Below are 144,179 nucleotides of genomic sequence, written 5' to 3' on the forward strand. Positions count from 1 at the left end.
TCTCTTTCTTTCTTAATTTATAATTTTCTCATGCTCACTTTCTCTTTTGTTTCTATCTTCTTGCTGCCACTCCATTGCTGTTTCCACTTCACAAACACCATTATATTCTTCCTCTACCTTGCTCCTCTGGCATCACCCTCTCTCTTCTCTCTCCCCTCCCTCCTCCTCCTCTTCTCCCTCCATGTTGACAGCACTTTGCCATTCTCCTCAAATACATCATTCATGTTGCCATCCCAGACATCCCCAGCTGGGTGGGGGAAGAGATGGCCAAACTGGAGTTCCAGCGGAGGGAAGCCTTTAAGGTAACACCGTCCCCCCGATGCATCTTTCAGCAGGCCTGGCTCATCTGCCCATCTCAGAGCTGTACTGCAGGGCTATTAGGAGAACCGCTGTCATATATAGCAGATATTATAGCACAGATCATTCCCACGCTTCACATTTTACACTGCAGAAAATACTGTTTGTGTGGTAGCTTAGTGCAACTTAGTTTTTGGGGTTAATCAGGAACTGTTTCACGTACCATTTCTATGCTACACGAGGGCCTTAGAGCTTTTCCACACATACATTTATTTATATGAGGTATTTAAAGCAAGCTTGACTATAAGGGTAATTTGAAAGGGAATGCCTATGGTATTTGTAATATGTCTTTTTATACTTTACACTACTATTTTTTATACTACGATTTTTGTCATGACAAAATCTGTATCTTTATTGGCATCAGCATTATGAGTATTTGTCCTAAGCGATTTCTATTATGAAACTTCACCAACACACATGAAGACACATGTACTGCTTTACATGTTTTTGTGGGTGTTTGTGTGGTTGCATTTGTGTGTGTGTGTGTGTGTGTGTGTGTGTGTGCGTGTGTGTGTGCTCCCCACAGAGGCACGAGCGGCAGGCACAGCAGCACTTCCAGCAGCAGCAGCGGCGGAAGCGCGAGGAGGAGGAGCGGCAGCGGCAGGCCGAGCACCAGGCGCGGCGTGAGCGCGAGCGGGAAGAGGGCCGCTCCGACCCGTCCGGCGGCGACCACCACCACGACAAGAGCCACGGTGGCAAGGGCCGGTCCGGCGGAGGGGGCAGCTCGGGCGGGGACAAGCCCAAGCGGCCCAGCTCGCTGCTGGCCAACAACAACGTGATGAAGCTCAAGCAGATCATCCCACTGCAGAGCAAGTTCTCGTCGGGCACGGCACGCTCGCCCCAGTCGCCCACGGGCAACGAGCCCAAACTGCCCGGCTTTCTCAGCTTCAAGTTCCTCAAGTCGCCCGAGAATAAGAAGGAGGCAGCGGCGGCAGCTGCGGCTGCAGCAGCAGCGGCCGCCGCCGCGGCCTCCTCCTCCACGGGGTCCTCCTTCAACACCAGCGGCAGCTCTGGCACCGTAGTGTCCTCCTCGGGCCAGGAGCGCTCGCAGTCCCCCAGCAAGTCCTTCAACCCCAGCAAACTCTTTAACTTCGGTAAGTCCGAGGGGGGAGCCTGCGTGAACGGCGCTCCGTTGCCCAGGCCCGGGGAGTTGTCGTCGTCGTCGTCGCAGGGCTCCGAGAAGCAGGCCAGCAAGGCGGACCTGAACGGGGTTCCGGACGAGATCCCGTCACCCGCCGGCGAGAACGGGGAGAACGGACACTCCACGGACCATGAGTCGTCCAGACCCTAAGATCGGATCCTCTTTTTAGGAAAACAAAAAAAGGGAAAAATAAATAGACTATCAGCGAGAAGATGAGGAAGGAGGAGGGTGTGGGAGGGGGAGCTAACTGAAGGTCTTCTGTCTGTCAGTGCTTTTTGTAAAGCTCTTCATGTAAACTTAGCCCTGCAAGCTGTTAAAGGAGGTTAAGGGCGAAAGAAAGACGCACAGGGAAAATGTCTGGGTGAGAGGCAGGTTTTTAAACGTGTGACACCCCCTCCCAAACATACTCAGACCACACACACAGACACACACACACACACACACTGCTCTGCCAACCCTTTTCTGCAATACATGTAGGAATGCATGAGCTGTGTTTCTTATACATTTGGGAGCCTTTTCCCAAAGAGCAGTTGGATTTTAGTAACGGGGGTTTTCTCAATTTTAGTTTAGTCACATCTCAGAAACACACCACAGTGGAAATACTTTTTTTGTAGTTCAAATATATTCAGTAATCCCAGAGTCAGATATCAGAAGAACAAATCTCAAACTATGAGTGACTTGAGGCAAGTCCATTTTGTTTACTTATTTATCCCTTGGGTTTAACCGAGCAATATAAATAAAAAAGGCAGAGAGACATCCATGCACTCAGATCTCCTTCAGACGGTGTCCTGAAAGGCTACAGTTGTTGTTGAGAGCGGATATCACCATAACCTTTGCAATATCCTAGTGTGGAGTTTTGTGATACAGTGGTCAGTCTATAAGGTGTTTTGACAGTGTCTCTGAATCTTGAACAAGAAGAGACTCACTGGGGGAAGTTGAAGCTTCCTGTCAAAGGTAACAGGGAGTTGAAGTTTGAATTTGGAAACCACATATTCTGAAGGCAAGGGTCAGGTTAGACAAAGATGTAGGGGCAAAAGCTTTAGAGACAAAGATGGAAAGTGGAAAGGACCACAAGTCATAGTGAGGATTAGATCCGATATGTAGCGTGGAGAGGAGGGCATTCCCATTTTTAATCCTTTATTTTTTATCTGCATAAAAAAAACCCTGGACTGGAGAAGATTCATTCCCATTTGCAGCTCATGGACAGACACTGGAGACGACATTTGCACTATTATTCTGCTGCCCTGCAAAGGTGAAAGAGCTACTAGCAGAAAGAGAGTACACCAGCCTGCCTCATAGCATATGCAAAAGCTGGATTTTTTTACTGCTACGTAGACCCAACATTACGGTCAACTTAACCATTCATTCCTTTTGGTGCTGGTTTTTAGCCATGATCATGATTTGTTATCATATATGTATGTTCTTAATTTCTTCACCAGTACTTCTGATTTGCCAAAGTTGTATCAGTTTGAGAATGGAGGAAGGGTTTTAGATATAGCCTGCACAGAGAGCCATACTTGTTTGTCAAAGTACATTTTAAATACATGTTGCGTTGGTTTATGTCTTTGTAAATAAAGAAAATTCAGTTCCAGCCATTTGCCAGAGAGTGGCGCCCAAACCCAGATTCACCTGTCCTTGGTTAACCCTCGGCTCGGCTGTCTGGAGGAAAAATGCTTTAGTGGGGATTTCAGCACTGAGCTCAGGCAGCACTCCCAATAATAGCAATGAATCATTAGTCAATTCTACCATTTTTGTTCATGTGAGCTCTGCTGAGTAATTAGAATGTGCCCCTCAGAGAGAGAGAGAGAGAGAGAGAGAGAGAGAGAGAGAGAGAGAGAGGTTAAACATTATCTATGCACCTCCATATATGCCATTCATCAATGAATTTTGCAATAATATGGTGAACTGGAGACTGATGACATTATTTTCTTTAATGATTGTATTTCTTTATTTTCTTTGCACTCTGCAGATTCATATCTCACTTTGAGGCATGAGGTTGTGGTTTTCTGTCATTCTGCTCTGATTGGTTGACCCTCATGTCCGTCCTTTGACTTCCACCTGCAACCCCCTACTTTGGAGAGAGAAGTGTACAGGATAGGACAGCAAAACACAAACTGCATTTTTGTTTTTTAAATAATATAATTGTTCTCTCCATACTATGTGACCAGGTTTGTTTAAAAGCTCAAACTTATCTCCGGCCCGCCAAACAAGGTTGAAGATATTCACCCCCATGTTATGTAGCCATATATTTTGATTAATTTCATGAATATCATTCTCCCCACTGATATATAAGAGTGTACTTGTAACAGGCCTCTTAAAATAGAAAATGTCCCAACCATGAAGTATAGAGTGGTTAGTGTTTCTCCTGTGAAATACAGTGTGTAGTAGTAAATTGATTAGCAAGGCAGTGTTGTGTAATGCAATAAGGGAAGTCGCTTGAATTTCATTTGGAATTCGAGGTGGGCAGCCACAATGGATCACATAATAGCTTCTTTTGTTCGTGTTTCTTATTTACATATTTAAAATGACTACAAACTGTCATGGATGAGATGAGTTCACTTGTCAGCTTGTAACTGCAGAATGAATTGCATTGTGTAGGACACGGACAAACGAACAGGTGATTAAATACCTGTGTATCTTTTTTCATTACATCTGGGACAGACTGATTCCATTGGGACAGTTTAGTAAACAAAAAGGCCTTCACAGTTGAATAATATCACAAAACACATTCAGAAATGATATTTAGAATCAGTGCAAGAACCAACAGATCTTTTAGAAAGGATTCCCTTGAACCAATGAAGCCGTATTTATACTTAGTAAGAACCTTATTCAGACAGTTACGTTTGGTTCTTGTGTTTTTTCTTTCGATTAACCAGATGTGATCTGGTGGAACATGTTTGCCTCTAGAGCCGTACGGATACACTGTGTGAATCAACCATGATCACTCAACGCTTAGGTTCCTTTTCTTTCTCTTCTCATGCTGTAAATTAAAATTGGTCTATAGTGGCACAGTGTGAACTGTTCCCCTAGAGGTTTGCCTGGGAAAAGGAAGGGTGAGTGGGAGAGCAAGACTGACACATCTGAGAAATTCCTCCCAGCCAGTGCTCTGACTGAACGCCTCAGCCTCTTGACGTGCTCTTCCAACAACACCACTGTAAAGCTTCTTATGTTTTCATTTCATTTCTTTTTCAAAGAAAAAGATGTTAGGAAATGGGACAATTTATTTCTTTTAATTTATTTTGTCATATTTTTGTAAGATCTGAAAATGAATAATAAAACAATTTTAAATTTGATCTTTACCTACATGTGGTGTATTTTATTGTGACAAGGGACATAAGTTCTTCAGGGTTCGTAGTTGATGAAGCACATATTTATTCTGTGAACAGAACATCTCATCCCTGTGACCAGGTGTCAGGCTCACACTAAAAGTTAGTGAAAAACTGTCAAAAAGTTTGAAATACCCCTAATGGAGGGAGAACTAAACACAACAATGTTTTTCCTCATCTCTAAGGTCTCCCATATGAAATGGATTCTTGGATTGAAATATTTTACTGCAAAGATTGTTAAATTGCTAGATATTGTTATACACCCCAAAGCTAAAAAATAACTAAAATATAGCCTGACCATATGGGAGTTAAGACATATAAACTGATGTAGATTAATAACTCAAGCTCTGAGAGCTTTAAAACTTGACATGCTTGTAGTCAGGATGTTGCTGTACCTTTGTAGAAACACGGCTGGTTGGAAAGAATCCAAATCCAGTACCAAATATGTCAATATAGCATGCATAATCAGGGTACAATGTCCCTCAATGTATGAGGTATCCCAAATGAAAGAAAGTGAAACATTAACATAATGAAGTCTCCAATCCAAATGTGGTTCTCAATGTTGAGAAGAATACTGACAAATTCAATGTTACTGCAAAGTAAGTTACATGAAGTAAGTACTGTTCTATATTCATGATCATATACAGTGCCGTGCAAAAGTTTTAAGCAGGTGAGAAAAAATGCGGTAAAGAATGCTTTCAAAAATATGAATTATAATTGTTTATTTTTATCAATTTACAAAATGCAAAGTGAGTAAACAAAAGAAAAATCTAAATCAAATCAATATTTGGTGTAGTCTTTGCCTTCAAACCACTGTCAGTTCTTATAGGTACACTTGCTCAAAGTCAGGGATTTTGTAGGATTATAGTCAGGAGTATGATCAACCAATTATACCCAACAGGTGCTAATGATCGTCAATTTCACATGTCATTAACGGAAACAGAAACAGCTGTGTTAGAGGCTTGAAACTGGGTGAGGAACAGCCAAACTCTGCTACCAAGGTGAGGTTGTAGAAGGTTGTATCATGTCACAGGTCATACACCATGACAAGAGACATACTGCATCAGCAAGGTCTCTCACAAATATTTCAAAGCAGACTGGGATTTCAAGATATGCTGTTCAAGCTCTTTTGAAGAAGCACAAAGAAATGGGCAACGTTGAGCATCGTAGACGCAGTGGTCGGCCAAGGACACTTAGTGCAGCAGATGAAAAACACATCAAGCTTATTTCCCTTTGAAATCGGAAGATGTCCAGCAGTGCCATCAGCTCAGAACTGGCAGAAACCTGTGGGACCCAGGTACACCCATCTACTTCCGGAGAAGTCTGGCCAGAAGTGGCCTTCATGTAAGAGTTGCAGCCAAAAAGCCACACCTCCGAGACCAAGCGACTCAACTATTCACGAAAAACATAGGAACTGGGTGCAGAAAAATGGCAGTAGGTGCTCTGGACTGATGAATCAAAAATGTAAATATTTGGCTCTAGCAGAAGGCAGTTTACTTGCCGAAGGGCTGGAGAGCGGTACAATAATGAGTGTCTGCAGGCAACAGTGAAGCATGGTGGAGGTTCCTTGCCAATTTGGGGCTGCATTTCTGCAAATGGAGTTTGAGATTTGGTCAGGATTAATGGTGTTCTCAATGCTGATAATACAGGCAGAGACTTATCCATCATGCAATACCATCAGGGAGGCATATGATTGGCACCAAATTTATTCTGCAGCAGGACAACGACCCTAAACATACAGCCAATGTCATTAAGAACTATCTTCAACGTACAGAAGAACAAGAAGTCCTAGAATTGATGGTATGGCCCCTACAGAGCCCTGGGGCCGTATTCACAAAGAATTTTAAGGCTAAAAGTAGATCCTAACTGGCGAATTCACAAAGAATTTTAAGGCTAAAAGTAGATCCTAACTGGCCAATTTAGGAGAAACTCTTAACAATAATGGGTTTGTCTGAGTCACTCGTAATTTTGGGACTCCTATTTTTTTTTTACTAAGAGTAACTCACAAAGCATTTTAGCCCTAAAAGTAGCACCTAAGTTTGGGACAGCTTAGAAGAAGTCGTGAGGAGCCTGACGAGCCAGACCCACATTAAAATGTAGGTGAATGCTTGTCGGACCCCTCGCATGTCGCACGTCATCTGGAACAGATGTTGGAGCAGCTGGGGAGGGAATGGGGGCAACATCCCCCTAGACCTTCATTTGGAACACTTAAACAATTTTCTTAAGTCCTTCCTAAAAAGTTTGGGTCCAAACCTTTCTGAACAATCAGCACGCGGAGTCAGCCAGTCCATCGGCGTTTTGAAAGAAATGATGGACAAGGTGGATAGCAAATTGGGTGTGAACAGGCCAACTGGCACCCATCGTGCCGAGCAGCAGATCCACGATATTTTGACTTATAGTTGTTTTCAGGGAGGGTCAACTCTTCACTAAAATACCTGGCAGGGAATTTCAGGCATACCCTAAATTTGATAAGAATCTACTCCACAAAATTAAATACAAAGACATGTGGCAGTGGATGAGGCTCAAACTGACAGAGTCAGAACTGACATCAAAACTAAGAACTGTCTTTGTTGGAGAAATTATTGATTTCTTACAGATGGAAATGTGAAAAAAAAAAACACTTTGACAAGAATTGCAAATATATCAAACTCTGACTTTATTTATATGCAGTCATGTGACATAAGTTTGGGGAGCATTCAGGCAGCAATGTCAAAAATAGGTCGGTGGTAATATGTACAAATATACAAATGTTTACATATTGCTTTTAGGCATCAGTCTAAACTCCTCAGAAGTGAAAACCCAGATTCTAAGCTGCTACATAGTGATGGGGTCAGGCACCACAATGTCCTCCACAGGCAGATCAACTTCAGTGTATTCAAAATCTCCAAAGATATCAAAAAATACCCCGAGAATTTTCTGTCCGTGCCTTTTACTAAACACGGGTAAGTTGTCCATTATGAAAGTAAGATCAAATATTTCTGCACTGCTCTCAAGAACACAGTTGATCAGCTTGTTACTAAAACCAGTGCAATCTGTGCTGTTAGTGTTCAGATGAATGTTCTGGACTAAGCTGAGCTTGTACCTGTACAAAAGATCTCTAATCAACTCTTTTTGATCCTCTGTAACTTCCCTGCTTTTTACTGTGGCATGAACGTCGTGTTGAGACTGTTCATATTCAGGTATTGCCACTTCACAATCAGCAGAGCTGCACAAACAAACTGAGTGGCAGTATGAGCAGCACAAATGTCCTGGTTGAACACTTTCAGTGTGGTGCTCAAAGTGTGAGCATATACACCTTCCTGAGGCAGCTAGTGGTGCCCTCTTTTAACAATGTTTTCACACCCTCATCCATTTGTGTTTGCTACTTTAATGTGTAAACAATGACATGATGGAGACCCATATCTCCCAGCCCTGCCAACCTCCTGTACAATGGCCTCCACATCCTCAGGTAAGCCATACATTACGACATGGGATATGTTTGGAAAATTCAGTCCCATTCCAAGAGCTGTGGTGGCTACAACCACTCTGCAAGCACCACCGCCTAATGAAGCGAGTACTCTACTCTTATAATGGGCAAGTGTTTAGCTATGAAATACTGATAAGCATATTTCCTACCCTGTGTTCTGGTATCTGGATCCCTATCAACCCAGCAGTCCTCACCAAGTTCCTCTTTTAGGTGACCGAAGACCTTTCCGCAAGTTGTCAGGTAATTTCAGTTAATTTCAGCACAGCACCTTGTGTTTATCAGACAGGTAAACAAGCTGGAGGCTTTCTTGAGGAGAGGGGTGATACTGATAACCAATAAGTCTTCAGTGGCTATTGCACCAGCCACATATAAGCCTTAACATATAGTAACATATAAGCGTTAGTGCTCTTTTCTATACTAGGCTGAAGACAGGATTATGGGCATGGGTCTCACAACTTCCATACTCACCCTGTTTTACGATGGATCGCAGTTCTCCCAGCCTGGCAAAACTTTCTCTGAAGGCCTTCTGTCCTCTAGCAGCCTTTCCCCTGGTAGACATACTGTATCAGCATACATTTAAATGTAAAAACAATAAAATGTAAACTATTAATACTATACTATGATTAATAAAATATAAACTATTTTTTAGGTCTGATCAAACTATCCATTAGTTAATTGTTCTGTGATGTCACTGCTGTAATCATCAGACCCTATAAAACAACAGTAACAGTAATGTAACATCAGAGCAGTTTGTTGTAATGTAGGCTCCCCAACATCATTCAGTTCAGATTACTTGTTGAATATTTACTTTATCGCTAAAACGTACTTACCATTTGTACGTGAGATGAACCTCATCCACCACAATTCCCAAAACTTTGTCTTGGAAAACCTTGGTGGCCAACATATCTCGCCATTCCTTGTGAAGAAGCCATGATTCAGGACCCCCGATACCAACTGGCACCCGCCGCTTCGAATGTCCTCCTGGTCGCCTTTGCCAAGTTCAATGGCCTTCAGTCCAAGTTGTGTAGCCTCCTTTAACTGGTCTTCCATATGCGCTATCAGTGGTGAGAGAGAGTCCCATGCGTTTTCCCACCAGCGGAGCTAGCTGGTAGATCAAACTTTTGCCGTATCCGGCCGGCAAAACTTCAAATACATCCTTCTTTTGTAAGAACGACCTCAGTGCAGTTTCTTGTTCTTTTCTCAAAGAAAAGCTTAACTTCAAGTCTTTCAGAGTGGCGGCCAAAGCCGATTCGAAAGAAAGTGGTTCGCCAGCAGCAGCAGCCATCCACTTTGTTTTCATGTAGCTGGATGGGGAATTCACGCTTAACCGTCGCAGGTCAGTCGACATTATGTTAAGCCCGCCCGCTGACTCTATACACGATTTGATTGGCCTGATAGAAGTTTAATTTTTCCAGCTCACAAGCCAGAGAGTTGCTAGACTAGCCCTGGCAGCAAATTAAATTTGCTGCCGCTAGGGTGCACCAGCAGAAGCTGGTGTTTGACAAGTGGCTGCGGGCTTGTGAGTAGGGTGACCACTGCCATGACACTGAAAATGAGGACACTTGTGCCCAAAAGTTAGGACAAAGGTCCAAAAGTGAGGACACATACGGAATCGGAGTAACATATGGGGAATAACATTAGAAAATAAACCATTTCTATAGAAGGCACCTATTTATTATAACATAATTTATTAGAGTAACATTTGTTGTTGTTTTTTTCCAAATTAGTCAGCTTTCTAATAACATAGTAACATTAGTTTTTTTTGTGTTTGTTTTTTCCACATTAGTCAACAAACCCACCTTTTAACCCAATAACTTTTTAGTAACTTAATAACTTAGTGAGCTCTGCAGCTGTGGTTGTTGCTGGGGCAAAAATTATGCCACAGAAGATTTCCTGGCAGATCTGGCTTTCTCTTTGTGCCTGCCTGTGAGAGCGTGCCTCTCTATGGCACTCTTACCCCTGGAGCTGACATCAATATCTGTTTCACAGTTTACAAAATGCATGGTATGCATCTGTCCTGCTTTTGGTAGCAAAGTGGTGTTCAGAATACCACGCAGAGTTGAAAGACGTCTTTTGTTGCGCCATATGCAACTTGGCTCAGCAACGGTGTTCATTCATTCAGTCACGAGGGAGGTTGTCGCATTGATTGCTTCGCAAAGGAAGTCAGTGGAGTTTTGTGATGTCCCGTGCTATGGTGGTGGTGGAGGGTCAGAAATGATGACACGTAACAGAGATGAGTATCTTACAGAGGCCTTGAAATGAGGCGTAGCCTATGTGCGCATAAAATGCGGACAGATGGCAACTCATGACAAAAATCCAGACAAATGTTCAAAAAGGAGGACACGCTCTCTCTGTCCGGACAGAGAGCTCAAAAACCGGACTGTCCGGACGAAATCCGGACGGATGGCCACCCTACTTGTGAGGGTCACACTTTTCAAGACCTGAGGCAATTGCTTCCCCTAGATTTAAATTTAGCGTGCCTCGTAATATTGAAGTGCATCTGAATGAACATCAAGTGACTGAGCCGAGACTGCTCAGGTTGCTGCTGAAATGGTTGACAATTATGTGGTGGTTCACCAAGATTGGAAAGGCAGGTCCTCAGTAATTTCCAGGGAGGAAACAGGGATTTGAAAATAAGGAGGTGGATCAGCTGAGTCAGATCAGAGCTGGTGCTATCAGTAAACCATTCCCTAGTACCAAGCCTTTTTTTCCATCTAGCTAGTCAAGTGAGATCATTTGCCACTACTGCAAGAAACCTGATCACATTTAGTCTCGTTGCCGGCTGCTGGCAAAGAGAGGCCGATGCTCAACAGACTATAGCTTGTGTGATGGCTGAGAACACAAACATTCCTGACGAATTGCCATCACCGGTGAAAACAGCGATAGGATTAACGCCTGATGTGTATATGCTCTGTTTCTCAAGGTGCGGTTGCGCCCTCTGAGAACCTGAGGTACCAGTAACTGTATTAAGGGTCACAGGATGAACCCTCGGTTGTAACACTGACTATACAATACTCAATGCTAGACAGTGTGTATACAGTCTCTGCTCTGTTTTTATGGAAGTTACAATAATCCGTGATTCTATTAAATGCCATTACCTCGTAGCCTTCCAACAGGTTGAAGCGGAGCTTTGCCACCAGCATTATCGAGTGGTTTTAGTTTTACTTGCGCAGACGCGCTCAGAATAATAATAATAAATAATAGCTTACATTTATATAGCGCCTTTCAGGATACCCAGGGTGGGGGATCCGGCCGCCTTGTTTTCTCGATCGATTCGCTCGACGTGCACACATACAAATCTTTTTGCTCCTATTATATCACCTAGCCAGGAGCAAAAGTATCGTCACTCGTAGAAGCAGATTCGAGCACTTGTATTAATTGACTTGTAGTCGTGCAAGAAAATCAAAGCGATCTGTAGAATTGTATTAATGAGAAATTATTTCTCAGATGCACAACTTCGGATGCATTAGTTCACATTTGGGTTTACAAATGCACGAATGTTGTGCATGTTCTCAGATTATGAAACACGGATGTGCAAATGTGTTTCGCACCAACTGCGCTGCAACGATTGGAGCAAAAGTGTCGAGTGCGTGACTCTTGAAAGTTGTGACTCAAAGGATAGGATTTGTGTACCTGTAAAAAGGATTTGTGAACCCGTAGCCCCTATTTTGTGTTAACAAGATATAAAAAAATATGTACAACTTCAACTTTACTGTTACACATTTATGACTTTAGTGTGCACATGCAAAATCTGCAGTTAAATGTGCTCGCCACTTTTGCCCCCAATATACCTTCATAGTGGAAGCTGAGTACATGTTGACAGATAATCTGACCAAGGGGCAGCATGAAAATGGTGAAATGAAGGGGACCAAGCACAGATCCCTTGGGCACGCTATGTTTAACTGGTGCCGGGGCAGAGTTGGTGTCCTTCATGGTGATGAATTGTTTCCTGCCTGAGAGATATGACCAGAACCAGGAGAGTGCTCATGCATGGATTGAATGAACGCTCACAACTACCACTGCGGCAGATTAGTATTGCCAGAGTATTGTATCAAAAGATTGCGATGGTGTTCTGCCTCATTTTCTCACAATTATTTTTTGAGAATGTGCCATTTTTGTACACACCCAGCATTCAATGGCCTATGGCATACTGCATACTGAAATGCAAAAAAAGTCTATGACACAGAGCTTAAACTGCACAAAATACTTTATTTGAACTCCTTCATAAAAGATAGCTGCTTTGACATCACACTCCTAAAGTACATATCTACGTCCAGTTGTAGTGGTAGGAACATCAACCTTAGAAATGATGTGTTGCACAGGTACCCAGCACAAATCTTCTCTCCCGGACCAGAAGAAACTTTTTGCTGGCCTTCAGATGCCTCCCTGATGCTTCCAACCCACAAATGACCATCATAAACACAGGTTATATTTGCCAGGTGTCAGGTCACTGCTGGAAGCCCTTTGAAATCTCTTCTTCCACCTCATAATTAAGCAAAAATCCAGCCATTCCAGACACTCTGCTGACCTCAAGTTTGGTTGCACTGACTGGCTTGAAACAGTGATGATCTCTAGTATCTGGCACTGCCTTTGCAAATCTGCTTTCCAGCTTGTCAGCCATGGACTTGACACTTTCTTCACTAATCCAGATACATTTCACGCCGGAGATGTTCTTTTCTGCCCATGCAGCTGAAGAGGTCTGCAGCCAGAGGAGTCAGAGGAGTGATGCAACAAATTGATAAAGCTTTGATGATTTTTATATTGAGAAGCAGCTCCATCACTGAAATAGTGAATCTTGCTCAAAGTGGGCAATAATTTCTTCACTTCAGGTATGATACTGCACAGAAAGGTGTAAACAGCAGCTTGAACATCTGAGCTGCTCAGCTTCCTTGTAGTACACCAAAAAAGGGTGCAGTGTAAGTGGTAACCCTGGGCGGCGTCTTGTACGACAAAAGAGTAATTCTCAGCAAAGTCAAGAGGTATGACACATTCATCAGACTTAATATGTTCCTTCAGTTGCTGCAAGTGGTGACTCTGATGCTTTGCTATAAAATGGTGGACAGACAATTGGTTCACTTTTTCCATTAGTAATTCCAGGTATTCCTCCGTATTCTTTGCAAACACCGCACTCTCCCGATTGTTCTCTTGTTTCTTTACTTGTGGGTGCGTGATCCAGGGAACTCACAGAAAATAACAATGGTCGCACTCCAAAAATCTTTTCTTTCTTGCTTTTAATCCATTTCGCAACAGGGGTTAACGAACAAACGTTTCGGCCTGATGGCCTTCGTCAGTGTGTTTCATCCCTATGGCTACTTCCTAGTTTTAAATAGGCAAGTTTACTCAATTAGTGACACCTGTCCTCATTAGCTCCGTATGAAGTCAACAGGCACTCCGACACATCAGGCCTCACCGGCCGTTCATCAGTCGGAGCGCTTGGTGTCTCCAAAGTGCAACACAATCATATACATTCAGACAACGCAACACCACATATCGTGTATATAATCAGACAATGATAAACACATAACAGACAGTAAAATGTAAGTTACACTCAGAATGACACAATCACAGAAATGACGACAGGTCAAAGTCTTCATTCATTCCCTCTGGTGACATAGAACGTAGGCGATACATCCAGAAAGACTCCCTCTGAAGAAGCTTTTTGTCAATATCTCCTCCTCTGCGAGGTTTCTGTACATGTTCTATACCAGTGCATTTGAGATCTTCTAAAGTGTGATTCTTTTCTATGAAGTGCTACCGGTGAAGTTATATCATTCCTACGAATGGCTGATTTATGCTCACTCAGTCTTGTTCTTAATTGTCGCAATGTTTTCCCAACATATAATAACTGGCAAGGGCATTGCAAAAGATAAATTACGTTTTTCGTAGAACAATTATCAATTAATCTATTTTGTACAATTCCCCCGTGTGAAGGCAACTGAACGTATTGGTTTTTAACATGTGTGGACAAGCAGCGCAATTTCTGCAAGGGAAGCACCCCTTGATGAAGGAGGGCTTCCCTGTGCGAATCACGTCCGACCTTACCAATAGATTATTTTAAGTTACTCAACCTTTTATGAGTGAAGAGAGGTGGTGCAGCAAATGTGTTATTCAAAGAGGTGTCTGTTGATAGAATATGCCAATGTGTATTCACAATTGATTTGATGGGTCTTGATAATTTGTTGTATGTGAGTGCGTAGTTCACTGAAAAAGGACGTGTCTGTTTTTTTCCCGTCTTCGATAGTAGGCTAATTCTAATCTTTGCGAGGATCTTACTTTATCATAAGCTGGGGTCAACCATTCTTCAGGGTTGGAATTGGTTAAACCCCATCCTTACACTGACAGACTTTGGAAAGATTTGCAAAGATTTGGAAAAGATTTTTGAAAGACTACAGTCTCAGACCCTCTCACATCTAAAGACAAGTAGTAGAGTTTTAAGTTACAGACTATGATTTTGCAATGATAGGGATCTTACAGGGTCACTATTTACAAGACTGCAACCAGATTCCTTTACATTATTACCCATCGTGCAATAGATAAACAGGAATTGAAATGATAGTCGTATTTTCGTGTTTCTGCAGCATTGTTTCATTCGTGACATCCCTAACCGATATAGAGTTGTTCTGTCACGTGGAAGAGCCGACTAAATATGTATAAGAAATGACAAATATTATAAGAATAACAAATAATCATATAGGCTACAGCTGTCGCCTACTTTGTCCCTTCCTGTTTGTTGTTGGAGAGAGGTCTCTATTGGTTTTTATAGTTCACGTCACTATTTGCCTGAGCCACGACTAGAAAGACTTGCGATAATATCAAACATGTTTGATATTGTCGTAACGGCAAAACTAGAAAAGGACCGACTCCGACTGACTTAAAACCGCTAAGATTGGCACCTTACACTTAAAGATCTAGTTGACGGGAGCGCGCCGCGATTCCAGTACAACTCCCATGATTTCATATCCGACTTTTGAAATTTAGTCGCCAACCGTGAAAACAGACCTAAATCGTACAATGTAAGGCCACCATAAGCAAAATTGTCGACTGTTTTTCAAATTCCTCACCTGTCTCGCAGATACATCGGACCCGGTATAATTGGCTAAGCGGCAACCCTCGTTTCAGCGGCACTGGATGGTGGCTGTCTGCACTCAACAACGTGTTTTTGTCGGTCTCTTTACGAAATACTGTGGTGGATATTCGATTGTGTTGTTTCAATATTAAAACATCTAAAAAATGTATTGACTCCAAATCCCTCTCCCTTTAACTCTTGAGTTAAAAAAATTATGAACTCCAATAGCTCGGTCTCATTCCCTTTCCAAATCAAAAAACAGTCATCAATGTATCTTACCCATTAACAGGTTAGCATAGCTTGGTGCCCATGGCTGTACCCATGCAATTGTAGATAATAATTGTTCTCAAATAGAAAGTAATTGTGGGCGAGAATAAACTCTGTTAAATCAGTGATGAAGTTCGTATGTCTAGTGGGGTTTCGAGTAAGTAGTGATTTAAAGCTTCTAGACCAGCTTTATGAGGGATAGAAGTGTATAGAGAAGACACATCCAATGTCACAAACCAATCATGTTCATCCACATTTTGTATTATTTGCAATCTGTTCAAAAGGTCAGTTGTGTCCTTCGAATAAGATGGTAACTTCCTAACAAGAGGTTGTAAGTGGTAATCAACAAATTCTGACACTTTCTCGGTGAGAGAATTAATTCCTGACACGATAGGACGATATGGAGGGTCCGTCACCGATTTGTGTATTTTAGGTAATGTATACAATAATGGTGTGACTGGGTTTTTGTTAGTCAGAAACTTTGTTCTGATTCTTGTTCTGTTAACCATTTCATGGCTAGCCCTTATGCGATCAATTCTATCTTTGTATGAGCATACAGGGTTCAGAGTCAGTTTCTTGTAGCAAGTGACATCACTTAACATGTTCTTTATTTTTTGTACATATGTTGCGGTGTCTTGGATGACTATCGCGCCGCCTTTGTCCGCTTTTTGGATGATGATTGTTGCGTCTTTTCTCAGGTCCATCAAAGCTTCCTTTTGAGAGATAGTCAGATTGTTCTTTTGTTCCCTTTCAAATGTCTTCTTTTCTTTGAGCAAACAGTCAATGTCTTGTTCAACCAGATGGCAGAATGTGTTCACTGATGAGTTTTGTACCTGGGGTGTGAATTGTACTCTTGGGTTTAAATCTTGGTGCTTGTGTTATTGGATTTTGTGAAGCAGAGCCAAAAAAGCCTTTCAGCTTAATGTTCCTTAGAAATTTGAACAGTTCAATCTTCACTGAAAATGGGTTGATCTTACCTGTCAAACTCTGTAGGTGACAAAGTAGAAAAAGCTGGTGGGCCGATTGGCCTACACACTTCTGCCATCTAGTTTCCACTAGATTTTTTGATTGCGGTGCCGTTTAAGTAGTAAACGATTATTAATGCTAACCGGGAGCTAGTTCCGATGTACGCGGTCGGAGGAGGGCGTTAGATCTTGCTCACAACCCAGTCACAACCTATCGTGATGGTCATTTTCACGTGTGATTCATGCGTGGTTTCAGTGGTCTATAAATGTAAATCGTTTGCAAGGTTCAGCCTCTTTTCAACATGACTTAAAGGAATTATCCGGAGTAAAATGCACTTTAGATCTATTTACGGATGATTGGGAGTACATACGTTGAGTTGACATCAAAATCATGTTATTCGGATGTGTTTTGAGAAAGTTTGATTTTACCGTTTTTAGTCAAAACTCGTTAGCCTGTTAGTGACCAGGGGCCTCATGTACAAAGACTTGCGTGGATTTCATACCACAACATTGCGTACGCGCAAACCTGAAAAGTAGCGTACGCACAAAAAAATCCTGATGTATGAAACTGTGCGTACGCAGCATTCCACGCAGCCTTTCTTTGTACATCCCAATTAACGTTAAATTAAGCGTACATGCATGAGCATTACACTCCACCCTCTCTCCTCCCTCAATCACACTCATTTTAATATGCTAACTAGAAGGACATTCGAGAGCGCAGACCTCTGCGAAGACAAAATGGCCTATCCTGCAATATTAATAACAATGAAAACTCATCTGTGGATCCATTCATACTCAAACCTGTTGCAATTTGCAAAGTTTAATAATTGAAATCATCAAATGAATAAAAAAGTTTATTTCCAGCGAATGTGAGGTAGAAGTGCTTATCTGACGAAATGGCAAGAATCTTATGTCTTTATCATCTGTAATTAATTAATAACAAAACAAAAACAGTAGTGGCAGAGCGTGGCAGTGGCTAGGCTGAGACCGTGGCAGAATTATTGGTCAGTCTGCAAGTAGGTGACAGGGTTCGCATAACTGGGTTGAATGCATTTGGACCATGACAACATGCATTTATTAAAAAATCATTAAATAAATCGTGTCCAAGTACCACGCATCGTGCACCCGAATGGAATAAACTCAGTTGATCCAGGCCACCTCGCCACAACATTACGATTTCTGGATCATATCCCTATATTTGCACACAAGTGTGACAATAATGCGAATGCTTACTCAAGGAAAGTCAAAGTAGCCATGCAGTCAATCAGGGAAATATCTTATATTCGCACTTATTAGTCAGCCTATCTATTCACATGCATGATCCTGTCCCATATGTATTTCTTTTAAAATAAAAACTATCTGAGATATGAAGGGAAAACACTCGGCAAATGTTAAGGTATGGGCAAATGCGTGAAGCCGACCCCATTTATCACAGGTTTTGTGGAAAGCTCTTCAGAATCTGAAATGTTTGATAAGCCAGTCATCAACAATCGCGTAACCAAATATCGGGGCTGTGTAGGCTGTTTCACATTCCCTTTTAATTCTTATCCTCTAATAAGTCTACAGTTGTCATCATAGATAGGTTGTTGCATAACTTAGTAGAATTTGCGCATGTTGCATGTCCAAATTTAGAAACATAACGCTTCGAAAATAGGCCTATCATTTTTAATAACCCACGTTTCACAATATACTGTGCAAATAAAGGCCTAGACTCGCGATCAACTAATGTTGTTGCGCTGCATTGCCTCTAAGTGTCGCCAACTGACGATACACATTGGAAATGTGCGTACGCCAGACATGAAGTTTGCGTGGAGGACCGCACATTCTCACGTTCAAGTCAGTCTTCGTACATCCGGACGTGATCGTGAGAAATGGCGTACGCAGCATTTTTGTGCGTACGCAAGCTTTGTACATGAGGCCCCAGGGCATGTCATTTCGCCGCTACAAAACGCTATTTTTATACCTCTTCTACAGTTCCAAACAACATTACACTTACGTGGTAGTGAGTAGAGGGTCCCTAAAGCCAAACCGAAGTATCCCGAGGTCTTTATGTGGTCGTATAGAGAGTCCAGAATGAATTTCATCAAGCCAGTACCTTTCCGGAAATGTTACTGCTGCAGCTGGCATCTTTAGGGGAAAGTCCTTAGGTGTGGAGTAACACGCTCTGGAAATTCACAATTTCGTCGCCGTTTTTAAAAAACAAAAAAAACAAAAACATAGTCCAGTATTTCTTTCGAAATTGAAATGAAGTTGTATGCAACAGCAAACCCTAGCTTACTAACAGGTTGGAATTTTGAAATGTCACGTGACGTGATGTCGTGCAACGACGTGATGCAATCGACTCCTACAGACTCTCCCCTAAAGATGCTAGCTGCAGCAGCAACATTTCCCGAAGTATCCCGAGGTCTTTATGTGGTCGGATAGAGAGTCCAGAATGAATTTCATCAAGCCAGTACCTTTCCGGAAATGTTGCCATCTTTGCTGCCATTTTCAGGGGAAAGTCCATAGGAGTCGATTGCTGAGTGTGGAGTAACACGATCTGGAAATTCACAATTTCGTCGCCGTTTTTTTTTTTTTTTTTTTAAAACATAGTCCAGTATTTCTTTCGAAATTGAAATGAAGTTGTATGGACTGGACTATGTTTTTTTTTTTAAAAACGGCAACGAAATTGTGAATTTCCAGAGCGTGTTAATCCACACTCAGCTATGAGGGGCCCTTTAGGACATTATTCAGAATTACCTCTCACACACTATATTGAAACCTCTCACACACTATACTGAAACCTCTCACACACTATACTGAAACCTCTCACACTATACTGAAACCTCTCACACACTATACTGAAACCTCTCACACGCTATACTGAAACCTCTCACACGCACGAGTGAAACGCTCTCATATACACAACTGAAACGCTTTCTTACACACATGTGAAACCTCTCATACACACATGTGAAACCTCTCACACACTATACTGAAACCTCTCGCACACTATACTGAAACCTCTCACACACTATACTAAAACCTCTCGCACACTATACTGAAACCTCTCACACGCACGAGTGAAACGCTCTCATATACACAACTGAAATGCTTTCATACACACATGTGAAACCTCTCACACACTATACTGAAACCTCTCACACACTAATATGAAAATGTTCATATTTTCATGATTTCATATGTGTGTGTGAGAGGATTTCATATGTGTGTGTGTGAGCATTTCATATGTGTGTGTGAGAGCGTTTCATATGTGTGTGTGAGAGCGTTTCATATGTGTGTGTGAGAGCAATCTCATATGTGTGTGTGTGAGCATTTCATATGTGTATGTGAGAGCGTTTCATATGTGTGTGTGAGAGCGTTTCATATGTGTGTGTGAGAGCAATCTCACTTGAACAGGAAGGTGTTGTCGTCAAACAGGAAGAGCGTCATTGCACGCATCCAATAGGAAGTTGAGCACATTTCGTGGGAAAGGGTCTACTGTGTCGCTATCATTGAATGGCTGACCATGTCAAATCAAACTTCAAGCAACAACCTTACTGAAGCAGCTGCCTTATTAAGCACTATATTGTCTTCAGCAGACACTATAAGAAGTGTAACAAGACCTCTAACAACTCAACAAGCAGTTTCTACTCCAACGGTGGACGCAACCCTTTCCTCCCTGTTCCCTTCCCGCCCCCGGATCATGGAAGCACTAGCCGGAGCTCCGCGATTATCCGCACCCCGCTATGAAACACGGTGCTTTTCCGCATGGAGAAACGGAGGGACATGGACATGGACATATTTATATTAACCTTGTTCTCCTTTGTTCCCGAGGCTCCCGATAGCCAATCCGGGGTTGCATTCAAAGCAAATAACTTAATTTAACAGATATTGCAACTGCATGGTTAACTATATCATGAGGTTAATAAAGCTGGTTCCGAATTAGTCATTGAGTTAATAGCTTTATTTTGTTATATAGAAGTATCTAAATAACCTGTTAAAATGTACCAGAATTCAGGAAATTGCATATAGTCCAAAAAAATGTTTCTGGCGGAGCCCCATACCCATGTCCCACCCACTTTCAGAATGCCTCCGAAGTCTATGAACTGCTTGTTGAGTTGTTAGAGGTCTTGTTACACTTCTTATAGTGTCTGCTGAAGACAATATAGTGCTTAATAAGGCAGCTGCTTCAGTAAGGTTGTTGCTTGAAGTTTGATTTGACATGGTCAGCCATTCAATTATAGCGACACAGTAGACCCTTTCCCACGAAATGTGCTCAACTTCCTATTGGATGCGCGCAATGACGCTCTTCCTGTTTGACGACAACACCTTCCTGTTCAAGTGAGATTGCTCTCACACACACATATGAAACGCTCTCACACACACATATGAAACGCTCTCACACACACATATGAAATGCTCACACACACACATATGAGATTGCTCTCACACACACATATGAAACGCTCTCACACACACATATGAAATGATCACACACACACATATGAAATCCTCTCACACACACATATGAAATCATGAAAATATGAAAATGTCATATTAATATGTGAGAGGTTTCAGTATAGTGTGTGAGAGGTTTCACATGTGTGTATGAAAGCATTTCAGTTGTGTATATGAGAGCGTTTCACTCGTGCGTGTGAGAGGTTTCAGTATAGTGTGCGAGAGGTTTCAGTATAGCGTGTGAGAGGTTTCAGTATAGTGTATGAGAGGTTTCACATGTGTGTATGAGAGGTTTCACATGTGTGTATGAGAGGTTTCACATGTGTGTATGAAAGCGTTTCAGTTGTGTATATGAGAGCGTTTCACTCGTGCGTGTGAGAGGTTTCAGTATAGCGTGTGAGAGGTTTTAGTATAGTGTGTGAGAGGTTTCAGTATAGTGTGTGAGAGGTTTCAGTATAGTGTATGAGAGGTTTCACATGTGTGTATGAGAGGTTTCACATGTGTGTATGAAAGCGTTTCAGTTGTGTATATGAGAGCGTTTCACTCGTGCGTGTGAGAGGTTTCAGTATAGTGTGTGAGGGGTTTCAGTATAGTGTGTGAGAGGTAATTCTGAATAATGTCCTAAAGGGCCCCTCATACTCAGCAATCGACTTTCTCAAAACACATCCGAATGACATGATTTGGATGTCAACTCAACGTATGTACTCCCAAGTCTATTTACAGAAATGTAGGGGGATAAATGAGCGGCCCCTCGTCTAATGGCATGACCCTACAAACGATCAAGTTCGAGGAAAACTAGGAATTTTGACAGCTGATGGATTTGCGTGGTTGCTTGCTGTTTTACATATGGATGGCAGGCAGAGAGAAAGGTTAGCGGAGCTAAAGCATTGACGTTATTGAAACTAGCTCAAGCTAGTCTTGTGTTGATATGTAGCCTAGGCCTAGCCTAATGACTAATTAGTGGGCCACTCAGGCTGATAAATGGTTTGTGGAACTCGTTGGAACTGTCTATATGTTAGCCTATAGGCCTACTTTAATCGTTCTCGTACAAACCTATTCAAAGTGCCTGTTTTTTTATTTTTTATTATTTAATTACCTGTGTTATTAGGTTGACATTGTCTGTAGGCTAAGCCTTTTTCAAATTTATACAGGCAACTATTGGAGTGTTATGATACCCAGATATGTCCTTGCATAATGCTTGAAATTTCCATCCACCCACAAAGCTGTTTTTATACTGCACTGTTGCATATCTAGTTCCTGACACATTTATTGAAAGTGCCTGGTTTGTGGTTGATTGGCTTGTTGTATTGCATTAGCACTATATATTTTGTTTGTGATGTTGATGTGTGTGCATGTTTGGGGGTGCCGTCAGAATTTTCCCGGTGGATTTTAGTGCCCCACTCCGCCCCTGGATTGAGTTATTAGGCCTATTAGCAAATCAGTCTGTCAGTAATGTCTACAGGGAGGACATCCAGCACCATCCTGCTTGCATGTGCTTGACTGTTTAAAAACAACACTCACTGATGCACTTATTCTTATTGTACTCTATCTGTTTTTAAATTGTCCTAGAGTTGTTGAGAGAATTGCTTTAATAAGCATGCAAAGTCAAATAAACACATGACAGACACAGGCGGCAGTGAATTAAGGAAGAGGTGGGATTCTGATCTCATCTGAATGGTCTGCCGTTTACCATGTTGTTAGTGGCTTTGGCTAATGTAAAAATGTGTCAGCCAAATGTAATGTAATGTAATGTTATGTTTCACCCAAAGAAGTTCCACAATGTCTTGAGCCAAATGATTTAGGACCATATTTAATCTGTCCCTCTCCCTTGAAGACAGTCCCTTGTTATCCATTTTAGACCCCATTTACCAAGGCCGTAGTGATGATGTCAACATTGGGGGGGACCAAATCTGTGGTGGGATCTGAGGGATCCCCAAACAGAATTTTAATACATTTCCTACCATGCAAAAATATTATTAAAAATTACAAACAAGTCGTTAGGTCAGTCAATTAGGTTATTCCAAACTTTTGACGGACATAGGCATGGCATGGATGGATTATGAACCCCTGGACACAGATGCCCCCCCCCCCCCCCCCCCGGTGAGTTTTGTGAAAAGAGAAGGGTGGAGAAGAAAAAAAAGACTCCATTTGTGTTCAAAATGTATACTGTATAGAAATGACAAACTAGAGTATCTTATGATAACCTCTATATACAGAATGTGGTTCTATGACTTATTACTTACATCTGAAGATTTTTTTAAACTAAGGCTTAGACTCATAGGTTTGGAGCCTAATAAGATTTTGTCTTTTAATTTAGATTTTATTATGCTGGCGGCTAATCACACAATTTTAACATACTTTGAAAGGGACAGGATTCAGGAATAGGCTACTAAGACAGGCCCCTCTTCTGTCTGACCCACCTCATGTTACCCCTGTATGCCTTATGCTTCTGACAGAAATGACGTTTTGTGCCAACATGTAGAAACACTAGGCCTACTACAGCCTTTAATTGGTGAATGGAGGTGCAAATTCCTTTCTTTGGTTATTGTTATTGGTTATAATTTAAAATAAAACGTTTCACTTTCGCTATCATTGCGAGAATAGGCTACAATATGGAAAATGTTCCCTTTCAGTCTGATCGGCTCCAAACATGTATGGGATTTCCTTCCAAGAAGTTTTGTGAAAATTGTACCAGTAGCTTTTGCGATATTGTTGACAGCCCTAACTCACCGCAGTAGGGTGCAGTAAATGGAAGCTTTTGATAGCGCACGCCATTAACGAAAAACGGAAAATCACCAGGACAAACCACTCAGGGGTGTAGGCTACTCTGGAACCATAGGTCACTAATTTGTGCGTTATTTACGTTTGATTACATTTCAGATACAGTACGTGTTGGTTTCCTGTAGGCCTAGTATAGCGCTTTATTCTTTCTTTATTTTTCTATGTCCGAATATTGGGGGGGACATTTCGGTCATATTTGAATATTGGAGGGGGACCCGTCCCCCTCAATGTCTATGGTGACTATGGCCCTGCCATTTACACGAGCATGTGTATTTTTATAAACGAAGACATTTCCCTACGTTTGAGCCTTTCATTTAGACGCAAACGGAGAATTCGCCCCGTAAAACGGTTATCCAAAAAAACTCCGGCCAAAGTGTTTTTTTTGGAAAACTCCGTTTATGCGTTTTGGTTCTAAACTGTGGTAAACGGAGTTTTGGGCAGCCAACGTCACAGTATGCGACAGAAGTACACCAAATGTGCAGTAAAATGTGCGACCAATGTTTACATTTACATGTTCTCACATGCTACTTTTCAGGGTTCTGATTGGTTAATGTGAGCTTGAGGCTATCGTTAGACTGCCACTGTGGTTTGGCGTGCTCATGACAGCATGTATGTACACGGGTTCGTGTAAACACATAAAAAAAAAAATGGTCTCGTGTACATGCAGTTTTATTTGCAAACGTAGATGGCCAGATATTCGTTTAGGAAAATACCCTGCTTCGTGTAAACGTAGTGTTAATGTCGATCAGTTTTTAGATCTTAGATCTTAGTCTGATAGAGGGCTGTAACGATATGATATGATACCGAAATCGCGACACTCATACCGTAAAACTCCAAATAATAGCCCGGGCTTTTATTTTCCCAAATCGCCAAACTGCACCGGCTAGTATTAGAGACAGGCGTCTATATGAGACAGGCCTTTAATTCCCTTTACACAAAACTTTTCCTCTGCAAAGATGGAAAATATTATCGAATTAATTATTTCAAACACACTGAATGTCTACCTATATGACTAGGCTATCTGATGACAATTACGGATCATCATTCATTTAGTGTTGAGATGTTGTTCATTGAGTGAGATACAGTAAGATCCAAATAGCATAGCCAGAACAGATGAAACACATTTTAATTAAGCGTAATCTACAAAGAGATCATATCACACTGAAAGCTCATATTTTGTCACTAGCAAATAGCCTATATCGGTCCTTTGTCAAATAAAGTTGCATTATCAGCCCTGACCAAAACAGTTCAGGAATTATTTATGCAAAAGTGGAACGTGCTTAATGTTTCATTCTCCCTTCTTTTTCGGCACGAATGAAACGGCATGAGAGAGCATGAACCATATTGTTTCTCCCGTTTTGTGCCAAATTTGACAACAGTCTACATTCAAAGCATAGCCTACTTCCAGGCACGCGGGAACATATTTTTGACCAGGGGTGCTGAATAACAAAATAATCATGGATGTCCGACGATTTCTCCCCCAGCATATGATTCGAATTTAGACAGCTAAATACGCCATTTCACCGCTGTGTATGAGTAGGTCTAAGAGCGAGAAGTTTTATAATGCCCTGGGCAGCCACATTCCACTGCAACTATGCGCAGCACTTGCCACTCCGACTCATCAATAAAAACTGTGCGCGCACACACCAGTCCCATAGAAGCGCACTTGACTTTACATCAACCTATTTCAGTAGGTTATATAGCCAGAGAATGTCCGTAGACGGGCTCTGATATAGCCTAGTCTAAGGTAAATTCCTTTTCTGATTTCTTTCTCTTTATCGCCATGGCATTTAGAATAAAGAATAACGTTCGCGAACCGTTCTGGTTTTGTTGCCAGCATAAAAACAAGCTTACCATCGGCCTATCCGCAAATTTTAAACACAAGGGATGAATTGACGAAGTCGGACATATAGGCATAGTTCATATTGGAAAAAAAAGTTATACAATTTGGAACTAGCTTTTCCCCACCGCAGTCTTTTAATGCCATCTAATCATAACGTGCGCAGTCTGCGCCATACTTAAGCCCAAATAACACCTAAGATTCGCAACGAGATGAGCAGCAACTTGATGCAACATTCTAAAACCTTGCAACTGTGACGGCTTGTAACGACGTGCAACATCTAATTCACACTGCTGTAATCTCCTTTCTGTAACGGTTTCGTGTCATTGTGAATCTTTAAACAGACGATCTGACGGGTTTTAGAAGATTAAATACAACCCGAAACTAAAAAACAGACCAGGCCTCTACTGGAGACCGGCCTTTAACCCAAACCTGTAGCCACGCCAGGCGTTTAAATGAGACAGGCGTCTCTTAGGGACTCGGCAATTATTTGAAGTTTTACGGTATCCACGAATCTGTGTCGCAGTGTGAAAAGGCAGAACCGCGACACACCCTTGTTTCATGCAGTGCTTAAGCGGGCATAAGCAACACAAATCTCCCGCTTTAGTCTACCGGTAGCCTACGTTGTCCAAAAACAAATAAATAAATCATAATTTCATGTCCATAGGTGTCCCTGTGCACAAGCCTTTCGTGAGACAGGTGCAGGTGAGGCAGGTAAGTAGGCCTATAATCCAAAAAATGAAAAATTAAAATCATTGCACACTGATCACTATTAACGTTGTTTTTTATTTAGGAGCGAACAACACGTTTCGCCAAGCGCTTCAGTAGAGCGAACCTGATGAAGCGATTTGTGAAACGCGTTGCTCCTAAATAAAAAAAAGACGTTAATAGTGATCAGTGTGCGGTTATTTAGATTTTTCATTTTTTAAATCATAATTTCATACCTCTCGTTGCTCTTATTGTAGACTATGTGTTCAACTTTACCAAATAGTATATAAGTAAACCCCCTCTCCTTGCCCCACTCAATGGACACGCGCAACTCAGCCAACACAATCCAAATAAAACATTCACAATCGTGAAAGCAAGGACGCATAGAAGACAACTAGCTAAATTACTATTAAATCCGCTTAGGATCATTAGCATGCTGCACATATTTGTTTAAAACTCTTGCATTCAAGTTGACTGATCATCCCATACCAATGTTTCCCAAAAGGGCCTGTCCCAAGGAGAACAATATTACCTTGAAACTTAAACACACATGGAGAAACTGAACAGTCCAATCAGTAGACTACGATAAGCTAGCCAACTATGCTTCTTTGTTTACAATATTTCCAGGCTTCAACCATACAGCTGAATTAATACGGAGCCCGGGAGGTGACATGAAAAAACAAAAACGAAGGTAAAAAAAAAAAACTGAGAAAAGGTATGTACTTGGGACAAACACTGACTAGGTTTGTTTGTTTTGCGAGATCTCGAGTTTCTTTTGCGAGATCTTGACTTTCTTTTGCGAGATATTGAGTTTGTTTTGTGAGATCTCGAGTTTCTTTTGCGAGATCTTGACTTTCTTTTGCGAAAAATCCATCAATGCATAGGGCCTATGAGAACCACTAGAAATGTTCCGGAGAGCTTTAGCCACTGGAATTAGGTTGCAGTTCCTTATTTTGGCATCTGCGTTGGTCTGAGGTTGCGTTCCACACTGACTGACAAGCCAACCTAGTCAGGGTGCGATTTGTGAAAAAAGCCGAGGCGGGGGGCGGGGGCGTCATCGCTCCTACACATCACTCCATCCTAAACCTCGATTTCAATAGTCAATTTGATTTTAGAGGCTTTAAAAATAGGAAGTTTTGCTTCCCTTTCTTTAACTTGTTTAGCTGTATTCTCCAGTACAGTGAACAAGCCGCTGCATTCTGCAGTGAGTCAAGACCAGAAGTTAACGTTACCACACACGCACAGTGATAGTCTTTTGATTTTAGACAGGGCCGGTCCTACGTTATTCTGTGCCGGGGAGCAACACGCCCACGACCGCAACAGCCATTATGGCCTAGGTATACGCATGCAGCACAGGCGAGCACAGGCTACCAGGAGAAACATCAACCGATTCAGATCAATTAGTTAAAATAATATCGATGAACCATACAATTGCAAGCGACCATGCCACAGCGGGCTACTGTATTAATGTAATCATTGTCCTACCGTATCCTCGAACTCGTCTGTTGCCCGAACGTTAAGCCAAGAGATAGGCCTACCTTCTTTGCGTTCTTTCCCTCCTTTTTTGTATTTTCTATCCTCTGTTTATGTTCTTTTTTTTCTGGCTACCAAAATTGTTTACAGACATGTTCCCACTAGTTTTGCCTACCAAGCATACACGTAGCCACGGCCGGTAGGGTTGCCACCTGTGTCTGACAAAAATCCTGGACATTTTGACCATCCAATCAACAGTGCCTTTCGCACATCTAACCGCACGTCATTCTAAGCGACAATTGTATAGCTAAAATTAGTAAGAATGACAATTTCTAGTTATTTGTTTAGTTAATTGCTTTATTTAATAGCAGACCTTTATTATTTTGTTATATTTTCAACAGTTTTTAGTTGTGGACACCTGGGGGCAGTATTGAGAAAAAAGGGGGAATACATAATTAGGTTCTGCTTTTTTGCTTATGTGGAATAAAAACAAATAATGTCATTCAGTGTCCAGGATTTTTATTTTTATTTTCCTGGACAGACCATGAAAATCCTGGACAATCAGGAAAATCCTGGACAGGTGGCAACCCTAACGGCCGGGCCTGTCTACTTGTCAGTCTTGCCCGTCCAATTAGAGGGCTTTTTTTTTTCATTCGTTTACGTTCACCATCTAAAAAGACACCGATGCTGGGTTCATGCAGTTTTGCGCAAGTTTAAAATGTTTAGCCGACAGCATAATGTGTCATTTTTGTACAATAAGTTCCACTTTTCATGTCATGAATGTAACATGCCTATGATAACGCTTTGAAGTTGTCCAATATGGTCAGGTCAATCTATTGTCTCAATAGATAGATAGATAGATAGATACATACATACATAGATAGATACATAGATAGATAGATACATACATACATACATACATACTTTATTGATCCCCAGGGGAAATTCAAGAATTGTGTTTAATGTGACTCACTGAAGCTACATTCATGCATTGTTTTGATACATTTTAAAAAATAAATCGTTATCAGCCAATAGGGAAACTGCCAGAAGCAACAACGCTTTAAGCTGGTAAGTGAGACACATCGATGAATGCACACTTAATGCAGAATCACCACAGAAAGCATTTATTTGATTATTTATTTTTCTGCCCCCCTCCCTCCTCCCTCCAGACCGGCCCGGTGCTGTTGCTCCCGTTGCTTCCCGTTGCGTCTCTTTCAGTGATTTCGCCGCCAACGTAATGTCAGCGTCAGTGACTGAAGATCTCCAGAACGTTTGTGGTTCTGCATTGATGGATTTGCGAGATCTCACAAAACAAACTCAATATCTCGCAAAAAAAATTCAAGATCTCGCAAAACAAACTCGAGATCTCGCAAAAGAAAGTCAATATCTCGCAAAAGAAACTTGAGATCTCGCAAAAGATACTCAAGATCTCGCAAAACAAACTCAATATCTCGCAAAAGAAAGTGAATATCTTGTAAAGAGACTCGAGATCTCGCAAAAGAGACTCGAGATCTCGCAAAACAAACTCAAGATCTTGCAAAAACAAATGCAAACCTAGTCAGTGTTTGTCCCAAGTACATACCTTTTCTCAGTATTTTTTTTTTTTTACCTTCGTTTTTTTTTTCATGTCACCTCACGGGCTCAGTAGAATTAAAGAGGTAGAGTTGTAAAAAAAATAGTAGGCCAAAGCTATAGGCTAATCTGCATAAAGTGTGCTGTCAAAAATATCAGACATTCAGTATTCTCTGTTTTTATATCAGGATATAAAATAATACAGATATATTTTATATTCTAAGTGTTCTAAGGTAGGCTATTGAAATGTTATTTAATAAAATGTCTAACGCCCCCCCCCCCAAAAAAAAAAAAAAATTAAAAAAAATTGAGGTTTGTATCGTGGGTCAAAAATCGTGATACAAACCGAATCGGGAGGTTGGTGTATCGTTACAGCCCTAGTCTGATATATGTCAATTTACAAGTGTCCACCAAATAGCAAATGTCAAAACCGCGATGTCTTTTATGTCTTTATGACCACTGCTGGTTAGTGCAGTGTCATAATTGTTTGTGACTGGGAAAAAAGAGACCTCTACAGTACGTAGCCTGGCTACTGGAAGCAACTGGAATCCATGCATTTCATTATTTTTGGAATCTGATCCCTTATTATACCTGTTCATTCGTACTCGTTACTTCTATACTCTTTGCTCGTCGCTCAACTTATTGTGACTAAATTCAAGATGGCGGCGAACGGTAAACTTCCTGAAGGTACTGTCTGTTAGCAAAGATGGTTGATTACGAAGATACTTCCTGAGAGGCCATTTCCTGTCCCTGGAAATGTATGCAAATAGGGTAGCAGTAGTACACGCCCCGCACGAGGGGGGGCCACTATCCCCCATTTATGCAGTGATCGGGCTCCCTTTTTAACATTGAGGTCTATGGCAGAATCTCAATGTCTCGTTTTAAATGTCAAAGCCTTCGGAAGTGTACCAATGTATGGAGCTACTTTGAGCAGGGTTGCCAACTTTGGGTGTTTGGCTGGAGTGAGATTTTGTGAAGTCCTAGTGCGTGTGCGTTACATTTTTCCCTAAACCTAATTTAAAAAATGTCTGTCCCCTGACTCTTTTGCTATGTATAATCCCTGATTTAGGCCTATGTAAAAAAAAAACTAATAGAATGGAAAAGTTTCTTCAAAATGTACAATTAATTTATTGATTGCACTTGAAAACAACCAGTGTTTTTACCCTGTGGCATGGGAGGATTATGAGCCTCTGCGCCCCTGGGATCACAGACATGAAAAGGGCCGCCCTGCCCACCTGAAGGAGGTAGTAGCTCAGCAATTCTAGGGGGGTCCGGGGGCATGCCCCCTGGTAAAATAAAAATAACCCCTTAAATGATGACCTCTGGCAAGTTTTGTGGAAAGAAATGGACAGATTGAGACTTACAAATATGAATGTGTGTTGGTATTATTGCAATATGATTAAAATGTGCTGACTTTTTTTCTAAACCTACCATCAATGTTGGACAGAACTTATAATTGGCCTGTCCTTCATGCACAGTAGCAACAAAACTAAAAGTCAACAGAACAGCACTAGTGTCATAAAAGTGGTGTGGCCCCTTTAAGATATAATCCACTGGTGTGAGTTCTGGAGCCATCCAACTTTATCTAACTCTATACTCCTATATCATCTAATTTTAATATTATATCTAGGCTATATTTAACATTTATTTTCTATTTGGCCCGTTATGAAATCATGCATTGCCCAATTTAAGCACACTTTTGTTAAGACACTTAAATACATGCATGCTTAGCATTTTGTGAAAATAAAAATTATGGCTACATAGACAAACTCTTAGCCATGAGCTGTATATCCTCTGATTTTAATATTTACAGATAGGTATTTAAGCACAGCTCAGTTTTAAGACACTTAAAGCCCAAAGTTGGAGACAATATAGAAATTTACTACCATTTCAAAACCAGATTAGGCCTACTCTGGAACGTCTTATTGTACAGGGGATTGCATTACACCTTTGTGTTCGGTAAACTCTGCTGTTTATTCTGGTTTACAGTTTGTAGTTGAACGAAAAGTTTGTGAGATATTCTACCTATATGAATTGAGATCAGCACAGAGTAATATGATTATTTCTTGAAAGTTAATTTTCTCGCGAACCGTTTATCACAGCAAATAGCGGCTATAGCACTGTATAAAAGACGAGAAAAAGTTATTTAATGTGATATCTGTGTGATGACTAGGCTAGCCTACTTTGTGAGTAGTTCAACAGAGAAGAATGGGCGGCCACACTTTGCGTCCGTCTGCCTCATAGGTCTAAATAGCAACGTGTTCTGTGAAGGTGTCGCGATTAAAATAGTCAGCGAATCAACAGAAAACTGCGCTGAGAACGTTGTAGGCAGATATTAGACCTACCTGCTGTTGGTCTAAAGACATATATGTATGTCTTAAACTCTCCTGTTATTTAGAAACAATTCTGTGGTCTAATCTAGTCATCAACAAAAAATGAACGGATTGCAAAAAACAAAAAAAACAAAAAATAAGAATGGATTTGGCGTGACATTTCTTGCGTGTGCGTGAGAGCGTGAGATTGGTGCTGAAAGCGTGAGTGTCACGCCAGATGCGTGAGAGTTGGCAACCCTGACTTTGAGCCTGGTAAATGGTGTAAAACAGTGATTTTTTTGCATGGCCAGGCCGATGCCCAAGGCACCCCCATCGAAAAACTGTTGGTAGCATCGGCTAACTAGTGCCAGATTGCAGGGGACAAGCCGAAATGAGCTATGAGTTCACACTCTGTATCATGTTTAAACACACTTTAGGTCAATATCACACTGGAATTCTCCTTTAATGACAGAAGCGTTATGTCATAAACGTTTATGACTTCTTTATAATGTTTATAACGTTCATGACAGTGTCATGTCACTTATGTAGGCTACCTTCAAGTAAAGTGTAACCGTTTATTTTCATTATTGATTATTTTCATTAGTGTTTTGTATTGCATCAACATTATTGTTATTATTACTATTGTCCTTAATGTAGTCTTACTAACTTTTTAAAACAGTTTACTGTTCATTTTTATTATTATAAAAATTATAATAAAATATTATTGTTATATTTTATATGGACAAAAGTGTCTGCTAAATTCCATAACCATACTGTATATACAGTACATATACCCAAAGTCCTTTTAGGCAAGTCCCTCCACTTGGCAGCCATATCGCAACGCTTTTTGGGCACTCATCGGGCATCCTATTCGGCAGAAATGCGCGTGCGCAAGGCTTCACGACACCAATCTTGCTCCAGCGGCGAGTTCACAACACATGATTGGCACAATGTCTTCACAACACACCATATGATTGGCTCAATGTATTCACATCACACCACATGATTGGCTCAATGTATTCACATGTCGACGTTTTGCCGAGGTAGGGGTGTGATATGTGTAGACAACGGCCATATTGGCGTGACAAACTAGCCCCATGCATTTCAATGGAGGACTTTTTGAGTGCTGTGTCTCCTCATTAGAAAGTCTCTGATATACCCCTGGCTGCAGCTTGCAGATCGAAGCTGGGCTCAACGTGGGGCAGAGAGCAACGTTGAGCTCAGCTCATATTGAGCATGTCAGCCCACGTTGACCATGTAATTTATCTTGTTTCCATACTGTCTACAGAGTTATATATTTCTCAGAAGCTTCTCCAAGCACAAGCAGTGTCACAGATATGCCAGGTCTAAATATCAATTTCAGCAGTTCATAGACATTGATATTCCACAGAGATTAGCAATGAGAGTATGTGTCTCAATTGGATCTCTGTTAGATTATATTCTGCAGTTACACAAAAGATGTAATCTTGGTGCTTCACACTGCATGGAGCTGTCCAAGGTGTGGACATCTCAATGCTTGCAATGATAGGAGTCTCCAGCAGAGGGAGCTCATTAGATAAGAAGTCTATATTTGTTTATTGTAAATAACAAGGCCTACACTACAATTTATGAATGTCGTCAATGCTTCTGGTTAAGAACCTAAAAAGATGCTCACTCTATTTGCTATTCTAACTTATATTTTGAGAAGCTGAATCCTTTGTGTTGTGGTTAGTTGTAATGTGTGTGTGTGTGTCTGTGTGTGTTGGGGGTGAGGGGATACGATCATAAAGGTATTTATGTGAAAAGTACAAATAATCAACCCACTTTGATTAAATAAATATCTGGCAAAATATGTTATACACAGGGATAAAAAAAACCTGCCACAATGACAAATTTCAGAGCCACCAGAGGGTGCTAATAACCTTTGGCACAGACACTTTTCAGAAAACGCAGTTTGCTATTAGCAAATAGTGATGTGTCAAATCATTATTTTTAATTTTCTGACCAGTTCCAAGCACTGATTAGATTAGATTAGATTAAACTTTATTGTCATTGTGCAGAGTTCAAAGACAATGAAATGCAGTTGCACTGGCTGCCTTTTCAGCTCTCTGAGTTTCTCCTGTCACAGAATGACAAAAAACAAGAAAAAAATGGATAGCATGGCTCACAGCTTTGTCTCGTTCACAAAACTGTTCCTAATTCACTCAGGCAGGCATTGAGGGGACAGACAGCAGGCCTGCCAAACTCTAAAAGCAGCCCCATGTTTGCTGCCAGTTTTACAAGAAAGTTAATCAGCATCTTCAAGAAAGAGGAGACAGCCTGTGGGATAGGATAATTGCCCTAAAGAGTGCACTAACCACCATGGAAAGGCTCTTTATGCTTGACTACTTACAATGAGGACACATGATAAGCACAAATATGTCACTCTGTCTAAGTAAGATGGCCCTCGAATGATGGCGGTTGCATATCGCCATATCGGCCTTTTTTTAATTTGGCCTGCAAGAACAGACCAGTGTGAGGGCGAAAGAGCAGACAACCGCAACCAAAAAAAGACTGTTGTGGGATTTTTCTTGTTTTTCCTCAACATTTATTCGGCCAGTGAAAAATGCAGCACACAGCAGGAACAGTCTCACCTTCTCTGGATGTTTAAATAAATCCGTCAGTAAGTGCTCTCTCTCTCTCTGTCTGTCTCTCTCTCTCTCTGCCTGTCTGCCTCATCCAATTCTGTAGAACCGGCCCCATTTCTCACTGTCTGTTTAATGAGCTGGCTGGACTGCCTGAGGAGTGATGGTGTGTATGGGTGCTGTCAGCTCTCTCTCTCTCTCTTTCTTACGAGTGCTGAAGACTCCCTTGTACCAGGCTTACAGTACAGTCTCTTACACAGTAGTATGGCTTGGTTTATATGACATGACTCATGTCCACATATTTGATACCCCATTCCTATCCTGAAATTTGTATAAGGGTTGATGTTTTATTGACTTTTTCAACTAATTTGATGACCAACAAATGGCAATTTATAATTATATGGAAGTATGATGCCATTACTCATGATTCTCAATCCCACCCAGGGTGTTGTTGTGGGGTAAATGGGCTTGAGCTGATAGACAGGCAACGTAATGAAGCCAGGTGGCCTTTGTGCCAGATATTGACAACGTCTAGCATTATCACTTTCAAATCCCTCTGGGCATATACTGCTGGGATCACACTCACAGCGCCCGTCAATATCGGATCATGTCACAGATGGCATTTCTTTGTCTCAACACAGGATCATCCAGTTTGTTCCATATAGATTATGGGATTTGCCTGTCCAATAACCTATCAGAATATAGTTCAGGGCCAGTATGTGCCAAAAGAAAGACTTCAATAAACACAGAGCAGTTTGGAATGTTTTTTTTACGGCTGCCAGCAGAAACTGATCTGAAATAGGCCCATATGCCTCTCTTCTGGGACAGACCAGATAAACTAGAAGAAGCCCGAAGGAGCCACTTGAGGCCCTTCGATGAGCAAGCAATCAATTATGTAAAACACTTTAAAGCCTTGCGCTGTAGTTAGCTACCTAACTGCTCGAACTCAGTGCATACTACATCTGGCAACAAAATGCCATTTAGGACAGAGCATCTATTATTAATGTCTGTTTTCTTGTTAGCACATCAGGGCTTAATCGATTCAAGAGTATGATTAATGAATTAACAGCTGATTAGCTGTGCATACACGAGAGCATGTATGAAGACTGAACGGGTGCTTGGCTGTTGATAAGCTTCTCACAAACGCCCTAAATTGCCTGGAGAGCTGTGAATGATTCCTCTGAATACATTAGCAACTTATTCAAATGAGCCTCTGACTCTAAATGACAAGATTTGATGAACAATTCGCCCCATTTTCCCATTGATTTAGGCTGCTTACATACAGATATAGCTACTGTATCTGGGTTTCACTGAATCAGCTTAGAGAAAAAATAAGTCTTCTTGAGTCATTTGACAAGTATGCTTCAGCAAATTTTCAAAAAGAAAATATAGTTTTGATGTGTAAAGTATGACAACCTGCAGAAAGACTTTATTCATGACTATTTATGACCGCCGCTAGCGAAGCGGTCATATAATGATTGTCAAATGATTGTTTTCTCCCCGTCATCTACTTCCTGAATTTTTGGTCAACGATACCCGGGACAGCGAAACACCAGTGCACATGAAATTTGGTGGGTATGTAGCCCCACTAGACTTTTTTACGGAAAAATTTCGTTTCGTCCCCGGGGGCCACTCCCCCCCCCCCCCCCCCCCGTGCTGGGCCCCCCGAACCGCAAAAAAAGCAGTTTTTCCTAAATAACTACCTGAACCGTGGCACTGAGGATGAATAATCTTTTATGGTATGTTGGTCTCAAGGGCCCACATCAACCTGGCCCATAATCACTCATTTGTGATTTGCACCCCCCCGGTAAAAAATGAAAATGCAATATCATTCTGCTTTAATCGCCCCTATCTTCAGTTAAGATGTTCAGAACTGCACCAAATTTTATGTGTATGATTGACCTGGCATTCTATGGGGGTATGCCAAGTTTCGTAGAATTTCATCCATGGGGGGGTCTAAAAAAATTTAGGTTATGTGTACATTTAGTGACTGTACACTCATTGGCCTGTAGATGGCGGTGCACACATATACACATGCACACACACACAGGCACGCACATACTATCGGTATTAGAACGGCCGATACATAATTACAAATTCAGTAGGATTAAAAGAAAGCCAAATATTCATCATCATCATCATAGCTGCATTTCCAGTATTGGCGATACATAGTCGTTTGTCCACTAGATGGCGCATCGTTGCAGTGAGGCGTAATTTTGTTGGAAGTTAAAAGTGGGTTGGAAAAACAATGGACGCTTCCTACAAGGACTGTAGTTTACCGCAGAGAACGTCTAATAAGGATAGGACGATGTTCACATGAAATGTAATTCCCATTTCTTCTTGAAGCCGAAATAAATCTGAGAATGTTTATCGGACATGCTTGGTTTTTACTGCAGGTACGTTAATCTTATAATATCAATAAGGACCTAGGTACAATAATGTTACCGTTAGCGTTGGTTGAGTGATGGAGGCCAATTTGATTGATTGCATTTGTAGAAAACTATAAATGCGGTTATGCCAAGAAAATTGATAGCAGCACTGTAATTGTATCTTTCGATTGTCATTTGTTGCACGTGCTACAAAAATCATTCTGTGCAATGGAAGATTTACCAACGTTACACCGGTCTGATACAGTTTTGCCTATACATGCGTGAGACTGAGACGCCTGTTTATTTGTTTTAAGTGCATGCAGGGTGTGAGAGGGGAATCGATGTGCTTTGATTCCAGCTTGGTAGTTGTAGTCTGTGAGATTATAAAGCATGTGTGTGAAGTATCCAAACAATGACACCTTCATTTCATTATGGCTGCTTTAGCAACACACCTTAAGCTACTGTGTAGTGGGTCCCATTTAGAAGTGGCTACTTCATTCGAACTTTCCTTGACTCATGGAGCTGCGTGAATTTTATTACAACTTTTCGCCACGATATGGCAGTTTAAGTCCGCTTGATACTGTAAGGTGTAAGCCATTGGTTTCTAAAGGAGATTTTATTTGTGTCGCCAGCATAGCCTATTGACAATTTATGTTGTAAATAGGCCTACCTTATAGGCCTACCTGTAGCTTAGGGAAGCTAACAGCTTTCTATTAGGATCTAGTTTGTTAGTTACAGTTTTGTCATAACTCCCTGATGCATTTTTGCATTTAGAATAGTCAGAGCGTGGATATCTCAATCGGAAAATTAAACAATATCGGGCGCCTATGGACTAGGCTGGGTGAACCCAGCCTGATCTGCCCGCTATTTATTTTTTGATTTCTTAAAAGATTGAGCATGGTGTATTAATAATGCCCTATTCCCTTAAACATGTGTAATTGAATAGGCCAACCAATGTGTATTTTTTTTTCTAAACAAAGATTCATAATACTTTGAACATTCAATGAATTGACAGATGCATTACACTACGATTTACTTTAGCTATTTAATTTTATTTATTTTTCATTACAATTTATTCTTTAAATAAATGAATGTAAAATTGTAGGATTAACAGGAATTGTAGCCTAGTTGCTCAACACCACAGGAACAGTTAAAAAAAAGTCTGACTCACAACTCCAGAGGTTCACGGAACGAGAAGGGGGAGGAAGGATGGTGAACTTGCATGTTAGTAGGCAGACGCAGGGGGAAAAAACTGTTCAGTGTTCTGGGTAGCCTAACGTTCACTGTAATGTTGTATGATAAAGCCACATTGACTTCCTCCGAAATTACTTTGTTGTATGGAATAAAATAACACTGTATTTGTAAATAACAGACTTTATTTTGTTGTATGTGCTTTGGGAATATTTCAGCCACCACTTGGCCTAACGTAGGCTACCGCAGTGGATAACGTTAGTGAAGGTAACGGTAACATTAACACTCTTTCAAGTATGGCTAATGAAATCTCTGATAACAGATCAAACCACAGCAATGAAATGTATGCTTTGTGTGGTAATGATAGGTACCGGTAGATATTTGGTAGCCTATTTGTAGGCTACTGCTAGGTCCATATGATTTCCAGTGAATACAAACATCATTCAAACACTGCTCAAGTAGCTAAATTAAATGTGTGTAATCGGTCGCGTAACTCTTCTCGACTTATACTTAGTTAAATTTAACATCCCCACAATTTAAATGAGAAAACCATGTTAACAAATTAGCTACGACGGATCTTACACCTAGGGAGAGGGGGGTGTAATTTAAGTCATAACTTAGTGTTAGGCTACCTGAGCCCGTCTACGGATTTACTTTCAACTGGTGCAACCGGCTGCAGGATATTGACCAACTATCTTTTGAGCAAGCATTGATTACGCGTGACACAGTCTCAATTTGCGGGACGCATGAATTGGGCCTCAAATAAAGGTGTTTGAGTCATGACTCACTCGGATCTTTCACCCGTAGCCTATCTTTAAATTAACCCATGAGTCGCGAGTCTCTAGTATCTAGTATCATTAACTCGGATCAGTTGAGTGCTACTACAATTCAATCTAAAACGATAAACAGCGCCACACACAAACATCTTGCAACATTAGCTAGCCTACTAGTCCTAGCCATCATAGCTGCCAAAAATTGAACAATTTCGTAGGCAACCACAACTCCACAAATCAACTCAAGCGACTGAGTGAGCAGGCAGTCCGAGATAAGTGGTTAAAGGTCCAGTATGTAGGAAATAATGGAAAATAAACTGTAACCATTCCAAAAATGATCACCATATGTTGTCAGAGAGTAAGGAAACACGATGAATTGAAGTAATGGCTTATTTGACAACATTACTCTAACCCGTAAAACCCCGTAAAACCCATGAAAAAAAATGAGTTATGGGGCGGAATCTCTTGGAATTTTCGTTTATGTTTTGAACGATTAATTCTAGAATAGCGTATTAATAATGGGCTAGCGTGTCCTCCTATTTGGGTTGCCAAATTAGCAAAGGCCAACTGTCAACAGCTGTCAGTTGTAGTCATGCGAGAGGCAGGGACATTTCCAAAATTAAAACAAGAAACAAATTAAGTGGACATCGGAGGAGCTTCCTGAGATGGTGACGTCTGCGTCAAACGAAGAATATCAAATCTGACGCAGAGCTGGCCATATTTCTCCACAACAGGTAGCCTAGGCTAAAGTGCATCGCTAACTTCAGCTAAATATGTTACGTTGGTTAGAGAGGTATTTTTTGTTTTCACTGTTTCCGTAATGTGTTGCTGGGTCATGGTTGGAGAAACGTTAAAGCAGCTGCAGGTCAACTAACGTTAGCTAAGTCTTCATTACATCTGGCAACCCAGAAGAGGCTCGCGTCTGGTAGTCTTGAGAACGTTCACCAGTGTTTTGATTTTGGCAGAACGTTCGGTAACAATCCTACAAATCGCACCTTTAACTTCCCGCAGAGCCAAAACATTGCAGACTCGCAGACCATGGGATTCAGATTGGAGCTGCTGAGTAGCAATCCGGGTTAGTCGGATCAGCCGGCCGGTTAGGCTACGTTGAGTACGAGTCAGTCGAATCAGCCGGCTACGTTAATGAGTGGATCTGTAGACAAGCGAGTAGCTCCTCGTCAAGGTTAAAATAAAATCCACAACAAAAGCCATGCTTTCACTTCTGAAATAACATGTTCTGCACGCATAGCCTACTTTAAAATGCAATTAGGTCGCGAAGACAGTCCGAAACATTGCAAGCTCTGTATGGAATTGCTTGAGTAGGCTAGCCTACCTGGGTCAGTGGTTGATCAGCCGGGCGGGCCGGTTACGTTATGTTTTTATGAGTGCGAGTCAGCCGAATCAGCCGGCTAGTTGTCATGAGTGGATCTTTAGAGGAGCGAGTAACTCCTCGTCAAGGTTAAAAGAAAATCCACAACAAAAGCCATGCTTTCACTTCTGAAATTACATATGTTCTGCACGCATAGCCTAATGCAATTAGGTCGCGAAGACAGTCCGAAACATTGCAAGCTCTGTATTAAGTTGCTTGAGTAGGCTAGCCTACCTGGGTCAGTCGGATCAGCCGGGCGGGCCGGTTACGTTATGTTTTTATGAGTGCGAGTCAGCCGAATCAGCCTAATAAACAATATAGCAGAGTAGCATTAGACCTAGGCAAACTTTTCTATTGTTAACAAAACAACAACAAATAATTAATTATTATAATATAAGCTACCCTCTCTGTCAATAAGATCAATTAATTCAAATAGGTTTCTTTAGACTTACTTGACAACATGTTTTCAGGTAGTGTCATAAAGCCCTTCCCCCCTTCTCTTTTGTAATATATCTGGCTGTTTGACCCTCTGCCCTGTGGCTGCACGGAAAGCTACATGAGTGAAGTTGCCGCGGTAATGTACTTGACCGGCCCCCTTGACCCCTTACCCCAGTAACAGGCTTATCTAATTGGGAGGTTAGGGGGTAGTCCCCATCCCCCACCTATTGTCCCCAACTCCCAAGTCCAAAAACTAGTGATGGGCAAGTGAAGCTTTGGTGAAGCACTGAAACACTTTGAACAATTGATTCAAAAATGGGTTCATTACTCGAAGCTTCAGTAACAGCGTCCTCTCCTGGTGAAAAGCCAAGACTGCATCTAAATTATCCCGGCTAGATAGTGGACAGGAAGCTTTACTAGTGAAATAAATCTATTGCACGTACCTAACCACCCCACCCCCACACATACGTAGTGCACATGAATAAGAATGGGATATCATTATTTATACAAATAAAGATTGATCATGAGCCATCAGAATAAAGTTTTCCCACGTATCTCTTACATTGTAATAAAAATAAATCGATATGAGCAAACTATGCTTGTCACAGTAGAGGCTATGAACCAAACGCAATGTTTTGCATTAGCCTAAAGTGTTTATGCTTTGAGCGCGCAACAATTCAGACTAGAAACGAGGCCGTGCCAGTTGCAGTGGCAGCACGATTGGTTCACGAGGCGGTGGCGCTGCGAACCATTCAGGTGATTCTTTCAGAGAATGAAGTAGTTTCTGCTTCGGACGTCATATGTCACGTGATTTTTCCGTAGCAAAGCAAGCTTCGGAGCAGTGGTTCAAATGGAATTGTAGTTACTGGTTTGAAGCACGTATCGAAGCTTCAGTGTCAGACTGCCATCACTACCAAAAACACCTCAAAGAGAAGTGACAAGAAAAGTGAGAGTGGTGTCAAGACAATTTGGAGGTTAATTTCAAGAAGTTTCTGAACATGAGCACCAGAAAGATGAACAATGTGTGGATGCACTTCGACCAGGAGAGCACTCTAAAGGCTAAATGCAAGTACTGCAAAAACCTGGTTTCAAATCATGGAGGATCCACATCCAACATGAGAAGGCACTTAAAAATGAAGCACCCCACTGCACTGCTTGAAGTAGGACTGAATTTCCTTGCGATTTAGCAATACTGACTCAAGTGACTCGTTCAACCCGGATCAGTTCAGTGAGTGACTCAGAATAACCCGGATCCTTAAAAGGAATCGAGTTTGACAGGCCTAGCCTCAAACTCTGTGCGCGCACGCGCTACGCGGGACGGGTGGTCACCCTACTTGCTACGGGCACGAGTAAGTGCAGTGCCAAGTTTGATGTTTGGATAAGAAATGCAAAAGATATTGTTAAATATATCGGTAAAAGAAGCACACATTGGCTTTTGCCTCCGCTGGCCACTCCCCGTCTCACACAGCACCAGTGCAGGACCAGACAGAGAGGGCTGAAGTTTTGGCAGCATGAATCAGTGCACAGCACAGGTAGAAAGTAATTTTTGATTATCATGTTTTCATCAGGTGATCATCAGGTTTTCTTGCATAAAATGATTCCATGAATTGTGCAACATGCCAACAAACTCTGCAGTGGTGGCTATTCAAAATGATGCAATAAACAGATAAACAATAAACAGCAATAGCCCAGGCTATATTTGGACTGTACTTTGAATAAACAAACAAGAATTCCGACTGCAAGGTCCCAAATTGAAACGAGCGATAATGGTCCCGAATTTAAGGACGTTGTCCGGCATCTAACTTCAACTTTCCTGAGGAAACCGTGAGGATTACTAACCTGATCCTTACAAAAGCAACCAGTCAGATTTTCTAAAATCGTATAGTTAACTCCTCAATATCTATGGGGGAAAAAGTCAACCTCTTAATTTCCTCTTAATTTCTCAGTTTAAACGCTGTGATAAATTTTCAAGCTGTCTTTCTTTCCTATAGCCTACTCTGAGTCACTGTCTTTGTGTCGCTGTCGCCCATGGCAACCAATAGCTTGGGATCCCAAAATGGTGGACGGGCTCTGACGTCTCCCAAATCGTCACATGACAGCAAGCTGCTATGACGTATCTCCTCATTCTCATTCAGATGAGCCAGTGTTGTTGTATGTGGATGGTGCTATATCATTGTATATCTGGATTATGAAAAGAACATGTGGTAAAACCTTCATCTAGATCCAGCCATTGTGGCATGGTGCAGGATTATTTAGCTGAGGGCCCGTAAAAACCTTTGTTTGGGCGGGGACTCGACTGCTGCTGCAGAACCTGTGGTGACTTGTCCAGGGAGAGGCTGGAACGAAAGAGCTTTCATTAAGAGGTCTTTAGAGAGATAGAAAAGGGAAAAGAAAAACGATGAGACATCAAAGGCTTTGAAGAGAAAGCTTTTCCAATAGAGAGAGGGAAATTTTCTGAAAGCTATAAAGCTGTCAAAGCAAACAAGCAGTCTCTAGCTGCTGCCAGATCGATTCTACCAGGCCCCCCTCGTCCTCCTTCTCCTCCTCCTCTGCTCACCCAGGGCAATGGATAAGAGGAGAAAATATCAAGAGGTGGAAGCAGGAAGATTGCAAGGACTGAGTGATGTGCTGAAAAAACGAGGCAAGAAAATGGATGAGAACAAGTAAGAATGCTGCAGTCACTGGAAGTGGAAGCGACACCTCACATTTTGACAGTGCAAAGCAGAGGTCAGAGGGGGGGATCTCCAGTGGCCATTTTGTTGTGATTAGGATAATTAAATGGAGCAATTGTTTATCACTGCCTCCACCTGCCATAGGACAATTCTAAGAAAACACAGCAGAGGTTGGGGTAAAAGAAACACTCAGGGGTGGTGCATTATTGAGAGAACAAATAGAGCATGAAATCAATAGAGCAAGTAGGTGGTCTGCTTGAAATCTGTAAAGTCACCTTGAGGAAATGTGACTTGAATAAAATAAGCCTTACATAAAATAAGCCTTACATGTACTGTAGACCTTGAGTATGTCTTTTCATAGATCTCACTCACAGATTAATTTCTACCCCTTTGTGAAAGAAGTGATGCTCTGGTTGCCACAAGTCAGTGAAAGGACTCATCATCTGACCAACATGGTGGTTGATGCCAAACTTTAAACAAAAATGCCCACTATAAGGCAAAGTAGAGAGAAACTATGGACCTCATGAGTCATTACGTGTTTTTAAAGCTCTACATTGTGTTGCTTTCAATTGGACTCAGATTACTATGGGATAACAAGATCATCATGCTCATGTGACAGTGTGCACGTTGTGGTACACAAAGTAGCCGTTTGTATCGTAGGTTTGGTGTTATTCATACAATAACCCTTGTTCACTTTATAATTGCGCACATTTTACTCTTTTTGTGAATAAAACATTGCCTCTCTCGACTTGATTAGATCATAACTGAAGTATTCAGACAGACTGGCCTTTGGAAACAGGGTGCAAGACCACATTTAGGATTGACGTCAAAGAAGTGATAATTAATTCCAGAATTCTCTAGCCAGAGATAGAAGTAGTTCCATCATTGTGTGTGTCTTGAGGTCTGCGACAATATTGCTCATAGAGTCTACAGGTTTATATAACTAATACAGATGTTAATGCATGTTATGTTTCTGTTTCTCTGAAATATAATGAGAAAACAGTAATTGATTTAATACTTTTACAATGGCATATTATGAAACATCCATAATCTTATATACACCAAGGAATATGCAATGTAGCATCATCCTGTACTTAAAATTATGCTTATGTCATTATCATAGAACGTTTTAAAATGGCTATCTACTCCAGTGCTTTCTGATTGTCAAGGTTACAATGGTCACCTAGAACCAGTTTACATCATGATGTATGTCAACACATGACTGTGATCATGCTTAGAGGAATTTAATTTACATGTGGATGATGATAATGTTTTAGTGCATTTGAATTTTGAACATTCTAAACTATTAAAAAATTAGGATAAATGTACAACTCAAAGTAAGTGTGAAGGTGAATGACAACCACCACTGAAGTTGTTTTAGGAGAAGGCCTTTTGCCAATGGATGTGAAAAAAGGATAATTTCAGTCAGAGATTCACCCACACACACCTCTTCCATCCAGCCTGCATTGATTACTAATCCCTGGGGACCATGATGTCCTGCTTTGCAGTCTCATTGACAGAGTTTCCACATAATTCCTCATAAATACTTGGGAATAAACATACATTCTCAGACTCAAGGTCTTGTTTGACATAGTCATTTGATGAAAAGGGTTTTGGGATGTTGGTGATGTCTTCGTGAAGGTGGGGTGTGGGAGCGAAACAGCTCTTTGTATCCCTCTGCTTCACACCTAGCTTGTGCTGGAAGGCAAAATAGCTATTTTCGGAAGCAAAAAAATGTCCCTGATTTTTATCTGCTGTAATTTCATGCACAGTTGGGCTCGCCTCCCTCTCATCCCTTTGCGCTTTATGTGGTAGCAGCGCTTAAAGGGGATTGGGGACTCGCATGCCAGGGACAAACCTCTGTTGGGACTCCTCGCTATTCATTACAGATATACCTCACATTCTATGCACTGAGGAGAGAAAATAGCTTAACAGTTGGTGATTTGCTGGGTGTTTCCATATGGGGAACTGAGATGCACCCAAGTGTGAATTTTCTGTATTTATAGCTGAATGCTGTGCGGATTGTTCCTTTATGATATTTGTTTATAGTCAATAAAAGCCAAGGGAGGGTGATGACTAAATATTTACAAACAGCTTCTTAAATCTTAACTTTTACAAATGGCAAAAAACTCGGTTACACTTTACTTGACAGTGTCGACATAAGAGTGAAATGACACTGTCATGAACGTGCCATAAACAAGTCATAAACGTTTATGACATAACGCTTCTGTTATTAAGTGACATTCGGTTTTTGTCATAACAAGTTAGGGTTAGGATTAGGGTTAGGTTTATAGTTAGGGTTGGGGTTATAGGATTAGGGTTAAAGGTTAGGATTAGGGTTAGGGTTAGGTTTCATGTATCATGACAGTGTCATGTGTTCATGACCGTGTCATGTCACTCTTATGTCGATACTGTCAAGTAAAGTGTTACCAAAAACTCTTATTGAACAATGCCCAGGAAAATTACAAAAATGTATAAAAATGCCATGTCACATGGCACAATAATATGTTTCATGAGTGAACTATTATTTAGCTGATGAGATCCTCTTCAGGTGAGAAACAGTTATGTGCTTTTGTTATTTTGAATACCTGGATTCAACTACTATAATGTATTTGGAGACAATTTCATTTCTCTCTGAGAATCTCGGTGGGCCCTCAAAAATCAGCACCAAAGTTCCAGCTTAATAAACAATCAGAACACAACCACACACCAGAAACCCTGCCATCCTGAATTATTTCACATAGAAGCATTCCTATTGGTCAACCTGTCGAATCAGCACAAGTGATACAGTCTTCTTTAAAGCAGCTTGATGTTAAGACTAAACCATGGTTTGTTTCTGTGATTAAAGGTGCTCTAAGCGATGTTGGGTAAAATCACTTCTGTTGACATTCAAACAAAACAGAGAGCTAGCTCGCCACTCCCCCCTCCTCCCTCCCATGCAATTGAAACTCTCCTAAACGCGCATCTCGTCAGCAGAGGTGTAGTGGTAAAATCAGAGGTGGGTAAACTATGAATTCTGTAATCATGGTAAGGTGGACTGCGCCATGTGGTATTGCATTTTGAAAAGGCATTCAGATGGACTTCACTAATGAAGCATCACTATGCCATCCTGACACAGAAGAGCTTACAAAGATCTAAGTCTAGAGGTGAACCTTGGCTAAATGACACCACCAGAGCCCAGAGGAGAGAATACAGGAGAGCTGAGAGAAAATGGAGACACGACAAACTCCAGATCTCACTAGAAATGCTCAGGGACAGTCGCATGAAATACCAGGAAGCGGTTAAGGCAGCGAGAGTTACATTCTTCTCTACTCTCATTAACAACTCTCACAATCCTAGGACCCTATTTACTACAATCAACTCCATTATCAGCCCCCCCTCCAGTACCACCCTGGACGCATCCCCAACACAGTGTGAGACATTTCTCCCTAAACTGCTCCTCTTCCCTGGCCTGCTTCAATCCCATCTCTTTAACTTCCCTCACTGAGATCGTTTCTGCCATGAAACCTACCTGCCCCCTTGACATAGTCCCCACTCCCCTTCTGAAAGATGTCCTTGTCACAACTGGTCCCACCATCCTCTCCATCATTAACAGCTCCCTAGCCACTGGTACCGTCCCATCCTGCTTCAAACATGCAGTGGTCCAGCCCCTACTGAAAAAAAACGAACCTAGACTCCACCCAGCTCAGTAATTACAGGCCAATTTCTAAACTCCCATTCATGTCAAAAATTCTAGAAAAGGTCATTCTCTCCCAACTGTCCCCCTATCTTACACAGAACAACATCCTGGATAAATTCCAGTCAGGGTTTAGGGCGGGGCACAGCACCGAATCAGCCCTGCTGAGAGTGTCTAATGACCTGCTCCTCGCCACAGATGATCCGTCACTGTGCTGTCCTCATGCTGCTTGATCTCAGTGCAGCGTTTGACACTATTGACCATACGATCCTACTTGGTCGTCTTCAACAGGGGGTCGGTCTTACGGTGTGTTTCCACACAGCGAAACACCTCGCGATTTTCGGCCAGTGAAATTTCGCCTCGGGGGCGTGACAGCGAAACCGCTAACCTTTTGACTGCAGTGTCTAGCCAGTGGTGGCAAGCGAGCTAATTAGGCTAATCAGCTAATTCACACGTTTAAGTACTTAATGAAGATATCCAGGGGTCTTTATGCCTCGGCTAAGTTGAAATTCATGTTCATAGAAACAACAAGGTCAATAAGACATAATATATTTCATACCTGTGTTGCAGCATGTAGCCTAGCTGTCTAGCTAGGTTTACAATGCAATCCAGTGTCCTAAAATACTAGCATTTCGCCTGTCAGCTAGCTAAAAAAGATTGAGTGCTTAAACTAACATATATAGTGGTCTATTTAGTGTTGTATGTGCTCTGACTAAGTTCGTGTGGCATATAAACCACAATTCGTGTTGATACAAGTGCCAATGTTCGTGTAGAAACATTTTAATCACATACAAATTTTCGCGTTACAGCTCAGGTAGTCTCCGCCATCTTGGTCAGACTTTTTTGTAACTCCCGCCTCCAAACACAAAGACCTGATTGGTTCTCGAATGGTCCTCATTTAAATAAAGTTAAACTTTGGCCAACTTTGTTTCGCCTGCCTCGGCGATTCGCTTTCATTTTGCCCAACTAGGGCGAATTTCGTCTCCATTCAACCTCAATGAGAGCGACGCGAAATTTCGTTGTGTGGAAACACACCGTTAGAGGCACTGCTCTATCCTGGTTCACCTCCTACCTCGCCAATAGATCCTTTTCTGTTAATATCGCCAACTGTTTCTCCCCCTCAGCCCCCCTGTCCTGCGGGGTCCCACAAGGCTCCATTCTGGGCCCCATTTTGTTTTCTCTATATATGCTCCCCCTTGGTTTAATTATTCAGAAGTACAATGTCTCCTTCCATAGTTACGCAGACGACACACAGCTTTATCTCCCTCTGAAACCAAACGACCAGTCCAAGATCGACAGTCTCACGTCCTGCCTTGCTAAAATTAAGTCCTGGATGGCACACAACTTTCTGCAACTTAAAGGAACCACATGTAAGATTGTGGCCAAAACTCGTACTGCAATCACTTTCAAATTACTGTAGAGCGGTGTGTCCCCTCCCCCTCCCCCCTGACTCGAAGTTGCCAACCCAGATGCCGAAACACTACTGACTTTGTGATTAGTAGATAGGTTGAGGGTGGCGCATCAGGCCAAAACACAACATGACATGACAAAACACAACATCAACATCAGTTGAGGGCTGCAACTTTAAATGACACTATCCTGGCCGGACTACTGTTGTCAGTGATACAAGTATTTGAAATGAACATGATTAGGCTACTTAAAGTCTAGTGACATATCAGGGCCATTTTATGATTAATTGAAATACATTTCTTACATACGGTTCCTTTAATGAAAGCAAGTGTGAGATTGTCCTCTTTGGTCCCCAAAACTCAGTCAGTACCATCTCCAGCAACCTAGGCACCCTCTCCACCCTCACTAAGCCCCATGCTAGGAATCTGGGTGTCATTTTTGACTCAGAGCTCCGGTTATACAGGCAGATAAACGCAGTGGTGAAAGCCAGCTTTTTTCAACTCAGAAATATTGCAAAGATTAAGACCCTTCTCAACCCCCCAGATCTTGAAAGGGTAATTCATGCTTTCATCACATCACGACTAGACTACTGCAACCTCTATACCGGCATCACTGAATCATCCCTGTCCCGCCTGCAGCTAGTCCTAAACGCAGCCGGTAGACTGTTAACAGGCACAAGGAAACAAGACCACATCACCCCTGTCCTAGCCTCCCTCCACTGGCTTCCGGTTCGTTACAGAATTGATTTTAAAGTCCTTTTTTTACCTTCAAAGCCATTAATGCCCTGATTAAAAGCCCCCCCCCCCCCCCACATCTCAGACCTCCTCTCCCCCTACTCTAATGGGGTTACTGACGGAGCTGAAGGCCAATCTCAAGCACAGGGGCTACCAGCCCCCAAACTGTGGAACAGCATCCCTATAGCGTATACCTCCATCAGATTCGCCCCTTCAGTTGACTCTTTTAAATCAAATCAAAACATACCTTTTCTCTCTAGCGTTTCCCGATTCATCTCATCTCATCGGAGCCCTGCTTGTACTGTTGTCTCTTTCGTGTATTTGTATGGTCTGCTTTATGATGTGTTTTTGTATAGCCTGCCTCTGTATTATTACAGTGCATAAAAAAATGCACTGTACTGTTCTTCCTAGGCAACTACTTCTTCTTCTTCTTCGCGCAGCGAAGCGGCGGTCATATAGGTTTAGTCAGATTATTATTTATTTTTTTATTTTTTGCATGTCCAAATTTCCATCAAGGATTCCCGGGACACTGAAAGACCGGGGTACACGAAACTTGGTGGGCATGTAACCCCACATGGATAGCATGGAACCATCGTTTTTCGTTTTGATCTGTAGCCCCCCCGCTGGACTGGACCCCCCGAAAGGAGGGTAGGGCAGACACAGTTTTCTGTGAATATCTCGAGAACCGTAGGGTTTAGGAGGACCATTTTTTTTGTATGTTGATCTCAAGGGGCCATGCCAACCCATTCCATAACCACTCATTTTATGTATAGCGCCACCTAGTTAAAAATTAAAAAGCAAAAAATTAGGTGTTTTCATCACAATATCTCTGGCTGACATGGTCAAAACTGCACGAAATTGAAAGTGTAGGATTATTATGACACCTTCCGAATGCATGCCAAGTTTTGTGAACTTTCGTTCATGGGGGGCCTTACAATAAAATTATTTATGTGTACATTTAGTGACCGTACACCAACAAGGATTCCTGGGACACTGAAAGACCGGGGTACACGAAACTTGGTGGGCATGTAACCCCACATGGATAGCATGGAACCATTGTTTTTCGTTTTGATCTGTAGCCCCCCCGCTGGACTGGACCCACCAAAAGGAGGGTAGGGCAGACACAGTTTTCTGTGAATATCTTGAGAACCGTAGGGCCTAGGATGACCAATTTTTTCTGTATGTTTGCCTCCAGGGGTCATGTTAACCCATTCCATGTGCACACATGTGCATAAACAGATACACACGCACACACATACATTCACAGTAATCATACATATGACACATACTCACACAGTAGACATATGTACGCATGCATGCACATGCACAAACACACATACGCAGACAAACACACAAGCACGCACACACACACACACACACACACACATAAACATAAACGTGTGCACGCACACATGCACACAATTCAAGAATTTCTGAGAATTATGAACAGGCAAGATGGGGGTGGGGTTGTATAAAATGAATTTTACATGTGAAATCTATGAACTAATCATGTTTTGGTACTTGTTGTCTAGCAGATACCAGTGAGAATTGAGTGTGGATAATGCAATTTAGTGAGACAGTTAGAATCATATAGGCCTTTTTAGCGTGATTTATTTTTGTGGAAAAAATGTGCTGGACTGGGCGGCGCTCTGCGGTACATCTAGTTATTATTATTCCGCTTACCACTTTTTCCATACGCAATTTCTCTTGAACAGTTTAACTTAGAAACTTCATTCAAACTTTGTAACGTAGGTCTTTAAACAGATCAGGTTGTCTTTTCAACTTTCAAACTTTTTAAACTATTAAAGAAAAACTTTAAAAAAATCCCCATAGACTTTGATTGTGACATCACAATATGGCTATTAAGCAATTAGAATCCTATGCCAGGTGTTCAGGCCACCTGCAGTCTCAGGCTTTGAGCATACAATCTGGGTCTCTTAAGACTACACATTTCTTCAACTGTTTCCTCTGCCCAAAAATGTTTCAAATTAAAAGTCCTCACTACAATAATTCACTGTTAAACAATTTAACCCATTAAACTACTGACATTTTTACATTCAACTTTTAAACTATTTCTGTATTAAACTAGCTGTCTATCAACAACTTTTAAACTATCTACATTCAACTTTTAAACAGTCTACTTTTAAACTACCATTAAACTATCTATCTATTAAACTAGCTGTCTATCAACAACTTTTAACTTGTCATCAACTATGTCAACACTTGTCATCAACTATGACTTCTACCCACTGCAGCTAGTTAGCATTGTTAGCATAGTTAGCATGTTAACATTGCTAACATAGTTAGCATTTTAAGCAAAACTGCTAGAAAACATTAGCTAAGTTAACAAAGTAGCATGGTTAACATAATTAGCATGTTAGCATTGATAACATAGTTAGCATTTTTAGCAAAACTACTAGAAAACATTAGCTAAGTAAGCTAAGTAACATGGTTAACATAGTTAACATTGTTAGCATAGTTAGCATTTTTAGCAAAACTACTATAAAACATTAGCTAAGTTAGCAAAATAACATGGTTAACATAGTTAACATATTAGCATTGCTAACATAGTTAGCATTTTAAGCAAAACTGCTAGAAAACATTAGTTAAGTAGCATGGTTAGCATTGATAACATACCCACACAGCAAAAGGACTCCGCGGCAGATCCGCCGCGGAGGTATGACGGCTTCCGGAATGGACCCGCGAAACGGACCCGTATCGGAGTCCAGATGCTCTCAGGAACGCTACGAAGGCGGATCGCGGACCCGCCGTGGCTCCGCGCTGCATCCGCCCCGCATCCGCGATTAAAACCTTACCTCCGCGGCGGGTCCGTTTGGGACCCGCAAATTGATACATACCTCCGCCGCGGACCTGCAACAGACTCATAAAGGCTCATCTGGCCCGGGTCCGTTTCAGACCTGTTTATCTAATTTTCAAAATTCCTTCTGTTCTTGCTGTAGGATTAAATAGGATAAACTATAGGATAAAAGTAAAACTATCATTAGGCCTAGCCTAGGCTACTACAGCAAGATAGGCCTACGATTAGCATCGCCTCGTATTTTTAACTTAACAATACTGTCAATAAACCTAACAAAAAAGGTTTAAGTCAAGACATCAATTTACTGTACAAACGAGATCACTACTCAATGGAAATATAAAATGGACATTTATGGAAAGTTACAGGTTTTAAGCTATTCTGTTTTTGTTAAGTAGCCTACGTTGCCTAGGCTACTCTACATTAATTTTGAGGTCAAAACCTAATTTAGTGCTTTATAGGCCTAGGTCAGTGCAGACATTAAATATTTTATCTAATAGGCTACAACTTCAATGAAATGCTGCGCTATGCACATGTAAAATATCAGAAAATGAATAACTGGTGAATGACAAGAAGTTCAATAAAAAGATTGGGTAACGCTTTAGAATAACATGTGCTTATTAGGTATTAACAGTGCATAATAAGCAGTTAACAATTCATTACTAACAGTTAGTTAACCTTGTTAATAACATTAACTAACTGTTAACATGCAGCTTGTAAGTGTTAATAAGCAGCCTTTTAGGTTATTTACAAGCATATTTGTTAACAGTTGTAAGTGTTAACAAGCAGCTTGTTAATGCTTGTTAATGGTGTATAAGACAAAAAGGTGGATAACTAATACGCTTATAAGACCTTTCTTACCTATTTGTAGTAAATTTTGCAGCCCCCCAATCTAAAGCGAGGACCATGTAGCCTATAGTTCCACAAGCCCAGCCTTCTATCTCTCTATACTATATCTCTCTATCTAGCTTGGTTTAGCTGTGAGAAATGCACCTTTAAAATTGTTGCAGTGAGCAGGAATCGAATCCCGGTCTCCTGCTTCAAAGAGTGCATCGCTACTTACTGAGCTACACTACTTTTCTTGTACAGCTGATGAAATTGTTTATTTTGATTCTATATTCCGAAGTGCTATATCACACTAGCTATGCTTTTTACAAATATGTTTCTGATGGAAAAGTGGTGTTTAATTAATGCAGAAACAAACCACGAATGTTCGCCTCTGTTCAAGGCAAACTGAAACATGTTTCAAATCGATCACGAACGTTCGCCTATGTTTGCAACTTTAAACCAGAGCTTTGAACGCACCCACTTATCGTCTTTAAGCCTCGGTTGCTAGATAACCAAACTATATACAAAGCTGGCATATCTTTAGACTGCTGACAAACTGACAAACTGTTTTATGCGTTCACTGAACAAAGATTATGGAAATTAAACACCACTTTTCCATCAGAAACATATTTGTAAAAAGCATAGCTAGTATGATATAGAACATCGGAATAATTTCCATCAGCCAATTAGGAACAGTAGTGTAGCTCAACAAGTAGCGATGCACTTTTTGACGCGGGAGACCGGGGTTCGATTCCTGCTCACTGCAAAAATTTTGAAGGTGTATTTCTCACAGCTAAACCAAGTTCGATAGAGAGATACAGTATAGAGAGATAGAAGGTTGGGCTTGTGGAACTTTAGGCTACATGGTCCTCGCTTTAGATTGGGGGACTGCAAAATTTACTACAAATAGGTAAGAAAGGTCTTATAAGCGTATTAGTTATACACCTCTTTGTCTTATACACCATTAACAAGCATTAACAAGCTGCTTGTTAACACTTACAACTGTTAACAAATATGCTTGTAAGTAACTTAAAAGGCTGCTTATTATCACTTACAAGCTGCATGTTAACAGTTAGTTAATGTTATTAAAGGATAACAACAGTTAACTAACTGTTAGTAATGAATTGTTAACTGCTTATTATGCACTGTTAATACCTAATAAGCACATATTATTCTAAAGCGTTACCAAAGAGGGTCAAATATCTACCTATACCAGCGTTTCTCGAACTGTGGGTCGCGACCCACTACTGGGTCGCGGAGACATGCCAGGTGGGGCGCGAACTGACGTGAAAAACAGGAGTTTTTTAAATTTATTTTTTTATCTGTAGCCTGGGCCCAGGTAGCACCCGATGCGCAATGGACGCACTGTGTTATTCACAGGGAAGCGCTCGTGTCAAGGCAGCTTAGTCCCGACCTACATGAGATTTTGAACGTTGTTGTGAGAGTGGTGAATTTCATCAAAACCTGGCCCTTAAAAGCGCGTCTATTCTCCGCACTTTGCGAAGAGATGGTAGCTGACCAAAAGGCTGTACTGTTTCACAGCGAGGCAAGGTGGCTTTCCCGAGGTAAAGTGCTGTAGCGCGTGTTTGAGCTCCGAGTCGCCTCTTCTTGGAGGAAGAGCGCATGTTTGAATCTGCAAGCACGTTCACTAATGAACATTTCTTGACGAAGCTGGCCTATCTTAGCGATATTTTTTATATATCTTAGCGATACATTTGAGTTAAATGTCCAGTTACAAGGCAAAGACAAGCACCTACCTCACCTAGCAAATAAGACTAGCCTACTGCATTCACCAAAAAAACTTGAGTGTGGGACAGGCGCCTGTACTCGTTCGATCGCGACAGTATTATGCCTTTGAGATTTCTGAGCGAAATCGCTGAAACGTCTGATTGGGAGGCACTCTTGTGATCCCATGTATTAAACAGTAGGCCTACATCCCTGCAAAGTTTATTTAAAAAATATTTCCCAACCAGCAGTGATCAGTATGACTGGATTATGGATCCATTTAATGCAGCATGTTGGTATTTCATTGAATATATTGTACAATGCTGTAAAATGGCCTATGCTTCCTAATATGTTGCTGGAAAACAGAAATATGTGTGTTATGTATTTATTTATTATTATATCTGCAGCACCAGCTGATTTTAACTCTGTTGAAGAGGATATATTTAGAACTTGTCATTATTTCAATACATTTGACAATTTTAAGCTTGACCTACTACTTTCTTAGAGCGATGAGGGACAGGCATGGGTCTCGAGAATGCCCCCTTGATCAAAGTGGGGAATGAAAGAAAAAGTTTGAGAACCACTGATCTAGTTTGCTAACTACCACAGTCACGAGTTGGGTCGCGATAGTCTGTCATTTTTAAAAAGTGGGTCCCCAGAAAAAAAGTTTGAGAAACACTGACCTATACACAGCCATTAAACTATTTAAATATCAACATTCATTAAACTTTCAGTCTGTCAACAACTTTTAAACTATTTACATTAAACTTTTAAATAGTCTACTCTTAAACTATCATTAAACTATCTATTTATTAAACTAGCTGTCTATCAACAACTTATAAACTATCTACATCCAACTTTTAAACAGTCTACTTTTAAACTATCAACTTTTCTTAAGCTATGCAACCACCATGTCTATCACCGTAGTAACCATCTCTGTATTATCTATTTTAACTATACATGATATTTTACATCACAACTTTTGCATTTTCATGCACTGGTAATTCCTTGGAATTGCATTTCTAGTTTGTTATATGTTATATGTTTGCTTCCCAACGGTCTCTGTAAAGCACTTTGGTTGATACAAGTCATGTTTAAACATGCTATATAAATACATCTGATTGATTGATTGATTGATTGATTGATGGTAGAGGTTATTAAATGATTCCTATAGTGCTGAGTGTACATGTGTATGTGGAAAATAGTGCTGATGAGTGTACATATTGTGTATGTGGATAATACAGTGTGATCTTTTTATTTTAAAAGTTGCAATTGATGAATAAAATCTTTTGAGAGGTGGATAAACTCTATTTCTGAAATGCCCATGGGCATTGATGGTCAATTCTCTATTCAATTTAGACCTGTAACATTCTTAAAACGTTCTTAAAGTTCTTCTTTGGGCTAGAAAGTTTAGTCTCTTCAGTTCACAGTGACTGGGGAAAATGTAGCCTAATGTCAAGTTACATTGACACTGTTTTTACTGGAACAAAAATGTTTTTCAGCATGGCATGAAATGGTCTAGGCCTACATTATAGGGGTGTCAAAGATAAGCGGGGCTAGATCTGGCCGCCAGGTTTCATACGGCCCCCACTTAAGATGTTGCTGATCATCCTGTTTTCTGACTGTGTATGGCTACGCTTGCCAAAGGCTGAATGTGATTGAATCCATGCATCCAATCCAATGCATCCAATCCATGCATGAATCCAAGATGCATGGTTCTACACACGTTTCTCCTCACTTTCTACTCCACACCTACAGGGGGCCGTTTTAAGTTTCTCCTAGATCGTCATTCCACTGAAAATGAGAGCTGGCTGTTGCCTGGCGCAGATAAACACTGACCGATAGGAGGGGCATGCACACAGGCGAGTGGAGAACGAGAGTGAGCGAGACGGGAGTCTTCTCCATCGACAGGGACAGAGATCAAGCACCCTGATCTGATTTGGGACTCTGAACTGAAATGCCAGCATTGGTCTCACCTATAACCGATTTAAAATTATATTGTCATATTTTGCAGGACAACACAGCGGTCGTAAATAGACGGTAACTGTAAATATAGTTTTGACTTGTTCTCAGTCGGTTTTTATCATTTTGTATTCACGGCATGACATGTAATCATCTGGTAGTTTGATGGGGCTTCTAAGGATTATGATGCCGCCCAAGTTTCAGCTTTTGGCTGTTATGGCATTTGGAATTGCCATGATGTTTATCGAGAACCAAATCCAGAAACTGGAGGAATCTCGGACGAAGCTAGGTAAGTCATGCTCCTGACTGAAGACAACATTTTTTTTTTAAATGTTGGTCACGTTTACAGCTTCTGTGTACAGGTCGCCAGCATAACTACCCATCGCTAGCCACGTTAGCGGGCTAGCTGATCCAGCTGGCTAACTAACGTCACTGTTACATTTTCATCGAGACAACTGGCTTATTTTGTCATCAATATAGTGAGTAGCCATAGATATGGCATATCACCAACAGCTTACTACTTCTCTCAGAGCAGTGTACTGTTAAAGCAGGGATGTTAAGTCAACATCACTGAAAGATTTGAGCAAAGCTAGCTATCTTGGCTAACTTAATCAGCTAACGTTAACAGCCTTACCACAGCTGCTTCACTTTGCTGTGGCAAACTCTGACTAACAGCAGTGAAATTGCTTTTCTTTTCAACCACTGATAGCATAATAGCATCTAACGTTCCTAGCATGCGTTAATGGTTTGCATGCAGCTGGCCAGGTAACTTAGCTGGCCAAGTTCAATTCATGGAACCAATCTGGCACTGAGGGTTTTTGATGTAGTGTTATCTAGATGCTAACTGGTAACGTTAGTGCAATTATGGGTAGGTATATGCACGTTAACGGTGCCATAGATCCCTTCAGTTTCCTCAGGATTCCTCAACCCGATTTACCGAGCTTTTCTGTACGAACATAACGTTAACTGCCGTGTGGTGGTATTTTTGGCTTTGTTTAGCGTGCCTAACAGACTTACACACACGAGGTAGGGAACGATAGGCTATCTATTTTACCAACAACACCTCGTGCTAGACCACATAGGACATAACATTAATCCAGGATGCAAAATACATTTGGATATGTAAACTATCAAGGCACCGAATGTCCCCCTCCTTCAAATGTAGCCTAATACTAGCATGGCTACCCTAGAATTCAGCTCGCATCCGAGTTTTCTCGGACTTCTTTTACTATTTTGTAACGTTTCAGTTAACACGTAGCTTACACAGCTGTTAATCTCTCTGAAGGCAGACTGACCGAATTTTCAGAGGGTGCTCCATGTAACCCCACTGCGGCTTTTTTTTTTTTTTTTTTACACATTTCTCAAAACTATCGCTATTCTCCAGCCTCGGCTGTATGAAAGACCACAGTGCTGTAATTTGAAATGGCTCGGCGTACCTGATAACATGAAGGGCTTGCTTCTGAACTAAGAGAGGATACACTGTCTTGTTTGTGCTTTCATTCTTTCGGATGTAACTGTTTCGTAATGGCTCACTTCCCACTGCCTCTAATGACCCGTGTGAGAGGAAAGTACTCGCGGCGCAGGTGCTGCGCATACGGCCGTGCAAAGCTGCTGAAACAAGCCCAGTCTGCCCAACGCAGAATAAATTGAACAGAGACTGGTCCGGTCAGGGTGATGATGTGGAATTCAGTGAGCACTTAACACAGTGGAAAACCTCATTAGGCACACCAGAGTTCTTGGAAGTCTGATTTCACTTGCGGTGGCTGTAATAAAAAGGAATGCAAGTAGTTTGGGCTTTTTTTTTTGGAGAGTGTGTGGGGTGTTGCCATTGTCAGATGATGACCCACATGTTAACCTTTCAGCCTTAGTGACTCCAAAGAAATCTAAGCCTATGGATTTAGTTGATTTACAAATCCTGACCGGTGGTAGGCCTATGTCCAGGTGGGGATTCACATTCAAACCTGACACTTAAGGGTCTTTTCTTCCTGCTCTTGTGTCCTAATGTTTCTTGTGTGCATCGTTAGGTTGTCTTTAGTTGATGCAACTAAATGGATGTGGACCACCAAGACCATTGGATGAGAGCATCAACATCTAAATTTTTTTGCTGGTGACACATTTCAGCACAAAAGGGTACACTGTTAGCCGCGGTGAGTCTTAATTGGGGTCCTCTTGTTCTAGATGTCTTTAGATGTAGATGCTTTGTTGGTTGATATCTAGTATGGTGATTTCTGAATTTTATATAATTCTAAAATTAACGTGGGGCTCCTTCCTTAAGTCCTCCGTGTTCGGTCTTCCTCAAAGGAAAATATCGATGCAATGTACCGTATTTTCCGGACTATAAGCATGGGTGGATTATGAACTTTCGGGCCCCTGGGCCCAGATGTATTAAGGGCCCCCCACTAATTGTTATATATGTGGCAGGGGAGGTTTTGGGGTCCTCCCCCAGAAAAAAAATAATTTGTTTGATGTGATTTCCTGTATTCTGGTGCATTTTGGGGATCGCCAATACTAAATTCAATCAGATTCATAGCCTACATCCTGATTTGTTGATACTGAGGCAATGATTTCATGCAAAGGCTTGGGCTTCAGGGCCCCCTGACCCCTTGGGCCCCTGGGCCCGGTAGGCCCGTGCAGTAATCCATCCCTGACTATAAGTCGCTCCTGAGTATAAGTCGCATCAGTCAAAAAATGCGTCATGAGCAAGAAAAAAACATATAAGTCGCACCGGACTATAAGTCGCATTTATTTAGAAATGTATTTCACAAAATCCAAAACCAAAAACAGAGACTATGTAACTGGATTATTGAGGCCAAAAAGATTAATGAAGATGGAGTGAAGGCAGCCAAGAGGAGGGCAGGAAGCAAAAGATTCACTGAAAGAAAATGCCATGAGGTACACCAAAATGTATCTAAAATGTGGAGAATACAATGCAATCAAGCATTTTGGGCGATGTGGAGTCACAAGCGGGCAGCAGATTAAATGCTCATGGGAGAGAAAAAGATGCAGTTTTAGATGTGACCGAAACGATAGGCCTATAGGCCCGACGGTAATTGTAAAGCAATTTACAAAAGATTCACTGAACAAAAATGCTGATATGATACATGAAAATTTAGCTAAAAATGTGGAGAATGCAATGCAATCAAGCATTTTGGGCGATGTGGAGTCACAAGCTGGCAGAGAGATTAAATGCTCACGATAGAGAAAAAGACTGTTTTAAAAGGACGTGACCGAAGCTGAGGCAAGCCATGGCAATAGGCCCGACGGTATTTGTAAAGCAATTTACAAAAGATTCACAGAACAAAAATGCTGATGTGGTACATGAAAATTTAGCTAAAAATGTGGAGAATGCAATGCAATCAAGCATTTTGGACTATGTGGAGATACAAGCTGGCAGCAGATTAAATGCTCGAGAGAAAAAGATGCGGGTTTAAATGGACGTGCAGACCGAAGCTGCAGCAAGCAGGTGATATTTAGAAATGTATTTCACAAAATCCAAGACTAAGAACAGACAGACTATGTAACTGTACACATTGAGGCCAAAAATATTGAGAATTCTACAGGGAATGTTAATGAAGACGAAGGAGTGAATAGTGGCAAGAGACAAGCCAAAGGCTGCTGACCCGACGCTAATTGTAAAGCAATTTACAAAAAAAATGGACAATGCAATGCAATCAATCATTTTGTACGATATATTGGCACAGGCTGGTAGCAGAACAATTGCTTGGCTGGCCACCTCCGAGAGAGCGAGAGAAAAAAAGATGCACATTTAAAACCAGGGTCTAAATTCCAGCGCGGATTTGCGGGTATTGCGAATAAATTATTACTTAGTATTGAGCATAATAATAAAAGTCCCGCAAATCTAGCCATCATAATGCGAGAGATTCCCACACATTTTACAGCCTGTCTGACAATAATAAAATAATGGAGCGGCCTGAATGCGGGACTATTGACGGACCAACTCTGACTTCAATTGAACCCCATGCAGAGACACACACACACACACACGTGCAGGATCACTTTGGGGGTGCCTCTCTCTCAGAATCAGGAATTTTGCAAACACAGAAGCATGACCGCCTATAACGCGAGAGAACATGGATGACTTCTCTATTCGACGTTTGATTGCGGACGTGAACAGACAGCTACAGACACGGAGCGCACATTAGGCCTACTTTCACTTTCTGTGCGTATTCATTATGTGAAAGATAATTAGTAGCAAAACAGCGATCAAATATTACATGGCAGTGCGTTTTGTTTTCAAATGTTTTCATGCATGTCTAGATAACGGGTGAGGAATGTTTAGGAGACTCGTAAATCCTCAAATTTAGGCTGCGCAAAGCACAGCACCTTTATTTGGCCATGGCTTGTATTCGAGTCAGCTATAGTCCTTTATTTCTTGCGTTTTATTGTGAGACATAGGCCTACTTTTCGTTTGGAGAGGCATGGGTAGGCTATCAAAAGCAGATGTTCAATTTGAGATTTAATTTACGTTTGGACTGTTGATTATATTGCTAAATATCGGGACTGATGACCACTGAAATCTGTGGGGTATTTAATGGCTTACTATTAAGTTTCATGTAGTGTCGGGATTTCGATTGCCATCCACTTATTGCAAAATAAGGTATCCGCGCTTTCATTCATTCGTGTGCTGATTCCTTATTCCGTATAGCCAAAGAGGTCTAAGATAGCCTAAATGTAGTTATTTTTTAAATTATGCATGATTTACTTTTTTATAAAATTCATAGGCTGATGCCTGGCAGCAACAATTGTGTTTAAATGTAGGTTACTGCTTCAGCCTCTAGCTCAGAAGGGGGCGGCATGCGACTGGTAGCTTGAGAGCAACGTGTTGGAGACTCATGGTGTAGGACAATGACTTTTCATTGGCAACAATACCAACCAACAATATAAAATATTAAGAAGAGCTCTTTTATGAGTTAAATTGAAACAAAATTATACTGGCTTTTATTTGTCCAAATCTGAGAATCCCGGCCATAATTTGAAGATTTAGGTATGCACGTGTGTTTCAGGCATAGTGCAAGCACTAATCTCTGACTGAAAGTGCACAGGACTTGTGCATTTGAGAGGCTCTCTCGCGGCTGTAGACGTAATGTTTCACGTAGGGTTCATGTCAGTTAATATAAATTAACATTTAAACACATGTTCAATTATATATATTTTTTCATATATAAGTTGCACCTGACTATAAGTCGCAGGACCAGCTAAACTATGAAAAAAAGTGTGACTTATAGTCCGGAAAATACCGTAAATACAATTTAGCTAGGGCATGAACAGAACAGCTCTTACTTGCTGGCCTCAACTATCAAGGCTTTAGGAAGACTTTTTTGAATGCATTTTAGCCGACAGACAACACGCATCGCCAAGTTAAGTAGGTAAGGGTGTCACGATTTCGATTTTATTTCGAAATCGATCGAAATTACATCTCAATCTCGAACTTCGAACTTAAAAGTAGAATCGACGATGCAGCCACACCCCCAATGTCACGTCCAGCATGTATGCCAAGACGCACAAACACACATGCACGTGCTGAACTGCAGCGTCAACACTCCTCTAATTTTAGGCTGCAGCCAGTTAAAATATAGGCCTACACATCAACCTACCGAAATCAAAGCCCCTCTTGCTACTTTGAAATCACCGGTGTGGAAGTATTCGTTCATTCACGTCAATTAAAACTAACTTAGCCTACTCAACTTAGCAAGTGAAAAGATGGTCTAATTACAATCCAAAGTTACTTTAAGGCTTAAAATGCACATTTACATATTCCATTAACACTAACCTTGGGTCTCTTCGGAGTGTGCTGAAACAATCAAATTAACATTCTGTGTTGTTTCATTTCAATATGTTCACGTCTCTGTTTTAGCCTAATGTTAGTTCTGTTTACATTACAACCTCGCGGTTGGAACGGTTTTAAAGCGGTTTCAAAATAAAAGCCCCCCGAAAAAGAAAATGAAAAGACCAAAAAGAGTAAATAACATATAAGGAATGCATTAATAGTAATATTTGAAAAAGATCGAAAATCGAATCGAATCGTGACTTTAAAATCGAAAATGATATTGAATCGAGGATTTGGAGAATTGTGACACCCCTATAAGTAGGCTATCCTTTTACTGAACTGTTTAAGTAGTCATGCATTAACATTATAGGTGAGATATGAATCTTGCATCCAGTAAGACCCAAGATAATTAGCTAAAAGTGATTAAGTGGAGCAGTTTATAGAAGGGGTCTGGGGTGATGGATGAGCACTGTGGTTCGCGAAACACGAGATTGATACTGAACGTAGGTTTATTTAATAAGAGACGGAACAGACAACTCCCTTATATCCTGTTAACATTCTGTTGCCTGTCTGGACAAAAGAGGAATAAAAACATTATAGTTATTTCTTTTTCAGATATACAGAAGAGATATTACATTCTAAGTGCTATGAGTAGGGGATTTTCCACAGTGGCCAATCAACAAACCAAGCCCATTTACCATCGTTAGATACTTAACTGTTTAGGTATGTTACTTAGGTGCTCTCTAATTCAGTGTTTCCTCAGGTAATAAATTGGGCTAATCTGCAATTTACAAAAAACAAATCGTATTGATCAGATGTAAATTCATGTCATGTTGGTTTATCCTACAGAATATTTGGAAGATTATAACACAATATGCTATACAATTCTTTTTGAAGGCCATGGTTCTTTTCAAACTGGACTATTGCAATGCATTGTTATCTAGCATACCTGCTGGTCATTTGAATGTTTATGTAATGTTTATTGGTGCCATTGTACTGTAAGTAGCTTTGAACAAAGATGTCTGCTAAGACCCATAAACATAATGTAAATTCAAGCAGAAGCTGCCATAATATGGTATAATATTCTGCAAGGTCCTTATGTAGATGTTTTTTGGTGATGCTATGAAGCCTCAGCGTCTAGGCGGGTGGCGGGTGGGGGAGAGGCTTGCTCAAAGGGACACATCAAAGGTGTCCAAATACTGTCAAGCCTTTGTAGTCAAATGAGTCCCATTAGAAAAAAATGTTTGAAGGACACATACAGTGTAGGGGTGGGCGATATATATCGTCTGCGATAATATCGTGATTGTTGTTTTAACGATGTGCAAATTGACATTATCGAGTATTTAAATTACTCGAAACACTCAATCACACACTGAAGACTCATACATTCCCAGGAGGTAGGCTATGCGGGAGAAGTGCAGCAGAGCAAGTGTCACGTGATCACTAGTGGGTCACAACATTGTCCCACGCAGCCCAGAGCCATCCTAATGTTTATTTTGTGCAGCGAGAGTAGCCTACTTGGGATTTTATGCGGCTACTTCTGTTCAAGTAGCATTGATGAGACAGTCACGTTTTTTCCTACACGGTATTATATGGAGAGAAAACATTAGCCTTTGAGTATTTTAATCGTCAGTTGTGAACAAATAACTATTCTCATGTAACTCTTTTGTTAATGGACTGAAGTTCGCTCTAAATATCTGTTTACCGATTATGCTAACCGTTAGCATCTCTATGGGATTTCTCATATACATTAGCCATAAGCTAACGCATTAGTTTCTATTCTGTAACTTGGAATGCTAGCCTACGTGATTGCTCTAAAACAAAACATAGAAGGAAATAACTGAGATGTAAGCTACTCTGTTGGTCTGCTCTTAGTTTTACAGTGAATCCTATGTAAAGGTTTAAAAGGAACTTCAGCTTCAGACTTTCTCTTGGGAAACTGTTAGGCCTATTCATCTTCTCTAACGTAGCTGGCTAGACCATGTCATTGCCACACACACAAGTGGCAGAATTGGAAATGTGTCATAGAGTGACAATGCATTGGTTGATTTGGTTAAAAAGTCACAGGTTAGGTTATTGGTTATTGTAATGATGCTATTCATAAATAATGAGCTGTAAAGTAACTCAGACTTTAACAAAAACATTTTTTAGGATATCGACTAATTATCGTTATCGTCAAAATCACAAAAAATATCGAGATATTATTTTTTGTCCATATCGCCCACCCCTAATACAGTGTAAATATTTTGTCACTCTCTCTCTGAAATGATCATGCCATTGTTTATTAAAGTTTTAAGGGTGTATTTTAACATTAGATATGTTTGTTTTTTTCTATGCCTTTAGAGAGCTGATGTGAAAAGCTTTTATAAGAGATTGGTTCAAGCTATTACAACATAATGTTACCAGACCACATTCTCGAATTTACAAAGCATGTTACCTGATGTCAATTTCTGTAAAATTGCTGGAGGTACTGTTGTGAAAGAGTCATGACCGTTGTCCACCCAAGGGTGAGGACATTCTTGTTAGTAAGCAGCTGGCTCCCCTAGGACACACTGGGAAGAAGAGCAAGGAAGGGAAACAAACTTTAAGCCTGGAGACCTCAGGAGGAGACGGCCAGTGTGTGCTCCCTTTGTGCAGCATGCTTAACGGGGGACCTTGCTCTGATGACTCCTAAATAGAGTGATTTATTCCGTCTGTCAGTGGCCCGCCACCTTGCTGCTCCGCGCCTAGGTTGCAGTTATAAGGGGGGAATTTAAATGCTTGGACGAGAGGGCTGCTTTCTGCAGTGGGCAGGGACCGAACTGAAGGCCTTGTAATAAATACACCTGTCGTTGCTTTGTTCCCTTGTTTGGTATACGTGCCTTGCTGCATAACTTGTGAGGGCCTCCTGAGAAGCAGTGTGCCACTGCCACCTTTGTTCAATCTCACATAGTTTGACTGAGATGTAGGCTAGATAGACTTGTCTGTGTTTGTTATAAACACAGACCTCCAGAGATGTCTTTGAGTAAGGGGAAAAAAGTACAAGTTTAGAGCCTGGCAAACAATTGCATTCAGGGTTATGTTCTTTACTATGATTTGTTTAAGGGGGCTTCATTTTACAGACCTGACAAAAAGACAGCAGATGTCCTACCATTGAAAATGACTTTAACTGAAATCTGTAATTATCTCTTTTAACTATGACTATAAACCTTTGTAATCGCGTTCCAAGTGGTTATGATCCTTGCATGTTAGGTTTCATTCTTGTCTTAGAAATTTAGGTCTTGCGTACACAACTAGACTTCAAAGATAGTGTTTCGTTTGTGGTGGTTGTGATGTTTTATGAAAAACAAAACCCTAAGCAGAATTCAACCTTGACATTATTTCGGTTGGTCTTGCATCATGACTGTCTTTACACTCAGGATAAATCCTTGCACAGACTGCCATTTCTCCCTAGACACAGTTGCCTATTTTCTTCCCAATCTCCTTTCAGTCGCGGTCAGTGAACCACAGCGACCAGCGGATGGGTCACTGAGCCAGAATGCCTCACTGGCAGCCATAGGTGTGTGAGGAGTGGTACTCCATGTCCTCCACCCCTCCTCCTCTTCCGATTCAACCAGACTCCTCGTTCTTTCCATCCTCTTCACTAGTGCCTGAAGGGGAAGCATTCTTTTCTGGCTCTCTAGTTTGCACCAGCACTAAGGTGGGGGATGGGGAAGTGGAGAAGAACAGCAAAAAGATCCATTTTGCTGTCCTCTGCGATGTAACAAATGATGCTGTCGGTAAGCCTAAATGTGAAACCGGTTTAGTTTAGCCTTTAAATCTTCCTTGAGGAAGGAACCCAAAACTAGATCCTTTTTCTGTTATTATATCTTTGTTAACTGTATAGACCCAACAGGCTTTCATAGCAGTGACATTGCCTTATATTGTACGCCATTGACAGTCAGGGCAGGGTTGCGTGATTGAAAGTATTCCTCTCAGCAACTAATTCCATGACTTGGGTCAGAAGAGCAAGATGTTTTGTAAAGAAATATGAGGTAAGAGTGTGAGGGAGATTGTGAAAGTGGGGGTGAGAGTGAGAGGAGGCAGTAAGTGAATCTTAATTGTGAATGGTGGGCCGTCAGGAGAGCTGTTTGGATTGTCTGGCCTGCGGTTACAGAGGCTCAACTCGAAAAAGGGACAGGCCATTTTGAACAGCAGGGTGCTGCCAGCTCACGGCACATGGTGCTGCACGCTAGCCACCCCTCAGGCTCGTCCATGATTGTGTCTTTTGTCCGGACAATCCAGAGGCAATGCCACCTCAGAAACAATGTCAGTGCGTTCTTATCTGACGAGGACAGGAGAGGAAAGCCACCGGGCAAGCTGTTGTCCTAGATGATCATAGTTGATGGGTTATTGATTCGGAATGATCTTTGGCGTCCTGATTTTTCTGCCCCCTGTCCCGTTGCTTCCTGTTTTTTCAGTTTGCAAGCAATCAAAGGATAATTTCAAAGTCGAAAGCAATTTCTTATTATGTGGGTACAAAGCCTGTGTGAATGGTTAGATAGCTCAGGCAGGACTAACCATGAGGACCTAGAAGTACTAATATTGAGCCATGGATGCCGAGATGCTGTCAAACGTCCTCACTTCTCACCTCCATCACACCCTCATCTCTCTTCCTCAGTCGAATCAATGGCTACATGCCGAAATGGGGCTTTTGTGCCAGTGATGGGGGACGACATGCGGATAAAATCCCGATTCGAAAAACTTCTTGACTTTTTAAAAATGTGACCCTTCATTTGTCACATCTGCCAACGCGGCCAAGCGCCCCAATCGATCCTGCCCAAATCCCCTGTTATTAGTGGCATTAATCTGTCATTAATGTTGCCACAGTACACTCACGGTCACACTCGTTGTGATGGATGACCAGGCTTTTTGTGGATGGTGACCTCAATTATTTGCATCGCGTATGGAAAGACAGATTTAGAATGGAAAGGCAAGCTATATCTGCCTCTTGTGTCCTGTGCTTTAGTATTGTTCATAGACATTTATCATGTAGGCCTTTGTATAAGCTTCTTATCTGAAGCTTTTCACAAAACAGTGGATATGTAGCTTGTGTTAATGTTTTTATTTTTTTCACCTGAGCCGTGAAAACCTGTCCCTGATATAAGCCCAAAAATGACGAGGGCCGTTCTTTCTAAGGTGATACAAAAAACATTTCCTTGAATTCCCATACCGCTTTTAATCAAATTAATTTATTTATATGGGTCAGAAGCTGCCATGTTCTTGTTCACCAGCTACAGATATGGCGTTCATTCCATTGAACTGTTAATGTTTGCTGGTCCACTGTGAAACAAAGCATCTGCATTGAGTTTGCTGGCCCCTTCTCTCTCTTCCCCTGGTGCTGAGGACTTCTTGAAAAAGGCTGTGTGGTCTGAAGAGGATGGAGAAAGGGGGGAGTAGGAAACCCACTGGGACTGGTGTGGGAACAGTAGAACTTCTCAGTGCACCCTGGTTCCTTCCCATTGCTACTTTCCTTTAGTATAACACTAGGAAATGTTTCTCTTTTTTCCCCCAACTCTTTTCTTATATGGGCTTAGATTCTCTTTGACAGCCAGCTAGTTTCCTTGGTGAAGGCGCTGGGAGAGAAGGGGATGTTTGAGGAAGAGATTGACAGCCGCCTCTCTGAACGCGGATAAGCTCTTGTTCTTTTGTGCACCTCGGCTCTCTGCCGGCTCTTATCACAAAGAGCCCAGCCTTTTTCTGCGCAGCCTGGCAGTCGTCACTGATGAGGGTGCAAATCACGTTCATACACCCTCTAATTGCATGGTGCGATGACAGGGGAGGTGTTTAGCGAAAATGAGTTCCTCTCTTCACGGTTGTGTTATCATCTCTCCATGGTGTGTGTTTTTCTGTTATTGTTTTTAATGTACTCCAACCTGTCAAGCCAAGCCTAGGAGAGAAATGAATCGCTGATCATTTCAACACATTTTTTTTGCTGTAGAACTCAGTGTTTTGTGCCAGTAATGACATAGACCAGTGTTTCTCAAACTTTTTTTCTGGGGACCCACTTTTTAAAAATGACAGACTATCGCGACCCAACTCGTGACTGTGGTAGTTAGCAAACTAGATCAGTGGTTCTCAAACTTTTTCTTTCATTCCCCACTTTGATCAAGGGGGCATTCTCGAGACCCATGCCTGTCCCTCATCGCTCTAAGAAAGTAGTAGGTCAAGCTTAAAATTGTCAAATGTATTGAAATAATGACAAGTTCTAAATATATCCTCTTCAACAGAGTTAAAATCAGCTGGTGCTGCAGATATAATAATAAATAAATACATAACACACATATTTCTGTTTTCCAGCAACATATTAGGAAGCATAGGCCATTTTACAGCATTGTACAATATATTCAATGAAATACCAACATGCTGCATTAAATGGATCCATAATCCAGTCATACTGAGCACTGCTGGTTGGGAAATATTTTTTAAATAAACTTTGCAGGGATGTGATGTAGGCCTACTGTTTAATACATGGGATCACAAGAGTGTCTCCCAATCAGACGTTTCAGCGATTTCGCTCAGAAATCTCAAAGGCATAATACTGTCGCGATCGAACGAGTACAGGCGCCTGTCCCATACTCAAGTTTTTTTGGTGAATGCAGTAGGCTAATCTTATTTGATAGGTGAGGTAGGTGCTTGTCTTTGCCTTGTAACTGAACATTTAACTCAAATGTATCGCTAAGATATATCAAATATATCGCTAAGATAGGCCAGCTTCGTCAAGAAATGTTCATTAGTGAACGTGCTTGCAGATTCAAACATGCGCTCTTCCTCCAAGAAGAGGCGACTCGGAGCTCAAACACGCGCGACAGCACTTTACCTCGGGAAAGCCACCTTGCCTCGCTGTGAAACAGTACAGCCTTTTGGTCAGCTACCATCTCTTCGCAAAGTGCGGAGAATAGACGCGCTTTTAAGGGCCGGGTTTTGATGAAATTCACCACTCTCACAACAACGTTCAAAATCTCATGTAGGTCGGGACTAAGCTGCCTTGACACGAGCGCTTCCCTGTGAATAACACAGTGCGTCCATTGCGCATCGGGTGCTACCTGGGCCCAGGCTACAGATAAAAAAATAAATTAAAAAAACTCCTGTTTTTCATGTCAGTTCGCGCCCCACAGTTTGAGAAACGCTGACATAGACCATTTTAATCATACAGCCAATGCAATGTCCAGTTGCAGTCCAGTGCAATCATTGGTCAAAGGGTCATCCTTTGAAATGTATATTGAAATATCTAATAGCCTAACTAAAGAATAAGTAATACAGTGGATTTCACAAACTCAAAATTGGGATTGGGATACATTTTTAACTGCTTATAGAGCATCATGTGGAAATTCTTCCATTATGTGCTAATTAACACTCATTACGTCTGCGTATCTGCAAGGATAGATGTGTAGCCATGTTCTCTCTTCCCGTCCGAACCCCCTCTGCTCCTCGGGCGCAGGCTGAGCTTGCGGCGCTAGATTGGCAGCATGTGTGTTAGTCAGTGCTGGGCAGTGGAGTGATGAATAGATTCCAGGCAGGAGGTGATTTATTTGACTGCAGCGCGTTGTACCTCCCTCAGTGTTTCTCTATTAATCTCCTCCCGGGAGCCTTGCCTTTTATATTAATCATGCTAGGCTTTGATGAACGATCCACTCGAGCCGCGAAACGGTGCTGGACCAGTGTTATCCAGACCGCACACCAGGTTAGCATACTGGTGGGGTGAGGGCCTTCCTCCCGAAGGCTCTCCCCAGCGGTCTACTGACTCTGGGACGAGTGGTCCGAAGTCTTGGCGGTGTAGACGGTAACTGATGAATCCGTCGGCCACAGCTGGCTGCTCAGAGCCAAGATGGTGGGATGAGTAATGTGGCTCATGTTAGGAAGGGAGGGGGGAGGCGGGGGGATTTCAGATTAGTTTTCTTTCTTTGGATGTGTTTACCTCAATTTTAGAGGTCAAGGTACTGAACAACATGAAGTAACATGGTCAGTTTTGTTTGTGGCTGCAAGACCTGAGGCCCATGTTTGTTGGTCAGTAAACAAATAAAAGATCAGACAATAGTTTGAAGACAGAAATGGATTAGCATTAATGTTTCCAAATTAAACTGGCGGAGTACCAACGTGTGCACAGAAAATGCAGTTTTGGACTGAGAAGATCCTCAATAATCTTGATTTGTGTTATGCCCTATGCTATGTGTTAGGCCCTACGCTACAGGGTGAGCTGATGGTGGTGTCTAGCTCTGAATGCTCACACGGCACACACACACAGAACTGTGCTTTGTCAGGTTATCCTTGTTAACTGTTGGTACCAAATCTGATGTATGCTGCAGTCTCCGAGTCATACATGTTTACTCCATGAAAGTTGAAACAGAATAAAAAAATATATTCTAGTTTGTTAAGAATTTAACTAAACAGCGACATGTAGCCTACCTTTGTTACAACCTGACGCAGCCATTTAAAAGTGCGGTAGCTGTTGTAACAGTAGCATGCGTCATGAATGTAACAGTTCTAAAATCGTAATAGCCTTGTTGATAAACTGCTTATTTCTTTCATGTCTGAAGCATTTGGTCCAGTGACCGTAAAGCAGAGTAGTGGTCTGTAGGTTTTCTTCAGCTGATGGTGGAAAAAAAAATCAGTGCTGGGGTTCGGACTGCCTGCAGAAGGAACAGTTATGCATATGTTCTTTCCAGAGAGGGTCCCTTAATGGCGTAGAGGTAGCCTAACCTACATATGTTGCATGCATCAAAGTTTGTCCTATGCAGGAATGTGCATTTTGGTCCTCTCAAGCCAACAGCAGACCGTGTGCTGATGATGCAGGGGGTGTGATTTGGGGTGGGGGTGGGGGGGGGGGGCCTAAAAACATGTTCTTGGGTGGTGAGCAGTGAATGTACCCACCGCAACATCGCCCACTGTGGTGTCATCGATCTCCCAAACTGATGCCCATGATAAGAGGGCAGTATGGCAGATCGACCCGATAAGAACGTCCTCTGTGTCTCTCTTCTCTCATCCCTCTCCCACGCACTCTCTCTCTCTCCCTCTCTCTCTGCCATTGTCTGAATGAGATGCAGTGCTAGCATGCTGGCAAACACAATTAGTGTAAGTAGACAGAGATAGAAAGGCCTGTGTGTTGGTCTGATTAATGGCTGTCTCGTGTATATAGGCTGTGGCTCATGGTATTTGGGCAACAGGTAGCTTTTTGTTCTTCAGTTAGCGTCACTGTTGTATGTCCTGCTAAATCTCATTATACAAGATTTCTTCTCTTGCTGAATGTCTGGGGTTTTCTGAAAATATATCAGTAACAGCTAGGGATGTGTTCTGTCTTGTATGAGTTCACCATGAAGGGAAGTTTAGTTTTCATTTCTCCACTATAAACAGATCCAACTGGAATTTTTAAAAAGGAAATTGTTTCCTAAACCTCCCTATCAAATGTTAAGATGAATTGCTACACCCCTTGCAATAGGAGGCAAAGGTTAGTATGTTTTGGTAAATTAATCAAACATGCAGGACTATTAGTGTTCATTGACTGAAGCTCATAATAGTGAAAGCCATATTGCAGTGTAGCGGTTCCCAAACTTTTTTCCCCGCGTACCATGTACCTGTTGTGTCAATTTGTGTGTGGTTTGTTCCCGGCAGGCTGAAGGTCAATTTCAAAAGGAAACATGTTGAAGCAATACTGGAATGAAGACTGTAATTAGCAGTTAGCTTCCATCCTGGGGCTCTGAGAAGAACAACTGCAAAACAACTTCTACAGTGGCTTTTGAATTGCAGCCCCTTTCAGTCATCGTATGTTGTCACTGGACTGAGTGTGTGTGGATGTGTGCGTGTGGATGTGTGCGTTTGTGCATGTTAGCGAACAGTGTGTATGTGTGTCGCCTGTGTGATTATCCGGTCAGATTGAAATCGTCGCAGGTCTGAGTGTTTAGCCAAGATTGTGACTTCTTCTCTGGCTAATCCTCGGATACAATTACAGCGCTGGGCCCGTCTCCTATTTCCTCGGGGCTCATGTGTGGATTCTCTTTCATTCATTTTCAGTGGGCTGTAGGGCACCTCAGGTGAGCCCAGATATCTCGCAGGCAGAATCTTTCTGCCTCTCTGATAACGAGCTGTTTCGCTCTCTATGCCCAGTTGGCTTATCTCCTCGGCAGTCTCCATCCGACAAATGATCATGCGAGTCAGTCAGATGTTGCCCCTGAGAAGCCAGCCTCTGTGGTGCTCTCTTAGGCTCACCAATGGAGTTTGTGGTGGCGGTCACACTGGTGTGGTAGACACGTTAATGAACAGTGCTCTGCCAAACGTGCTTTCTCCTTACCCCCATTTTCTTAAAATGTGTACAGCAGTGGCATACGGAGTCATGTCTGGTAAGCAGCTAGATGGTGAATAGCATTCCATTAATGGCTCATGAAGGCTTTAGTGTAGTGACTGACACATGCTGTGAATGTATAGTGACTGGCACATGCTGTGAATGTATATTTTCATCCATCAAAAAGCAGCCTTTTTAGCTGTGCTCGTGAAGAACAATTGACAAAGCGCATTGTATTGATTTTAACCATTCGCCATTTGCCTTTGTGTTCATTTCATGATTTTCCAGTAATGCATATTGCAGAGGTTGATTTGATCCTTTTTCCAACAGTAATATGTAATATTTGTTATTTTCCGTAACCAACAGGTTGACAAGCATGTATTCTTACTATGTACTGCAGTAGAATCATTCCTGCCATTCAGCTGAGTCAGTTTTGTGGTCCTATGCCTATAAATATGATGACTCCCTTGCTATATCTCTCTTTTGCACACTTTCTCAATCACTGCCAACTCGCCTGCCTGTCTCCCTTCTGTCCGTTCCACTACTGCTTTGCCAGTGTTGCTGGTTTTCTTGAGTTTCTAGTGTCTGTGTATTTTAGTTGCAGCACGCCAGTCTTATTTTAGCCACAGTGGAATCACTCCTGGCACCTGTCACTTTGTGGTGCTTGACTGGCGGCGAGTTTTTGCTGTTGCTACAGGCTATGGCGGTTGTCTGCAGGGGCAGACGTGACAGCGGCATTGGCTCCATGTGTCTATTCTGGGTCTGGCCATGTTGTGTCCTTAAGAAAAAACTTGCCAAATGGAGCTCAATGTCTTTTGTCTCTTACAAGGCGTTAGAGACAATTCAGTCTGCTCAGATTTATAAGGCATTTCAACAACTTTGGAACTCATCAAAAGTTGGCATCAGTGCAGAAGGAAAATGTTGTAATCAGTGTGTCAAAAAAGAGAAATGTTGTAGAAATGTTGCTAAAGAAACTTAACTGCTTTCTTTGGCTGTACCCTTGCCCCCCACTCCCTTTCTCCCTTGACATCGCTCTCTCTCTCTCTCCCTCTGGCTGGCCCCAGGTCCTCTCTCTCAACTGGCCTGCCTAGAGACTCTTCTGGGCATCTGGGGCTGGTAGGGAGCCAGAGTGCATCACATCAACCTGGCTGACAGCGTGACCATGATGCACGAGGCCCAGACAGTGCTGTTCTGACCTCTCCATCTCTCTACCTGCCCTCTACTGTCAGTACAATGAATGTGTGTGCTGACACGTTTTTATCTGGAATTTAGTGTCAGGGCTGAGGTGCCGCACCAACAACCCTTTTGGATAACAGGGGAGGATCTATCTGACAGGGCACTCACTCCTCCCACATAAACACTCTCAATGTGATATCTGAGCATCCCAGTGTTACTTTGGCAACAAACAGTGCTGTTAATTGGAGTCAGCCTTTTGTCTGCATCGATCTTGACAGACTGAGGCGATATGATCTGATGGATGCTATTTGGATGGAGGTTTAATCATCCACTTTCAAAGTTGGGCTACACAACACCTTTTTTCCCAAGGCTTGGCCCTAAACGTTTTGTGCATGTCGGAGGGTAATAGCTTTGCAATCCCTGAGATCCCTGTTCCACTTCTGCTTCCTTATAGCGGGTCAACTTTGTATGTTGGTAATGCAGTTCACTTTTCATTTTGAATTATTCATGGCAAAGTGTGTGAGCCCAGGCTCAAGCCAAGTGCTTGCTGCTGTTCGTCTCGTTTATTGTGTGTCCTCAGCTTGCTTAAACAGTGCCTCCTTTTTCCCTCTCTTCTTTCAGAAGTAACATTTTAATCATCAAGCTGAGTAACTGATTCATGGCGAAGTGCATTGCTGTGGAGATTAAATGAAAGTAGGGGGGGAAAAATCAGGATTTAGCAGAGATAGTTTTCCTCTCCTTTTTTTGAGTATGCGTTGGATGAATAATTCACTCGAAAATCTATGGGGGAAAAGCTGATCAAAGAGGATTCATCCCTTACAATGGAAGCTGTTTCCTGCTTTGGTTTCCTTCTGAAAGAGACCCCAGGGGCTCGGAGGCCTGCACGAAAAGTAAGCTACTGCACCAGCAGGAGAGCAGTCGAGATTCCGAGATTCCATCTCCTCACGTAGAGTCTGCTTCTGAGTTGACATGAGGCCAGCGTCATTTTTGTTTTTTATTGACCTGATCTTGTTGACCAGGAAACCAGCACAAATGTCTTCCTTTCTTAGGACCCGTCTCTGTTTTTTATTGAGTGTGTCTCTTGTTGAGATGCTACCATCAGACATCACTGCTCTAGGGGCAGACAACTACAGTGTTTGTTGGGGGGGTAGGGTTTGCAAGGGTGCTGATTTTCTTTGCGATCATTTTACTCTGTTCATTTAGCAGGGATTGGATGCCTGTAGGTCAGACAGCCGTTGCCAGAACTCACTGCCTTTTTTCTGTGCACTACACAAGGCAGAAGAGAATGTAGATGTTGATGTAGAACAGGACAGAGGATGAGAGAGCTGGGAAGGGGGGAGGGTGTGGAAGAGGGACAGTGAGAAAGAGAGCTGGCGGTAAATCTGCATGGCTGGCAGGATTTGTTAAATCTGCACAGAATCAGCGCGGTGTGCATTCACCCAAAGGTGACTCTACCTGGGGATGTTTGCCTCCGTTATGATCCTCTGAAGCTCTTTCCATTTTCTGCCTTTTAAACCCTCTACCCCCGACTGCTATAGAAAACCTAGCTGATAAACTTGCTATTTGTCCTTCATTTAGTGGAAAGCATTCAGAAATTTCAGCCATTTTGGGCACACGTGGCTGTTTTTATTTCAGGTTCACCATACCAGTCCAGGCAGGTAGAGATGGAGTGGTTGACCAAAATCATACTTCAGAGTATCATAATTCAGAGGAAATTTTAGTCCCACCGTGGAGATGGACTCCTTTCATCTTTGAGAAATATTTCCTCTTTGATCCTCAATACCGCCTGACACACACACACACACACACACACACACACACACAAGAGGCTTTTGTTCATGCATCGTCAGCCTTTGAAGTATGCATTCTGGCTCCTTACAGCATTCCCCTGTGGCTCTCAAGTCCAGAAACTTCAGCTCTTCCCTTTAGCTGAATCAGTTTTTTTTTCAGGATATTTAAAAATAAATGGTCAGTTGTTTGCACATAGGTCAATTAAAGGTCATTTATTTCCAAGTTCATGAAGCACGAGTTGGCAATGTATGATGTTAGTTTTTGTCAATGCCCCAGACGTCAGCTATGATCATTTAGAGAATAGGATCTATTTCTACCCAGAGAGAAGCTATGTTTCCACAGTGATGGATTCATCCCATCATCAGCATGACTGAAGCATAATTGAAGTGTCGGGCAGTAGAACAGTAGTATGGCTGAACAACTGAAAGATAAAAAAAAAAAAAACCAACAAAAATGAAATCGACTCAAGGAAGTTTTCTGTCTGCTCTGCCCTGAAACGGCACTTAACAAAAATGACTCCCCTCCCGGATACATTTTATCACTGTTGGCGGAGTAATAGGGCTCCCATTGTGAAATTCTCTTCACTTATATAAGTCTGTTTATCGTCTCCCCGATGCCTCGCTGCACATTTTTATCTCCTGCCTTAGAAACGCAAGGCTGCTAAAGGTCATCAGCGAGGCCTTATTCCACTGATATATTTTTGGACAGCTAATGAATTAGTCATGAACAAGCCACCGACAGACACAGGGTGACTAAGTCGGGCACAGTTCGCTTTATTCGAAGGGATTGCCATCAAAATGGTCTTGACCAGACCCCGCCACTGGGGAGTGGGTATACTAGTGATTTTTGTCATGCTGTGAGTGTTTAATAATTAACTGGTTTATTTATTCCACATGCTACACACATTTTGGTGTTTTCTCCATTTGGCTTTGAGCGAGCCTGCCCAACAACCTCTTCTGATATTGCCGAGATTGACTTGTGTTATGATGTGAAACCTTTGAAATCCTTTTTTCTCTTTCAATGTCTTCAGAGGGTTTTTAGAGGGAAGGGATATTAGACAGTATTTTACTGTGAAACTTTGTACAAGAACCCATGCTGGGTTGATGGGGTGAGGAAAAGTGAAGTAGGCTAGACACTGCAAAAAGTAAAGTTTGCTTTTACGCCTTCACCCCTCTGCTCGTGCTCACTGGCCACCTAAAAGCTCAGTATTTTCTGATCCTGTTCCTATGGTGTACTTTGTTGATTAGGACACTTGTTATTTTTTTCAAAAGAACCATTGACCACTTGAGATTGGCAAAAGAAGACCATGGTCTCGAAAGTAATGAGGAAGAAATGGCTGTGCCACACATTTCTGCTTAGGACAGTGGGGGAATTGTAAGATGTCCAGTGTCTTAATGGGAAAATGCAGGGAAAAATGATTCTGCTTTTGACCGGTCTGCATTGGTTCAGAAGCCAAGGGAGACAACACTGGGCGTTTATCCCATCCATGGTCTGAAATCACATAGTTCATTTATAATATACCACACTAGATAGCAGTTTAACCTCTAGCACATGAAATTGCAATTTCCAGAAAAATAGACCTAGGCCATGGTTGGCTGGAAGTTCTTCTCTCATCCATAATTCATGGAGGAAACACTTGCTTCAGTGTGGTAAAGTGGGTCTTATTGGGGTTGAGTTGGACTCTGTAAGGTTATTATAATAATCACAGCTGGCAAGGCTACATCATGCTGAGCATTTAAAAATTCCTGTTAACGGTACAATTTCCGTATGGTAATTCTTGCAGAAGAACGGATGCCTTGTTTTTATTTGAAAGCTCCTGACTTTGCCTGAGTATTTTGTTATTTATAGGAATGTTGTGGCTCAGACTTCAAAACTAGGGCCCCAAAATATGCCACAGTGTGTGATTAGTGATGTCTTACTGTACTTTTATCACAGTATCCTTATCATATTTTAATGAATAGTTAATACACAAAATCCTGGGCACATGGTAGGAATATTGTATCTGTATTTGTATATTGTATCTGTTTTTGTTCATCACACCATTCACAAAGCCTTTTATTTTGTCAGGGATATTCATTTGCTTTCTGGGTTTGTTCAAAAGGATGTCTTAACCTGTGATTTATCAAGTAGGCCTAACAGTTTGTCTAGGTTTAGGGCCATCACAGTAATGGTGTCATCTTTCCAGGCTCACGCTTGTTTAATCGCACCATTTAAGCACAGAGTATTTCTACTGTGTGAAGCACTGTGCCTTTTTTAAAGTCCTGAGTAGGCGAGTCTCATCACAAAAGAACTGGAATGTATTGTTTAAAAAATTAATTTACTTAAAGCGGGCTAATGAATGACTCATGGTTCTCATTAAGTAAAGCCTGGACTGAAGCTTAATCACTCTTTTTTGATGTCTAATAAGTTATGGTTCAAAGTTGAGATTTCCTTCCTGAATATTTCATCTGATGCAGCTGACCGTTCATCTAAAGGAGAATGCAAGAAAAATGAAAGACTTCACCTTTCCTTCCGTTCCCTGTCTTAATATCCTTTTTTCAGCTTTAATGATAATGGCCTAAGAGGATGTGTTGATGACGACGATGAGATATCGCTTGGCACCTGTGGTTAATGCCATGTCCTTCATCTGGGTGAAAGATTTAATAGTCTTTATCAGGCATCTGTTGTCCACTTCTGATGATACACAGCCCTCATTCCTGTGCCAGAAGGCCCACCTCACGGCAAGAAATCGATAGACCAATTAAAGTGCTGTACCCAGTCCTGCCTGGGGGGCCCCAAATGGAGAGGGGCCGACTTTGGGCGTGTGCCACGGTTCACAGGAGGCCTGGCCTGAGGATGTCAGAGTGGATGTGTCTGGGTGGGCGTTAACGGCTAACGGTCTATCGAGGGTTAGGACTTTGATCTAAGGTAGGGTGCTGATTGACTGAGCGCTGCACTTAACAAGCCGCATACATAGTGAGTGCTCTCCTGATTATTTGCTGGTCCCTCTACCATTGATCCTTTTTTGTCTTTTCAAAGACTTCTCATTCCTTTTGATCACCCATCATCCTCGTCACTTGCATCATGGGGGAATTGAGGAACAAGACCACATTTATTCTTTGGTTATCTGAAGTTGTCAGAGAATTATCAGAGAACCTGGGTAATTTGAGCTAAAACAAATGGTTTGCTGATGCTGCTGGTCTATCTCTTGCTCATTGTGTTACTGTCATGATTATTTGTCTCTCTCCATGTTGCTCTCCCTCTTATCCTTTTCTCTGGTGGTCCAGACAGCCCTCCTGTTGGGCCAACTGCAGTAAGCCTTACCATCCACTCATGTATTATCTTCATTGGGTGCTGTATTTCTCTTTTATGTAGCTCCACTAAGCAAGATTGTTTTTCTGTGAAATGGTGGTGTCAGTGTGGTGCCTGGGCAAATGGATTATGTGCTATACACATGTGGTTGTTATTTACTCAGGCTGCTTTCATGCTGCCACCCCCTCCTTCTAACCACACCACCTCTCTCTCTCTCTCTCTCTCTCTCTCTCTCTCTCTCTCTCTCTCTCTCTCTCTCTCCTTCCATGGGATTGCTTTAAAGCAGTGCATCAAATGGGATTGACTCTAGCACAGGGCGCCATTCTAGAGTACGTCTCAGGTGGAATGCACAATCAGCTGCTGAGAAACCACAGACTTAATTGATTAAGCGTGATGTAGCCATCCGTGGCTATTCCTGTATATTATCGACAAGCTGATCTCCTGTAGTCAATGAGCAAGGCAAGGGTGAGTTGTTCTGTCCATCACTGGAATGATGGACCTTCAAGTCCAAGACCTTGCCCCCAAAAAAACCGGCACCCTTACAATCTCCCAAACTTCCAGCTGTCAGTCACTAGCATGCTTGTAAATCTTCCTCGGTACTCAGCCAAAAGACGTCAATATCTGAGGGCAGAGGTTAGCACAGGCTCCCAGTTGATGGAACAGTCATCCACTGAGCTGTCAGTGCATAACTGCAAGCCAAGCAAATGCCATGTCTGAGTCGCACAGAATGTCTGTATCGGCACTGTGGTACTTTGTGGCAGTGGGCAGTTCTATAGCACCTCCGGGACGGCAGCCAACTTGGATGGAATAAATCATTGTTGCAGATGAATCCATTGATTCACAACAAGTCAACAATAATGTACTTTAAGGAGGGCTAAGTTATATGCCACAGACAGTTGACGTATAGTAGTGAATTCATTTATTTTTAAAAATTACCTAAATTCTTCGGCCTTTGTTGAGTGTTAAAGGAAAGCTTTTTTTTTTTTGCGAGGAGATAATGCCAATACTAGCAAATGGATTTAAGTGTTTCTACTCTGAGAAATTATTGTTGAGCCCTGCCCAGACAGTAAATCATATCTAATCAGATAAAATAATTTGAGATTTGCGTCCCTGCAGCTGTGTCATCACCAAATATTGAATTGCCAGTTGTCTATGCTTATTGTTTTGGAGTCTGGCTCACAGCTTAGCCTCAGATGCTCCTTTTTCCTCCCAGATGTTTCAAAGTAATGCACACCATGGCCTTGTTCCAACTCTACAACCTTGAACACATCCTTGAAAGTTCACACCCAGCTATCCAAGAGCTATCTTGTTACTTTTTTGGTGAGCAGGAATAATTTTTGCCCCAATATTGCACCTTTCTTTGGCTTTCTTTGGAGTATCTTTTTTACACTAAGTCGATTGCTTGTAATTCTGTCCATGCAGGTACAAAGATCAAGACATTATAGTTTCAAGTTTACAGTATTGCAAGCTGATTTGTCTTAAAGGAACACAATGGAAGAACTGATATCTACGCAATGCTCCTTGCCGTCAAAATTCAATGCCATTTAGCACTAAGACGATACCCAGTTAGTTCAAAATTAACTACAAGGATCATGGTCCTACCCACTAAAATGTTACAGTAGCAATTTCAAGCATTCTGGGCATTGGCAATGGCAGAGACTTCATTCTCCATGTTAAGTCAGTGTGAGTGATTTTGAAGACTTTTATTACAAGGTAAAATAACTGTATTGTGTTGCTTTAAACACGAATAAGCCTAAAATCATACAGTGAGGAAATTGTGCCATACCACAAAAATTATAATTCTGCTTAGATCAGAAATCTTTTCTGCATGTCTGCATCGGCATGTGGCGTTTTGTTTTCACAAAGTCTGTTTTGCAAGCACAAAACTACTCTGAATAACCTTGCAGATGAGGGTCTTAATGGAATCATCAGTTGGATGTCCTCAGCAACCCTCTGGAACTGGTGCCTGATGGCATAGACCCGAACCCCTGTGGTGGAACGTGCCGGAAAATGATGTCCTGATGGAGGCCCACATGTCCAGCGCAGAAGCACTGGCTCATAGCCTGTCTGTGTGTCTGTGTGTGGGTGTGCGCACACACACTTGTGTGTTCATATGTGTGGGGAGGTGTTGGGGTAGAGCTGGCAGTGTATGAAAGGGGTAAATCCAGTTTGGTTTGTAACCTAAGAACCAGTAAAGGTGGGGTCCATCCATCAATAATTCACTAGCCTCATGTGCCTGTGCGCTGAACTATGTGGGCTCTGTGAAGCCTTTTAATTCTGCACTGACGCATTGGTGTAAAAGGGCTGCATTGCACATTTCACAAGTTTTTAGATGCTCAGAGGTGTTTTTTTTCCATCAGGTGTATCAAGCTTTTGCTCCTTTTCCTGATCCGACACTTGATGTTTTTTTTCCTCTTTAAATTCACATTTGGGAATATTTTCACGGTTGAAGTTGTGTGTTGAAGGCTTCAGAGATGGCAGATTTTTAAGAGAAGAGGCTCTGAAAAGTGTGTACGTGTGTGTCTCTCTGCCTGCCTCTCTGCATTTGTCTCTGAAGTCTCTCCAAAAAGTTCACTCACAGTCACAGAGGAGAACACTTGGCGTGACGGCAATGCCCTCACTTGAACTGTCTGTACCTTTGTCAGTGACATCAAACAGCCCAAGCCGTGGCTCCAAAATGCTGGGTGCCTGCTCTCTCCATCCATCCCATACCATACTGCACTTCCTCACACAGACAGCTAAGCCAGAGACTTTCTAATTAGAAGACACAGCACTCAAAAAATACAAAAAAAGGCATGGGGTTAGTTTGTAACGCCAATATGGCAGTTGTCTAGCCTGACGAGCCAGACCCACATTAAAATGTAGGGTCTGGACACTCACCGTTCACAGTGCTCAGTCCGAGGGGCGGGTTAATCAGTTGTCTTTCAAATTCCCTCTGCACGCAATAGGACAGCGGCAGCGCTATGAGTCCCATGCGTTTCCCACCAGCGGAGCTAGTTGGCTAGTTCCAACGTTTGCCAACTTAATAAAAGCTTAACTCGTGTCACACTGTTCGCCAACAGCAACATCCATCTTATTTGTTTTCAAGTAGCAGGGAATTCAAGCCAAACCGTTGCAACTCTGCCATCAATCATTATGTTAAGCCCACCTAACGACTCTATACACGATTTCATTGGCCTGATTGAGTTTCGAGCTCACAAGCCAACGGGGAGTTGCTAGACTAGCCCCAATAGGGGCACGTCTAGATTTCTAGGCTAGCAGTTGTCCATACATATCCCGCCCCTTCTGCGGCAAAAAAGTCGACATTGTGGCAATCATGTGGTGGGTTGTCGTGACAGTCATGTGTTGTGATCTCGCCGCTGGAGCAAGATTGGTGTTGTGAAGCCTTGCGCACGTGCATATCTGCCGCCGAGTGGAGGGACTGGCTTATTGTTATTCTGTTCAAATGATTCAGATAGGAACAATTTGAAAACCATATGTAATGTTCCAATAAGGGATCGACCGATATATCGGCCAGCCGATATATCGGGCCGATATTTGCGCTTTTTATCGGCATCGGCCGATAAGCGGCTGCATTCGCCGATAGTTTTTTCCCGCATTATTTACATACAAGCGTCTATAGGCAGCTCTGTGTTGAATTTCACGTTGCAATTCACGTGCAGACTGCCCCTCCCCCACAAGCTGAGTGCTGAAAGCCTGCTCTTCAAGACAACAGTAAACTTTAATCTTTCAAAGCATCTTTTAACTGTTTGACTTAGCTGAAATATTGCCATACACTTTGAAGGTGGAAGCAAGTTTGTGGGTCCAAATGGAAAACGCGAATGATTGATAGGTACTTTATTTAATGCTTAATGCCTCGTTTATAAAACTGCTTGCCATTGTATTTAGGAAGCTGCAAATAGCTAAGTTGTAGGCTATCCATATGCATGCGGTAGCGTAGCTGTTACAAACACTGGTCAAATGATTAAGTAATGCCAACGTTGTTCCGTGGTATTTGTGGGAGTTTTATTCAGCGACCACCTGGCTGAGTGTTGGACGCGCGTGTGTGTGTGTGTGTGTGTGGTGTGTGTGGTGTGTGTGTGTGTGTGTGTGTGTGTGTGTGTGTGTGTGTGTGTGTGTGTGTGTGTGTCCCCGTCTCCCTCCCTGAATGCCTCTTCCATAAAACTGCTTGCCATTGTATTTAGGGAGCTGCAAATAGCTAAGTTGTAGGCTATCCGTATGGATGCTTTAGCGGTAGCTGTTACGAACACTGGTCAATCATATGATTAAGTAATGATGACGTTCCGAGATATTTGTGCGAGTTTTATTCAGCGACCACCTGGCTGAGTTTTGGACGCGTGCGGTGTGTGCGTCTCCCTCTCCCTTCGAGCGGGGCCGAGTTGCTATCGCAGTGATATCAGAGCTTTAATAATGAGACGTGTTGTATGTAGTTGAATATTAATTCGTGTTAACGTTTACAGGGCTCCAGAGTGCGACCAATTTGGTCGCATATGTGACCTAATTTTTCAAAAGTGCGACTAAAATCGGAGGTCGCACTGGTGCGACCAGCTATTCGAGAGGAAAAAGTGTCCGCATTGAAACTCCACCTTTGGTTCAATAAAAAACACATATTTGGCCAATATCGTGGTTTCAACAAATCAGAGAGAGAGAGAGAGAGAGAGAGAGAGAGAGAGAGAGAGAGAGAGAGAGAGAGAGAGAGAGAGAGAGAGAGAGAGAGAGAGAGAGAGAGAGAGAGAGAGAGAGAGAGAGAGAGACAGAGAGACAGAGAGACAGAGAGACAGAGAGACAGAGAGACAGAGAGACAGAGAGACACAGACACCTGAGATAATGATCAAGTTTATCGTTGCCTACGATTGGCCTAGTGAAACTTCCCAAGTTCAGTCCGAAATAATTATTTACCAGTAAAAATAGTTTGAACGTAAACCCGACGTACAGGAATGCCACTTGCGCCAAATTTATAGATAAATTTATAATTAAAAAATTGCGAACAATGCATACAAGGCCTTCCCGAACGACAGAGAAACAGATATCGCCGAAATGGAGTGCGTCATGGACCACAGTTACATGCAGGGAGTAACCCGGTTTTCAACAGCAATATTCGTTTTGCGCGCGAGTTGTGTAAACTCATTCTGATGGCATCAATCAATTTAATCTGGTATTTGGCGCAAACCGAATATCGCTGCTACATTTATAGCCCAAATATTCCCTGCATGTATAACTGGTCATTGTGTACGGTGAATTGAATGGACACATTTAGATCGAGCATGGCAAGTCATTGCAATAGCCTATAATAATAGGCCTACCATTTCGTTACTGCATTAACCATAGTGATGTTCTTATTGAAAATTTTAAAATACTAAAATTAAAAAGTAAATTGCATTGTGGGGCTGTCAAATGATTATTGCAATCATCATTGCAAAATCACATAAAAATCCCCCAGGCTACTTGGAACATCTCTTTAAATTGTGCTCAAATACATTTCTGTGGAAGATGCTAGCCTGGCGAGCTGGTTTAGCCAAGGCCTAAAGATCATGAAGGATAGTATGTAAGACATTGAGCCATGAGATGTGCAGTTTGAAGCCCTTAAAAGACACTGTTAATTTACTCACTGTTATTTTTATTTAATTCATCTTGAGATGTTTTAAGTTTAAATTTCAAGTTTTAAATTTCAACACTTCATTAAGTTACTTTTCTTGTAGAATTGTAAATCATAAGTCATAGGACAACCTATATAGGACAGTAATTAAGGGAAAAAAGTGAACCTGCTGCGGTGTTAAATGTGATGTGGTTGAAAATTTGGGTGCACCTAACTTTTGTGCTGGTGCACCTAAGAAAAAAAGTTAGGCGCACCAGTGCAAAAAGTTAGTCTGGAGCCCTGGTTTATCATGTACCAGACATACCGTGTATGCCTTACTTGTTTAGAGCCGTTTGCTAACGTTATCATTATCAATCATCCAGTTCAATGGTGGTTTGTCAGCTACCAAACAGAAGTTTGTGTTTGTGAAACATCTGACACCACGTTATTTTCCTCTGCTGATTTATGTTCTGTGGTTGACAAATCTGGCAGCTTTTTTTAGAAAAATATAGACATAGAAAAATTGAAACCATGCAAATTACAAATCAAGCACTTTATTTCAATAGCTACTTTTCAGGCTTATTGTTTTTTTATATTATTTAAATGTGTTGTCAAAGGGCATTTTGTGATGACCTGAATTATGTCTTATAATATGTCAGCAAGCAATGCATCATCAAGATGTTGATGAAAGCATTTTGCACAGTTAACCATATTCAGTGCACCCATCCATAAGTTCAATAAATGTTCCTTTTTTAAATTGAGACTTATAACATTTGTTATCATCATTTGTGTAATTATGTGTCATTTGTATGATGTAAATTGAGGGAGCAAAATAAAAGCAGTATCGGCTCAAGAAAATCGGCAGGCTGTATCGGTCATCGGCTAAGGCTGATGGAAAAAAATCGGTATCGGCACTAAAAAATCCATATCGGTCAATCCTTAGTTCCAATGGAACCTTTAATATATTCCTGGAGCCAGTTCAAGAATATTTTTGTAATCCAAGATCTAAGGCAGGGATTCCCAAACTGTGGTACGCGTACCCCCGGTGGTACGCGAGCTGCTTCTAGGGGGTACGCGAGATGAAAAGGGCTATGGCGGACAGGTGTAAAATTAAAATTGTAATTAATTTTTAATTCATGAATAAATACACAATTTCGAATCAGGTCATAATGATATGGAAACATGAAATTAAAGGATATCATTTATAAACTCTGTATGTGTTCATCAAAAAAAGGGCAGCTTATTAAACATGACGCCTGGAATAGCTAATAGAATGCGTTACTTTTGAATGCGTTGGATGGTCCGTGGTCCGTGGGGGGGAAAGTTTCGCGGATATAACAGGTTTTTGAAAACAACAAAAACAGAAAGGAGGGAAGGAGCAAAGCTAGGAGTTATTTCAGATGGGCAAGAAAGGTAACATTAAGCTAGGCTTTACATTTAACAAACTTCTAGCCTAAGTTTAGCCTTTCTAGGCTGTATATATGTTGTCCAAACGAATACATCCTTGTCAGGCATTGTTGTAGGCCTATTATAAGATATTGTATGTAAGTGGTAACTTTTGGGTGGGGGGGGGGGGGGTTATAGAATGCGTTACGTTTTTATGTGTTTATGTGTCGGATGGTGGGGGTACGCGAGCCGAGTCGGAATGTAGGCGGTGGTACGCGGGGGGGGGAGTTTGGGAACCGCTGATCTAAGGTATCCTTTTGTTGTCAGTGTTGTTAGACATCTCACTTTGCGGTGCCGTGTCTTATTGTGAAATGACCGGCCTGTTAGACATAAGGGCACTTTAGGAACAGGGTCCCTCGGGGACATGGCAGCCAATGATTTGGGGTTGTTAAAGCAAGTGATGCCATCAGGCGGCATCCAACACAATCAAGAAGGAATCAGTCAGGGAGACTTTAAACTCTCCCCAAATGGCATTTTTATGGCCTGTTTTTGTATTTTCATCCCACCGGTCCACTGCAGCCAAATGTGTGTGCTGCTGCTGCTGCTGCTGCAGTGGCTGATGGAAGTGCTCTGGTAAACAAATGGGGGAGGCGGCCTGCAGGGCAATTCCAGGGGAGTCTTAAATGCCAGGCCTCTAATAGGTCCCCCGAGGAGTCTGCAGGGGAGGTGGCCCACTGAAGCCACATGCCTCGATTTCCAGCATTGACAACCACTGCCCCTCACTATCCTCACTACCCTCACTCACTCACTCACTCACTCACTCACTTACTCACTCACACTTTTTACTCTCTTACTCTCTCACTCAATTTCTTTTCTCTCCCTTTCTCCCCTTCATCCTCCGGTGATCTCTCAATCCCGTGTCACTCAAGCGAAACTCATGGACCAGCTCACTGGCAGCCCCACCCCACACCCCCGCCAAAATCCATAATGATCATAAATGCAGCCTGTGTCTGGCTCCCGCTTATCGCTCCCTGCTCTCCCGGCTCTCATGCACTCATTTCACATGTTCAGATGGGGGTTATATGGGAGGGGGGCGACACTGTATTTCTCCAAAGTCGTGCTAAAGCTCAGCCGATCTTTCCCTCTCCTGTTGCTGCTGGGGCACTGTTATATCCAAGAGTTTCAGAAGCCTGTGGTTTAATAATGCTCGATTGGTCTTTTATCATTCGACCAGAGGAGAAAGGTGTCAGCTGTGCCATTTATCTGTCCCATAATTCTTTTGGGTTTTCATTAGTTAGATGGAGTCTGAGTAAATGGTTTGAGTGGGTAAGCTTTGACCACATCTAATATGCACAATGCCAGTCAAAGGATGTGGTTGTATTTTGGCATTCAGCTTAAAGGAATTATCCGGAGTAAAATGCACTTTAGATCGATTTACGGATGATTGGGGGTACATACGTTGAGTTGACATCAAAATCATGTCATTCGGATGTGTTTTGAGAAAGTTCGATTGTACCGTTTTCAGTCACACAACTCGTAGCCTGGAAGTGAGCAGGGCATTTCAATTTCGCCGCTACAAAACGCTATTTTTATACCTCTTCTACAGTTCCAAACAACATAACACTTACGTGGTAGTGAGTAGAGTGTCCCTAAAGCCAAACCAAAGTATCCCGAGGTCTTTATGTGGTCGAATAGAGAGTCCAGAATGAATTTCATCAAGCCAGTACCTTTCCGGAAATGTTGCCATCTTTGCTGTAGGAGTCTTATGCCATTGCCATTTAGCCTACTTTATAGCAATGTCACGAGCTCTTGTCGAAATCTAGCATAACTAGAAACAAGCAGAAGGCTAGTTTACACAAAAACTTGCTAATGCGCTAACTGGCATCTATTTGAAAAGTTGAAACATGAAAACACGGTATGTTCTTATGACTTCCGAACTACATAATGACATTAATCTTTCATATGCATGAGGCCCATATACAGTAGCATCACAATGAATTTTAAGCTTATGCGAAAAGTTTGCTTGTAAAAACATAAATATGTAGGTGACAAACATACCTCTGCTGTATTGATAACATCACTACACGATATCGCTAATTAAGCTTCTCTGACAGGAGGTAGCCTAATGTTTTGCGCATAGCCTAGTTGCTGTTAAAATGCCTACTAGCGCTGGAAATCAAAATACTTCAACACCGGCATGTAACATGTAAAAAAATTATTGTGTTTTAAGGGGGAAGACATAAAATGTATTGAAGCAAAACAAAGTACCGGTTCAGGCACTATTTTGGCAAGTATTGGTCACATATCGGATAAAACCCAAGGTATCTGTATTGGTTTTGAACGTTTTAACCGGAAGCCCTCTAGGAACAGGGTTTATAGATATGGTTTAGGATGACACCATAGAAACTGGATCACGACCATTTTTGCCCAACAGTCCATGGCTGGTTGTAGTTGCTTGGCAACAGGTGTAACTTCATTGTGATGGTTACAATATCAGAGTCCTAGGAGTCTTATTGCTGGGTGTGTTGTAACACGCTCTGGAAATTCACAATTTCGTCGCCGTTTAAAAAAAAAAAAAACATAGTCCAGTATTTCTTTCGAAATTGAAATGAAGTTGTATGGACTGGACTATTTTTTTTTTTTTTAAAGGCGACGAAATTGTGAATTTCCAGAGCGTGTTACAACACACTCAGCAATAAGACTCCTACAGCAAAGATGGCAACATTTCCGGAAAGGTACTGGCTTGATGAAATTCATTCTGGACTCTCTATTCGACCACATAAAGACCTCGGGATACTTCGGTTTGGCTTTAGGGACACTCTACTCACTACCACGTAAGTGTTATGTTGTTTGGAACTGTAGCAGAGGTATAAAAATAGCGTTTTGTAGCGGCGAAATTGAAATGCCCTGCTCACTTCCAGGCTACGAGTTGTGTGACTGAAAACGGTACAATCGAACTTTCTCAAAACACATCCGAATGACATGATTTTGATGTCAACTCAACGTATGTACCCCCAATCATCCGTAAATCGATCTAAAGTGCATTTTACTCCGGATAATTCCTTTAAGAGCGATATGTAACCCATGAACGATGTGTGACCTGTGATCACTGTATACACCCCTGAACTTTGTGTAAACCTCTGAACTTGTGTTATGGTGAAAAGTTCGTACACTTGGCAACAATAGTGCTGACTAGCAAAAGATGAGACCAAACAGCGATCCTTTCATAATGCCACCTGTGGGCTCGAAGTTGCCAAGTGTTGTGTCAGCATCTAAGGAGGGGTATAAATATTGGTGTTCGACAATTGTTTGGGAGTGCGATCGTGTGGTCCACTCAGGCTTTGCGCTATGTAGTCATGTAGTCAAGGAATTTTGCACAGAACTCTGCCGGACTTTTGCGCCTTCTTTTTGGGATAAGTTTTTGACTTCAGCACTTATGGTGTATTTTTGTTATGTTGTGGACAAGATATTTCTGGCCGGAGTCTGACTATCTGATACAACAGTGTCTCACTAAATGTGCTGCACATGCTCAGACAGAGCACTGTAGCCAGCCGAAGAGCTTGGTTGATTTGCTGTTGATTGTCCTGAAATGACTATAATTGACATGGATAAGGAATAGGTTAGTCCGATATTCTTAATGCCTCATCTACCATATCTGGCCCACTGAATAGAAAAATTACTTGCAAATTAATTTTCTAATTAATATTTTGCGTTATGTTGTTATCTCTGCGTATGCCAACCCTATCCATCTTTTGTTGTTTTAATTTGACTGTTAAAAGGCAGCCTTCCACTGAGCAGCTGCTTCCCTAATCAAACCGACAGACTACAGACGAGGCTTCGAGGTTGAGCTAGCAAATGACTAGACGAGTGAAATCTTTCCTCACAAAAGGCTTGTCGTGTGGGGAGAGAAGATTAATGTGGTAACATTAGGCTTTGTCTCTTAATTAAAAAGGACCTCATTAGGGAATGGTCAGGATTCTAGATGTAGGCTAGCCGAACTGTTTGGACCACAGGGGAAGGTATTAATGTTGATCATCCAGGACCCTGGACTTGTGTGGTCTTTATGCTTTGTGACATTGGGAGCTTGGCCGTAGTCTCACCAGAGGCATGCATGATTTACATACATGTTTGAGTGCAGTGAGACCGTATAGATGTGAGGTGGAACGATTTGCTTGTTTTGGGCTTTCAGCACAATCTAAACCAATCTAACACATTGCTAGGTGTACCCCAAATTGGCAGTACAGATTCAAACGGAACACTGTAAAGTTGTAGACAGGTTTTTGGAGAGAAGCCAGCCTTGTTTGTTTGCTCATTCAGCAGTTCAGTTCCTGAATTTAGACAAGTTGTCTTAAAATATTGTACTCTTCTTGTATATAATCATCCTCAAGGATTGTGGTCCTGTGCAGTTTTAAGAATGGGATGAATGCTTTCCTGAGATTGTCAAAACCCAAAGGTATGGAGAGACTTAAAGGTGAATTTCAGGATTTTTTTAGACATGGGCCCTCTTTTTGTGACCAGACTTTTACTAGGGACAAAAACGAGCAAAATTGGTCTAGTAGTTAGAGTTAGAATGCTTTAACCGCCAAATGTTCAATACTGAACCAATCTCGGACCTAAAAAGATGTAAAAATGGGGCCCAACAGCTCAGGTCAGAAAATCCTGCATATCCCTTTAAGGTTGGGTTGAAGATGAGAAACGGCCTTCCTTGTTAAAAGGGTTGAATCATTTCCTGTAAGAAAGTCCATTGAGTGAAGTGAAGTCTATTACTTTTAGAATTCTTATGATGATCTCTCAATTTAGAAAATCTCACATGAAATGACAAATTAATAATCTTCTGCTTCAGCAAGAGTGTCTGCTCTCAAGATGAGTAATTTTGTCTTCTTATTCCTCTCAATATTTTCTAAGTTTTTGATCTGTTTTTCTATGCTCATTTGCAGTCAATGGTTTGCAATTCTTTTATGTGATGGTTTCAAGAAGTGGTTTGGTAATAACAATGATTGCCTTCTACTGTCTGAAATCTGTGGATGCTGATGTAATAAGTAAGAACTGTCAGATTAAAATTAATATTGTCTGAAGTCAACAGATCTTTTTATGCTCACTCACTTGGGTGCACACCTCCTTGCATACTAATATATATATATATATATATATATATATATATATATATATATATATATATATATATATATACACACACACACACACACACACACACACACACACACACACACACACACACACACACACACACACACACACACACACACACACACACACACACACACACACACACACACCTACCTGTGTAGAATTAAGCCAGTCTGTGGTCAGCGTTTTGAGACTGCTGTGGCCCCTTGGTCTCCTGACTCAGCTGCAGGCATCCTATGGGGCACTTGCATGCACACACACACTTTCTGTTGGCAGGCCTTATGCTGCTGTGGGAACTACCACTGGGACATGGGTCTGCACTCTCTCTCTCTTTCTGTTTCTAAGATCATCCATCTTTCCTGCATGCTTTCAAATGCTTTTCAGATTTAGAAAAGAACTAAAGCTGCAATAATGACCCTTGGTGGCTAATACTAGAGCCGTATAGACCCTTTCAACTCCATAAACAAATGTGTGTTCCTGAGGCATTTCAGGTGGCACAGAAAACAACATTAAGCTAATGGTAACTAGGGTTTGGCACCGAAACTCGGTTCCAATAGGTAACCGGCGCCGAGGCAGACTGTAGTAATGACATCGAATAACAACGTGGATTTCGGTGCCTCATTTCGATGCATTTTTTAGTCTCCAGCGTTTTCTTTTATTAATACGAGGCATCACTGCACATCATGCGCCATCTGTAGCATCTTGCTTTGATAGCACCACTTTCTGTATACCGTTAGCTAACAAAAAACACTTCAAGATAAGCTTAAAGCAGAGAGGTGCACCACAGGCTAGTGGACCGTGTTTAACAGCTCGCGTGAGCCCATGCCATTTAGCCTACTTTATAGCAATGTCACGAGCTCTTGTCGAAATCTAGCATAACTAGAAACAAGCAGAAGGCTAGTTTACACAAAAACTTGCTATTGCGCTAACTGGCATCTATTTGAAAAGTTGAAACATGAAAACACGGTATGTTCTTATGACTTCCGAACTACATAATGACATTAATCTTTCATATGCATGAGGCCCATATACAGTAGCATCACAATGAATTTGAAGCTTATGCGAAAAGTTTGCTTGTAAAAACATAAATATGTAGGTGACAAACATACCTCTGCTGTATTGATAACATCACTACACGATATCGCTAATTAAGCTTCTCTGACAGGAGGTAGCCTAATGTTTTGCGCATAGCCTAGTTGCTGTTAAAATGCCTACTAGCGCTGGAAATCAAAATACTTCAACACCGGCATGTAACATGTAAAAAAATTATTGTGTTTTAAGGGGGAAGACATAAAATGTATTGAAGCAAAACAAAGTACCGGTTCAGGCACTATTTTGGCAAGTATTGGTCACATATCGGATAAAACCCAAGGTATCTGTATTGGTTTTGAACGTTTTAACCGGAAGCCCTCTAGGAACAGGGTTTATAGATATGGTTTAGGATGACACCATAGAAACTAGATTACGACCATGTTTGCCCAACAGTCCATGGCTGGTTGTAGTTGCTTGGCAACAGGTGTAACTTCATTGTGATGGTTACAATATCAGAGTCCTAGCATACGTATCTGTCTATGATCAGGGTTGTCATATCCTAATGGCATGTATTGTAAAGTTTGTGACCTCAAAGATCTAATTTCTAAACATGGTGACATCAGCTTTTCAGTAAGCTTGTGAGTCAGTTTTTACAAAGTGGTACCATTGTGTGCACGCCAGTGACCACAGGTTTCAGGATCTTATTTGTTGCTCTATTGGTTGGTAGCCTAGATCATAGCCTGTGCCTCCGGAAAGCATTCCAATGGTTTGGTCATTGTGTGCGATTGGTTTTAACGTTTAACAGATTCAGTTTGACTATTTAGCTTATCCCTATGTGAATAGTGACATAATCTGTATTTCTTTATTTGTGTTTCTTCTTGAAAAGAAGAGAGACAGATTGACTGTAAGATGTCCAAGATTTTACTTTTCTTGGAATATCCCTGAAGCACTTCCCTAATGTCTGACTCACCCCTCTGTGACCTTTCCCCAGCAGAATTCAGCTAATCGCCCTCTCTGTTGGACATGCATGACAGTTTTTTTTTTTTTTTTTTAAAAGGCCTCTGCCCTTACATGGACTACAGGGTGTTTATCATTCAGGTCAAAGTACTGGGGAAAAAAATCAAATGGGTCAGCGGTCTGTCCTTGAACTTTAAAAGATCATTATTATGTTCCTTTTTAGTAGTCCCTTTGTCTGCTACACTTACTCTTGTGGCTTGTTGTCGGCCTCAAGTGGCAGGGGAGATGAGCAGTGTCATATCGATGTAGCAGCTATGTGCTGAAAGAGCCCGGGAAGCAGCTCCTGAATCATTGAAAGCCTGTCGGAGGGTAGTCACCCTGACTGAACTTGAGGAAGGGCAGTGTGCTGCTGCTAGTGAAGTGATGTCTTTCCCAGTCCTCTGCATTCCAGGGCCTTACGTCTGAGTGGCAGCAGTTTGGCAATGATGAGGGAGACAGAAGAGAGACTGACAGGGAGGGAGGTTAGGGAAGAGGAAGAGACTCTTAAGAGAGCTGTTTTGCAGTCACCGCGCCGAGTCCAGTCTCTGCTCAGAATTGTCTGCTGTCATCCTCGTCTAGGGCTCCCAAGCATGTCGGATCAGCCCAGTCCCACCTGCTTTTTAAGGGGTGACACACACACACGCCACGCTTCATCTGACCTGAGGGTGAACAGTGACAGCAGGACCCAGATGCTGAACGGAAAGGACATGGCCCAGGTATCTGTGCATCACCGATGAGAGCTGAAGTTGGGGAGAGAGAGGGAAGAAAGGAGGGAGGGAAGGACAGAGAGACAGAGGTGATGTCACATTTCTTTGAAACACAGCTTTTACCACCTTGTTTCCTCACCTTCCCTGGGTTTCAGTTTTCTCATTGACATGAAGGGTGCTTGGATAAGATATTTGCAAGTCATCTTTAAATGGCAAGGACAAATATGTTTCTTTTATGTCTTTGATACCAAGGTCTGTGTCCATTATAGATGTTTTCCCTCATTTTTGTTTTTTGTACACACACACACACACACACACACACACACACAGACAAAGACACATCCATCTCTTAGATTGTGGACAATGAAATTGATGGCAGCTGTGTGCAGTTTCTTCCTTTCCTTCCATCTTTTCAGCCATTGCTCTATAGAAAAAGGTGTAAAGTAGGTCATGGCAACATGATGGCTGGATCTCCCCTCCCTATTCTCTCCCTCTCTAATGTATTTGAAGGCCTTTGCCTTACTGCTGTAATTTTATTATCTCCCACTCAACTCACCACAGAGAATATAGTGGAACTGGCATTAGCAAGGTCTCTAGCTGCCATGCTGTTCAATCTGGAAGGGGCGTCACCCTCTGTGCCCAGCAGGGATGTTGGCCCCCACCCCCCTCTCTTCATATAAGTCCAAGACCACCCCTATGCCAAATCCAGTGGGAGTGACATCAACAGCTGTCAGAGCATTGGGGTTCATTGTAACAGGAGGACATTTTGCTGGGAGAAGTAAAAAGGGAGAGGGAGGGGGAAGGAGAGCCTAATTTTCTGTGAAGACCCTGACTTCTGCCCAACTCCATTTCTGTCTCCTGTAGCTAATGATGCTCAGTATTACCACTCATTAAGTGCCAAACATGCCATTTTTTTTTGTTTTCGTTGTTCTTTCTTGTCAGCTCGCATTCTGTCCCTATCTGAATGGAGATGAATCTGTATATTATTTGCTAACCATGTTCACTCAAGCAGAATTACGCCTTTTGAAGTCACGTTTCAAGTCCTGTTGTGACTGCGAGCTTACAGACCTCGTTCGCTCTTCGTTCATCTTGACCTTTTCTGACAGTCTGTCCAAAGCTCCCACATTGCTTCAGCATTGCGGTGGTTCCCTGGCATTAGCGGTGAAGGGCTTGCTGAGGGATGTGGTTGAAGCAGATGGCTGGCTGACTGGTGTGTGCACCAGTGGGATGTCCATCCTCTTAGTGCTGTCAGACATCGTAGGGCCTCCTCTTAGGCCCTGGTAGCTCTGGAATGCTTTTAGAGCAAACCCACCAAAGATACAGGGGCATTAGCAGCATTGTGACTGCAGTAGTTCAAAGCCATCCCTGTGATGGAAACTTAACAAGCTTGGCAGAGTGAGAACAATGCTTGACTATCTCTCACCACACCACTTTTCTTTTGTTCTTTCTTTCTTTCTTTTTTTTCTTTCTTTCTTTCTTTATTTCTTTCTTTCTTTCTTTCTCTCTCTCTCTCATGCAAGAGCAGAAGCCCTGCATGCTATTGTACTCCCATGATGCACCGGTTAACAGTTTATTAAGCTCACACAGAGACTGTAAAATAGCACTGCATCAGAGAAATGCAGTGTGTGGAGCTGTGTTATTTGATTTAATGGAGTAGAAGGACACAGAGGACAGATTGTTTTAAACTCATGCCTGATCGTCCTTTCTTGCCCTACAGTATTGTACACTTACAGTACAGTCTCTTTATCTGTGTATAGATTACTGTGCATCTGGGTCCCCTGAGATGTAGCTTGGCTCTCTGGACTAGTTTAGTCTACACACTCACAGTATACACAGAGGCTAATGGATCACCTGTTCCACTTAGAACACCCGGACGGTTTAGCTTCAGTTGTAAAATATCCCGGGACAACACAGAACTTCCTGAGGTTGTCTGCGGGGCAAAGCCTGAATAAAACATGGGGTTTAAGAGGAGCACCTACTCCAGAGTCTGAGCCGGAGAGCCGAGCAGAGGAGCGGCGTGAGTAGGTTCAGCCAGAGTTCACACACAGGAAGGCTTCCTTGCTCAAGCTGCTGCTGGGCAGATGAGCGGCTGTTCATCGCTAACCCCATCCCCACTTCCCCCAACTACACCTGCAGGTGCATGATGAAATGGAGACGAAACTCTCCTCTTCAATTTTCTCCGCAGAATCAAGCACTCGTTAAGGCTGGTCTGTTGGCACAAAATCGGAGTAGCAGGGAATTGTGTAATGTAAGACAGTGAGGCTTAACATCATCACCTTTTGTGGATGCGTGTAGGAAAGTTTTACGAGTGGGAACTTGTCAAGAGTATCTAATTTTTACAGCCTGCTATTTGCTATGGTCTGGTGGGGTGGGGTGAGCATGTTTGGGAGATCTGATGAGGTGGCAGCAATACACTCAGAGTTCTCGAGCAGGTGGTGGTAGCGATCATCGGCTTATGGCTTGCGGTGGCAGCACCGTTTAGACAGTCACTTGGAGTTGTGGCTGGCGGAGTGACCTTCATTCTTCACTCGTCCCCATCCCTCATCCCCTCGTTTCTCTCCTCCAGCTGATGGGCTCTGTCCAGTTTGTCTCCCTAAATTACGTCCCACGGAGGTGGAGTGTCTGCGGGAGGGGGAAAGCGGCCATTAAGGTTGTCACTGCCACTGTTTATCGTCGGCACTTAGGGAAATCGTTTAGGGGGAGGCCGCGTTGATTGTCGCGGCAGGGATTGTTGTGCAGGTGCATCGGAGTGCACAGTCGTGCGTCTGGCAGATTTGCCCTGCTACAGTCCCGTTTTTGAGATGTTCGCTCTTACTCAGTTCTCTTAATCAGTTGGTAAATTATGATCTTGTGAGAGGGCTACAGTATAGTCAGTTTGAAGATGGTGATGGCAGGCTGCCACTAATGTAAGCCCACATCCAGATTTCTTGATGTAGAGACCATACCCTGCCTCACCTCAATGTCACCAGTCCCAGCATCCCTCATGACAGAGGAGTGATGAAGCTGCAGGTAAGTAGTTTAATCATCAGATATTATTCAGATATTATTCAGATCAGTCAATCAGCCTCAGGCTTTTGCCTCTCTTTGTTTTTCTTTCTCTCACCATCTTTTCTCTACCTTATCTTCTCACTCACTCAAAACTCATGCCAGAGTAAGTTGCATGATGTCTATCGGATTGGCATATGAGCGTGCAGTGAAACTCAAAACCCATGCAGGTTCAGAGTAAGTTGGGTGATGTCTATCGGATTGGCATATGAGCATATGTGCAGTGGAACTCAAAACCCATGCAGGTTCAGAGTAAGTTGGGTGATGTCTATCGGATTGGCATATGAGCATGTGTGCAGTGGAACACTGTGATGGTCAATATGATTTATTTTATTTTATTACTTAGGAATAAATCCATCCTCTATTTTTGTGCACTCTGGCTGAGACCCCTTAATATATTCATCAGTTCTACAGCTCAACTTGATCTCATGAAAATCCCTGCAATATTAGAAATAAATAAGATGAAGGTAATAAAAAATATTACGCATCTTATTCTTTATAAAAGGGAGAGGAATATCACCGATCTGGACTGGGCTGAAAATGATGATGATCGTTGCCTTTGTCCTTTGGCTCATTCCTGTTATAGAAGCACAAAAATCACCTACCAAATACTGTTTTATTTACTAGATAGTATCACTGCTTTTTCTCTGGTCTAATTACAGCAAGCCTAGAGCCTTGTGCTGGGGTAGACTTCACTGAAGTTAGTGTGTGAACAGCAGGTAGAAGTGAACTGACTGCAGGGGGGGGGGGGGGCTCATTGTCATGGCAGAATGAGCACTCCCTGGATGGCGCCACCTGTTCAACTTCTGAGGAGGTAGTCATGAATAATTGAACCTGGACGGCAACATTGACACTGTGAAGTTGTTTGGCTATACCTGCCTGCCTAGACGCATGCCTCTATAATGCAGACTTGCATACAGGTATGTTTAGGACAGGTATTCTTGATCTTGACTCAGTGCAGTAGTGACTTGCCCCCCTGCAGTAGTAGTTTATTCAGGTTGACTCTTTTATCGTGGTTACGGTTTAAGGTGTGCCTTAAAGAGACAACTTCAGCTCTTAATCAGCTATGAAGTCCAGTTGTGACCACAGGATTCCTATCATGCCCTCACATTTGACTGAAGCAATATTGTAAAGCGTCACAGAATCTTTTATATATTTATTTATTTTATTTTGGTCCTCTCTGTTTTAGCAGCAAGGTTACTTTGGTAATTTGTACTTGTAGAACTTAAACTTTCTGAACTTTATCCACTGAAGTGAAGATTTAGTCCTGGGACTTGTTAGCAGAAGGTTCTTATTGTCTGAAAATCCCCCCTCATCACTGAGTTTACAGGAAACATTACACAGAGAATTGCCTTCCCAGTTAACTATATTATTAGACAAGGAAAGGTCACTGATGCCAGGGACGGCGCTCTGTAGGTGTAAGGTTTCAATAGGGTGGAAATTTGTGAGCCTGAAAGCACCAATTTGTCATTATTACAATGTAATTTCTGCTGTGTCTGGCTCTGCAGTAATCCTGGTGTGTGCCCATAGAAAGGTAGGCTAGACACTTTTTAAAGGTCAGTTGGTGATATTCTGTGTCTCGAGATGAAGACCATTTGTAATGTCAGGGTAATGAGTCCATTCAAAGGCGAAGTGTTCATATGTCTCGGTGAAGTGGCAACATTGAGTGGGGCAGATATAAATTGGCACTGTTTACGGCGGAAAAGAACTGTAAAATGAACAGGGAGAAACTTGAGATCTGTGCCGAAGGGTCAACAGAGGACCACTTCATGACACCGATCAGCCTTCAGCACTTGGCACCGGCCCCTTACCCGCTGTTGACCTCAAACGCTTTCTCTCTGCCCTGGTCAGTGCTATGGTATTCAGCTACTGGCGAGATGAAGACCCCCTGGCTTCCTGCTTGCTGTGTGCTACGGTGTAGTGCTTTCATAAAAGCTTTCGCAGCTCGGTAAAGACATTCTGTCACCCACAAGCACTTAAATGTAGCCGCTTTAATGGTGGCGTAAAGATGGGCGATTTGAAAGGAAAGATCACTCCCACCATAAATAAACCGAAACTGATCTCTCTCTCTCTCTCTCTGCCCCCTCCCCTTTCCCTCAATCATCTGCCATCTCCCTGAAGACAGAGGCTCCAGGTTCTTGTGCTACTACACGCACCATTTTTATTAACTGTGGCAAAATGCTGTGTTAATGTAATACATGTGTTACATGTCTTGACTTCATGTCTGCTGAAGAGGTGCCAAAACGCAGGCAGCTGGTGCCGTGCTACAGATGAGGGTGGGGCACACCTCAGTGTGTTTTATCTTGGAAAGTTATCAACAAGCTTCCCCTTCTTCTCTCGCAGGGCTTCTTTTGTACCAGCTGCTCAAAAGTCAAAACCCTCTGTACCTGAAACACGTTTTTTTCCTAGTGGGGTTTTGCGGAAGATCCAGGGTGATTGGCACTGCCCCTTTGTCCTCATCAGTCTTATTTCAGACAAGGTCTGGCACCCTATTCTTCTCTTTCCATGCCCCCCCCCTTTCTCTCCTCCGCCCTCCTTATCAACAGCTGATTTATGATGGCCTTGGTGATGGGCTGTTTTTCCAATACATAGATTTACACCGCCATCGCCTAGTGCAATTTATTGTAGCCTCACATCACTGATAAGGGTGGTGATGGTGCTTTCCTCTCTGTGGTTTGTGCATGTATCTTATGGCTACCTTAGTCAAAGTGTGTGGAGAGAGACGTGCCAGTATTGGTGGGGGGGGGGGGGGTCCCCCTCTCTCTCTCACCCTCACCCTACCACCCCCGGGAGCTTGTCAATCAGGAGGTGCGGCTGACAGCAGGACACCAAGCCTCCGCTGTGCCGGGGAGCAGGGCTGCGAGAGGCGCTTCATGGGCTATAATTAGCTCCCATCAGGCTGTCACCAAAGGACTGAGGGAGAGGGAGACCGATGGAAGGAGGGAGAAGAAATACGGGGATGCTAATTATGCCATGGCTCCTCAATATCATCATCAAAGGCTTAATCACCTGGAAACGTGTTTGTATGTCGGGAGAAGGAGCAGCTTGTTTAGCTAATTAAGCCGCCTCGCACACCTCTGAGTGTGCCGGCTAGATGTACCAGATTCCAGTCCTCCTTTCTTCCTCTCCTCTCATCTCTCCCTCACGTCTCCTCTTCGCCTCAGATCTCACTCCATGTACCTGCCATGTTTTATTTTTAGACCAAGATGGAGCGCAAGGAAACTTGTCCAAAATCCAGAATCCTCCTCCTAAACATTCAACTTATTTCTGTCTCTGAGGCCCGGAATTAAGCCAAGATGAGGTGTGTGTAAACACAGACTGATGGGGAGTCCCACTGATGATACACAGGCACGCACGCGCTGTGGTATCATGTAAATTGATCAGCGTGTGATGCATCCCCTCTCTTTCCTCCTTCTGGATCATCTTGTCTAGCTCTGTTTGGTCCAGTTTCTCCTTTAGCCTCGTGCTCTCTTGTTCCAGTTTTACTCCAGAGACTGGATTTCCCACGTAATCCCAAAGCATGCCAGCATGCCAGCATATGGCTACCACACAGTCAACGGGGTGGTCAATTGGTCTGAGGTGGTGGTGAATAACCTTTCCGACAGTAGCACGAGGTTTGGGAGTTTAGTTTCATCTCCACTTTCCCACTGGGGTATAGACCCATGCCTGGCCACATTCCCTGGGCATCGAATGACACAGACACACCTCCACATGCTGAACTGTTGGACCTTAGGGGCCTTGTTAAAACCCTTAATCAATATTTGAAGGCAGTGTTTTTCTGCACCGGTGGCCTGAAGCTGAGGAAGAGTTGGGCGCTGTTTGTGCAGTGGGCCCTCTGTAATTGCGTGATACTCTCGCCTGGTGTGCATTGTGTGTGTGTGTGTGTCTACAGCAAGGAAAGGATCATCTCTGCTTGCACTTTTTCTTCCAGTAAGAGCGGTGCATGTTATATAATACATCACGCTTACACTCTGGCACAGGCTCAGTTCGAGAAGACCTTGCCTGTATATCCGTAAAAGCACCCTCTGTACAGAGAGTTGGTTGGCATTGTCAGGCCACCCATCTACATATTACTGTACATCTGGCCCTGACTCGAAACGACAGGTGTAAATAAGACCTGGTGGACTTGGATGTTTATGAAGAGGAATGGTAGCTCCAGTGAGAATTAGCCTAGAATTTGTTTATATAAAGCATCAGGTAACGAATGGTTGAAGTCACTACAGAGAAATAATGTCTCCCATGCCACTACTGGCAGAGAGAAGTTAATGGCCGTGTACGAAAAAAGCAGAGCTACATCCAGAGGTTTCTACAAGTTCAGTTAATAAATCACAAAGCGACTGGTGGATCTAATTTGAAAGACTGCTAATTTTTTGGGAGTGAAGTCAACAAAGGGGCATTGCAATTCTGTCATAATCAGAACCAGAGTGCGAATTACCCCACCATAATTGGGGGGTACTGCTCCTTCAGTTCTTCTATGACCATCATGGTCCACTACCATATCAATCCCCACTGTGATCACCAAGTGCAACATGTGTTGTGCAACACATACAAGGTCATACATGCAACAAACTGATAATCAGTAGGCTACAGAATATCTCATTGTTCTTATATATCCTGTTGTCTCCCTGCGGCCTGTTATATCCTGTGCCTCTCCTGTCTGCTGGCCCCCCTTTCCTTATATGAACAGTGTATAAAACCTAACTGCACCTACACTTTTAATGTAATTGTTTGTAGATCTTAGTGTTAATATTTCCTGCTTACTCTTTTAGCACCAAAAAAGTGCCTGATGTCTGTGTGCCCTTTCCTTTTCCTCATAGTGTCTTTTTGAATAAAATAAAATCCTAGTTCATTAAGATAGTATCAGGGTTCTCAGATGAAACTACATTTATAAACTAAAAATATAAAATAATAGAATGTAAAAACAATACCAACTAATTAAAAACAAATTCAAATACTAGCACATAATATTTAGCCTAGGCTACTTTTATGTTTCCACAGGTTTCTATGATGTTATAATCCGTCTTGAACTGACACTCAACTGTTTAAAAACAGCACTCACTGATTCACTTATTCTTACTGTACTCTACCGTTTTTTAAATTGTCCTAAAATTGTTGAGAGAATTGCTTGAAAACTTAACTGTTACCATGTTGTTAGTCGCTTTGGTTAAAAATGCTTCAGCCTAATGTAATGTATTGCAATAACATATGTAGGCTTAGCTACATCAGACCCTCTTGTGCCCGGTAACGTTAGCCTAATATAAAAACACAGGATCTGTGCCAAAGTAATTTCAAAAAGGCACAATAATTTATTCAAGATAAAATGAGAATGGACACCTAGGCTATGGAGTTCATCTCTTTGGAAATGACAATCGATTTTACCTCACCACAATGTAAAGCTTGATTTAAATAGAGAATTAGCCTATCTTGCTAACTAACCTTGGTAACTAACCAAGGTCCACTTTACTAGCCTCAGTGGGTAAGTAGCAGGTAAGTAGCCAGTAATTCAATGTATGAAGACGTGACATGAGCTATGAAAGAACAAAACACGTTTATAAATGAAGGTAGTAAAATCTTCAAGTTACAGTAGACGTCAGCTAGCAACTTACATTTACCCATGCACGTCAGCAGCAAGCTGAATTTAGCCTACTGGAGGAATTTAACTAGCGTTTTGTCATTCAATGTTGACACTGGCTTGAGAAGTTGAAGTCGTAGCCAATGTATCTCTAGCGCCACGGTGGTTAAAAATAATACAGTCCACAATAGGGGTGTCTAAAATCGCTTTACATTAAAATGTTCCTATAGTGAAAATAGGAGTTGACTTGTATTGTAACTGTAATGATATTTTTTCACAATATCAGAAAAATTATCTGACCCCCAAAACTAATATTTCTGTCTCTTTGGGGGGGTACTGGGTCTTCATTGGGCGGTATAGTACCCCCCAGTACCCCCTGTAATTCAAACTATGATCAGAACCCTTTCAGATGTTATGTTCTCAGTAAACAGCCTGGTATGTGACAGTTATATTCTTTTGAACTTTCTTTGTTATTTGTCTGTTTAGTTCCAGTTGAGCCTGTGACACCGTAGCAATACAACAAGTATCTAGTTTCAACATGGCCTCTAATACACAGATATATCACTGCTCCTCAAACAGACGTGGGCCTCGAAGGACACATTGCAGCAATTGTCTGATGGCAGCAACTGTAGATCCATAAGCTCAGCACTGGCACTTGCAGTTTGTAAAGAGGCTTATAAAATATGGCATGTAGCCCACCAACAAGTTTAGCTTCATCCAATTCTAGGAAGATCGAGATCTTTCAGGGGCAGTTATACCATCTGCCAGGCCAAACATGTTTTCTTTTAACCTACAAAAATTTGGAGCCTATGCCTGTCTGGCTAAATAAAGTGTACTGCATATTGGTGCCGACATGAGTGCAGCAACACTTCCTGTCACCTGCCCATTTACACAAATGCAGAAATGTTCAATTGACGAACATTTGATGAATAATGGAAATTATTTGAGTGACTTCAACAAATATAGAACTGAATTGTAATCTACACGGAGGCAGCTAAAAGGTTCAGCGGTGGTGTATGGGGTTGTATTGAAAAAAATGGAATCAAAAGCGGAGAGTGCTGCACTCATGTCAGCGTGCTCCATGGTGTTTTAAGCCCCCACCGTCGACTTGAAGGCAGCGCTGCGACCATCGACTTAAAGGCACCTAACCCTAACCCTTGCCAAGCCCTAATGCCTTCCATGCAACGCTGTCTGGAAGACGATGTTGGGGGCTTAAAACACCAAGTAACTGTCATCGCCTATGTGCAAGGTCCTTAAGATATATTCTGTCTGACCAGAAAACCTTGAAACAGCCCCAGCAACAAAGTGCTTCTGTGGTCTGTAGATGGCCTGTTCAATCAACCAGTTGGAGAACCCAGGCTTTGTCTGAAGTCACTGCATAGTGTTGTTTTTTTGTAGCTTAAATATAGGTGTTTATGTTTTTGCCCAAATCACAGAGCAGACATCCCAGTAGGAGGAGTAACAGTAGGTGTATTTTCTGTAACCAGCTTTGTGTGAAAGAGTCATACAGTAGATGCAAGAAACTTGAATGCCGCATTGTCGTCGCTGCGTTATTGTCACCGTCTCAGATGGTGGGAGACTGAGTGTGCTGTTATTGATGGTGCTGGACCTCAGAAGGGTTTTCAAAGTGGCTAAACCAATGATTCACCCGAGCTGTTGTTGCTCATCTTGATGAGTAAATATTGATCTGCTTGGGAGAGAAAAACAATCGAAAACAAAAAGGGTTATTGACATACACACATGCCCACATGGATGCAAGCACATACGCGCACACACAAGACAACCCAAATACACATCCAAGTAAACATGTACCCTCATGTGGCTCAACAGGCCATATTTTGACAAGAGGGCCTGTATTGATGCCTTTTGCAGATCAGAGCTGTTCACAATCTACATTGTTTTGAAGATACAGGCATCTTGAGCACATGGTGCTTTTGTTCAGTGAAGAACACGTGCAGGACTGTAGTGGAGGCTAAACTAAACAAGTTTTTCCACCTCTCAAAAGAGTTTATTCAACAGTTGCAACTTTTAACATTCAAAAATCACACTGTAATATCCACATTTACAATGTGTACACTCATCAACACTCTAGGAACCATTTAATACCACTGATACTGCATGGCACAGTCCACCTTACCGTACAGAATTCATAGTTTACCCACCTCTTATTTTACCAGTTACCACTACACCCCTGATAATATGTTATCTATGCATACCTGAATGTTGAAAGGTCAATACACAGTCCATTGAGGTATTTCATTCTCCGAGGCCTGGACCACCATTGTCGTAGACATTTGTGTTTCTTTTTTTTAGAAGATTTGACCTTTACCTGTGCTCATCTTTACTGCCCCAAATTGCCAAACCTCTCAGAACACAGTTCGCTACCTAGGTCTGAAACACCTCATACCTCCTAAGGGTTTAAGGAAAGCAACTTTGAGACGTACATGACATTTAGGAATGCCACTTTCGGCCAAAACCGGTCAATAGGTAGTTTTTTCCGACTGATTAGGTGGTTTCATTTGATCTGGTAAACTAACGAGTTGCTCCTTTGCCTTGCAGAGCGCACCATCGCCAGGCATGAAGTTCGGGAGGTGGAGCAGCGGCACATGCAGGAAGGGGCCCGGGACTGGACACCGCTCGGAGACACAGAAGACGTGGTCATCATCTACAACCGGGTGCCCAAGACGGCCAGCACCTCCTTCACCAACATCGCCTACGACCTGTGCTCCAAAAACCACTACCACGTGCTGCACATCAACACCACTAAGAACAATCCTGTCATGTCCTTGCAGGACCAGGTGAGATGGAGCAGGGCTCTAAGGGTGCGACCAATTTTGGTCGCATATGTGGCCAAAGTTTTTAAGGGTGTGACTAAATTTTTCCTGGGTCGCACTAGTGCACTTAATGTCAGCTTTTATTCTCCTTTGACTAATGTCGCATGGTGCACAGATACTACAAAGGTATCACAATACCCTGAAATTAGACCTAATCACTACCTAATTTTATTAGTATCGATAATTTTAGGAATGAGAGTTTTTTGCAATAAGATACATGTTTTATGTCAGTGTGCACAAAGCATGTTTCTCATACCTGCAAACTAGTCACCTTTCGGCTTTTGGTGAAAAATGTGGGTGCACCTAAATTTTGTGCTAGTGCACCTAAATAAAAAAGTTAGGTGCACCAGTGCAACTAATGCAAAAAGTTTGTCTGGAGCCCTGTGGAGTGATGAAGAATGATGGAGAAAGGGGGGCTATAGAGTGATAAATGTTCCTGTGCCAGGGTTTTATTTTTGGCACTAGGGTTTGGATGTACAGTAGACTTAGGTACTGTAGTTGTATTTCTTGGTAATGAGTTTCTTGGTATGTGCCTCATGGAGTTTTTGAGTATTATTATAAATCAGTACGTCTCCATTAAGAGCGTCTTAAGTTAGCTTTTGGCTATGGTTCAATCTTTGCATCCTCATGTGCATCAATAAACACACCAACCATCCCACTCATAACGCCTTGATTGCTGAGATTTTGCTCTCCAAGAGTACGTTTGTGTGGCTCTGAGGACTCGCTGTCAGTCGTTGTCTACAGAGCAGAGACCTGGAACTCTACGGTTTTACAGAATGATGCCGACTGGAGTAACAGTATTAGCTAATGAGTTTAAGGAGCAACTGTGAAAGACACTGTCAACACCTTCTTAGCCACTGCAACACCCCCCCCCCCCCACCCCACACACACACACACACACACACACACACACACACACACACACGCACACACACACTTCCTCTCCAGGCCATCACGGTCACTTGTGCTACAAACCTTTTGGAGCAACCTGATGGGGGCCCCCAACTTGAACTCAACACTGTCTGAGTCTAAGGTTTGCTTCCTTCCATCCCTCCCTGAAGTCCCAGAGGCCAGGTGTGAATGATACTGGTCGAGGAGAGATATGTGCCGTAATACAGGGTATGTGAATTTGAGACCAATGGAGATTCATAAAGATGCTCTATTTTCTATACAGAATAGTGACAGTGAGTGTTTAGGGGTGTCACAATTTCGAATCGAAATTTTAGGGGTGTCACAATTTTAAATCGAAATTGATCGAAATTACATCTCAATCTCGAACTCAAAGGTAAAATCGACGATGTAGCCACCCCCCCAGTGTCACGTCCAGAATGTAAGCTTATGCCAAGATGCAAAAACACACGTGCTGAACTGCAGCATCAACACTCTAATTTTAGGCTGTAGCCAGTTAAAAATACACATCAACAGACCGAAATCGATGCCACTCTTGCTACTCTGAAATCACCGGTGTGGAAGTATTTTGTCGTTCATTCACGTCAATTAAAGTTGCAGTTGGCAAGATTCATATTCACTGAAACTGACACTATGCTCCGACAGAACAACATAAATCAGCCGGTTTTAGAAAAAAGTCTGACATGGGATTGACCAAATGTTGGAGTCGGCTGAGAGGGATCCCTTCATATCAATAGGAAGTAGGGCTGTCACTTTTGTGAAAAAATCCTGTTCGATTTTTGAGACGTAAGTGTTCATTGAATCGATTGTAAAATCGATTTTTTTATGTCTAAAGACGCTTCCATTTTCAATGCGAAATATAGGCCAATCCACAAACAACTAACAGGCATTAGGACGAACGTAAAGAGGGCGCTTGAAGACGCAAGCCAGCAATATTTCTGATGATTTATTGGCGTGAAGTTTCGTGCACAATGACAAACAGAAGTGCAACATTCTCGAAAACCAGTAAGCCGAGTGGACTGCCATTACATCAGTGACATGGCTGCAGGCTTCAACGTAGCTGTGTCTGTGTTTACGATTAGAAATGTCACACAAATTTCGCCTACGTAGAACTCCATTGCACAGTTTGCGTAGCCTACCGCTTTGTTCTTCTCCATAGTTTGATATACCAAAAATCCGAAGTACTTCCACATCTCCTCAAGTTATTAGGGCCTATCACTCGTCTCTCTACATGTCGCACAGGTTGATCGCGTTGTCCTCCATTTTTTGGCAAAACACGAGCAGCACAGCAGCTGATTGAAACAGCTGTTCCCGGTGCGTAAAATTGGTGGGAATTTTCTTTTTAGCTTTCGCAATGCTTACTGCACTTCGGAATTCTTTTATATTCTTATATTCTTGTTTGTGAATTTTGTTACATCTATCTTTTTTATTTGTTTATTTCGTTTAAAATTAATAGTGTAAATATTTGGTTAAAATCGATTCCCCATTTTAGTTTTCGAAACTTGTGTTGTTTGGTCCAATCGATTGTGCAATCGATTTTCGAACGTAAAGTGACAGCCCTAATAGGAAGTGATTAGACTGCAGGAGTTATTTGTTCTGCTAATTTAATTTGTGGATCTAAGTCATTAATAATTGATAAAAGCATGCTTTCACGTAAGTGCATGCACTTTTTACTTGAGTGCATAATCAGTCAGAAGTCAGAAGATCGCTCATTGCTAGTCTCTGCTAAAGAAATCATGCCTGACGACGTTGCCACTCCTAACAAGCCAGCTCGTCTAACAGACCCACATACATTATTCAACTTTTGCTCCACACTTACTTCCTTTCCCACACTCTGAAGGTCCTAAGCAGAGAGCAAAGGGCCTCTCAAATCAACAGGATGCCTGCTTAATAAGCTTTCTCCTTTATAGTGTTTAAAAACAGGTACAGACAGCAGCAGAAGGGTAGTGGTTTAATGAGGGAAGATCTGCAGTGCTTGGTGCTCCCTTTCCCTCGATGGAGGAGAGGAGAGGAGAGAGGGAGACAGAGAAAGGGAGAAAGAAGCATGTGATGGATGGTGGCCAAGACTGCGTATGCAGTAAGAGGGTAAGGGTGCAGAGCTAAAATTGAGGAGTAAGGATTTAATAAGATGGGATCAGGACTCCGCTCTATGGTTCCATGGACGTGGCAAAGGATGTGTTATGTGTTCTATCTATCTTGGACATGGCAAAATGTGTTCTATCTTAGGGCAAAATTATATTCTCGCATGGACATGTACCGCCCATAGTTTCACAAATTGCGGACAATCCATGTAGTTTCAAAGTGGTGGATGTCCATTCACAACCTCTTTATGCTATTCATCTAGCAGGCACTTGTATGCAAAGCAACTCGCTGTACAGATGCACATCATTTTCATTAGTCTGTTTACTCCCTGAGAATAAGAGTTTTGTTTATTACATGCTTCAGCTAATTATAGCTGATTAGATTAGCAGGCAGCAACTGTATTTTAAGGTAGCAATTGCTATTTAGATGGAGAAAATTAAAGACCTATAAATAAACAAACTTTTGCTGTAGATTGTGAGTTTGCCGTGACATTGATTGAGGGTGTGCACTGACAGACATGTTGTATAACGATGGTTACGTATGTAACCGCGGTTCTATGAATTTCGGATGACCGCCAGAGGCGGTGCTTTCAGCACCTGGATTTCCATCACATGCACGTGCAGGTCGAGTGTTTATATCAACAAAGTCACTCGTGACATGGGGTGACGCATGACCCTGCCCCGGTATTTAAGGTGTGCTCACCCCGGAAGTGACCTCTTGGCAATCTTCTCGTCCGCCTTCCGAGTGACTGCCAAGCTCTGGCGGTCATCCGAAATTCATAGAACCGCGGTTACATACGTAACCATCGTTCTATTTCATTTCTACTGACCGCCAGAGGCGGTGCTTTCAGCACCTGGATGACAAATACCAACAGGGTCACGAGGAAGATCTACATACCCTTTTAATGGCTTGAGAGGGCGGCTGTGGCTACGAGGTTCGTGGCCACATTGACCCTATAAAACCTTGCAAATGTGCAAGTCGATGCCCATGAGGCCGCCATGCATATGTCAGAAAGTGGGACTCCGCGTAGTACTGCCCATGACGCAGCCACACTCCGAGTCGAGTGACCACGAACGCGAGGTGGAACCGGTAAGCCACTATCAGAGTAGGCATAGCTGATGGCCTCCACGATCCACTTGGATAGCCATGGCTTGGACAAAGCCAGGCCCCGCGCATGTCCAGTGTGGCAGATGAATAATGAATCTGATTGCCGGAGGGCAGCGGTCTGTTCAATATAGGCTTTCAATACTCGGACTGGGCATAGAAGAATGTCACCTTGCCCCGGTTCCTCCCCCTGGGCTGGGGGCTCAAATGCTCCCAGACTGAGCGGCTGGTTAGCATACGTTGCAGAGAAGGTTTTGGGTAAAAATGCCGGGTTCGGCCACAGGGTCACCCCTGTGCCATCGGAACTCCATTGTAGGCACTCCCGGCTGACAGACAGGGCGTGTAGCTCCCCCACTCTCTTCGCCGATGACATGGCTAGGAGAAAAGCCGTCTTCAAAGACAACCATTTTAATCCTGACCTCCCCAGAGGTTTGAACGGGTGACGACACAGTGCCTTCAGCACCAGCGGCAAGTCCCAGGAAGGTATTATCCTTCTTTGAGGGGGCCTCAGTCGCTGAGCACCCTTGAGAAAACGGGTCACCAGACTATGGGATCCCACTGTAACTCCCTCTACCTTGTTATGCCTAGCTGATATTGCAGCTACATACACCTTGATAGTGGATGCCGCCAGTCCGTCATCAAACTGTGATTGTAGAAAACTGAGGATAGCCGGTATCGGGCAACGTGTTGGCTCCTGTCCATGTTCTTGGCACCATTGTATAAAAAGCTTCCACCTATTAGCGTAAAGCGCATTAGTGGAGGGTGCCCGTGAGTTGTGGATAGTCTGTACCACTGCAGGGTCACATGCCCCTAGCAGTGGTTCAGGCCCTTCAGAGGCCACACCCAAAGTTGCAATCGTGCTGGGTTCGGATGCCAGATCCGGCCACCCAGCTGAGAGAGGAGGTCTGTGCGCACAGGGAGACGCCAAGGCTGTCCGTCCAGCAGGCTGTATAGCACCGGGAACCAGACTCTCCCTGGCCACCTGGGGGCTACAAGCAGCACTTGGTGGCCCTCCCGGAGAATCCTCTCTAGAGTGGGTAGTATGAGCGGGAGTGGGGGGAATGCATACAGGAGCTGCTGGGGCCACCCATGCGCCAGTGCATCCTGGCCCAAGGGGCTTGTTGACTCCCTGAGTGAGAACCAGAGGGGGCAGTGTGTTGTGGCTTGAGAGGCGAAAAGATCCACCTCCGCTCTGCCAAATTGGTGCCAGATGGCGTGCACCACTTCTAGGTTCAGCCTCCATTCCCCTGGATCGGGTTGTTGCCTGGACAAGAAGTCCGCCGTGACATTCCGTGTGCCTGGGATGTGCATTGCCCTCAGGCTCAATAGCTGAGGGTGGGCCCATGAGAGTAGCTGCTGAATCAGCCTCAGGGACGCTAGAGACCTTGTGCTCCCCTGGTGGTTGATATGATAAACCACTGACATGTTGTCTGTCCTTACAAGGACATGTCTCCCTGCTAAGACTGGCAGGAAATGCTCGAGAGCAAGAGCGACTGCCTGTAGCTTCAACACATTTATGTGTTGTTCCCTCTGTCGAGGGTCCCATGTGCCTTGGGCAGTTCTGCACTGCCAAACAGCCCCCCATCCGGCCAGGGATGCGTCGGTCTCTACCACTTCTCTGCGAGAAGGTATGATCCCTAAACGAACCCCGGCAGTCAGGAACGAACGCTCCTTCCATGGCTGTAACCCTTTTAGGCAACGGGCGGTAACAGTCACCAGTCTGTGCCTGTGGTGCTTTGGATGCAACCCTAGCCTGTTCATCCATATTTGGAGAGGCCTCAAAGAAAGGAGGCCCAGGGGACGACGGAAGAAGCTGCTGTAAGCATGCCCAACAGCACCTGGAAGGACCTGAGCGTCAGAGCTCGGCCTCTTCTGAATCGCACTATGCGGAGGAGAATCTCGCCTACCCTCCTCTGAGATGGGCTCGCCCTCATTGTCTGCGAGTCCAGTTCGATTCCAATGAACACCGTCTGCTGGCTGGGGATTAGGGAGCTCTTCCCGAAATTCACAGTTAGCCCTAGCCTGGTGACATGAGCGACTAGTAGGGCTGAGTCCCTTAATGCCTCTGCCCTTGTCTGGGAACAGAGAAGCCAATCGTCTAGGTAAGGAAGGATGCGCATACCTCTGCCTTGAAGCGGAGCCAGGGCTGCCGCAGCAAATCTTGTGAAGGTCCGGGGGGCCAGAGAGATTCCGAATGACCGGACCCGGAACTGGTAAGACCTCCCCTCGAAAGCGAAGCGGAGGAATTGCCTGTGGTGAAGTGCAATTGGAATATGAAAATATGCATCTTTCAGATCTATGGTTGTAAACCAGACGTCTTGCTTGACGCTTTGTAATACCTCTGCTGTGTGAAGCATATGGAATTTGAATACCTTTAGATGGCTGTTCAACTGCCTTAGATCCAGTATGGGGCGAAGTCCACCCCCCTTCTTTGGAATTAAAAAATATGTGGAATAGAACCCACTGTCTTGTGATGGTGGCCCTAGTTGCTCGATGGCCCCCTTTTCCAGGAGGGCCCGAACCTCCTGGCGCAGGGCCAGAGCCTTGCCCTGGTCCTTCATCACAGTCATTTTGACCCCTTGAAACCTCGGCGGTCGGTGCTTGAACTGGATGGTGTACCTTTCTGACAGGGTTGACACTACCCAGGGGTCTGCTGTATTCGCTTCCCAGTAATTGAGCTGTTCTCTGGTGAAGCGTCCGACCGCCGGCCTGAAGACGTCACTGTCTACCTCCTCGCCCCCTCCTACTCCGAAAGGGGCGATATTCAGGCGTGCGCCGTTCCCTGTGAGAGGGCTGGTTGTCAGCAGGCCGGCGAAACCGCTCTGGCCTTGTTGACCCCTGTGCAAAGGTCCGCCTTATTGGCTGAAGAGTATCACCCGCCGTAGCAGGCCTCTGTCCGCGAACGGATGCACGGCGCAGGCTAGCAAACTGCTGCCTGGTTTGCGTTACCTGTAGGCTGCGTTCGAGCATTTGCTGTGCGGCAGGCCCAAAGAGTTGTCCAGGAACCACCGTGAGACAACGAAGGGCTTTCCTGAAGGGCTCAGACAATGGTGACTGAGCCAGCCATATCTGTCGTCGTGTCAGGGTCAGGGACGACATTAGTCTCCCCAGTTCCCTTGTCATGTACCCAAATGCTTTCAGTGAGGCCTCACTCAGCACTTCTGCCGACTGGTCTGCTCCAGAGGACTGGAGGGTCTGCGACAGGGACAGTATAAGGTGCGACATTGAGTTGCCTATACGCGCAACCCGCGCCGCTGAGTCATAGCTCTTCCCAATAAGCTCGTCAGTCAGGCGACACTGTGGCCGGGGACAACGAGCATCTGGCCTTAATGCCTCATCAGGTGAAAGGATAAGGGCGGCAAGTGCCGGCTCTATACACGGCATGCGGTCCAGCCCATGACTGGCTGCATCCTGCATACTAGCCAGGGTTCTGCAGTCGCTGGGGAGATGGGAGAAACGTCTGGGGTCAGCCCAGCATCTCTAACTCCTCAATGAAAGGAGCTGAAGGAGGCACGCTAAAAGATGCAGTAGAAGGGGCCTGCTTGAAAAAGGCGCTCTGCATACCTACCTGCGCTGGTGCTGCATCTAAGCCCAGGCGTGCCAGCGCTATCTTCACAGCGGGTTTGATCGCTGATGTGTGGCTAGCAACTGAGCCCTTCAGTGAGCTGTGTCCAGAAGCATCCTGGGTGTAAGAGCCATAAGACCCTGCATCTCCCAGATCATCTGCCCACTCATCAACCGTCGATAGGCTCTCCGAGGCCCTGATAGAGAGCACATCCTCCCCTCGGGCACCCCCAGCTGGGGACAGCACAGGGGGCTGCTCTGATGAAGACCTTGAAGCGGCTGCTGCGTGATCGCCAGCAGGCTGTGCTCCCGGACCTTGTAGATTAAGGAGCATCGCTTTAATCTGAGCGAACTCCGAAGCCATGTCTTCCACCTTCTGGTTTAAAGGATCTGGCCTAGGGAGTTTAAGCCTCCTTTTAGCAGGGGCCTCCCGTGTGTGTGCTCTGCGTTTCCGCGCTTTTGGAGACCCTATGCGGCTCCTTGCAGGGTATGGTTGGGAGTTTAACCCCAATTCTAGTTGGGCTAGCCTAGCAGTCCTTGCAGCTACGCTCAGGCAACTGCAATTCATGCAAGCCTGGTCTGTCAAACCCTGCCTTAAATGTTCCATGCCCAGACAGCTTGGACACTTATCGTGGCCATCCTCCGGTTCCAGAGGGGCCCGGCAGTCTACACAAATCATAAACATGCCTCAAACAATAGCTTAATTCACAAATGAACGGTTGGCCTATACTACCAACAACCAACAAAAACAAAATCAAGGAGGCTATCAAATGCAGTAGGCTAAACAAATATGCGCAAATAAGGAGCGAACACACGATCACCGCGCCGCCTTAGTTTATAAATAAGAAACAGAAGAGAGCGTTTGAAAACGCGAACAAACAATATCCTAAACGTGAAATTAGCACTTCCAATACAAAAGCGGAATTCGCTTGAATTCAAACTCACCTAGGAAGACGTTGCGGAAAACACAAGATCCGTCATTAACTCAAGAAGCCTGCGAGACCGCGAAGGCATTTCATTAAACAAAAATGTATTTAAGGCACCCTGAATCGCTTAGAAGGCGAAAAAACACCCAAACGATTCCCCATAGGCCTAGTTACCGCAGTAGAGCGAGCTCACTCGTAACGGTATCAATAAAGAAAAGTGTACTTACCGATCATAATAGAAAGTCACGTAGACAAATCGCAGTCTTATAAGAGGGCGAGAAATCGCAGCTCCAACCGTACGGTTTGAAAAGACTCCAGCGTTAGTCCACGAAAATATGCTAACACTCTAAACAACCTGCTTCCACACGAGAAGATTTCAAGAGGTCACTTCCGGGGTGAGCGCACCTTAAATACCGGGGCGGGGTCATGCGTCACCCCATGTCACGAGTGACTTTGTTGATATAAACACTCGACCTGCACGTGCATGTGATGGAAATCCAGGTGCTGAAAGCACCGGTAGAAATGAAATAGAACAACACAAAACGAGATATTTTTGCGCACAATTCACGTCATGTTGCACGATTCGCGCCATGTTGCACGAAGCCGTCTCTGTTGAAATGTACCTCGGCCCTTAGGGTAAGAATGACATCATGCATCGGAGGACTTGAAAAATTGGACCCAAGGACAAGAAGCACCGCAAGAAAGTTGAGAAAAAAAGAGGGGGATGAGGGGGGAGAGAGAAAGAGGAAAAGCAGATGCAGGTGCAGACAAGGGAGGTGAGGGTGGGTGGGTGGGGAGTGGCATTCTTTGGCTGGGGAGGCAGATTGGAATTCTCTTATGATCCAGTAACATTTAGAGCAGAGGACGGGAGATGAAGCTGAAAGAGAACAGGTGACAGAAGGGGACATGGCTGGAGAGGGGATTTGTTCCCCATCAACTGTGCACCAATGTCGCTCAGTGAGAAGCATTTTGAATGCGTGCGTGCGCGCGTCTGAGTCTCTAAATGGCACACCACCAGAGCACCACATCAGAGTGTGTGTGTGTCCGTGTGTGTCCGTCGGTGGCGGAACAGTGCCTGTCCTCTCCTCTGCTTGGTATTCCTGTCACAGCAGGCTGGCAGCATGAGGAGGTGAGTGCCCGTGTGAGCGTGCGCTGGGCTGGCGCAGGGCTGACTAGTGCTTCTGTCTGTCTGCCCGCCCGCGCGCGCGCCAGCGCCACACTGGCATCCTGTCTGCTCCATGTTCACTGGGCCTGCGCACTCACGCTGCAGCCCACAAGCCTGTCCTGTATCACTCACGCTGCAGCCCACAAGCCTGTCCTGTATCAGTCTTGTCGTCCTTCTGTCTTTCCTTTTTTTTCTTTCTCTCTCGCTCTCTCTCCCTTCTTTCTCTCTCTCTCTTCCTTCTCTCGCTCTCTCTCCCTTCTTTCTCTCTCTCATTCCTCTCTCTCTCTCTCGCCCATTGTCTTGCTGTCTTTATCTCTGGCGCGTACTTTTGCTGTCTCAAATGGTTTGTACTTTTGGTTCTTTCTGTCTCTGTGCTTTTGCACTCATTATTTCACACCGACTAGGTGGTCTTTCTCTCCACCTCCTCTGCCCTCTCTCTCGCTCTCTCAGCCCCCCCTCTCTCTCTCTCTCTCCCCTTCTCTCCTCATCTGTCTCCTTCCCTCCCTCTACCCTATTGTGAGGTTACCTGGCCCACACAGTCGGCCCAGACTGTGGGCCCCTCTGGTCCCAGGTGTGTCTGAAAGCTTGGCTTCAGATGACCATGTTTGTGGTCAGACCACTGAACACACAAGAATACTAATGATGGGGAAACGCATCAGCAATACAGCAGCCCTTCACCTGTCTGCTTTATTCACAAGCAACTCCTTGCTTAAGAGGGTGGCTTGTTTATGTGTGTGTGTGGCTGGGAAATGTCTGCCTGGTGTATTTGCCTACCATCACAGATTCGTCAAAGGTGGTTCAGCACTTATGTGTAAATTGAGGAGAATTTTGGTGGATTTGTGTGACGTGGTCGGGCATACAGGCTTGAAGGTGTGTGTGTGTGTTTGTGTACAAGAGAATGTGAGTGATGAATCCGTGACTCAGCAGTCGTCGTCTCTCTCTCTCTCTCTCTCTCTCTCTCTCTCTCTCTGTCTCTGTCTCTCTCTGTCTCTGTCTCTCTCTCTGTAAAGGTGCGGTTTGTGAGGAACGTCACCACCTGGAAGGAGATGAAGCCTGGCTTCTACCATGGCCATGTGGCCTTCCTGGACTTCTCCAAGTAAGCCCCTCTCAAACATAAGCCCACTTTACTGCACACCCCGAAACACAGCCACCCAAGATGGATGAGATGGCTCACTGTTACTAAATGAACCAAAGACTGTGTGTGTGAATTTCAAATATCAAGAGATATTGGGAGAGACATTTTGCCTGAGTTCTTATGATTCTGCTGACACCTTGTGGTTATCAGTAGAAGTGCAGCATCTGTGTCATGAATTTGTATGTGGTAGGTTTGTAGTCAAATAGAGAAGTTCTCACTGACAGTCCTTCAGTTCAGTACTGGTCAATATGGTAATATAAAGCCCTAATTTCATATGTCTACAGAATTTGTACCTTTATTTTTCAAAGTTGGGAAACTTCCATTGAAGTGAGATCTACATTGTATATGATGGTGTTAAAAAGAATACCGAGCAGAATTCTCAGTATATTAAATTCATGACACCTCACCTGCAAAAAGTGGAATTCGCCCTCTTCTCTGAGTATGTCCACCCTCTCCCTGCAGGTTCGGTGTGAAGGGGAAGCCCATCTACATTAACGTGGTGCGGGACCCTATTGAGAGGCTGGTGTCCTACTACTACTTCCTACGCTTCGGCGATGACTACAGGCCTGGCCTCAGACGGCGAAAGCAAGGGGACAAAAAGGTCTGCCTCATATCAGTGGGCTTTGTCTTAGTTTGAGTTAGATGTAAGTAATGTGAGGACGGGTGGCGAGCTTTGCAAAATTGCAGCGCAAGTTCCTTCCGGTGGTGCCAACATGAGCATACTTTTTACAGGCACTGGAAATGCACTGGTAGTGCACTGAAAATGCACTGGTAACGCCTGTAAAAAGTATGCTCATGTTGGCACCACCGAAAGGAACTTGCGCTGCAATTTTGCAAAGCTCGCCAGCTAAGACACTTCATAAGTGCTTGATGCCATGCTCTCCATGTTTTTTACTATCAGTGGTCTTATACTGTAAATCTGTATCAGGTGATGGACTGTATGTAGATCATAGATATGACATGAGAACATTGTCACCAGGAAGTGACTGCACATTGAAACACAGTGAACGGTGCAGTATCTAGACAGGTGCAGTATCTAGATAGGTGTAAGTGTCTAGTTAATTCCACACTAGTGTAGTTGTTTTATAACAATACGGTTGGAGTAATTACTACCTCGACCAGCATTAACAGTCCATCATACATGCTAACTAACCATGCTCTTGTCTATCCACTGCCTGCTAAATGTAATGAAGAGGTTGATACCTGTAAAAGGAGACATCAGGATGTCTGGGGCCCTCTGGTCAGCAGTACCACTTCTTACCCATTGATAAGCTCATTTTAGTATTTTAGCAATAAACGATACTGGCACCATGGCACCATTTAGAACCAAGTGTGAATCAAGTTCCAACTCTCATAATAATGGGGTTAAGCAGAGTTACTGCGGCATTTCATCATTATGACTAAACTGACCAAAGTGTCTGCAGAAAATGTCCCCTTTATCCCTAAGTGGGAGTTAAATTTGGCAGTGGCAGAGGTATTTTGGAAGACATGGCTGATAAAGTGAGTGGATTAAAAATGACAAACCCAGTCTGAGAGATTTGGGCAGACTATAGAAGCAAGTGCCTCAGGGGAATCAGTCAGAAATTAAAATTGTACATGAACCGATGTACTATTGTAGAAACAGTTATGATCATTAAAACACAAGGGCATTTAAAATAATAACGTTGGATTATAATATTGCGTGTGTGTGTGTTTTTCAGACTTTTGATGAGTGTGTGTCGTCGGGTGGTTCCGACTGCGCTCCAGAAAAGCTCTGGCTACAGATTCCCTTCTTCTGCGGCCACTACTCCGAGTGCTGGTGGGTTCTGCTGACTTGCATCTAACCCCATGAGTCTGAGCTTGTGCAATGTCTCGCTCACTTGAGCCTCTTTGTGTCTCCTCTTGGCCTGATGCAATCACCTCGTTCTACTGACTGGGTTACTCTGTACTCTTTCTTTGTAATTTTCCACTGCATCAGTTGTATCTGTGTACATCTTCTGTTATGTTTTCCGTATCATAATTTAGTTAATCTGTTAAATGGAAAGACCTGTTAAAACCTCTGTCATGACCAACTGCCCTTTTTTTTTTTTCTTACAACCTGAAAATTGGAAAACAATCTTACATTTTCATCATTTCATGTTGCGAAATGTTTACATTCTGGTTTTATGAAGTACTACGATTCTAGGAATGTTGTTGAAATAACTTCAGTGATTGAGCGCCTTGTCCTCCTGCAGGAATGTGGGTAGCCGTTGGGCACTGGAGCAGGCCAAGTACAACCTGGTGAATGAGTACCTACTGGTGGGGGTGACGGAGGAATTGGAGGACTTCATCATGATGCTGGAGGCTGCACTGCCACGCTTCTTCAAGGGGGCCACGGACCTCTACCGCACAGGTAGGACTTACTCTCAGCAGACGGTACAACTTCTAGGACCTATGGGCAAGTCCTCTTTTGGATGCAGATTAGGATTGTGGTAGACAAAAATGTGGGGAAGGTTCAGTGCCTTGTTTGACCGAGTAGCCTTCTCTTAAAAGAACACTTGATGTGGTACTGTAATTAATTAGACAATAAATGTAATGTTTTCTTTTTTTTTTTTTTTTGCAATTTCATGTATATTTATTATTAGAGGCTTGTTTTCTCTTTATGTCTTTGGCTCTGATTTTGTCTCGCTCACTCACAGGTAAGAAGTCTCACCTGAGGAAGACCACTGAGAAGAAGCCACCCACCAAGGAGTCCATCACCAAACTGCAGCAGTCAGACATCTGGAAGATGGAGAACGAGTTCTACGAGTTTGCCCTGGAGCAGTTCCAGTTTGTGCGCGCCCACGGTGTGCGGGAGAAGGACGGTGAGCTGTACATTCTGGCCCAGAACTACTTCTATGAGAAGATTTACCCCAAAGTGAACTAAGCCCGAGGGCACTGCACCCAGAGACACAACTTCAATGGGTGGGAAGGGTTGGAGGAAAGGTGGTTACAGAGGGCAACATGGACCCTAATCCACCAGTCCTCTCCTGGCCTCCATACGGTCTTTTTTTTTTTTTTGGGGGGGGGGGGGGTTGTTTTGTCATATACACTGGGAGCGAGAGAGAACAGGGGACCGAGGGAGGACTGTTCTGTGAGGGTACGCGCTTGACGTGGTCTGGAGCCAACTGCCAACTTTAAAGGCTCGGGATTTGGGTATGGGAGCAATTGTTTGTATGTCTGCCTTTGCTTTGTTCACATAAAAACAAAGGATCCCACGTCAGTCACTCAAAAGGTTAGAGCTCGGTTTGGGGCCAGGGTGGGTGGGGTGCAGGTGTCGAGGTGTAAGGTTATCCATCGCCCGCTCCATCAGCTCTCCCATGCGCTCATACTGTAGCTTTCCCACTGCTGGGTCACAGCCAGCGGAGCAGACTTCCTGTGTGGTGGCCTCGCCCATCCACCTGCTCCCTCCTCTTTCTTGACTTGCACTGTGGTTTCTGATCTCACAGACTTCAGATCTGAAGTGACTGGTACATTGGAGAGGAAGAACGGTTTAGAGCGTTTTGAGATGTGTTTATAACCATTTCCTCTTGTTTGAATTTATTTTTTATTTTATTTTTACTTGTTTTTTTTTTTTGTAATTAACATGCATCTCTAGAGGGTAATGTTATCATGCGTGTGAAAGCTGTTATGTTTATCAGAGGTCCTGAGAGAGAAGCTTGCTTCTTCAAACTGAGTTAAGAAAATATGCTGAGTCATCATGCTACATACAACTTACTAAGACACCTACTAGTCTGAAGGGAAAAGACGAGACCAGGTTGCCAGAGAAATGCTATCATGAAAGTAGCACCTCCTTTTACTAATGACCGGGACTCTGCGTTCATGATTTTTCTCAGTTTTGCATTTAGTGTATACTGTATGTAATATATTTTTCTTTCTGGCTAGAATGCATTGTACAGTGTTTACAAATGTAGACTGGGGCTTAGGAATGGGTGAAAGTAACAGTGAACTCAAATCCAAATCTGTACATATTGTATCTACACATACAATACATATTTATGTATTTGGACCAAATGGGTTGTAAGAAAAGAACACATACTGTTAAAGACAAATGTAGAACACTATCCAACCAGCTGGAGTAAACGGTCAGACACTATTTGTATGACATTTGAGGAAAAACAGGATTAATGTTTTTAAAGATATTTAAACAGTATTTCCATAAATCACTCACATTTAGCCCTCATTGGAAAAATTGCATTTTGTTAAAATATTTGGTTTCCTTTATAACCTCTCGGTGCATGGACAACTTACTTCGGTGACTACAACAGTGTTAGCATTATTAGCCTGGCAACAATCCTTGATGGCATGAATAAAGATACTCTCCATAGACTGATTTGGACAAGTCATCATAGCTATGACGATCGAGGATCAAGGGCACTTTCCACTTCTTGCTCATCTGACCAGACTCATCCCAACCTTGAAACAAAGATTGTGTCATTTGTAAGTGGGTCCCGTAGTTCCAGCCCTAACCCCTGTACAAATCAATGCTTCGTTAACTACTTTTCAACTGAAGAAGAACCGGTCATGCTGTGTTGGTAATGAAGACCAACATGAAGTCATCCAAGAAGTCATAGCATGACACACAATCATGGTTATGGTTTGAATCTGCAAAAACAGTTGTCTGAATGTGTTTCCAGGTCACAGGGTTGTGTTTTGAGACATTTTAAAACTACAAGGAGCAAGGAGATGGCATACATTAGCTCAATACTTGATAGTGCCTTCATAGTACAACAGTCATGGTAATTTTGACATTTTGTTTTTATCACCTCAAAATGTTTAGCCAAAATTTTTAACTCTTTTACCTTTTTTTCATTCTTTTATGCCACCAGCTTTTATGTTCTGTTGGAATTGTTGTATTCATTTTCCTTGTTCCAAATGGTCTGATAAATTTCAAATAAATGTTAAACTCTTAGGACTTCTGGGTTGGTCTGTAATTGTTGGCCTAGCCCTCACTCTGTGATCAGAAGCAAATCAGCAGCCTATAACATCACTTGATGACTGACTTTCACATCCTCAATTGTCATAAATTTTTTGATGTTGGTGAAGTTATGAATGAGGTTTGTTAAAATGGATAGTGATGGGATCAGCCACATGCCATAGGCCACTGATTGTTCAGACAGAAATCAGGCAGGATGATTACCACTCAGAACATGTTCAAAGTGATCATCAAAATTCATGATCAAAATTGAACAAAATCATGATCAAAATTTAACAGGGTTACAGTCTAGCACCACCCGAGGTGAAGAGCCACGTGTCCCAAATCTCACAGAAGAGGCTCAAATAAGGTTTGTGACCAACAACTTTGACGTATGTAGGCAGTTTGGCAATTTGCACTTTAATTAATTGAACCAATGGGAAATCTTTGAGGCCAATCACCATTTATCTGAGGATTTGTAGGCTATAATGTTGGCGAGACCAGAGGTAGCAAAATGTTTCATTTATCCAGGCTCTGATCCTGGCTCCTGCCTCACCATGTTGACCAAGACCAAGATGAGGATGGATGGAGTCTGGCAAGATGTTGATGTGACATGAGAACATAAAACAAACTCAAATCTCCTGATGAATCTCACTTCACGTAAGCTTTGAATCAAGTTTGTATATGTGAGTGCATTGACCCAATGCCTAATTTGGAACAGTGGGGACATTCATAATGTGTTAATTCTAACACTCTTAAGGGTGCTCTTTAGAATGAGCACACTCACAAATCATGGAGTACATATTGTTCCTTATGTTATATACCTGCATTTCTATAGCACTTTTCTACTCCTCTGAGCACTCAAAGGCGCTTTACAATTTCATGCGTCACTTATTCAGACACACTTTTTCTTATTCTGTCCATCACTGGTGATGAAGACCTCTTAGTCATCAGGGTGGTTTGGATGTTGGGGCTAACGGTGGGTGTGAAGATGACTGATTAGCCCAATTTGAGCTCAGAAGGTCCTGAGACAGTGAGGGCAGGGGATGGCATGAGTATTAGGGGAAAGGATTGTTAGTGCGCTCTCTCTTGGCTTTTCTGCGGCCTCTGACCTGGCCACTTCTAGGGTGCTGTGCTAATAGCTGTGCTATTGAAGTGACGATCTCCACAGTGTACGGTCCTGGGCAATGGTCTCTCAGCTGTCAGGGTTGATGTTGATGTTTTTGAGGGAGTATTTTCGGAAACAAAAGGAGTTTCTTGGGAAGACGATGGTCTGGCATGCGGACTATATGGCCTGTCCAGCCAAGCTGTGTCTGGGATAGGAGGGTATACATGCTTGGGAGACCTGCTCTGGCAATAACATCTGTGTCAGGGATCTTGTCTTGCCACATGGTGTTTAGGAGCTTTCTCAGGGATACTGTGTGGAAGTGATTTAGCTTTTTGGCATGACGTTGGTAAACTGTCCAGGTTTCACGGCAGAGGAGTGTGGGAATAATGATGGCCCTGTATACTTTCAGTTGTGTTTAGAGGGTGATACCTGCTCTGTTTCATACAATTGGATATAGCTTACCAAAGGCAGTGCTGGCTTTTGCAATCCTGGCGCTCAGTGCTGCCAAGGTGGGTCAATTTGTGCACGGCATCCAGCTTTTGGCCATTTATGGTGATGTTGGGTTCCATTTAAGCTTGGCATTCACACACACACACTCATACACTGATGGCAGAGACTGCCACGCATGTCACCAACCTGCTCATTGGAAGCACTTTGGGGTTCAGTGTCTTGCACAAGGACACTTCGACAGGGTCAGAAGGAGTTGGGCTCGGACAAGCCAACTTCAAACTTTAACTTAGCTAGTGTACTCATACCATAAGACCTCATAAAAAGGTTCCCTACCCCTGTTCTGTAGCAATCCACTTGGGTTGATCCTGTTCATTGCATCAATTTGACCATCCATTATATGAATGGGCTCACCAATGGAGGTATGCAAATGTGACATGAGTGATCATCACAGACAAAACATGAATATGTGAACTACCCTAAGTGAGAAAAAACAAACTTGCCACTAAATTGACTAATGTGAAGTAGCTAACCCCCTAACGCAGGGATGGGCAAACTTTTTGGCTCAAGGGCCACAAAGGGTTTTGAAAATTGGCCGGCGGGCCGCACAACAATAATTGTAACAATTGTAAACGTTCTCTAAGGAGAGTGAAAAGCAGTTTGCAGTAAAGCTAACCAACGTCGTCTCTAGGAAAAAAATAGCGAGCAGCCTGATAACCAAATGAAAAGGCCGGATGAAAGTGCTTGGCGGGCCGGAGTTTGCCCACCCCTGCCCTAACGTCTGTACATAGAGGTGTTTGGCCAGCAATAAAACTGTTCATTTTTAGCATTAAAAGGGGTTACTCCATTTAATTGATTAGTATGACAAATACCCAATACGGCTTAAATCTGAACTGCCTGAACATGAGCATAGCCTCTTTTGTACAGCTGAGATGGAGTCCCTCACAATAGTTTTATAAGCAGTGTTTTGGATGTGTAGCCAGTGAAGTGACAAATGTCTTTGGCGAAATCACATCCATAAATAAAGTTGAACCGCTGAGCGAGTTTTCATCCTGCAGATGGCTTCTGTCAGCTAGGAGATTTTCCATCATGCACAGGAGGAGAGACTGAAGGTGGGATTTGTAGGAAGAGAGGTTATTGATAGCATTACCAACTGATAAACTGACTTGCAAACAGAAAGACTGAACTTCAAGCGGGAACAAAATAAATACAACAATTTGAAGTCAAGTCACACATATTGATAACGCATATTTAAAAGCAACACTTACACCTAAGTGCTATCCTGTTGCAGTGAATAACTTTAGACTGACGAAATGCAGCAAAACAATATCACCAGTTAAAATCCACAGAAAGCCAGTGTATAAAAGTAAGTTTGCAATCTGGTTGTAAAAGTGACCAGCTGATTTCACATAAAATGTAAGACTTCCACAATTTTGGTCCAATAACACTAAAATCCTACACTTTGATTTGAAACTAGATCTATGAGAAAACAATAAAAGCCTAGCTGAACCCCTAGAGAATCAGGAGATGTGAAATACAGGCTGGAGCAGGACCATTCACTGCCTTAAAAACAAACCGAATGTCTATCCTAAAGAGCCCATGACCCATCCAATAATTCATATCCTCAAGGGTAAAAAGGAGGCTGTAGATCATCATGAGCAGAACTGAGATATGAGAGCACATGCTTGGCCAAAGAGCAATAGATAAAGGGAGAACAGAGAGAGACCTAGAATCTAACCTTGTGGGACCCCCAAACGGGAAATGTGAAGAAATGCCATCTATATTGACAATGTCCTATTAGATAAGTAAGGCAAACCACTGAAGTGCTGTTCCTTAAATGCCAACACAATGTTCTTGCTTCCCAAGTTACACTGTATCATTCACTGTATTAAATGTGGCTGTCTAAGAGAAGAAAAGCTGAGCATCCCTTAGAGTCAGCTGTGAGTAGTGTATTATTTACTTTCAAAAGTGCAGACTCATGCTGTTCATTGTCAAAAATCCTGATTTATCTTGATGAAATAAGATTAAAAAATGATTTTCTCAAGTAATTTGTAATAAAATTGGGAGCTTACAACTTCTTCTTAAATTGGAGGGAGAATTTGTATCCAGTTTAGGCTTTTAAAGCAAAGGGTACGCCACCATGTGCTTTAAAATGATGACAATGTGACCTTCCAGGTTGCCAAGAGATGGCGTTACACTGGGCACGTAACTGAAGCGTTCCATTCGCGCAGGGTCTGCTGCAACAATTAGCTTCCACTATTATCAATGGAACTGGCTACACCAGATAGTGATAGTCAGTGATAGTGACGCAAACTTCAGTTGTGGACCCAGTGTAGTCCGGGCTTTAGTCATCCTAGCTTACTTGGACCACACTGAATCAGACCTTGAGTAGTACCACCCTGGCAGAGAATCAAAATTAGAGGGTGAGTGGGTACTGACACTTTGTCTGAAGACACAGTCTCACAAAGATATTCTCAGGAACAGTACAGAAGGAACAGAATGAAATAATAACAGTCATGTAATATGTGGAAGAATAACACATAACAGTTCAATTCTTCTATCCAACCATAATTCTGACTGTAAATGTAAGGACACATGAAAAGAAATATAAATACTAGGGCAGCCGTGGCCTACTGGTTAGCGCTTCAGACTTGAAACCGGAGGGTTGCCGGTTCGAGGCCCGACCAGTAGGCATGGCTGAAGTGCCCTTGAGCAAGGCACCTAACCCCTCACTGCTCCCCGAGCACCGCTGTTGTTGCAGGCAGCTCACTGCGCCGGGATTAGTGTGTGCTTCACCTCACTGTGTGTTCACTGTGTGCTGAGTGTGTTTCACTAATTCACGGATATATATACGGATTATATACTCAAAAGAGTATATATACTATATATACTATAACTTATTACAAAAAAAATCATAAGACATACATTCTGATTTCAATGCTCTCAATTGGAAGCTGTGTAGCCAGTATAAAACTTAAGAAAATTACTGAAGTCCCTGGGCCTATTGTGGTGATTGAATTTCCGTGCGAAGTCTTTCCTAGCTTGACTGGAAAACTGAAGAAATTTTCTTTAAATGACCAACATGACATATGGTGAAACTTATGATGGCCTGTATTAATGAAGTAAAGGTTTCCAAGTGAAATGATCTGGATTGCTTGTACAACAACATGGCAAATATCAATGAAAGTATTAAAGAGTATGTCCTCTTAAGGTTACACCAGGTAACATGATTAGACAAAATGTATATAACCTTTGCCACATTTATATTGATATTGACATTGTTGATACATATAACATATTTAATAATTTGGAATAGCGAAAGACTGGTGTTATAGAGAAACTGCTCCACACAAAACAAAATCAGAATACTGTAGGGTTTAGCAAGAGAAAGGGAACTATACAGGTCTCATGCTTACTGTAGTTCAAAATCAGTGTGAAACGATCGATAGCTGTATTAATTAACAAGACAGATAAGACACCAGAGAAATGTGCCAAAAGCGAGGGCCGTAATGCAAGGATGAATTCTATCATAAGCTCGTCCTACCACAATAGGGTGTGGGAGATGGAGAGGTTCCAATCCGCACTAGCTCATGCCACCCATGGCTAGCACAGCTCAGGGACGCCACACGAGCCCAGGCCCAATCTGACGTTCTGGCATTGGCCACAAGGAGAGTCCTGCCTGTCTCAGAAAATAGAACTCAATTAACTTTTTAGCTGCAGGCATATTGGAACATTGTTTCATTAACTAGATGAATACAGCCTGATAATTACCACTTCTCAATTTTGAAAAAAAAAAACAAGGCTGCACTCCATATTGATTGTGACTGATGAGCTTGAAGGTTAATTGGGAGCAGAACATTCTGGAACAGCCGCTTTAATGAACAACAGTTTTTCTTTCCTTCCCCCAGCAATGTCACTGTTTGTTTGCCGTGGAAAAGACAGATCTGTGCCATGGACATTCCAAATGTGGGCCCTCTCATGGACGTGTCCCCCAGATTAGTTGCACTGCTGTCAGACTGAAATGTCTTTGAACGCATAATTTACTCAATAAGGGAAATTCTTCCTGTGTCGTATGTTTATGTATGAACTTCAGAAAGAAATTAATTCCACAAACAAGGGTATTATTTGGCATTAGTTCAAGTAATTCTATAGTTTAAAAAGAATACCCCCGACATGAACTTTTCCTACCCCTCATGTCCAGCAGAGAGCGTTCTTGCACTGCTTCTCCATGTCGAGGCCTGGTCTGGGCAGTAGATTGAGCGTAACACTAAAACAAGGCCCCATTAATGCACCTGTACCAAGCCAAATGGAACAGCGATGCGGGGCAAGACCATTAGGAATACAGATTGCACTATTAGAGCCGCCTGGCTCTGAGCCCTTCTGCCGGCTATAAATAAGGCTTTTTGCCCGGCCCGGGACAATTTGTGCCACACTCTCCCTGCACTTGCATAATGACCCTGACTGTTTAATTCGCGGAGCGTAAATGGCACCCCCGCCATGTTGGTTTTCATGCTAACAGGGGTGTTAACAATGCATGCTTGGGGCATAGAAAAAAAGGTGATTTTAAGCACACCTTGCCAAGCTCTCAAAGGAGCATGTTCTCTCTCCTGGGTCTACCATACAATGGTGTCGCAGCTAGGTGGCCTAATAAAGATGTTAATGGCAGAGGTCTTAAATTGTTCCCCATTTGTCACGCAGGGGAACATGCCCTTTTGACAAACAAGCATCTTCGGAGACTTAAATAGGCAGTGTCCTTTGAAGGCTGTCTGTCGCCTGCTGTCTCAGAAGGAACTTCACTTGGACTTACACAACTGTTCCTGCCTTGTGGTCCAGTAGCTCTCGCTCACTGCCACCAATTACATCTGGGAGTACACAGGCCCACAGAAATAGCCCTTGAATCACAGAGAAAATAATGACCTCATTTAACTAATGAATGCTGGCGGACTTTAACAACCATAACCCTGTGGAGTTAGGGCAGGCACATTTTTTTCCCCCTTCTTTCTTTCTCACTACTTTCCCCCCCTTCTGGACCATAGGATTGGTCGGCTGCAGACCAATTTACACACAAACACACACACACATACACTCACACCAACATACACAGACCTTCAGATTTGTGCACACGAAACAGGCTTCAGAGTGATCAAACCTGTGCTCCATAAAATAAACAGAGCAGACCAGAGACGTGGTGACCCCCCACTCCCTCAGACAGAAGGCAGGACCTCAGAGCTGTTGGCCAAAGGGCCGTCACTTTCGCCACCACAAAACTAAATGCCCATGGAAATTTAGTGATCTAAATACGGAAGGGCCTTGTTTTTCTTTTTGTTTTTAGAAAAAAAAATAGAGAGAAAATGACTCCCAAGTTCAAACACAAGGGTAAGCCAAGGAAAACTTGGATGTTATTTCCATACTTGGGGCTATCCAGATACCCTGACCAAGACGGACAGAAATAGCCTTGGCGGAAGTGTAAGTCATGACCAACAAAAGCTAAACACATACTTCAGCCTTTACTGCTTTGCAATCATTTGTCCCCCCTTGTGCTGAATTGCTCAAGGTAACAGGACAGCACATTAGAAAAAGCAGTGCATTTAAAGTCCCTGTGTAATTACTATTATGTGCCACTTTTATGAGCCCATGGAACTGAAAGAAAAGTTTCTTCGTTTGGTTCATGGTTCTGTAAAGAGGATGAACCCGTCAAAAGGAAGACCAAAGAAAAATCAATTTTAATCATCCCTCGCTGGACACCAGTCCAATCAGTGACCACGACACACAGGCCTGGCAACACAACCAGTTTGACCCTCAGACAACCGGCAGCCCTATGACACACTTAATTAGATCTGTATATGGCAGTTCGACCTTGGCAGAATGGTCTTTTTTTTGATAGCATGCTTTTCAGCTTAGTGGCCTGAAGTTTAGAGAAGGGGGGGGGGGGCACAATCAGCAATTCAGTCGTGGTCATTGTGGGGTTTCACTGATGAGCTTTGTGGAGCAGATAATAGAGTAAATTATTTATCTACCACTCTCTCTCCCTACCTCCCATTCTCTCTTCCCTCTCTCCCTTTTTTCATTGTTGTTGCCTCTTTCCTTTGTTTGGCGGTTAGCTAGGTGCAGGTTGATGGCCCACATCACCCACCATTTTTAAAACGTTGTAGTGTTCTTTTTTTAATTAGTCCTGTTTCACCCCTTTCACTCACATTCCTCAGTGTTTTTTGTTCAGACAAATCAACCAGACCAGACCAGACCAGGTCCATCCGACCTCAGCAAGTCACGGCAGCCACTCAACGCGGAGGCCAAACCCCAAGAAGACCAGACCTCAGCGGCCTCCCTGCTGTCCCATAAATACTGCCAGAGTGACGGAACAAAAGCGTCTGCGTAAATCTATTTTTAAAGCTATTGACAGTTTAATGAATATGGAGGCGGGAGGGCAGTGGACAGGGAGAAAGCCAAGTCTGTGAGCAACTGTTTAACTATGAATGGCTTATAAAATATTGTCATCACATCTGCATGTACTCTGTGGCAGCTGAGTAGGCCTCTGTTGTAGAGGTGGCCAGTGAGACCAAGACATATCAAATGAGTAATACCTTTAAGCCACAACTGCACTGAAATACCTTTAACTATAAATATGTTCCTTGACTGTCTTATCAGCGAGCAGGTTAATGACCTTAACATTACTCAATCTGCATAACTGGCTTTCTTTCACCCCCCTTTCCAAGTGCCTCTACCCCAGTTATTGATTTATGGTTCTGACTGTTTGATATCTTGGAAAAGGCAGAACAGAAGAAATCAAACAGAAACTTTGTGACTAAGATCTCCTCATCATCCACTATGTGCCTGGTAACGAGTCCTTAACATCCAGGGGGCAGAGATGATTACCACGCCCCCACCCCCAAACTCATATGTTTTACATGTCAGAATCCATCCACATCATAATGAACAATCCATCCACATCACGATCTACGTATTTTGGCATAATATCCACAGCTGTAGATATGGGACACACTGATAGAAGTGAAGAGAATTTGCTTATAAAACTTCTTGTGGAGGTAACATCCCACGAGACTGAAAAATCAATCAGATTACCGCTCTTATTAAAGAAACATTTATCTATTCTAATTAATACGGCTAGTACTACTAGGCAGGGGTCCAATTGGAAATGCTCTGGCCTGTGGCAAAATGCATATCGACAGTGAAGAGTTGGAGATTGTTACATGAGTGGCTTGTGTTTCACTCTCTGTTTGCTCCCTGAAGATCAAATCGAATCAACATTTGACTACAGTTTCTTCTCCCCTCGTTCTATGCATCTCTAAATGGCCTTAGGGAGATGCAACTTTGTTATGTTGCATAGATCGATAGTGAGGAAAAAGTGGTGCTGGCTGCTTCTCCTCCTCTTATCCACTAGATTGTGCTATATCCTAATACAATCTGAATGGGAGCGAGTGATGCATTCGACTTCATTCATTCACCCATTTTACTCACAAGCCAAGCCTCTGCGAGTCATTATGCAGAGGTGTGTTGGAATGGAGGATTTCTCCATTTTGTTTTATAAATATAGTGTGGTTTTGAATGAACACTGAATCCAATGTACATTGAGACATAATTGTTACAATTCCAGTGCATATTTGAGTAAGACAAAAAAAAAGTTTTAAATAAAACATTCCAGAAAATGAAAAAATTAAGGAAGGTCTTTTGAAGGAACAAGACATCAAAGCAAACAAATGAAAACCCTGGAAACATATGTAGTGTCACAGCTGTTATTTCTACCCAAAATGGCCACATTATCTATACCAGTGCATATGCTTGACCCCCCCCCCCCTCTCTCGCTGTCCCCTCTCGCCTTTTAATGTGGCCATTGGGTGGCTGTGTGTGTGTGTGTATGTGTGTGTGTGTGTGTGTGTGTCTTGTCAGAGGCCATGCGTGTTGAGTTCCAGAGCTCCGTGGCCCTGCTTGGGTTGCCGTGCTCTCCCGCGGGCCGATCGCTTCCCTGACAACTGGCAACAAAGGCAGCTTTGAGGGGAGGCGGCAAGCGGGACCTTTGAAGGCTAATCTGCATGCGTTTGTAGCGGGAAACTGGAGCTGTGCTGAAGGAAACAGGTGCAACTAATTACAATACCCCACAGTTCTTCTTTCCCTCCTTCTCTCTCTGTTTCTGTTTCTCTGTTTCTCTCTCTCTCTCAATCTCTCACTCACTTATAAAATCTCACCCCTTTTGCTTTATAAGGGAGCATGTTTTCCCTGTTACACTGTTGTGTGTTCACGGAGGAAGAATTCTGTACTGTAAAGGGAATATTGCATGCACATGTTAGGGTGGCATGGAGGACACGCATTACTCCCCACCCACACCCTTCGCTAACTCCATGCCCACCAATGCCACATTATTACTTCAAAGCTGTGTACTACAGAATAGCTTCAACCATGTGGAAGCCTCACTACTTACTACTAACACTGAACCAAAACTTTCCACCTAAACGCCTCGTGGGTCTAGTTTTAATCTGCCCTGGCTGGAGGATAGGAGTATGCACCTTGCCACTCACATATACCCTGAACCCAGGCTTTGAATGTCCCCCATTCAGGTGGCAAGATACACAATCACCATATCACCTTATAGTGCTGTAGAGATGATCTGGATCTCCAGGTCTAGGATGACAGTTCCTGTGACTGCGAATATGTTACATTTCCTTAATGTTTAATAAGATAGGGTACTTATTCAAGACCTGTAGGTCCCATAGTGCGAGTGGCTGACAACATGATAAAAAAACTCTTTCCTGGCATGGAGCCTGTGTAATTGGCATGCCATTGCCTTGCAATGAGTTCATGTTTCAGTGCTTAGAAAATGAACACGTGTTCGGTTTTTACTGCAATTATCTACGTAACTGTTAGCTCAGTAAAATTAAATCACCCCTCTATGTCAGCACTTAAAATTACTGTGTCAAGATTGTTGCTAGCACACATAATGTGAATATGCCACTATATTGCACTAGTAGTTGTAGGCACTTGTAGGAGCAGGGACATATTTGATGGTAATGATATTGGAAATATTCACTCAACTGTGCGTCATCCCTCTGCAAGTGGAGTTAGGAGGCTTGATCTGTTCACAGTCTCTGAAGAAATAGTCAAGAAATCAAGTCATTGCTCCTATTGGCCAAATCAATAACTTCATTTTTTTGTGATTAACTGTTTTTCTTTACAAAATGTAATGTTACCTTCATAAGCAACCAAGGGAGCCTTTCATAAGTACATATTGGCCTCTCTCAAATCTCTAGTATTCTGTATGTTCTCTGTGGGAAACATTCCAGATCTATCAGTTGAGCTGTTCAGCTGGCAAATGGACAGTGAAATGGAAACACCAGAAGTGTCTGCTGTCCAGGCTGCTGTAACTGGACTCAGGAGCCGTGTGGAGACACCCTGACGGCTGCCAGCACAGAGGGCCTACTACCCCCAGCTCTCACTTTCACCTCTGCTGGCAGCCTCACCTCACCTCCACACGGGCTGCCACTGCGCTCCACCGCCTTAACGCTCTTTATCCTCCGCTGTCCAGGTCGTCCGTTTGAAGCCGTAACGGGGCCTCCTCCGGGCGACGTTTCATTCCACCCAGCTGCGGAAAGCTGAGAGCAGCCGGGGCCAGGGTCTCAGGTGGGGCCTCAGGGGCTCGGCCGTAAAAAGCACCAAGGTGTGACTTACGGTGACCGACAAAAGAGCCAGGTGTCAGGTTCACCCTCCACGCCTGCTGCGTCGCCTTTTTAACCACGGGTCCCGCATAGCGCCAGGTAAGCCAATATCAGCGCTCGTTTGCCTGCAGGACAATGGGGGCGTGGGGGTGGGTAGGTAGGGGATGATGGAGTGAGATGATGAGGAAGGGGGATGAAGGAGAGGCCTGGAATCTCAGAGGTGATGGGAAAATCAAACGAGAGCTGCTCGGAGCCAGAGAGCAGGAGAAAGTGTCCTCTGACAGGTGTCTGAAATCAGGTCAATGGGAGTGGGAGGGAAGTAGGGTGGTTAGGGTGGGGGGTCTGGGAGGAGAAGATCTGGTGTAATTTGCTTCAAAAAGGCAGGATGAAATCAGAGGCCATCCTCATCAGATCACTGTACTTCTTTAAAACAAAGAGAGCAGACATGGAGGTGTTTTATTCATAGAATAGTAGCTCAGTACCACTGAGATGTCACAGAGAATTTTAGTATTTTTTCCCAGAGAACAACCTTGCATAAATTCTGATGTTGATTTATGCTGCCGCCTTTTATTTTCACCGTGTCCCTCATGCTCTCTCACTCCAACTCTCTCACTCACTCCTCTGCCTCTCTCTCTCTCTCTCTCTTTTCCTGACGGGAGGAATTTGACGGGGAGGCAAATGGCCAAAACCATACAGATAAATCATAAAAAACATAAGCTGCTCACAAACAATATGCAGCGCTGGCCAACGGGATGTCTGGCAGCCTCTTCACTGACATTGCTTTGGGGTTTTTTTTATGTGAAAAAATCTTAAGAGGAGGAAGGTCACACGTGGACCGTTATGTGCTGAAAAAAAGGAGAATACCAGTGGCTTGACTGCTTGCCTGTGGTGAAAAAGGGAAGGGAAGTGGTCACAATTATAGTGGATTCCTATGTGTCTTCTTATCTAGTGCGTGTATGTCAAGGTGTGTAGGGCCAGAGGCACAAGCGATTGCCTGTCCCAAACTTTGGCGCGGATGTGAAAGAATGGAAAACAAAAACCAAGAAAAGGTAAATGAAAGATTGTTTTGAGAAAGGTAAACGTTTGAAACTGCAGAGCTGACTAACCATGTCAAGGGCAAAGAAAGAGCTGTACTTACTCGCTGGCCCCTGCTGAGATTGTTTGTGTTCTCTATCCACCCCCCTTTTTCCTATCTGTTATGGATTGATAAATTGTAGGGATCAAGACTGTCAGGCCTTTGATAAACACACATCTCCCTCACTCACATGCTCTGGCACACACACACACACACACACACACACACACACTCATGGTCAAACCCACTCCCAGGCGAGGTAGACCAGAGGTGCATACAGGATCAGGGTAGGTTAGGGTCACCAACGAGACCCAGCCAACTCCACCATGCCTCAGCAAAGCCCTCATATGCTCTTTATTTCTGAGATCCTCAAAGATAAATTACCCTCCAGGCTGCTAGTTACTGCCCCGAACACCCTATAAAGCCTGATATAAACTACAGCACAAAGGCTGCAATATATAAGAGCCAATAAGAGGAATATAAGATGACCTTTAAAACAGACTAAAACAAACTCATGTGTAGATGTCAGTCAAAATAAGGCCAAACATATCAAGGCTTCCAAAAGTAACAAACCATATTTTGGCTCAGGAACAGGAACCAATTTGATTCACATGCTTGTGCCAAGGCGCTTCAGTCCAAGGGCCCTGGCAGCCATGAATGTGAGGCATGTAAAGATTATTCTTGTGGGTGACGGTGGAGTGATGGACGAGTCGTGTTCAAGCCCTTTAGAAGAGGCTCATAAAATGAGGTACAATGTACAACAGTGCTAACTCAACTTACAAACACGCCCTGCCTCATGAGCTTGTGTGAAAGACATTGAGATGAGTGGAGATATGACTGGGTGTCTGCTTGGTGCTGGGTGTCGAGTTAGTGGTGCACCAGTGATGGTTTGGGTGCCACCATCCCCTGGTCTTCTCATTTCAAAGTCTTTTACGAGGTGGCTTGAATATCAAAGCCATTGTCTAGCGAGAGCGAAACTGTCACTATGCATCGTTTTGTGGGAGGGTTGGGCCATTTGCTGCCAGACAGAAGACTTTGAAACCATCCAGGGGAAAAATCACCTCAGAGGGAAAGAGATGGAGAACGAGGCGGAAGGAAAGGAAATCCAGAGACGGAGATACAGTAGGTTTGAATGATATACATACCTCCTCACTTCCCACCCCCTCACACACACACACACACTCACCTTCCCCCATTCTATTTTAACTTAAATGGAGTTAGCCTGGTACCCCCATCCTCCTCCCCCTGCAGAGACTGAGAGCATGTATGATACTAATGCACTAGAGTGGCCAGTGCAGCACTGGGACTCCGTCCTGCCTGTCCATTAGCCCTGTGCCTGTCTGATGGAGAGCACCACTGCTGACAGATGGTGACAGGTGTAGCAAAATAAATAAATGGCATGTCATAGCCACATAGCACACTGTGTGCATCATGTTTTAGACTACACAGAACATACAGTACACACTTAGAAGAAAAGTGCATTTCTGGATAAGTGGATGAAATATGTATTTCCAATGTCTGTGTTCTTCCTTTGTTTTGTTTATTTGTTGTTTATTTTTTGCCTAGTGTGTTTTTATTTGTTTCCTGTTGCTAGAGGGATATCAGACTTCCCATATTGGGACTCATAATACTACTTTGGAATTCCATGACTCTTTTGTTTCCATCATCGGAGCGTGGAGCCAGGCTTGCTGGTTCCATTTCAGGAGGAGGGGAAGTGGAGGTCAAACATTTGGTTTTGAATTATTATTACTTAATGGCTTAGAATATTAGCTCTGGCTCCATCTTTTTAAAATATTCACCACTGACGCAAAGTACTAAAACACAATAGATTTCCATGATCCATTTTTAGGCCGTATTTAGTAGACTCTACTTGCCTTTAATCACATTTTCACCTTTATAAAAATGTGCGGTCTTTATCTTGTTGCTGCATGTATGCCTTTATTGTAAATGGAGAACTTGCAAGTAAGACTTACTGGCAATACAAACAGGCAGGACATTTTTTTCAGAGAGGTTTGCTGTTTTGGAGAAGCCATCTTGGTGTGTTAAAGTATGTACATATGTGAACCCCAAGTGTTTGATGACTGTGTAGGTGTATAAGCCTTTCTAAAAAGCCATGTGTGATAAATTGGGCTTATATATAAAAAAACAACATTCCACAGATCATAGTTCAAGCCATGTGCAATATCCTCTTTTCACTGCCACTCCTACAATAAAAAATTAGTGCAAACTATGAGAGAGAGAGAGAGAGGGGGGGGGGGGAGATGGGGAGAGGGGGAGAGAAGAAAAAATCTTACACTAACAAAACCTTTATTACTTTGGTATGAATTTGGTCAGAGCAATTTCATAGCCACATCTGCAACTAATACATCCCGGGGTAGGATTTGTAAATAGAGTACAGTGAAGAGTTTGTTCCACTAATACATTCTAAACACCACCAGGCCCTGTGGCCTTTGAGGTTAGGGTTACACTCAATATGGAGCTGGAAGCGGCTCCGATGTAACACTTTGCACATGGCTCAGCGTTGCAGAATTAATCATTCTCTGATGAAAACACCGGTGTCCTTTTTCCACTGGTGGACATCATTTTATTTCCAAAGAATGCAAGAAAAAAAGAGGGACGGATGGACATGCAGAGAGAGAGAAAGAAAGAGTGAGAGAGCATTCATTTCTTTTGCACTTCCATTTTTAGTTTTGGAAAAAAAGAAAGAGGCTCTTGACAAGGACATAAATTGTGTCTTCTGTATCCACAGATTTCCTGTATCCACTGCGCTGTCCCAAAGGGCCAGCCCGAAACATGGCCAGAGAGCGCATTAATCAAAGCCAGTGGCGGCGACAAACAAGAAAACTCACTCTTCAGGCCACGGCAACAAGACAGCCACCAGTGCCCTCTGCCCCCATCTTAATGAAAGCTTTATCTTGTTTAACAAGCAAGAGGGTGGGGTGGGTGGACCCCACTCCAGAGTCAATCAGGTGCAGTTTTGCCTATTTCCCCCTCAGTTTTTTTAAGCTTGTCTTTTTTTCTCTCTTTCAATCTGCAAGAGCTAACCTACTATACTGTCATGAGAAGCTGTTCTTTTTCGGTCTTTTTTTTCTCCAAATTTTTCTACTCACACACAGACCTTCTTGTTCATTGGCTGTGAGGCTGTCGGACACAGGCAGTGGACACAGTTTGAATAGGACGCACTGCAGGAGAGCTGGGGTTGGGGGCGTGTGGGGGGACATCAAAATTGCCCCTGTTGTCATCAAACCTTGACCTGATCTCAATTTGCCTTTCTCCGGCTGATCCGTCAGCAACGTAGGATCAAAACGGAATATGTCTCCCAGCATTCCGACTGCTTCAGGATGAGTGTCACTCACTGTCCTTCTCTATTCACTTCCTGTGAGCCAAGCCCTTGAACAAAGGCTCTCTTTCCCGCTCTCTGTCCCTCTCTCCCCCATTCTCTCCGTCTGTCTCCATCTCTCACACACTCTGGTCCTCTCCCTCTGTCTCCTTCCTCACTGAACAGTAAATGCAACACATATTAATGCGATTGTCCGGCTTCTCGTGTTTCATGCGGATGCATAAAAGCACCGTTATTTCATCCCTCCTTCTGAATAGAAACATGTAAAAATGTTATTTGGGACTTTCTGTTGCATGGATGACTCCTCTTGTTTGTTAAGCTTGCTGGGTGTGCAGCAATTAATTGTAAGACATTAGATTATATGAAAGACGCTTGCAGACAAATACTGTAGATGCATTGAATAGTGACCACATCAAATGAGTAAAAACAAAACTATGCCCTGCTGTGACGTCTACTCATATTGATGGTTGTCGATGGAATTGTTCAGACAAGACGAAAACAAGAGCGTCTTGTCCTGCTTGCAGAGAGCTGACTTAGCAGGGTGCATGTTCGGACACGGAGGAGGAAACGTTGAGCTGAGCCGAAAGACTTGCCCTGGAGCAGGACAGGGAGTATGCTGTGGCTAACAACGCCTGCTAAACCATGTCATTTGTTGTACAAGACTATGGTCGGGCCTTGTGGTTTATGAAGTGGTGGCGGAAAACAATAGACTTTTTCTCTCTCTGGCAATTTATCAGTGGGATATTACTGAATAGAGTTCTCATTCAGTCATAATGTGAAAGGAAGATGAAAAGAGAGAGGGAGAGTGAAATGGAAGACAGAGAAATAGATCTTAATTTTTTGTTTAGGGGTGAATTAATATACACTACCGGTCAAAAGTTTGGGGTGACTTAGACATTTCCATTCCACTCCATTAGACAGAATACCAGCTGAGATCAGTTGCATTGTTTTTTTTAATCAGGGTAGCAGTTTACATTATGTTCTTACATAATTCCAAAAGGGTTCTCGGCTGTTGTAGAAAGAAATGGCTGATCTTTAATGCAATATCTACACTGCCCATTATCAGCAACCATTCATCCAATGTTCCAAAGGCACATTCTGTTTACTAATCTGATGTCATTAAAAAAGCTAACTGAGAAAACATTGGAGAACCCTTTTGCAATTATGTAAGCACATAATGTAATCTGAAAACTGGTAGGCTATTCTGTCTATAATGGAGTGAAATGGAAATTTCTAAGTGACCCCAAACTTTTGACCAGTAGTATAGCTTAAGAAACAAACACACCCAAAAGATCAAATATCTTTTCTAAATAATGCTGCAGTGCAGTTCAGTAAGAGCTGAACACAGCCCTGGTAAACCTGCCCCTTCTCACCCCATGAGTTCACGACACCACCAGGGTTCAGAAATGTGTTTTTAATTGAGAAGGTAAATACATACAGAGCAACCGCCCCCTCAGACTTAATGTAGGATAGCACATGTGTGTCTTTTGAACATATTAGCCACAATAAAGCTGTTGGGGGCAGTTGTAGAACTAATAAACTGGGTTTATTTAATGTGGATGAAGTTGCTCAGAGTCATAATAGCTCCTGGTAGACTGCTCTATTAAATAGGTGCATGGAGGGCTGTCAGAATTGGAATAAGAGATCATGGTGGGGGAAGAAACGAGGGATATTAAGAGCAGGTTTAGGGCCTGTTGGTGATATGATCGGTTGGCAGTTTCAATACAAAGGGATATTTTCTATTATTTTGCGGCCTAGTTGCTTGAAAGCCAAAATAAGGGGGAGAAAAGACAGAGGGGAAGAAGAGACATAGATTTTAAGTACTTTGATTAATGGGATTATCACTTTAACATTCAGTTGAATGTTGAGATAATAAAAAATGGGGGGGAAAACACATATGAAAAGTGAAATATAATGGAAAAGAGCATGAGGAAAACCAAGCGCATATGCAGAAGATTTATCTGTTTTGTCTGAAAGGGAACATATAGGCCGTATTGTGCAATAATCCTGATTACGTAGCGCTGGCCCCTGCCCGACTAATGCAGCAGATAAGATCTCCATTTCCTCCGGTCCAAAGCTCTCCCTCAACATGAGCCATTATAAAAAACACTCACTCACACGCTCATTTCCAGTCGCCAGTCCTGCGAGATCTATAAGAGCTATTTATGCCCATTATCTATTATTGAGCTCGGGGAAAAGACTTCTGGAATTAAAAGAAGAATGGCTCGGAACGGTGAAAGAACGCTATTTCAGCTGAGGTTTGGAATCAGAGGACAACACATATTTCATCAGGAAAAAGGCAACAAGCACTTTGAAAGTCCTGTTACTGTGGAGGGAGCCAGTCAAGAGAACACCATAGTGTAATGGCTGCCAAACAGCTTACTGAACTAAAGGAAACCAACAAATGTGACTTATGTAAAAGATCCCTGCTTGCTAAATTGGAACACGCATACAGACAAATAGTTTCCAGGCCCTTTAACACAGTGTGATGTGGTACAGTGTAATATTTTTTTCCCCTTACTGTTTCATTGAGTTCTCAAAGCTAAAAACCTTTCCTCCTTTTTCACAAGTATGACTCTAACCAACATCTATTACTATTGAGCCACGAGTTCAGAGTGTTCATTTGAGTCACTAGTTTATAACCAATTTCTTTCGCTTTAGTTTTTCTTCCTGTGGATACAGAGAACGACATGTTTTTGCACTTAATGAAATGTGTGGCTCAGGGCCTGAAGAGCAATGACCTGCAGCCCAACAGACCCTGCTGTGGGTGAGGGTGGCCAGGAGAAGGGAGGGCTGCCTCCTCCAATCCAATATCAATCTGCTCCCACCATTAATTAATTGCACATTAATCAGGAATCTGCCTCATCTGCTGAGAAATTAAAAATGCAAATTAAATATCAGCCAAATATCAAAACATGTTAGCGCAAGTGGATGACAGATGATCTAACAATCCACCCCCTGTCCCCTCTCCCCCTTGCCATTTTAACAGACATTGCTATGGTAACGGTCTTTTTAATCATAGTGATTGGGGTAGACCGGGATTTTAATGGTAATCTCTGTTATCTATAGTGGGAATTTGAGGGCGACCTCAAAACAGAGCAAGCTGAAAGGACAGCGGCTTAACTAGTGTCATGCTTTAGGTCCACACGTTCACACTGACCTGGTGTAAGTTCACAGAGAGGGAAAAGACATTCAATAATCAATTATGATAAATGATGGCAAAGACCAGGTCAAACAACAAAAACCTACCTTGTTAAAATGTGCCATTAACAACTGGCTCTCTACAGTTTGGTAATTAAGATGCAATTTTAAGATAAATATATCTATTTTTTTCTTTTCTTTTATGTGTATACTTTATCCCTGAAATGTAACAGTGTAGATAAACAGAACTGAAATTGAATCTACTGCAGGGAATATACCATAAATTAAGCGTACTCTTCACAATGTAGAAATTGATTTAAAACTTACAGTACATCTGATGCGAAAAAGAAAATGTAAAAAACCACAATTATTCAGTTCCTCACTCACTTCTTCAGGATTGTTCCTCTTCTTCCTTACCCAGCACTTAAATAAGGCAGGGAGCAGCTGGACGAAATCACCTTCACACACCCAGAGACTAAATCAGCAGCCTTTGAGTGAAAAGCCACAGTGCTCTGCCCTTTCCTTTTCTTCCACTATCCCAGGAAGAGAGTTTGTGTAGACGTAGTTCTTTGATTAGCAAGAAGTCAGCCCCATGACTGCCAAAACCAGACAACTTCAGACAAAAGAGAATAAAAAGAAAACATGACAGAGATAGTGGGTTGTTCAGCATAGACACATCTTGCATGTTAGCTGAGGCTCACCAAAGCTAATAGGTAACATGTTTTGCAAACAGATTGGAGGCTATGGAAATGGGGCTATGGGGCGGTGGTAGTGTAGTGATTAAGTAGCCTCAAAGTTGTGGGTTCAATTCCCGGGTTCCACTGTTGTGCTCTTGAGCAAGGAAAAAAGCAAATTGCTCCGGGGACAATGAAATCCCTTGTAATATAGTTGACATAAGTAAGTCATGTAAGACATAAGTACACATGTTCAAATCTGATATCTAAGGAATGTTCCATAGTGTGAGGAAGAACCAAGAACCCAGTAGGTGACAGAAGGACAACTTGGTCTTTACAAAGACACACAGGGGTTGGGGTCCACTGGTTACACTGTAGCTATATCATCAGTAAAGTAAGAAAATCGAGACACATGGTTTGGCTTCCAGTGCTCCTCTGTTCCAGGACTGGGAGTGTATTTGAGAGAAGTTTGGCAGAGGTGGACAGTGTCAGATATAGGAAGGGGGTGGAGTGAGGGGTTGAGGTAAATGGCTGGTAACAGCTATTGAACCCATCATAGCCTCAAATAAACTCTGCATTTTACCATTTAGCCCTCCACAAGACACCTCTCCTTCCTCCCTTTCTTTCTCATTCTTTCTCTTCGCGTCCACGTCTTTTCTTTCTCTCATTCTCTATCGCTACCTACCTTTGCCTTAACCTTCATGATTCTTGCCCTTTTCCCTCTTAACTCTTTGCTCTCATTTTTGTTACCTGTCTCATTCGTTTCTCTTTCACCTGCTCTGTCTGTGCCCATGGAGACAGCGTTCTGAATACCTTGACAGAGGCACTGGGGAAGGGAACCACTTATTCCAAAATAATGGCCCTCCTGTGGAGTTAATGGAATGAGAGATATCCCGACGTCTGGTGTTCTGGTAAATTGTAGATAAGAGGGCAGGATCAGATATTATTAGCTTGAAACTGATCTATCTCCAAAAAGGATAATATGGCAATGGTGTCAAATGTGCATCTTGACTATCTACGTATAAATATATGCATTTTCAGAGCTACAATTATGATTATGGTTGCTACCCTCTTTTCTGATTCATTACTCCTCTTGTTCTTACACTGTGGTAAGATCAAGATTGCTATCTCCTTAATCTTAATTGACAGACGACCTACCAACCTCATATTGGTATGCTTTGCATGCAATTGCACAGCATCTCAATGCTTCTCCCCAGCATCCAAACTCTATGGGAGCGCTCAGTGGCCGTGGCCTTTGTGCATTAAACACGTCCTCCTTCCTCCTTTGTGGGACATCATTATTGACCGCATGGCTACGACAAAGGAAGCCGTCCCAGAGATACAGATGAAAGATCACCAAGTGACCCAAGTCTACACTTTCAGGAAGATTTTAATTAGAATCTATGCACAGCTTTATCATGTTCACATTGTGGTGTGTGTGTGTGTGTGTGTGTGTGTGTGTGTGTGTTCCTGCAAGCCCACCCACCTTATGAGAATGCAACAAGAGATTACTAAAGGGCACAATTACTCAAATTTCCAATTCCACAGACAAATGAAGACTAATATCGGTTTGGATCGAATTTAAATAATGCATTTGGGAAGTACAGTATGGACTTTGGGTGATATTGCTTTCATGTTGGTTAGGAGCAATTGCAAGGGAATATAATTCAGCCCCTCAAATAATTTACTGCTGCTATAAAGTCCATTTCAATGACTCCCAGAGCAAAGAAATGGAACATTCTGAAAGTAACCTATCAACATCCCAGAATCCTCCATTTCTAAAAGGTTGCCATATGCCGCAGTCAGTGAAAGACCCATGGAAATTTTCTGCCTCCGATGTGACAACTGTGAGATGTGGGATGACGACAGTCTGCTCCAAAGCCGACATGTTCTATTTCTGATGAGCCAAATGTTGCTTTTGTGGCTTTCGCAACAGGGGAAGGAGCTGCGCCTCGTGGGTGATGAAGGTTATTTCGTCTGAAAGGGGAGAGAGAAGGGTGGGTGGATGTATGAAGGGAGCCTTGGAGGGTGGGGCTGGATGGGGTTGGGGTGGTGAAGGCAGGCACCTCACCATGGGAAGTTCCTGCAAACACAGACTGCACCCACTTTTTAAATTCCATTTGTCTTGTTAATATGCCCCCTTTGATTACCTGATTGCGCTGGATGACTGTGGAGAAATCTGATTGCATGAAATTATACGGAGCAAAACTTTTGATTGGGGAAGGATTCAAGGGGGGAGGGCAGGGGAGGGGAGGGCGGGGGCAGGAGTTGAGAGAGAGAGAGAGAGAGAGATGCTCGTCGCTAGCCATTGACGGGAGCCCCTGAGAAATTTGGCCTCATTGATTTGGAATCAGGAAAGTGGCTCGCCTAATTGTAATCAGACCATGGTTTTAGGGAGCAGTCTATTTTAAAACCCAAGTTCCGTGCTGTGCAAACTTTCAGGCTTTTACAATGTGACAATTGTGTTGCACACCTTGTTAATTATGAGCTCTTTAAGGGGAGAATAGGGGAGCTTTCAGTCACTGCCCCTGGCAAGAGTGGATGAATGATTTCAATGACCAGGGGTTGCTGCCCCAGGAAAGGCGACCTCATTATGACTGATTTTTTTAAAGAGACACAGAAATCCATCAGTTCTAGCTAGCATGTGAGATGGTCTGAGAAGAAAAAAAAAGAAAAGGAAAAATATCGGCTGAAATCAGGTTGTGATTACATCTGCAGGTGGAGCATGTGTCATGCACAAAGGAACACGCTGGGAAATGTCATTTTTGCCGAGCACAGACATCCTGTAAACAATATGCCACGCCGTGATTAATCTGTCGGTAACGCTTCCACTCTTTGTGGTTGAAAGAGGGTGGATCTCTGACTGCCAGTTTGATTGATCAAAATCTGTATCTCTGCTGCATTCAGACAAAAAAACAATATGGCGGACCATTTCAAAAAAGGAGAAAGAAGGCTACAGTGTCCTTTGATTGCTCCTTCATCATTCGGTGTTCTGGCTTGTTTTCTGGTCTTTTTATAGAGCTTTCCATAGCCACTTTCCCTGGATTGACTATTTGGAAATACATTTCTGTGAAGTTGGGCTTCCCGAATGACATCGCTTCAAAGACAACTAGATGTACCACATAGCGGAACAAAATATGACCGCCGCTAAGTCCTGTCCATCCATTCCGCGAAAATAAATCACATTAACTTAATCAATTTGTCTCCATCTTCTACTCCATCCCCCACTCTTGAAACTTTTGTGTATGCTTGTTTGGCATGTGTGTTTGCGGGCCGCACAGAAAGCAAAGTGCACGAACTGCAAAGGTGAATAGATTTGTAGCACTTGCCAAAACATTGGTAGCATTGTTATAAAACCTTTAAAATCTCTAAACAATCACAAGTAGGGCAGTTCATCACAGTTCATCCATTGCAACTGGACTGATGAAAGGTACACCTGTAGGCTACATTGTATTTGGGAAAAGCAAAAGGTAGCAGCATAATGTATTTATTTATTTATTTATTATTAAACAAAACAATCCCTGTCAGATCCATGCAGTTTTCAAGCTATCAAGCTATCAAGAAGAGAGGTCATGTCATGGATTTTTGTGAATGTTTCTTCTATGCAAGAATTTAATCATCTAGCTCATATGATATTCAACTTAATTGTCAATGCACAAATTAAATAGAGGTAGTCTAAAACAAAATGCAGTTTTACCCAGTGGTGCAAATAACTGACATGTCCAAAAGGGCCTTCATGAAATGCGTCTCTAGATACACATTTTAACGGGCCAAGTTGAAGAGCTGCTGTCCGTTATTGTTTGTGCAAATGTCACAAGGTCGGTTCGTTCGCCGCTCACGGGCCTCAAACCCGCCACCTTGACACACACACCGGCATGGGAGATGAATGCTCTTACCACTGAGCTAAAAGCCCAGACTTCCAACTCAGCGGTTAGAAGCGTTTTTAAGGCTAGGGCTGTGAGGATTTACACAGGCAATTAGCACGCTACATCAGTCTGCCTCCGTTACACTCACCTCC

At 42.8% G+C, this 144,179-nt stretch overlaps 2 protein-coding genes across 4 annotated transcripts in view; both read left to right on the plus strand.

Moving 5' to 3' along the window:
- ano8b (anoctamin 8b) overlaps positions 1 to 1,699 on the plus strand; it is a 24,992-nt gene extending 23,293 nt beyond the window's left edge. Inside the window, exons 16-17 of the mRNA XM_076278405.1 lie at positions 192 to 302; positions 884 to 1,699. Coding sequence (XP_076134520.1) covers positions 192 to 302; positions 884 to 1,648 — 876 coding nt within the window. The 3' untranslated portion in view covers positions 1,649 to 1,699. The remainder of the gene's footprint in view (positions 1 to 191; positions 303 to 883) is intronic.
- A 54,512-nt stretch (positions 1,700 to 56,211) lies between these two features.
- On the plus strand, positions 56,212 to 118,832 carry LOC143116987 (heparan sulfate 2-O-sulfotransferase 1). 3 transcript variants are annotated; one of them, XM_076278406.1, is made up of 7 exons: positions 56,212 to 56,568; positions 104,640 to 104,878; positions 115,675 to 115,760; positions 116,262 to 116,400; positions 117,500 to 117,597; positions 118,013 to 118,170; positions 118,457 to 118,832. In XM_076278406.1, exons 1-7 carry the CDS (start codon positions 56,445 to 56,447, stop codon positions 118,681 to 118,683), a joined length of 1,071 nt encoding a protein of 356 aa, XP_076134521.1. In that variant the 5' UTR covers positions 56,212 to 56,444; the 3' UTR covers positions 118,684 to 118,832. The 3 variants fall into 3 exon arrangements, with proteins under 3 accessions (XP_076134521.1, XP_076134522.1, XP_076134523.1); XM_076278407.1 differs by lacking the exon at positions 56,212 to 56,568 and adding an exon at positions 56,603 to 56,758; XM_076278408.1 differs by lacking the exon at positions 56,212 to 56,568 and adding an exon at positions 93,402 to 93,472.
- Positions 118,833 to 144,179: the final 25,347 nt, after the last annotated feature.

This window comes from Alosa pseudoharengus, unplaced genomic scaffold (genome assembly GCF_046254945.1).
Source record: "Alosa pseudoharengus isolate Yale_2024_CS ecotype anadromous, Long Island Sound unplaced genomic scaffold, YU_APseudo_1.1 YU_APseudo_1.1_scf_11, whole genome shotgun sequence".
Taxonomy (NCBI): domain Eukaryota; kingdom Metazoa; phylum Chordata; class Actinopteri; order Clupeiformes; family Clupeidae; genus Alosa; species Alosa pseudoharengus.

Coding starts and splice junctions, on each gene's coding strand:
- LOC143116987 (XM_076278406.1), top strand. CDS start 56,445: ATGGGGCTTCTAAGGATTATGATGCCGCCCAAGTTTCAGCTTTTGGCT. Junction 104,879..115,674: donor TCATGTCCTTGCAGGACCAG/GTGAGATGGAGC, acceptor CTCTCTGTAAAG/GTGCGGTTTGTGAGGAACGT. Junction 115,761..116,261: donor GCCTTCCTGGACTTCTCCAA/GTAAGCCCCTCT, acceptor CTCTCCCTGCAG/GTTCGGTGTGAAGGGGAAGC.